This window comes from Stenella coeruleoalba (assembly GCF_951394435.1).
Source record: "Stenella coeruleoalba genome assembly, chromosome: 15".
NCBI classification, from domain to species: Eukaryota; Metazoa; Chordata; class Mammalia; order Artiodactyla; family Delphinidae; genus Stenella; species Stenella coeruleoalba.
This window is the reverse complement of record NC_137161.1, coordinates 78,976,515-79,100,643: the sequence shown is the minus strand read 5'-3', so window position 1 is coordinate 79,100,643 and position 124,129 is coordinate 78,976,515. Positions and strand designations below refer to the sequence as shown.

At 47.9% G+C, this 124,129-nt stretch overlaps 4 protein-coding genes across 11 annotated transcripts in view; 2 read left to right on the top strand and 2 right to left on the bottom strand.

Moving 5' to 3' along the window:
• Positions 1-2,722: 2,722 nt before the first annotated feature.
• On the bottom strand, positions 2,723-62,826 carry TRIM50 (tripartite motif containing 50). 6 transcript variants are annotated; one of them, XM_079946142.1, is made up of 10 exons: positions 62,732-62,824; positions 61,239-61,439; positions 48,548-48,698; positions 42,652-42,753; positions 11,119-11,597; positions 8,049-8,144; positions 6,897-7,127; positions 6,753-6,775; positions 5,555-5,679; positions 2,723-4,627 (listed from the first exon to the last, which is right to left on the bottom strand). In XM_079946142.1, exons 5-10 carry the CDS (start codon positions 11,515-11,517, stop codon positions 4,038-4,040), a joined length of 1,464 nt encoding a protein of 487 aa, XP_079802268.1. In that variant the 5' UTR covers positions 11,518-11,597; positions 42,652-42,753; positions 48,548-48,698; positions 61,239-61,439; positions 62,732-62,824; the 3' UTR covers positions 2,723-4,037. The 6 variants fall into 6 exon arrangements, with proteins under 6 accessions (XP_079802268.1, XP_079802269.1, XP_079802270.1 ...); XM_079946143.1 differs by lacking the exon at positions 62,732-62,824 and adding an exon at positions 62,075-62,195; XM_079946144.1 differs by lacking the exon at positions 61,239-61,439 and having other exon boundaries at positions 62,732-62,826.
• FKBP6 (FKBP prolyl isomerase family member 6 (inactive)) lies at positions 16,595-38,910 on the top strand. Its single transcript, XM_079946148.1, has 9 exons — positions 16,595-16,897; positions 16,992-17,109; positions 17,455-17,544; positions 18,322-18,524; positions 19,768-19,887; positions 22,952-23,146; positions 23,272-23,381; positions 24,560-24,652; positions 38,467-38,910. Exons 1-8 carry the CDS (start codon positions 16,718-16,720, stop codon positions 24,648-24,650), a joined length of 1,107 nt encoding a protein of 368 aa, XP_079802274.1. The 5' UTR covers positions 16,595-16,717; the 3' UTR covers positions 24,651-24,652; positions 38,467-38,910.
• Positions 62,827-77,089: 14,263 nt separating the features above from the next.
• On the top strand, positions 77,090-79,915 carry FZD9 (frizzled class receptor 9). The gene has a single exon (XM_079944442.1). The coding sequence runs from the start codon at positions 77,396-77,398 to the stop codon at positions 79,166-79,168; it is 1,773 nt and encodes a 590-aa protein (XP_079800568.1). The 5' UTR covers positions 77,090-77,395; the 3' UTR covers positions 79,169-79,915.
• Positions 79,916-83,760: 3,845 nt separating this feature from the next.
• BAZ1B (bromodomain adjacent to zinc finger domain 1B) overlaps positions 83,761-124,129 on the bottom strand; it is a 67,727-nt gene continuing 27,358 nt past the window's right edge. For 2 of the 3 annotated variants that reach the window (XM_079944235.1, XM_079944234.1), the window contains 13 exons: positions 113,050-114,751; positions 109,059-109,197; positions 108,427-108,560; positions 106,248-106,353; positions 105,207-105,305; positions 102,688-102,865; positions 100,583-100,765; positions 93,320-93,467; positions 92,092-92,239; positions 90,141-90,253; positions 87,684-87,829; positions 86,193-86,296; positions 83,761-85,937 (listed from right to left, as the gene is read on the bottom strand). In XM_079944235.1, coding sequence (XP_079800361.1) covers positions 85,580-85,937; positions 86,193-86,296; positions 87,684-87,829; positions 90,141-90,253; positions 92,092-92,239; positions 93,320-93,467; positions 100,583-100,765; positions 102,688-102,865; positions 105,207-105,305; positions 106,248-106,353; positions 108,427-108,560; positions 109,059-109,197; positions 113,050-114,751 — 3,558 coding nt within the window. In that variant the 3' untranslated portion in view covers positions 83,761-85,579. Of the gene's footprint in view, positions 85,938-86,192; positions 86,297-87,683; positions 87,830-90,140; positions 90,254-92,091; positions 92,240-93,319; positions 93,468-100,582; positions 100,766-102,687; positions 102,866-105,206; positions 105,306-106,247; positions 106,354-108,426; positions 108,561-109,058; positions 109,198-113,049; positions 114,752-124,129 lie in introns of those variants that run through there. The other variant, XM_079944236.1, reaches the window with a different exon arrangement.

Sequence of the window (124,129 nt, the reverse complement as noted above, 5' to 3'; positions counted from 1 at the left end):
CAGGTAAAGGGACATTTTCATTACCTCAGAGCAAGGGCACATAGTACCAAAGTGACATCACTGTTGATGTTAACCATGACCACCTGGCTGAGGAAGTGTTTGTCCAGTTTCTCCACTGTAAAGCTACTCTGTAACCCTCTGGCCTCTCTGGCAGGACGTCACTATGTGTAGCCCACATTTAAGGAGGCTATTATGCTCCCCCTCCTTGAGGGTGAAGTAGCTATGTAAATTACTGGGAATTCTGCACAGATTTATCTCTTCTCCCCCATTTAATTAAACAGTCATTTATTTGTATCAGTATGGATTAACGGGTATTTATTTTATACTTTGGACTGTAATCCAAAATATTTTGTTGCTTAGATTATTCTTGTTTTGACCACTGGAAGTGCTTTCAGTTGGCTCCTATATCCTTTTCACAGGGCTCTACTACTGTACTTTTTTTTTTTTCACGTTTGTCTGGGTTGGAGCATTTCCTTGCCTTCTGGCACTACAAGATACTGAGGCTCCTTTGGTGTCTTTCCTGTTCTAGTCCCAGAATCAACCAGTTCTCCAAGGAGCCCTCATTCCTTTTATTGTAGAATGGTATTAAGAAATCAAGATCTGAGTGCTAGCTGACCTGGGTCTGTCAATTTTTTTTAATGTTTTACTTATTTTATTTGTTTATTTTTGCCTGTGTTGGGTCTTCATTGCTGTGTGCGGGCTTTCTTCTAGTTGTGGCGAGCAGGGGCTGCTCTTTGTTGCAGTGCGTGGGCTTCTCATTGCAGTGGCTTCTCTTGTTGTAAAGCATGGGCTCTAGGTGCGCAGGCTTCAGTAGTTGTGGCACACAGGCTCAGTAGTTATGGCTCACGGGCTCTAGAGCACAGGCAGTCTCAGTAGTTGTGGCACACGGGCTTAGTTGCTCCGCAACATGTGGAATCTTCCTGGACCAGGGCTCAAACCCACGTCCCCTGCATTGGCAGGCGGATTCTTAACCACTACGCCACCAGGGAAGCCCTGAGTCTTTTAATTTTTAAAATGTGACCATTAGAAAACATAAACCTACATATGTGGCTCATATACTTCTGCGGACAGCACTGCCTCTGTCCTAAAAATGCCTTCTCTTAATCCCACCTTCTCCCAAACCCTTGACCCAGTTTACTTTTTCCCTTCACTATCAAACTTTTTTTTAAAATTTATTTTTGGCTGCGTTGGGTCTTCATTGCTGTGTGCGGGCTTTCTCTAGTTGTGGCGAGCAGAGGCTACTCTTTGTTGCAATGCATGTGCTTCTCATTGTGGTGGCTTCTCTTGTTGCAGAGCACAGGCTCTAGGCACGTGGGCTTCTGTAGTTGTGGCACGTGGGCTCAGCAGTTGTGGCTCGCGGGCTCTAGAGCATAGGCTCAGTAGTTGTGGTGCACGGGTTTAGTTGTTCCACAGCATGTGGGATCTTCCTGGACGAGGGATCGAACCCATGTCCCCTGCAATGGCAGGTGGATTCGTAACCACTGTGCCACCAGGGAAGTCCCACTATCAAACTTTTTAAATGGAGAATCAGCAATCTTTGCCTTTACATCTTCATCGCATGCTATTATCTAACTGCCTGCAGTCCGTTTTCCACCAGCTGCACTGAGATGGGTCCCTCCCAAACTACCAAGAATCTCCAAATATTCCTTAGGCCTTTCCTGCTGAATCTGGGGTTTCATGGCACTGTTGAACACACCTTCTTTGTTGGTAAGCTTTGGTTTCTATGACCTCTCCTGCTAGCATACCCTCCCATCTCTCTGCCCGTTTCTAAGGTTCCTTGGCAACCCCGTCTAAGCTGTTCCCCTAGGTTCTGGTGTTCCATTCTCTGACCTCCTTTCTGTCAGTCGGATATTTTCTCCCTGAGCAGACTCGCCCACTCCCACACTGTCATTATCACAGGACAAAGTTAACATACACTGAAGTAGCACAGATGCCCCCCACCCCGGATCAGCCCCCACCATCATCTCCAGGCCCAGCTCCAGCTGCAGCATCCCTTTTGGACCTAGATCCCTGAAGGCTCTTCTCCTCTGCCTGTCTTCCACTTCTTTCAGCTTAAATGCCAACTCCACACGAAGAATTAACTGCTCTTTCCTCTGCCTTCTGCACATTGGATGTGTATCTGTTAAGATCTTTCGGTTGCAAGCACAAACACTAACTCTGGTTAGCCAAACAACAGAGGGGATTTATTAAATGGGTGCAGAAGTATGCCATTGTGTCTGTCAGGGTCTGGCTGGAGGCAGAAAGGTGCACATAAGTGAGTAGCTGAGTTTAAAGAAGGGACTGTTTCTAAAAGAACAGTGGGAGTTAAGGGGCCCCTACGGAAGACGGCACGGTGCTCACTGTTCAGCGACGGGAACAAGGGAAGAGCAGCAGAGGGAGAGGGCTGCCTGCCAGGAGTCTTCAGTAGAGGGAAGGTGCCAACGCATAGCCCAGCAGGCAGAAAACCAGGAAAAGAAATACCTCCAACTCCCTCTACTGCCCTGGGATCTCCTGCCAGGCCCTCCCCTCAGCTGAACCCAACAGGAAGCCAGAGGGGTTTGCATTCCAGCGGGGCCAGCCTCCCAGGACACAGCATGGTGGAGAAGGGTGGAGAGTGGAGGTAGACTGATGGAATTGAAGGAAAAGCTGCAAAACCAAAAACCAAGTCTGAAAGGTGTCAAGCATACAGCAACCAAGGCCAAGGCCCGACAGATTCAGCTGATCAAGAGACAACAACCAGCTTTTGATTCAGTTTATTACTTACATAGACAGCAGGAGGAAGATTAGCCAAAGGTGGAGGCTGCACGTGGGCCTTGTTGCCCCGCCGAAAAGGATGGTGTGGAAATCAAAGGGCTCGTGGCTGCAACTTGACTTGTGGGATATCCCGTTGCTGAGGAGCCAGTTCTAGATGCGGCTAAGCTCTTTTATAGACTGCAGCCCTACTGGGAGGGAAGGGGGGCAGAAAGCTTCAGAGCTTCTCACAGCCAGGGAGGTGATGTCCTGAGTCTCCCGTGAGGATAAAGGTCGGTAAAGATGGCCTTGAGGTAGCGCCTCACGATCTTCCTCCCTCTTCTGTTCCTGGAGGATCGTTCAGATAGGCTGTGGGTTGAGACTTTGTCTGTGTGGCCGATGTGGATTCATGCCAGGGTGACAGGGCAGGGCTGTGCCCCAAGGAAGGCTCTTGGACGGGTCCACAGACCTCAGGGCACAAGGCTGGGGAGCTTCTCTCTAAAGCACCAGACCTCAGATGACTCAGCCCCAGCCACTCTCTCTCTCTCTTCCAATTTTCATGTTCTTGGGAAGGAATTCAGCTGTCCCAGCCTTGGTCTGGGGTGACCACAGGGCAGGCTCAGCATGCACAGACCTGGGCTCTGGACCCACTCCCACGTGCCCGGCAGCTTTCAGGGATGGGCCACACCCCCATCTGGCCCCTACTTGCTTCTGCTCTGCAGGAGTGTCATTTCCATCTTCTCTAACAGAGAGGGAAGTTGAGAGAAGTCTCTGGGGACAGAGCAATGACGGAGTGTTTGCTGTGACTAACCAGAGACCGATGGGCAGGGGGTGGAAGCAAGATGTGGCCCCACCAGAGGCTGGAGCTGCTTTTAAAGGCCTGAGCATAAAGCAGTGGGTACGTACAGCGGTTGATAACTGCAAATCATTTGAAAAGGAAGAAGTAACGTCAATTTTATGATCCTTAAAGTCATTTAAAGTTCACAGTGATGGGGGAAAGTCACGTGTGGGAGCGTTTCCACCCTCAGGGGGAAGAGTAAGCAGAGATCTCGGTTAGGAGGGCCCAAGGGAAGCCCAGCTTGACCCGCGGGCCCCACGGCCTGGCTCCACTGGTTAATAAGCAGGTTAATAGCCTGGAAAGAGGTTAATAAACACACCCCTGACTGCTGGGGATGGGACCGTGGTCCTTCTCTCCCTATCGTTAAACGTTTCTAGGGACACCCAGGCAGGAAGACCTCCCCGAACGACTGCATAACCTCTGCTCACCAGAGCCGGTAGGACCCCTCGAGCCCCCGTGCCCAGCTGGGAAGGCAGCCCCCCGAGCAGCGCTACAGCTTGGTGGGCTGCGGGCAGGCGAGGTGGCTGGGCCCGCTGGGTGGGGGCAGCACCAGGGGCAGGGAGTTGCTGCCCCTCTCGTGCCAGCACGTGTCCAGGATGGGGTAGAGCTTGCCCTGGAAGTCGGCCTGGAACGTGTAGAGCGGCCGCAGGTCGTCGGGGCGGTCGGCGTCGAAGAAGGTGAGCTCGCCCTGCTCGTAGTGCAGGTAGACGCCGATGCGGTGAGGGTGGCCGGCCACGGGCAGGGGCGCCCGCGGGCAGCCGAAGGCCTCGTACACCCGGCCCTCCTTCAGGCCGATGAGCCACACGCCGTGCCCTGGGGACTTGCTCAGCTTGCCCTTGCGACTGGCTGTGCCCTTGATGACCCCCAGGCGCCAGTCGCTCTTGCTGCCCACCACCACCTCCCAGTAGTGGCGGCCGCAGGAGAAGCCCCTGCTGGCCAAGACGCAAGTGCTGTAGTCGAAGCGCTCGGGCTGGCTGGCGCGCCGCTGGGCCAGGAGCCCACACTGCACCACCGTGTTGCCCTTGGAGAGCTCCAGGAGTGGGTGGGCCGTGGCAGGATCCAGCTTGAGGGACTCCGGAGCTGGGAGAGATCAGAGGAGATGTGTATTCAAGCCTCGCAGAAGGCGGCAGGCCCTGCCCCAAGGGAGGCCGATGGCAGGCCCTGAGCTCCTCAGGAGAACTGAGTCGGCCTCTTCCCTGTATCCGCAGGGCCTAGAAGGGGCTGGGGCCTGGAGCAGGCAACCCTTAGGACATTTGCCGAATGCGTGAATGATGCCTGAAGGGTGGAGAATGGGCTGCTGCAAGCCCAGGCATTCTGGCAAGGGAAACGGTGCAGGCGGCCTGCCTAAGGCGGAGGTGCCCGTGGAAGGATCTGGGAGACGGCCTGTCACGTGGGCGCCTCAGCTTCACTCCCCAGGTTTTCTGGAGCCTCTAACAACGGCAGTGGTTTCTTGGATACCCTAGCAGCCCAGTCAAGGACAAATTATCCCAACTGACCTCTTTGCTCGCTGCCAGCTAAGCAGTTTACACCTAAAACGTGCAAACAGCATTCATGGTTCAGAGATTACCTGCAGGTTTTGTTCCCCCCTTTCCCCCTTTTGTTCTTATATCAACCCTGTTTGTGCCTTTGTTGGATGAAATCAGTCTATTGATCGATCTTACGTGCTAGTAATGAAGGAGTTAAAGGTCCGAGTTATTTTTTGGCAGAGCAGCCGCTGCCATTTATTAAGCACTAAACTACACACACACACAGACACACACACACAGACACACACACACACGTCTACTTAGAAACTACGCAGCCCAGCAAGGTGGGCTCTTTACAGATGAGAAACTGAGGCTCAAAAATTACACCACTCTCCCAGTCACTAGTAAGAGATGGAACGGGGCTTGAGCTCCCCCTGCTGGCGGAAGCCCACCACCGCGCCCTCACCGTTACTGTGCCAGCCCCCACTCCAGTTCTCTGCACCTCATACACTGGAAGGAGGATGGGTGGGTGGGGTCTCACCTGGCAGAACCTTTCGGAAGAGCCTTTTCCATGCAGTCAGCTTGATGTCAGCCTGGTGCAGGCCTGGCCTGAAGGAGATGGGGCTGAACGTGCCTTCCAGGGGCCGGGCCTGCTGGAGCTCTGCACTGGGGGCAAAGGTCCACAGTGATGGTGGAGCTGCTTACCGTGCACCCCAGCCCTTCACCCAGACGCAGGTCCAACCAGCCAAGCCACAGCTCAGAAGACCGTGCACTGAAGATGCCCACCGTGTACCCGCCCCGCTCTGAGGACCTGCCTCCTTCCTGGAAGGGGAAACACTCTACATCAGTAGCTCTCAAAGTGCAGGTCTGGGAGCAGCAGCAGCACCTGGGGGCTTGTTAGAAACGCAAATTGTCTTGGGTCCCACCCCAGGCCTGCTGAATCAGAACTCATCACTGGGGCCCAGTGACCTCTGTTTTAATTGAGCCCTCCAGGTGGTTCTGATGCACTGTTTGAGGACCACTTCTCTGTATCTGGTGACCCCGGCCCCCAGCTCCAGCTGGAGTGGAAACCAAACTCAGTCAATCAGATCCTCTGTCCATTCATTTAAGTCAATGCTCCTAAGCAAATTGTCCTTAAGACGAAGGGAAATTGGAGAAAACAAGGAGACTCTCATAAACGTGGCAGAGGAAGGCTCAGGAACTGCACAGGTGATTCATTTGTTGGGTTTGGAACATGGATCCAACCCCTTCCTACAAGCCATGGTGCATGTTTCCTTACCACCATCACCCACCTCATCTCCTGTTCTGCTCTGCTTCATCCTTTACACCCATGATACTGAAATTCTCACAATACTCCAAACCTGCACACACTTTACCCTTTCACGTGAGTCAGCGTGCCTGGCAAACGCCTGTCCTCTGCCCTTCTCAGCCATCCCACCTGTGCGCTGTCTTTGCCGATCTCCCCCCAGTCACCTCCCCCTCTGTGTTAATTCTTTAGCTTGTGTGAACTTCTACTGTTCTAGGTGCCCATAGTGATGTAACCATACTTCGCCGCCACCTCCCACAAGGCTTGGAGACCCCTAAAGGCAAGGCTGTCACTTTCCCTGGGCTCAGTACTGAACCAGATGTGGGCAGCTGCTCCCGGCACCAGTAAAACTGAAGGGAGGATCTAGTGGAGATGAGACGCCCATGCCCGCAGCCACCAGGCCCTCGCTGAGAGTGCCCTCCGAGGTTATTACCTGGAGGCCATGGCATGGTACTTCTGGAAGACAAGAGGGAGGAGGGTTAGAGCATGGACGAGGATATGCGGAAGCCGACAGGAAGGGGGAGGCGCTTGGAGCCCCAGTGGCCTTGGCACAGGGGACACTCCCTTGTCCACTCACCCGGATGAACTCATGGTGACTCTCGTTGCCGAACTGCTCCAACACACCCACAGCCTGGACTAGCCGCTCCCGAGCGCCCTGGGCCTGCTCCAGCTGCATGTCCAGGGAGGCCACGAGGCCACGGGTGTGACCCTCCACCCCCTCCAGGCAGCGGGCCTTCTCCTCGTCCACCAGACGGTGCAGCTCCTGGAACTCACTACGGATCACCCAGCTGAAGACATCAGACTCATTCTGGGACAGGGAAGGGCGGGTCAAGGCAGGAGCCATGGCTGACCTCGGCGTCCCCAGAGCCTGGCAGCTCGGGCCTTCTGACCGGGCTGGTCCTGGTACCCAAGTCCCTCCTGCCAGGTGTTCACACACTGTGCCTGGGGATCCCGGATGTGGCCCCAGGGGGAGGACGACAGTGGCAGGGCAGAGGCTGGGCCCCCAGCTCCCAGTTCCAACACAGTGGCTCTCCTTTTGCCCGTCTTTGCTAACAAGTGTGAACGTAAGATTTTGCTTTATCACGGGGTTCCACAACTGAAAAAAAGTCTGAAAGGCCCTGGAGAGCAGACTTTGGAGTGAGATAACAAGGGTTCCCCGTGTGACCCTGAGTTCTGCCTCCATCAGACGGGGTAAAGCGGGCTCCCTCTTCAGGATGAGGAAGATTAATTGAGTTGACTTTCAACGGATGCCAGTCTCCTGCTCGTTTCATGACTACCTGTAGGGCCCAGGCTCCACAGACTCCCAGACCCAAGTGCCCCGCATTTAGGAAAAGCAGACAGCCACCAAGGGCTTCAAGCCTTTCCGTGCCTGTGCTCTAAGGTACTAGGAGGGCATTGCCCAGGCCGTCAATGTCAAGCAGCCACAGGTGGCGGAGGGCGGGCAGTCATGCCCACGTGTTAAGCTGTTTACCTCCGGGACTTGGGTTCTAGGTTATCTCAGTCTCAAGGACGTGGAGGACACAAGCCAACTTGGCGACAGTCCTGACAACTGTGCTGAATTCCTCCAAGAGCCTTTGCACTTCCCCCACCCCACCCTGGAATGCTTTGAATTCTGGCTTTATATGGAAGGCATGGCTTCCTGTGAAGGACAGATTAGAGCTGGGCTCTGCAGGAAAGGGAAGGCGGGTGGCCGGCCCCAGGGGAGGGCACGGAGGGGCGGGGCGCTCACGACAATCCGGGTCCTGTTGTTCACCAGTCTGGCGATTTGCTCCTCCACCTTCTTCTGCTCCTGCTTCAGGTCGGAGATGAGGGCTGCTAGCTCCTCCTGGAGGCAACAGGCCCCATAAGCCGCCGACCCCTTCACCCCCATCCCCCACCCCCAGCTCCCGGGGGCAGCCCGACGGCCACAAGCACAGAATAGGAAAGGCTATTCAAGAATATTCCACACTGACAGCACGGACTGCCTGGACGGATCTCCACGTCATCACTCTCTATGCCGTGGACAGAGATGCTACACGTCGTTACAGCCACCAGAAGTCACCACACAACATCCAAGTGGGGCGACTGCCAATCTGAAGTCAGCACTCCCTGCGTGGAGTGCTGCCCGTAGGGAACCCACCTGGGAAACTTGCTGGTCACCAGAAGGTCCAGAATTAGTGGGCATTTCATCAGGAGTCATCACAGAAAGGCTGGCCCCAAGTGAAGCCAATGGTGCATGCAATGGCCCAGGGAGGGGTCACCTGGTGACCCCCCCACTCCCTATGAAGACCTGAATCTATCTCCAGCAGGCTTGGGCCCAGCCTGGATTTAGGGCCTCCCAGGCTGAAGTAAACTTCTCCTAGGTTGCCCTGGCCCCATATCTGACTTAACCTTAGGGATCCAACCAGAACCACCTAGAGCACCAACTGGCCGCACGACCTAATGCAGCCCTGCTGGTTTGTGCCCATGGAGTGCGCAGAATCTTTGGCTTAGACAGTGCCCAAGCAGAAGTCAGCTGCAAGAGCCTTTCCGGAAGGGAGCTGAGAAAAAAATAGAGCCAGCATGGAGATAAATGAACACAGAGTCCTTGCTCTCCATAACAAGGCATCCGATCTCATAGGAGCCTGAGAAGGGCATCCCAGTGGTAACCCTCCCAAGGCAAAGAGAGATGGGACTAGTTCCTTCTCATCAACTGGGCCACAGTGAGTGGAAACAGAATTATGCAAATAAATAAAGTATCTTAAGATCCCAATCAATAGGAGAAAACAGGAATGCATGAAAGAGATCTGATAATGGAACGTAACTTAGTTGCAGCACACGGAGGAGTCTTGAGATCACAAAAACCCACATCCGAAAGCAGGACCCAAGCCCTCCCAGCTCCTAGCCAGAAATGACGGGCTCCCAGGAGTCTCCTCCTCTGCCAGGCAGCCCTCTGCTGATAAAACTCGACTCAGTTTCACTGTACTGCAATTTGGCTTCCTCCTTTCACACTCCCCTAAAACTACTCTTGCCAAGATAACCAATTCTTACTGCTAAACCAGACAGGCTCTTTTCAATCAGCAGACATTTCACACAAGTGATTTCCTTCTTGTCAAAATGCTCTGTTCCTCTGATTTCCTGGAGGCTACATTCAGCCAACGTTCCCGCTCCCTCAGTGAATTCCTTCTGGCTCCTTTTCAGAGTTCTCTCTCTACCCAAATCTTAAGTCCTGATGCTCCTGGGGGCATCATCTTCCCCATCACTCCTGCAGACTCTCCTGGTTGGTCTTCTCCACACCTGTGGCTTCAACGACCGCCTGTATGTAGATTACTCCTAATCTCTTACTCCCAGCCTCACTCTCCAATCTATCCTCTGGCAGAGCGATCGAGCCACATCACGACTCTGCTTAAAACCTTCCAACCCTGGTTCTCTGAATAAACCCCTAATCCCATCTCATGTCACACAGGCCTTTTCATGACCTGACCCCCGCTTACCTCACTTCACTCTCCCTCGTGCTTGTTGGAACAATGTAGAATTCCTCAAATGTGCCACGCTGTTCGCCTCCTGGTCTTTTGCACGCGCTCTTTTTATACTTAGGATGCTTTTCCTCCCTTTCTTTTCCTTTCAAGTCCTCCTTATGGTTCAGGTCTCGGCTTACCAGTCCACTTCCTCCAAGAAGCCTTCCCTGACCACCTGAGACCACGCAGGAGCCATGTTCCAGATGGTCTCACCATTGCCTGCACTTAACCTTGACAGCAGCACCTGACACACGGGACTCTGTCAGACCCCCAGACTGTGAGCTCTGGTGCAGGGTGAACTTCTCGCCCACTGCTGTACCATGGGCGCCAGTGTAGCACCTAGCACATACTAGATGCCCAGGAAATGCCTGTGGGTAGGGGAACTTGGTGGACGACCTGGCTTGGCCCTGTGCACCTTTCCTACTTCTCTCCCAGGGTTGAAGGAGCAAAGAAATGCTGCCCAGAGCACTCAGCCAGGAAAGCCCTGCAACAGCTTCCAGGGGCCCCTCTGTCTACGGATCTCAATGCTTTTCCCTCGTCCTGCCCCCTCCCCTGAATTTCCTCATTCCTCATCCTTACTGCCCAAAGCCGCCCACCCACCCAAACACTGGGCCAGGTACCCTATTACAATTTACTTCCAAAAGCCCTTCCTGTCCTTCCTTGATCTGGTGCCAGGGGAATGAAAACTGGCCTTGGTGAGTCCTAGCTCTGCCACTGACAAACTGTATGAGCTTGACTAAGACCCTTACCTTCTCGGAGCCTGTTTCCTCATTTGCAAGTACGACAATAACCCCACTCTTCATAAACCTTAGATCAATAGACTAACCTAAGATGGTATCATTATTATTATTCTTCATCGTAAACAGTGATCTGCTGGTTCTGAGGGAACAGTCCATGAAGGCAGGAATCCATTGATTCCACAAATACATTTTGGGCATTTACTACCTGGCTGGCACGGTCCTAGGCACGGAAATATCCCAGGGAATGAAACAAAGTCCCTGTCTTCACCTGCCTGAGAGTGCAGTCCCCTGAGCACTCAAGAATCTAATGAGGGCTACAGAGAAGACTAAAGCAGGGGAGGGGGCTGGCACGTGACGCAGGGGGCTCTCCATCCGGTGGGTCACCTAGTCCCCAGCACCTGGAGACTGGAGCCGCTGCTCAACAGGTGATCGGTGGATGAGCAAATGCTCCGCAAGTTCTGCTCCAGAACAAGGCTGACCCTGGACCCCTCTGTGCCGGGCGATGGCCCCAAGGCCTCAGGACCCGGCTCTGTGTCCCCAGGGGCGGCCCGGCTCCCCACCCCCCAGCAGCCTCGCTGCCCACCTTCATGCGGCTGTAGACGGTAGAGACAGGCGTGACCCGGTGGTGCTGGTGGGAGCCCAGCAGGCCGCAGAGGCCGCAGATGAGCTCCTGGTCCTTCTCACAGAAGAGGCTGAGAGGGTTCCGGTGGTGCGCACAGACCTGGGGCTCAGGCTCCCCGGGGAGCTGCAGGGCTTCGATCACCCTCGCCAGGGAGACGTTAGGCGGGGAGCTGCTGCAGTCCACCTCCTGCCGGCACACGGGGCAGCGCAGCTCCGAGTCCGGGTGACGGGACAGGGACAGCAGGCAGCCCTTGCAGTAGGAGTGGCCACACTGCAGCATCAGGGGCTCCTTGAAGACCTCCAGACAGATGGGGCACTGCAGGCGGTCCTCCAGCTCGGGCACGCTCACTTGCCACGCCATCCACGGAGCCTGCTGGAGCCCAGGGTGGCCTCCCTGGAGCCTGCTCTCGCCACTCCTTTGGCCCCCAGTCCCCAAGGGCCCTGAAAGGAGAGGCTGTTAAGGACGCCAGTCTTTGATTCCAGTCCTGACCCGCTATGACTTTGGGCCTGTTTTCCCATCTTTAAAACAAAGGGCTTAAATGAAAAGTGTGGTCAGTTGGAGGTCCCGGAGTCAACACTTTTAACTCGGATTTGGAGGTAAACATGAAAGAGGCCATCTGCAGGGTCATATGGAGTGACACTAATATTGCAAGCTCCAGCCCAGTAGGTGTCCTGACCTAGAACTGGAGAGCAAAAACAAGCCAAGGTCTTTCCCACCTTCTAGATCAGTTCTCAAACTGGCGAGCAGCTGTTGGAAGCAGAGTTACAATAGAATTCCTGAGTCACCCCTTCACACAGCTCAATTGAACCCCAGAAACCTGCACTGACAATTGACACCTCCAGGCCATTCTAAAGCGGAGTTCTGTCTTAGAACAACACTGTTCCAGAGAGTCGGGGACCCTGGAGAGTTGTCTCCTGAGCTCCCACCCTGCTCCTCTGTAAAAACTGACTGGCGTCTCACCAGAAGTCGGCAGTGGCCCAGGGGAACCCCACACTGGACTACCTGGCTTCTCGGGATCCACCGAGCCCCCCACCGGGGCCTCACACCAGCATCATCGACTTGATCTGCTCCGCCTTCTCTTCTCCCCAGGATGGGACAGCAGGTGCAGAGATCTGGGGATTGTAGCTGGACACCAGTTCTACCTATTCTCTGCTCCTTTCCTCCTCCCCTTTCCCAGAAACACCCTGCTGTCCTCAAGGTCACTCAGAATCAGGTGGAACTAGGCCATATCACGGGACCGGGGAGGCAGCCTCTGCTCCGCCGGCTCTGATAGCGGCAATACTCAGGTGCTTGCCTTGGCCAGGCATGGGGGAGGGGCAGAGACAGAGGGACTGGGTACCTATTCATACCTCACAGACCCCAAACGGGAGTGGACTCGTGCTTTGACACAATTCTTTCTGAATCTCAATCTCTCCCTCTCTCTCTCTAGAATAATGAAGGTATTTTTAGTTACCTAGATTTTTAAACTGATGTATAACTTCTATAAAGTGCACAAACCTTAACTACACAGCTGCAGTACAACTTATATGTGTATACTCACTCACAAGGTCAAGATACAGAGGAACGGGACTTCCCTGGTGGCGCAGTGGTTAAGAATCCGCCTGGCAATGCAGGGGACATGGGTTCGAGCCCTGGGCCGGGCAGATTCCACATGCCGCAGAGCAGCTAAGCCCGTGCACCACAACTATTGAATCTCGCGTGCCTAGAGCCCGTGCTCCGCAACAAGAGAAGCCACCGCAATGAGAAGCCCGTGCACTGCAACTAGAGAAAGCCCGCGCTCAGCAACAAAGACCCAGCGCAGCCAAAAATTAAATAAATTTATAAAACAAAGATACAGAGGAGCTTCTGTGTTGGTGAACACATCCATGTGCTGGGAGGGTGGTGCACCCCAGTTCCACGGGGACAGAAGTTCCTACACTTTGGACCCTTCCAGACTTCACCCTATATACCTTTTCATATGGCCGTTCATCTGTATCCTTTACCATAAACTGGTAAACATTTAAAAAAAGATCAACATACAGAACACTTTCAGCACCCAGAGGCTTCCTAATGCATCCCCCATTCAGAACCCTTAACACTATCCTGACTTACATCATCATAGATTAATGTGGCCTGGCTTTGAATTTCAAATAAACAGAATTACATAGCATGTATTCTTTTGTGTCCAACTTCTCTTACTCAATATTGTTGAATTACAAATATTTTTATTAAGGTTATTTCGAAGGTTTAGAAGTTCAATGTCATTTTGTTGTATAGTTAATAAATATTATGGTCATACTCTACTATTCGTATCATGGCCGTGTGGTGGGAACTCACTGAATGGAAAAGACAGGGGTGGGTGAGGGTCTCCAGAAGCGTTAAGAAACAAGGAGCTTTGGATCAGCAGGCCACGACCCCTGCAGGCCTAAGCACCCGTGTCTGTCAGCGGGGTGAGGTCTCTACCCCAGTGACAAGCTAGACCAAGGTCTGGTATAGGCAGGTAGAAAGCCAATTTTATTGAATTGGACAAATATTTATTGAGAACCTGCTATGAGTCAAGCACTAGGCTGGGTATTAGGGATCCATTAGAGAACAAGACAGACAAGGCTTCTGTCCTTTTGGATTTTATAATATATGGGGGTAGGAGTAGGGTGAGGCCATAAATAAACTAGATAATATAATGGCGTTCAATGCTATGCAGGAAGTAAACGGTGTGGTAAGAAAGAGGGAGGTGGAGTGGCAGGATTGTGAGGTGCATTCTAGAAGGGGGCAGGACAATCTTTCAGGAGGGATGGTTGAGCTGAGAACTGAAGGATACCAAGAGGCCAGCCACCTGAAAGGAGGGCAGTCCAGGCAATGGGTAAGCAAGTGCCCAGGCCGAGGCTGGAAAGAGTTCTGTACAATTGACCCTTGAGCAGTGTGGGGTTAATTCTCATACACCTTAGAGTTGGCCCTCTCCACCCATGGATTCCACCAACCACGGACGGTGCAGTACTGTAATATGTACTATTGAAAAATGTCTGCGTATAAGTGGACCCTCGCAATTCAAACCCCTGTTGTTCAAGGGTCAACCATATTTGTGAGATCCACCAGAGAGGGGGCCTGGGTGGCTGGATCACAGTTAAGCCAGAGGGAACATCAGAAGATGAGGTCAGAGGGGTTGGCAGGGAGGGCCCTGTAGACCAGGGCAAAGGTTTGGATTTAATTTCAAGGGCAGTGGGAGCTATTGGCGGGTTTTAAAGCAAGGGGATATGATCTGATTTATATTTTTAAAAGATCCCTCTAGCCGCTGTGTAGATAATAGATCACAGTGGCTAGAGCACCTGGGTGGGTGGCTCGTGATGCCAAGGAGATCAAGGTGAAAAAGGCAGACGGGAGAATCCAGAGTCAAATGCCTGACTGAGGACAACCAGGTGAAGCAGCTGAGTAGCCCAGTGGTCTGCAGACTTCAGCAGACACAAGAATCACATGGGGGCTTGTTAAAAGAGAAACCTGTGGGCCCAGGCCCCAGACTTTCTGATTCAGGAGTACAGGGAGGGGTCCAACAATTTTGTCCCAATTTTTATAAGTTCCCAGGCAACACTGATGCTGCTAGTCTGGGGACTACACTTTGAGAACCACTGAAAAAGTCAATTGGACACAGGCACCTAGAGCTCTGGTTCCCAGGGGAGGCTCTAGGCTGTCCTGGTATATCACATACTTAAACCTGGGAATGGTTGGGCTCTCTCAGGGACTGGGAATAGAGAAGGGCAGGGGTCCACAGACAGGGCCCTGAGGTTGCTAATGTTTAGAGGTCAGGAAGAGAAGGATGACTGAGAAGGGACAGCCAGACAGGTAGGAGGAAAATCAGGAGGATATGGTGACCAGGAAGGTGTGGCAGGCAGAATGGTCCCCCAAAGATACCCATGCCCTAATTCCTGGAATCTGTGAATACGCTACCTTACACGGCAAAAGGGACTTTGAAGATGTAATTACAGTCATGGAGCTGAATTATCTGGGTGGGTCCAATCTAATCACATGACCTTTTAACAGTAGAGAACTTCCCCTGTCTGGACTCAGAGGGAGATGCAGCAGAAGAGGAGGAAAGCCTATAAGAATATTAATCAGATAATATTCCCTCCAAGCCTGAGAAGGAATTGGCATGCTGTTGCTGACTCTGAGATGTAGGGGCCCACGTGCAAGGACCACAGAGTAGCCTCTAAAAGCTAAGGGTCACTGCTGGCTGACAGCAAGGACCTGGGGACCTCAGGCCGAGACCTGCATCTGCCAACAAACTGAATGGGCTTTCAAGTGGATTCTTCCCCAGAGCCTCCAGTGAGGCTGATGCCTTGATCTTAGCCCAGTGAGACTGGTGTCAGACTTCTAACGCACAGAACCGTGAGACAATAAATAGGTGTTGATTTAAACAGCTAGTTTTGTGGTCCTCTATTGCAAGAGGGAAAGAAAACTAAATACAGAAGCCAAGAGAAGAAAAGCATTTAAAGGTCAGTCAGGTCAGCTTCGTCAAATGCTGACAAGAGTCCAGTAACCTGCGGACAAAGAGGCGTCTGACGGATTTGGCAACGACAGAAGAATGGTGGCGTGGAACAGGGGAAAGTGGTATTGAAGTGAGTTGAAAAGAAAATGGAGGGTAAGGAGGTGTTGACAGAATAGCCGAGAAAGCCTTTGCAGCAACCCTTTTGAGAAGTTTTTCCCACAGAGAGTAGGAATGAGACCACCTGTTGCAGCGGGGGACACTTGGGACAAAGGGAGGCGTGTTTGTTTTAAGGCAGGGTATCTGGGGGCACATATAAGCGGAAGGAAATGATCTGTAGTCGAGGCAAGGCAGGTGCAGGAGAAAGAGAATAGCCAAAGGCGTCCAGTCCTCGGTTTGGCAAGAGTGGAAGGACGCAGGGGACAGGCTGGAGGGGATGGAATCCAGGGCTATTCTTCCTTTGCTCCACGAGAGCGCAGGTGCTGCAGATTTTGCAGCGCCGGTGCTGTGAAGGTGAGGGCCATCACCTTGTTTTCTCGGGAACTGGGCAGTTTCACTTTAAAGTCCTGTCTGCGTCTACGTTTCCCCTGAATGCGATGGAGAAGGACGGAGGGTAGAAATAACCCACGGCTGTGAGGCCTGACCCCTCCAGCAGCCCACCGTCTTTGGGGCCTTGTCCCCACCAGCGTGTTCTGCCGGCCACGTGCCCACAGGTTGGCCATCATGTGCCCCACTGCTGCTCCTCACCACCTGCGTGTCCCATTCCTTGTGCCTTCGCCACGTGCCACCACACGCCCCTGCCACGGGCCCCCGTCATGATCTTCGCGTCCTCACCGGATGCCTGATCTTGCTCTGCACACCCCCATAATGTGCCCAGTTACGCTCCACGTGCCCCGTCATGCTCCGTGGGTCCTCACTACGTTTCCCATCATGCCCTGCAAGCCCTCAACTCGCGCGGGATCAAGCTCCTTGCGCCCCCCACCACGTGCCCTGTCACGTGCCCTGCCGGCCATTCCCCTGGCGCGTGGTCCAGCCCCCAGCACCCACTCCCCAGCACCCAGCCCCGGCGTGGGCCCGCAGGCGGTTGGCTGCGGTTGGAGTGGAGCAATGAGCACCTCCTCGCGGTCCCTGAACGGATTGCCGCCGTGGGGTGCGGACGGCAGGGTAAAAAGGGGAGGCCGAGTCTCCGCTGGGAGAAGACCGCGGAATCGAGAGGAAGGCCGCGCGGAGATGGGGGGCAGCACCCGGAGCCCGGGAGTCCTGCAAAGGGACGACGCCTCCAGCCAGGTGAGGGCCCGGGCGCTGGGGAGTCAGGAGCCGGGGCCGCCGGAGTCGGGTGTCAGCTGAGGACTCTGAGATCTTCTGTTTCATTCCCCACAAGTCTCGGTACCAGCGGTTAAGTCAAAGGATGCTGGACCTTTCCGGGGACCGGGGCGTGCTGAAGGATGTCATCCGAGAGGGTTCTGGAGAGCTGGTGACACCAGACGCTTCGGTGCTCGGTATGTCGTGCGGCCCTGGGTGCCGTCTGCCCTTGAGAGGCTGGCGATGCCCTAGTGCTGGCAGTTCCTCGGGTTTTAAGGGATAAGCGAGGGAACTCATTACCCCTTAGTGTGAGACCACTGTGAACAAGGGGCTCTGGGAGGCCCCCCAGCCCAGCTCTTCAACCTCAGGGCCAGAGGGCCGGCATCCAGACGTTGAGCGAAGGTTTCTCCTATGGCTCAGGGTGTGGGGCAGTTTAAGGGCATCTGGTGCTCACATTGCTTTTGTGTGACAAAGAGATGAGATGTGGAGGTGTGAGTGCCTTTGGTCCGTTTTCCTCCCACTGTCTCTTTTTTCTGTCCTAGTGAAATATTCAGGGTATCTGGAGCACATGGACAAGCCTTTTGATTCCAATTGCTTTAGGAAAACCCCTCGGCTCATGAAACTTGGAGAGGGTAAGTTCAGAAAAGGAGCTGGAAAAGACGCCGCAGCCTGGGGAACTGATGCAGGGCAGCGCCCTAGGACTGGAAAGCTGTCCAGAGAACTGAGTCTTCAAGTTGGTTTTTCTGAGGCTGGGTTTTGCTAAACGTTGTCTTCCACATTCCCCCGAGACCGAGGTATTTGGGAGATGGCCTGCCTGGCAAGGAAGGTAACCTTTGCATCCTGACTTAAACATGGGGTGCTGCATTCTTCTTTGTTAGTTTACTAAGTACAAATCTACTGAATGACTCTTTTACAAGGCAGGGTGAACAGAGAGGATGTACTCAGATGATTAGAAAGGCTGGGGCCAGTATGGTGGAGATTGACACACTCCAGACAACTAACCTCATGGAGCTCCTGGGAGGCATAAGCAGTGTTTTATGGGAGTGCTTAGTGAAGGCACAGTTAATTCCAGCTGGGAAGACTTCATGGTAGAGGGGGCATTTGAAATGAGGCCTGAAGTTTGAAGAAGGGTTCACTCAAGGTAGAAGCTGGGCCTTGGGGAGGAGGACAACATTGCAGGAAGAAGGAACTGCGTGAACAGAGACGTAGAGGCCAGAATGCTGCAGAGCCTGGAGGAGTTAGAGTCTGGGGGTGGGGGGGAAACAAGGCTGAGAAGTGAGTTGGGACCACAGTGCAGAAGGCTTGGGATACTTGTGGAGAGATGTGGACGTGAAGGGGGAGGAAATGGATAGCACTGGGACAGGATACTGGGCAAGCTTCCGCCATGTATTTTTCGTCCCTTCTTCCAGATATCACACTTTGGGGCATGGAGCTGGGCCTTCTGAGCATGCGGAGAGGAGAGGTGGCCAGGTTTCTGTTCAAACCGACCTACGCTTACGGAATGCTGGGCTGTCCTCCCCTGATCCCCCCAAACGCTACCGTCTTGTTTGAGATCGAGCTGCTTGACTTCCTGGATTCTGCTGAGTCAGACAAGTTTTGTGTCCTCTCAGCCGTAAGTTCTGGAGCACAGATGTCAGCACTTGACAGAGAGTTGGGATGGGTTTGTGTTTTGGGTAATTATCCTGCCCTGCTGAAGATCCTCAGCCCCAGATTCCGCCCCAGCCTCCCGCGAGGCGGTGGGGAGCGGGGGAGTGTCCCGCCACTTGTTAGTATGCGTCTGTCTTAGTTCTGCTGGCTCTTGTGTGTGGGTACATGTGCTAGGCCAAGGGTTTGTTACAGACCACCAGGCTGAACTGACCTTTCAGTCACTGTTTGCCAATTCTCCCTGAAAGACAAGGAACGTTTGTTTCTCAACACTGTTTGGTTCCCAGCAAGTCGAGCACTGATAGCTCATAACTAAGGTGATCATATAATTTATCGTCCAACCCAGGACCCTTGAGAGTGAGAGGTACTATTAACCAGATGGGATACCAGGACATTGGGTGTAAACCAGGACAATCCCAGGCAAACTGGAACAGATGGCCTCTGTCTTCATAACTTAAAAATTGCCTCTCCTTTGTAGCCTCTCACTTAACTCATCCCGTAGAGACAAGGCTTTTGATGGTCAGCAGCCACATGCACTCCTTGTTACGGTGTCTCACCCTGGCTATACGTGTGGCCTTAGATGTCCACCCCAGGTTCACATCTGTATATGACATCTCCCCAGCTAAACTGTCACCACCTCAAGTGAGAGTTATTACCTTTTTCTCATCTTTCCACAAAGCAGAGGTTCTTGCAGATAACCTGGGTCCCAACTCTCGTGTACTGATTTAGAATCTTTGGGGGTGGGGCTAGGACATCTATTTAAAAAGAGGCTCTACAGGTGATTCTGATGTGTACCAAGGGTAGAGCCTCATGGCCAGAAAGACCAGCAGGGCCCTGGGCGGACCAAGACCTGTTAAATGCTTGCTGGATGAGTGGTTGTCCTGATACGTGACTTCTGTGCTTGACAAATTCCATCAGTTTCTAATTCTATGAGAAACTGCTTCTTTAGGGAGCATCTCTGGGTAGGACTAAACTAGTAGACTTCATTTTGGCTCTAGTCTGTAGAACAGGAGCAGTAATGGCACTGACCTGCCGTGGCTTCTGTTGGGATTCACAGAGGTGACTTCTGCAGAGCCACCTAGCCCCGTGCTCGGCACACAGGTGGCAGTGAACAGAGGTTCCTAACCTAAAGGAGCAGAACTGACAGCTGTAACGACACTGGCATTGTGGCGTTCAGATTCCTTGCTGGTGTCCTTGTCTTTGATCCTCAGGAGCAACAGGATCAGTTTCCACTTCAGAAGGTCCTAAAAGTGGCAGCTACTGAACGGGAGTTTGGCAACTACCTTTTCCGCCAAAATCGTTTCTATGATGCCAAAGTGAGATATAAACGGGTAAGACTGCTTTAAGGTACACGTTTAGACCCTGGAAACTTCCTTCTTTAAAAGGTACAGACTTTTGTCTCTGTCCCTACTCCTCACATACAGCCGTTAAGAAACATCTTGCTTAAAACTCCGCATGGCAGAGGGCTGGAGGCTAGGCGAGGGGACACAGGGTGTGGGGAGCCGGTGACGTCTGGTCATGGGTCTGGATGTGACTGCGTGGGTGTGTTCAGACTGTGAAAATCCACTGAGCTGGATGCTTACTTTTGTACTTAACTGTGTGTGTTTCTCAATAAAAAAGTTTTTAAAATTCTCTTTCTAGTTCAGGGTTCTCTACCTACTGACTTCTCCACCCCATTTGCCATCTTCATTTCACGTCTCTCTGACAGTGGAGATTCATCTAATTGTGACTCCATTCTCACCAAGCTTCTGATTGTGATTTGGCTTCCTGTGGAGGTTTTGCTGACAGGAATGCACTGTTGGCCTTGCGATGCATTCAGCAAATATTATAAACACTTTCTGTGTGCCAAACTTTGCACCCTAAGTGCTAGAGGCAAACAGGATAGAGTTTAGGGGCGTTCTGATTTTTGTCTCACTTGCATAGTGACACTAAACATTCAGGATTTGCATTCAGCTGTAAACCACAGAATCCTGAAAAACAGTTTTTCAAATAAACTAGAGACGTGATATTTCTCACATAAGAAGGGAGGCAGTCAGGGCTTCCCTGGTGGCGCAGTGGTTAAGAATCCGCCTGCCAATGCAGGGGACCCGGGTTCAAGCCCTGGTCTGGGAAGATCCCACATGCTGCGGAGCAACAAAGCCCATGTGCCACAACTACTGAGCCTGAGCTCTAGAGCCCGTGCGCCACAACTACTGAGCCCGTGTGCTGCAACTACTGAATCCCGCACACCATAGAGCCCGTGCTCCACAACCAGAGAAGCCACCACAATGAGAAGCCTGCGCACCGCAACGAAGAGTAGCCCCCGCTCGCCGCAACTAGAGAAAGCCCATGTACAGCAACAAAGACCCAACGCAGCCAAAAATAAATAAATAAATAAAATTTAAAGAAAGAAAGGAGGCAGTCAAAGCCTGGCATAGCAGTTCCACAAAGCCATCAGGGATTCAGGTTCCATAGGTCTCTCTGCTCAGCTGCCCTTAAGCGTGTTTTTGTTGGTTTTTTTCCCCCCAAGATGGTGGTTCAACCTGCAGCATCATGTGCTCATCTGGGCAGGAAGAAGGGAAGGGAGAAGAGTCTGGTGTGTTTATTTATATTAAGAGCTTTCCAGAATTCCTCCTACCCCAGCTTCCCTTTATATCTCATTGGCAGACCCGTGGTAAATGTCCATTTGCCCTTAGCGGTGTATGTATTAGAAGCTGGGAAGTGTGGTTTAATTAGTACATTGCTGCTTTGAATGAAATGGAGGCTCTGTTAGAAGAGGAGGGAAATACCAATAGACGTTGTCTTTCTCTGACTTATTTCACTTAGCATAATACCTTCTAGGTCCATCCGTGTTGTCACAGATGGCAAGATTTCGTTCTATTTTATGGCTGAATAATGTTCCATTGTGTATATATACCACATTTTCTTTATCCATTCATCTATTTTGGGGCACTTAGGTTGCTTCCATATCTTGGCTACTGTAAATAATGCTGCAATGAACGTAAGGTGCATATATCTTTTTTTTATGAATTGGGAGATGGGGATTGACATATATACACTTTTTTAATTTATTTTATTTATTTATTTTTGGCTGCATAGGGTCTGCGTTGCCGCACGCGGGCTTTCTCTAGTTGCAGCGAGTAGGGGCTACTCTTCGATACGGTGCGCAGGCTTCTTATTGCGGTGGCTTCTCGTTGCGGAGCGTGGGTTCTAGGCACAGAGGCTTCAGCAGTTGTGGCTTGTGGGCTCTAGAGCACAGGCTCAGTAGTTGTGGCGCACGGGCTTAGTTGCTCCGTGGCGTGTGGGATCTTCCCAGACCAGGGCTCGAACCAGTGTCCCCTGCATTGGCAGGCACACTCTTAACCACTGCACCACCAGGGAAGTCCCCACAGTAATTTTTCTTAAATGCCAGTCAGCCTTCAGTCATTTTCTTCATTCACTTTCTTGATAGTGGCTTTTGAAGCACAAGAGCTTTTAATTTTGATGAAGTCCAGTTTATTTATTCTTTAGATATTTGTGCTTTCAGTGTCATTATTAATCTAAGACCACAAAGATTTACACCAGTGTTTTCTTCTAAGAGTCTTACAGTTGAGCTCTTAGATTTAAGTCTGTGGTCCATTTTGAGTGAATTGTTGTATGCTGTCTGAGGTAGGAATCCAGCTTCATTCTTTTGCATGTTGACATCCGTTTATCATAGCACCATTTGTTGAAAAGACTGCTCTTTCTCCATTGAATGGTGTGGCACCCTGTTGAAAATCAGTTGACTCTAGATGTATATAGGTTTGTTTCTGGATTCTCAATCTGCATTGTTGGTTCTCTTCCACTGATCTATATGTCTGTCCTTATGGGTATCACACTGGCTTGGTAATTAATAAGTTTTGAAATTAGAGAGTATGAGTCTTACAACTTTGTTCTTTCTTTTTTTTTAATGTTTTTTGGCTATTCAGGATCTCTTGAATTTCCATATGAATTTTCAGATCCGCTTGTCCATTTTTGCAAATTTTGGTAGTGGTTACATTGAAAATGTAGAACAATTTGGGCACTCTTGCCATTTTAACAGTATTAAGTCTTCTGATCTGTGAACATGAGATGTCTTTCCATTTATTTAGATCTTCTTTAATTTCTTTCAACAATGTTTTATAGTTTTCAGTCTACAAGTGTTACACTTTAAATTTATTGCCACTTATTTTATTCTTTTTGATGCTGTTATAAACGAAGCTGTTTTCTTAATTTCGTTTTTGGATTATTTATTGCAAGAGTAAAGAAATACAACTAACTCTCATATATTGATCTTGTGTCCTGCAACTTTGCTGAACTCACTTTTTAGCACTAATTGTGTGTGTGTGTGTGTGTGTTCTTAGGGTTTGCTATATATAAGACCACCTTCTCTTGACCTCCTGTCTTCCTTCTCCACAGGCCTTGTTGCTTCTCCACCGGCGATCAGCACCCGCTGAAGAGCAGCTCCTGGTGGAGACCGCCAAGCTGCTTGTTCTCCTTAACCTGTCCTTTACGTACCTGAAGCTGGAGCGACCCACCATGGCCCTGCGCTATGGAGAGCAGGCTCTAGTCATTGACCAAAAGAACACCAAGGCCCTCTTCCGATGTGGACAGGTGAGTTGGAGGGCAGGGACTTGGGAATGAATGCCCGAAGAAAGGCAGCAGTGGTGTTCAGCTTGGGCACTGCAGAAGTGCTGTCTTTCCTAAAGTGTGCTTTTAAAATTTTGTCCTTTTGACAGGCCTGCCTCCTCATGACTGAGTATCAGAAGGCCCGGGATTTTCTAGTCCGAGCCCAGAAGGAACAGCCCTTCAATCACGACATCAATAACGAGCTGAAGAAGCTGGCCAGGTGAGACCTGTGTTTGCAGGAGTGCAAACAGAGGAAGGAACGTGTGGTGTGGCTACCACTCTGGCCTGCCCGCTCGGGTGTAGGCCTGTTTGATGTTGCCAGGCTTGTGCTGGGAGGCGGCGCCCCCTAGAGCTGGCTTTGTGAAGTGCTCGGCACTCTGACCCACAGCTCCCAGGCCGTGGGGGGGCAGAAGGGAGGGCGGCTGTAGGACAGACCTCCAAACCACACATGCCTGGACCATCGCCTGCCTCCCTGTCCTGCCCCAGAAGTAAGCACCTTAAAGAGGCGGCCAGTGTGACTTGCAGAAAGGGCAGTGTTCTTCAGATATTCTTCCCTACTCGCCACCAGCTGAGGACTGCTGTTCTCAACTGACTGCAGATCCTGATTTGATGTGAAATGGCTCTTTCGGGTCTAGTCATACCCTAGGGTGACGCTCTTTTTACTCAGGTGATGTGGATACCAACCTTGAAGTAATCTAACTTTTTCTGATTGTAGAAGCTACATGTTCATTGTAGAAAACTTTGAAAATTTCAACATAGTTAATCACCGATAATTCCATCACTTCATATTATAACCACTGGGTTTGTTTGTTTGTTTGGTGCTCTTTGGTTCCTCTGTATTGGTGAGATTTTTCTACTCCTGTTAACATTTTTAAATGTTTAATCCAGATTGCTAGTTAAAGCTTTCTTGCCATTAAAAAAGGTCTGAGGTGTGTGTACCTCTTATTTGGATCCGATTGTTTGCATTTCAGGCCTTTAACACTTTCTAGCAATTTCCTTTCTGGTATTTATAAATATCCTGTCAAGTTAGGTGTAGAAATTTTGGAGTCTGACCGTTCTTTAGCAGGAAAATCTCAAGGTAAGTTTGAGGTCTCTGAGTGTGAGGTGTTGCTCGGCAGGACTCTGCTGGGCAGCCTCACTGACAGCGGCTCCCGGCCTTCGAGGCTGCCATCTTTGCAGACGGTGCGCTTTTTGTCCAAGGACTTCCTGAACAGCCCTCGGGAGCCTCCCCTATCCCCCCACCCCCCACTCCCCAGCATTGCTTCCACTCACTCCTGATTCGATTTAAGGCCTGCTGAAGTTTTGGTGTTTCTGGACCTGAGTGGAGAATTCCAGCCACCAGGTGTCACCTCCCACAGAGACAGCCCTTCTCTAACTACTGTGTATTTCTCCCAACAGCTACTACAGCGATTACCTGGGTAAAGAGAAAGAAATGTGTCACCGAATGTTTGCTCCTGGTGCACATGGCTCTACAGTAGGAGAAAACTAAAGGTAAGGAAAGGGCTGATGCATGAAAAGCTTCAGGATTTTGTCTAGTACAGGTCTTCCCTGTAACGGTGGGGTTATGTCCCAATAAACCCATTGTAAGGTGAAAATATCCTAAGTCAACAATGCATTTAATACATCTAACCTCCCAGAACACCCTAACTTAGCCTCACTGGTCTTAACCGTGCTCAGAACGCTGATGTTGGCCTACAGTTGGGCCAAATCAGCCCAAAGAAAGCCTGGTTTTATTATATAATAGAGTGTCGACTGTCTCATGCAGTTTATTGAACACTGTACTGAAAGTTGAACCAGAGTGGTTGTCTGGGTTCAGAACGGCTGTCAGCGTGTCGGTTGTTTACCCTCGTGATTGCGGGGCCGATCAGGAGCTCTGGCTTCCTGCCCGGCATCAAGAGAGCCACTGGGACCGCATGCTGCTAGGCCGGGAAAAGATCAAAATCCAGAATTTCAAGTACCATTTCTGCTGAACGTGTATCGCTTTTGCACCATCATAAGGTGGAGAAGTCGTGAGTCAGATCATCATCTGTGTGAGGAGGTGGGCTCTTCTCCTCGGCCCCCAGTGACTAATGCTGCCTACAGTGAGGAGAGAAACCCTCCTTCCTGGAGCTGATGGGCCGCTGTGGTGCAGGGGGAGGGCACGTGCTGTGGGCCTTCTCAAAGAAGCTCACAGAAGTGAGGGAGGTCCCTCCAGGGCTGGAGGTTAGATTCATAGGTTTGGGAAGCCTTAAGCCTAAAATTGAAAACGGAAATGTTTCATGGTATATGTTCACCTCCCTCACAGTAGCGTGGAACGTGAAGCTGTGAGTATAGTTATTAATGCAATGGTTTATCTGGGTGTTGAAGATAATGCTTTTCTTAATCTGGTTTCTCCCCAAAACCTGAAAGCCTCCAACCTCACCTTCCATCTAACACATTGTTAAACACGATCCACATGTCGAGGGTGGGAATGGTTGGTGACTGCTAAGTTCCAAGTATTCCGAGAGCTAGAGACGGAAGGTTTTCAGAGCAGCAGGGGGTGGGCACGCCCCGTCCTGCTGCACCCAGGGTTTAGCTGCTCGGGGTTGCAGTTTCCCCAGGACTACATGACATAACCCTCTTGTCTGGTTTACTGTTACTTCAGAAAACTAATGGAAACAAAATCACCTGCCTTAAACACCTGCTTAGCTGGGTAGATAGCTCTACTCTCTTGAGAGAAGTTAAACAAGGGACAACAAGAAAACAGCTGCTGGACGGGCTCGTGATGATAAATCTCTCCTTTGTTGCCTCCTCCATCTCCCTACAAAGGAGGCTTGAGAGAAGAAGGCAGTGAAAAGGCCCATTCATCTCAGGGCTTTCGCAAGTGATCTGTACACTCTTGTCTCTGCCCTGTCAGAAACAGCCAGTCGGTATCAGACGTAACGTCGCCGTCACCACTGACCGTGACCCTGTAACCTTGGCCTTCAGGTCTTGCGGGGACATTGGCGTATTAGCAGGTCTCCTGAGCTGAGACGTGAGCCCGAGGACTTTTCTCGTTTGGCGACTGTCAGTGTCCGCCAGAAGTGGGCGCCCAGTGGCTTTCTGCCAGACGTTTTGAGCTGTGAGCTGGCATGTTCTGCCACTTAATGAAGATCTGATTCTTCCCAGGTCTGTCCTAGAAACAGACTTTGGAAAACCCAGCAGGGAAACAAGTGTCCTCTCTGTTGTCCTCACTTCCCAGCTTTCTGCATCTGGCAGACGTTTTGGAGCCGCTGATTCTTAGATGGTTTCGGTGGTATCCCTAAGTCTCGAGTTTGTCTTATCACCAGCAATGGCCACGATCGTCAGACTCCCACCGCCATTGAGGTTGTAACACGTTTTGGCCTTTGCGTCGTTGGTTTTGCTGCTCCCTTTTTTTCTGTTGTACTTGTGCCTAGTTAGTCACTTAAAATGTCTAGGTTTTTAGATTATGTCGCCAACTAGTTTTAACTAACTAGGATCATTTAAAATGTGTACTTGTCTTCCAAGATGTTAGATGCTACTGACTTGTCTCCATCTTGTCTTCAAAGATGTTAGATACTTCTGGTAGAACAAGAGTTCCCTCAATTATATTCTCTAAGCCTCTGGTGATAGACGCAGTTTTCTAAGATCCATAGACCTCTATGTCCTTCTTACCTTTGTATTTTGCAGCATCTGGAACCATGCCTAGCATGTGATTGACACTCAGTAGATGTTAGTTGGATCAAATATGAAGTAGCTGAAATGCTAGCCCAGCCTCTTTGAAACCATACCTTCCAGGCTGACTCTTGTATTGGCTGTCAGGACTCATGTTATTGCCAGTAACAGAAACCCATTTTTAACTAGTGCCCACTAAAAAAGGTTTACTGAGGGGACCCTGGGGTAGCTCGCAGAATCCAAGGAGATGGTGAACAGTCAGTAGTCGGGCAGGTAGAGACTGTGGGCCCCAGGGAATCAGTCTCATCTTTGCTTCATTCTCTCCTGCCCTAAGGAATGCCCAGGCACCCATTTACACAGCATTTCTATTGGAGAGGGGTATTCCTTACCCACACCTCCCTCCTCTTCCTGAACCAACTGTAACTCCAGTTTGAAAAATCTTGAAGCAGGGCTCTGGCCTGGTTTGGAGGGTGTGGAGTCCCAGTTATCATATCATTTCATCCAAAAGGATTTCCCTGTGTATCTCTAAAAGATAAGGACCACTCTTGCACACTTTCTTTTATTCTCTGAACTGCTTATTTTTCTGTTCCTTTGCTTTGACTTTTCTCTTTTCCGTGTTGTAGACTTTCCACAAATGGTTGGTGTTTCTCGGTTGCTTATTCACATACAAGAATGAAACAGTAAGGAAAGTTGACAGGAGCTCTGTCACCTGGGCAGGGCTTTTCGACTCATCCTTCTTAAGGCTGAACAGATGGGAGCTGACTGAAATGCTTTAAGATCCTTAAATACCACAGGGAGGGGCTTTGCATTGGGCACCAACTCCTATACTAGCTTCCCAGATTTTCCTTGGGTGGATTTCCCCCCCTAAAATAGGGGGTACAAGTTCTGTATTATTTTACTTTGTATATTCTCAATTTCTAGTGAAGTATCTTCTTGCATATTTATTGGCCCCGTATATTCTTTATGCAAATTTCCTATTGATATCCTTTGATCACTCTTAGGTCTTTTCTTCATTGTTGTGTAAGAACCCTTTTTCATGCGAAGGATGTTCACTAAATGTCACATATTTTCTTCTAGTTGTTCTGAGTACTTATATATTTACATGTATCGCTGTTTTCTGTGTGGTCTGTGGAATTCACATTATGCTTACACTTGACCTGTGGGAGTAGCGGAGGTCTGTAATGAGTGGGCAGGAGAGCTCAGGGGTAATGGGTTTCCTAACAGTTCTTCCTGGAGTCTGAGCATCATTCCACGTCCACAGTGCTCCGTAACGTCCATAAGCCCATTTAATCTTCCCAACATTTTTTTGAGGGAGAAATTATCTCCGTTTTACAGATTGGGGAAGGAATAAAGCTCGGAGAATTAGACCCTTTCCCTGTTTGCGTGTGTGTAAACGACTGTGACCATTTTCATTTGATTTGAAATGTAAACCCCAGGTGATACCTGAGGCTTTGAATATATTCAGCTTCTTTCTTCAGCTGGAGCATTATCACTGGTTGCTCAGGGATTTTTTATTCCTTTCTTAGGTGTTTAGGAATTTCCTCCCTCTTCTCTGCTTTTCCATACTTAAGAGAAGCTGAAGCCTTTGGGCTATAGAATTAAGCGGACTGAGCCGTGTTGCTTGGCCAGCCTCAGGGAAAGAGTATCCTAACGGACTTCATAAAAAGTGTTTTCTGGGAAGTCAAAGCAGCCCCCAGGAGGCTCAGGTAGAAATAAAGGCCGAGCTGTGGAGAGTCCATTCCTGTAGTTGATGAGATTCTGGGATTCGTTTAGTCCTGGTTCAGAATGTTGGCCGGAGTGAGCCCCGGAGCAGCAAGCCCCACAGAGCTCGGTGCCGAGGCTCGAGGGGTCCTCTGGGGCCAGGGGTTCCCTTGTTCCAAAATAGCCTTCCTGTGTCCGGCCCGCACCAGTCAGTTGCCCGGAAACCCTAGGAGCAGAGCATCATCCCTCACGGTATGTGACCAGATCCAGACGGAGAATCTGTTTGATCCCATTCTTCCCAAAGGGATTAAGGAGAAACTCTCAAACCTGCTGTTGACTCTATAAAGATATTTCATGCCTCCAGTTAGACTCGTCTGAATCCTGAACAAATAATAACTTGCTTAAGTGTATTTTTATGATTTTATATATTAATTCTGACTGACTTGCCCTGCATCTCCACTTTTTTTTCTCCTCCAAATGGAGATGTATTTTCTCAAGAGTAACAGGGCCAGGCAGGCATCCTCTTGTTCTCAGATGAGGGCCGTGCTGTTTTCCAGGCAAACTGTTAGACACAGTCTCTTGATCTTTAGGAAATCTGTGAAATGCCTTTTCTCCCAGCTCAGGGGTGTCATTGAAGTCATCCCTTTGTTGTGTGACTATAAATAACTCCCTTAGGTTGGCACCTCTTCATTTTACCCCTTGCTGGGAATCGTTTCCGCTGGTAGAGCTGCTTTGGCCCGTTCCCCTCTCTCTGCAGCCTCTCCTGGCAGCTGTTAACAGGCCCCAAACCTGCTGCCTACTGAGATTTACTTCTGTGCTCTTAGTAGGTGAGGTATCAATGAGGGCTAATTACATGTCAGGCGATAACTAGGTTCCTTTCTCTAATCTTCAAATCAGTGATTACTGAAGTGCCATTACCTTTCCTTATGGGGCTGAAAAACGGGAACTTTGGATTCTCAGTCTCAGTTTGCTTTCTGTGACATCAGCCAAGTCCTCTAACCCCTCTGGGCTTCAGTCTTGTCACCTGTAGGATGAAGCGATTAGATCTTTAAGGTCACCCTGTACCTCTTTCCCCTGTCAGATGTTGGCTCAGTTGTTTTTAATTTTTTGGACTCATAATTACCTAATTATGAATAAGCCTTGTCTGCAGGCCTATGTAAGCCAGACCCTGATTTAGGTGAATTAAGGGTACAGGCAAATAGTGAAAGAAGTGAGCCTGAGTAATGAGGAATTAACACGTAGTAAGCCTCTTAGTGCCTTGAGACACTTGAGGCAGAGGATGGGGAGTCTTAGTTTGGTTCTCCTGACTGCCCTTTGAGGGCCCGGCCAGAGCATCCCAGACCCAGGGTGAAGCCGAGATGAATGGGGATGAGCCTCAGAGTCTCAAGAACCCAGAGAAGGGTTTTCAGATCTGTTAGACAAAGGGAATGAGCACAGATCATCTGTAGCACAGAGGACAAGGGTGTGTCCACAGGGATGTGGTCTGCATCATCCACACCGTGGTCACTGGCACAGTCTGAACAGAAAAGGCTGAGAGACAGATGCGGGGCTTGGCTCTTTAATTCTTTTTGGCATCCCGACACATCACAGGGCTTGGTGATAATGATGATGATGATGATGATGATGATGATTTTTGGTGAGCTGCATGTGATAGCCATGAGTGTAAGAAAATTCCTCTGCGCTAGTTTCCTACCACGGCTGTAACAAATGGCCTGGAGAGGCTGCTTGCATCCCTTGGCTAGCGGTCCCTTCCTCCATCTTCAGAGCCGGTAGCATAGCACCTGCAAACTACCATACCCTCCTGCCCTGGTCAGCATCTCTCTCTCTCTCAGTCCCTCCCTCCCCTCTGCTTCTGTAGTCATGTTTTCTTCTCTGACTCTGACCTTCCCGTCTCCCTCAGAATCCTTCTGAATGCATCGGGCCCACCCAAATGATCCAGGATACTCTCCCATCTCAAGATCTTTAATTTAATCACAAACTCCCTTTTGCCACATATGGTGACATAGTCACAGGTTCTGTGAATTAAGAGGTAGACACCTTTGGGGGGCGGCCATTATTCTATCATACCCTCTATGTATCACCACATACTGGGAACTACAGATCTCTTTAAAGATAACTCAGAACCATACATCCTAAGTGTTCTCCACTTAGTCCCTTCTGTCCCAAATAAGATAATCATAACAGCCTTCCTTGGAACATTTCCTCTCTTGCGGTCATCCCACTGGTGGCTGGGGGAATAATGGTATAAGGGGAAAGGACCGGAACCAGGAGACAGTCACAGCCAACCTCTCAGCCAGCAGATGATGGCCTGAATGCGGATGTGGGGAGCAGGGTGCAGAGAGAGAGACTCTTTTAGGTGGCAGAATCACATGGTTTGGTGTTGGGATGAGGGAAAGAATCAAGAATGATCTCCAGATTTTCAGCTTTGATAGCTGGGTCCCTGGAGGCATTAGCAACTGAAGGAGGCTTGGGGCAGGTATTTTTTTTGTGGCTTGAGAAACTTGAGGTACCTGTAGGATGTCCAGGTGGAGGTAGCCAGCAGGAAGTTGACTGAGTGTGGGCGTCAGAGAGGAGGTCTGGCTGGAGAGCACGTGGCAGCCACGAGTATATGCAGGGCGCTAAAGTCCAGGAATGTGAGGAAGTCACCCAGGAGGAGGTGTAGAGAGGGGAAGGCTGTGGGACAAGGATGGACCCTGGGAGTACCAACATGGAACTGAGAAGAGAGGCTGGGAGCCAGGAGGACGAGTGGGAGGTTTAGCTGGGTGTCTGAACCAGAGAAGAGAGCAGGTGGATGGGAATTAGAAACATGTTGAATAATGTAAACCTTGTTTTGAAACAAGGGTGGCAGTTGGGTGGCACTTCTGACCCCTCTTTGACCTTGTCTTCTGTTGTCTTCACCATGGCACTGTGGCACCTGATGGCTGTGAACTCTGACAGTTGTCATCAGAGGAAGTGTGCTGTGAGTCCTAGGCCACCCGCAAGTCAGGGCAGAGGCCTGGGGGTGCTCTCTGGTTCAGTTTAAAGCTAAAAAGTGTGGGCTTTGGGGGACCACTCAGAGAGCCTGATGTGTGTTCCCAGCAGGGAGGGGACACACAGTGACTCCGGCCTCACGCCAGTGGTGAGAAGTAGAGAGGCATAGCCGGCTGGGGGTGGGGAGGGCACCAGGGAGGCTGAGGGGACTGCAGCAGGGGGAGTCGGTGTGGAGCAGACCCTAGGCCAGGGCCAAGGCGGGGACAGGCAGAAGAAGGTGGGCGCAGCAGCGAGGGCTGGCTTTGAAAGGCTGCCAGGCACGGTGGCGGGAGGAGGAAGGGCAGGATGGAGAACCAGACAAGCCAGAGGACACAGCCAGCTGGTGAGGTGGCCAGCACATCACATCACAGACTGTGTGAGTGGGCTCGGGCTCCTTGTAAAATTATTTTCCCCCAGTTGGATGTTTGAGATACCCAGACTAGGTTGTTCCGATTAAGTAATGCGTTTTGAGAAAGAGAACTAGTTAAATGGTTTCAGGGAGAGTCTAGGAATCTTCACCTTAATGTGCAGCATTTGTGCATTTTCTGGGATTTGAAGTGGGATCCATAGCTCTCACCAGTTTTTTTGTTTGTTTTGCTTGCTTTTTTTTTGGCTGCGTTGGGTCTTTGTTGCTGTGTGCGGGCTGTCTCTAGTTGCGGCGAGCGGGGGCTACTCTTCGTTGTGGTGCACGGGCTTCTCACTGCAGTGGCTTCTCTTGTTGCAGAGCACGGGCTCTAGAGTGCACGGGCTTCAGTAGTTGTGGCACGTGGGCTCAGTAGTTGTGGCTCGCGGGCTCTAGAGCGCAGGCTCAGTAGTTGCAGCGCACGGGCTTAGTTGCTCTGCGACATGTGGGATCTTCCCTGACCAGGGATTGAACCCGTGTCCCTTGCGTTGGCAGGTGGATTCTTAACCACTGCGCCACCAGGGAAATCCTCTCACCAGTTTTTTCAAAGGGCTGTATGACCCATAAAAGGTGAAGACCGACTATTCTAGAGGTTTCTCACAGATGCTGTTCATGTCTGCTTGCTCACTCTGGTTCACTGTTGCAGGCCTGGAGGGAAGGGCTCTAGGCCAGGGCTGCGGATGGGCAGGGCTGGTGTGGACACCGTGGGAACTCCGCTTACCCTGCCCTGATCCTTGGCTCTTTGTCCTCGGGTTTCAAACATAAACATCCCAGGCTCTGCAGCCTCCGGCTCCTGGTTCCAGGATTACATCACTTCTCCATCTTCTCTGTTACATTTTCACACTCTTCTTTGATTACTGCCCATTATTTTGTGCAACTGTTGTGGACACCTATCATATCATTGCTTGAGTTTCTGTTTCACAGTGACTGTGCCTTTTCCCCAGGCCTGGGCTGCACTCTCTTCAGAAGCGGCTTGTTTAGTATTAATGTATTCAGCTGGAGTCTGCCCTGCTGGACCTTTGTCTGTGTTCTCTGCCTGAGTCTGACTTCCTTTGTTTTGAGGGTCTCCTGGCTGAGCTCTCCTTGAGCCCTGGGCACACGATGGCTTTTCTCTCCGCCTTCTGCACCTCAGTGTGCAATGAGTATTGGATTTTCAAAATGAAATTTGAACTTTTCTGTTTTGATGCATTTTCATTTATGCTAAAGTGTTTCTTTTTATCGGTTTCAATTTGAAAATTCAGCTGACTGAACCTCATAAAATCCCAGTGTCTGATCTTGGAGGCTCTCCCTACCCACCTGCATTCCCGGGCACATGTTTGTGCTGAGTGAATACTGAATACAGGGTTTATTTCTACAGTCATTTCATGGGGCACAGACTAGACTGAGTTTTCTTTTTCATTGATGATTATTAAACTTTTTATTATGGACATTTTCAAACCTATGCAGGTTTAGAAAGAATAGCATGACAGTCTGAGTTATCAGCATTCTGCTGTTCTGTTTCCTCTACCACCCCCACCCCATAACTTTTTGTCATACTTTAATTTAAATTATAAAAATGCTACCTGCTTATAGTTTTAACCCAAAGAGCGGAGAATAAAACCTCCCAGTCCCCAAACCTACTCCCTAGAGGCAACCACTGATGTTTCATATGTGTCCCTCCCTAAAGGTTTTTATGAATATTCAAGATTGTGGGTGTCAGGCTTCCCTGGTGGCACAGTGGTTGAGAGTCCGCCTGCCGATGCAGGGGACACAGGTTCGTGACCCGGTCCGGGAGGATCCCACATGCCGCGGAGCGGCTGGGCCCGTGAGCCATGACTGAGCCTGCGCGTCCGGAGCCTGTGCTCCACAGCAGGAGAGGCCACAACAGTGAGAGGCCCGCGTACCGCAAAAAAAAAAAAAAAAGGGTTGTGGGTGTCAATGTAATCTTCCCCACAAATAGAATTATACATCTTGTACCATAATGCAATTTGGATGTTTTCTAGGTTAGCGCACAAAGAACTACCTCATTAAAAAAAAAAAAAGACCCAGTAGCATTCCATCCTAGGAAGGAATCATCATATTCTTAACAGTGATTGATAGATAGACGGATGGATAGGTAGATAGACAGGAGATGACATAGTTATCCCCACACCTGAGTTTTCTATGGTATTTATTTAAATGTCGTGTCACTGGGTGGTAGCATGTATATCTTCAGCTGAACTAGGAATCACTAAATTGACCTCTCAAGTGTTTATACCACTTTACATGCCCTTTGGTAGTGTCTGAGATTCCATTCCATAGCTTTGCCATCATTTGTATTGTTAGATGTCTTAATCTTTGCCAGTTTGGCGCATCCAAAATGGGATCTTGTTATCAGAATTGGCATGTCCCTGATCAGGCATCTTTTCACATGTTTACAGTCACATGTCCTTTCTATAAATTGCCTGTTTCTCTGTAACCAAACACCTTTCTGAATTTTTCAGTTTTTTGATAGTTATTAAAATGTCAGTTGCTTCCCTGGATACTCTAGGCATATGATCATCATATACAAGTAATGGTAACTTTGTTTTCTCCTTCTCACCTTCTCTTATTTTATTCAGAGCCCATCTCACCATGTGGGCTGAGTGCTTCCAGAACAGTGTTAGATGGTGGTGACGGCTCAGCACCGCATCTTTCGTGACCATAGTGGGTGACCTGTTGCTGCTACACTGCTCAGCATGATGCGGACTTTCAGTTGAGATATATTCTTCTTTTTACCATGTTAAGGAAATGTTTTTATACTAAAGGCTTCTGTCAGGAAAGATTGTTATCAAATGCCTTCCTGTCACAAAGATAAGCTTTTTTACCCTTTGACTTATTATGGTTTATAATATTGAATCTTTGCAGCACGGATAGAAATACTGTGCTTTTTTTTTGGCTGCATCAGGTCTTCGTTGCTGTGCACGGGCTTTCTCTAGTTGCGGCGAGCGGGGGCTACTCTTCATTGTGGTGAGCGGGCTTCTCATTGCGGCGGCTTCTCTTATTGTGAAGCACAGGCTCTTGGCATGTGTACTTCAGTTGTTGCAGCACGCAGGCTCAGTAGTTGCGGCACGCAGACCCTAGAGTGAGTGGGCTTCAGTAGTTGTGGTGCACGGGCTTAGTTGCTCCGCAGCATGTGGGATCTTCCAGGACCAGGGATCGAACCCATGTTCCCTGCATTGGCAGGCGGATTCTTAACCACTGCACCACCAGGGGAGTCCAGAAATATTGTGCAATTTTAATTGGTTGCTTTGGGAGAGCAGCAGAGTTCCTCTAACACAAAAGAGCATGTTCCTTCCCTAAGCAAATGCATTCATAGGACATTCTGTAATGAAAGACTTTTAAACTCAGTAGGAGAATTTGAGGCAAAAGGAAACTAACTTTGTTCTTCACAGGTTAATAGGAGTTCTCTGTTTTCCTCAGGCTGCTTGATGCTCAAGAGGGAGGAGTCTGGGGGGACCGAGGACTTGGAGAAAAAAGCAAAAGTAGAGCCCAAGAGCTCCAGGAGGAGGGGCAGAGGGAACCTGAGCGAGACCATGTTGACAGCCTGGGGCTCCCAGCTGGGCGGGCAGAGGCAATAAGCTCTTCCCAGATTCCAGTGCTTAGGATATTGGTACTTCTGTTTCTGTTGAAAGGATTTCAGGAAGTGAGGATACCTGTGGGAAGGGCTCATTATACCTTTTTGAGGTTTTAATGTGTTTCGTTGATCACTAAAGTTCAGCATCTCATTTATTTGCATTTCCACTACTTAACTTACAAGTAATGTCTTGTTTCCGTCTAATAGTTTTACTTATTATGTTTAAATCTTTATGATATCAGCAGTTTATTTACATCCTTAATTTGAAGTAGGGATCTAACTTTATTTGTTTTTCCATTTTTAAAGCCTTTATTTAATTTGTTACAATATTGCTTCTGTTTTATGTTTTGGCTTTTTGGCCCCGAGGCATGTGGGATCTTAGCTCCCCAACCAGGGATCGAACCCGCACCCCCAGCATTGGAAGGCGAAGTCTTAACCACTGGACTGCTAGGGAAGTCCCTCTAACTTTATTTTTAATCAAATGTCTAAACAGTTGTACCCAAACCTTCTGCTTATTGACTTAAAATACCATTTGTAATACCCTGATCAAAGAGTTTAAACCTATATAGGGTAAATTCATTCTTCACATTAATGCTAGAATGAGTCTGTATGTTTATATAACGAAGTTGGCATATAGTAGTGGAATTAGTCAGTGGTCCCATGGGCCTCCCTCTCTCCTTACTGATTCTGTGGCTGGAGCTCTGTCTTGGTTCATCAGTAGATTCTGGGCCTGAGCACTACAACTACTGTTGGAACTCAAGCTGGACAGCAGTTCCAGGTGATCAGAGGGCATGTCAGGTTGGTTTTGGCCCCAAGGCTGGACATTTCTCAGTGTGATTGCATCACAGATCATCACAAGACCCCATTGTTTCTCCATGACTTTGCGTGGGGTTGGACAGGAAAGTGCGTCTGCTGTGTCTGCTCTCCTGCATCCGGTGTGGCCGGGCCCCATCTAGCTGCTCTGGCTCTGCCCCATCCCCTCCTCTCCTGGATGCTGACAGCACAGCAGATGCCTCCACCTCAGCGGCTGGGGTGGCCCTCCTTCTAGGCGAGCATGTGAGTGGACTGTCAGCTGGAGCCCACAGTGGCCCTCTCCAGTGTGCTGGTCTTACAATAGTTGGACTTGTTGGCAGTGTGGGTTTGCAGAGGAATAAATGGGAAATGAGTGGGGAGTGAGGTGCTGCAAAATGAAGAGTGAAGCTGCCAGCTTTCGAGTGCCTGGACTAGGAAACGGGCACCACGTCACGACCTCACCTTGGCCTGTCGGGCAGGGCAGTGTAAGCACTGGCCCAGGCCAAGGGGCTGCTCTTCCTGCCATGGTTCTTAAGCCCCGCAGTGTCTTCCACGGAGCGGCCAGAATCATCTTTTTTCAAAGTCATTTCTCTGTTCAGAAGCTCCAGTGACTCACCTTTTAATGCCTCTGTGGCCCGTGTGACGGGGCCCCTTCCCATCTTTCTTCCCTGCGTTCACTCCACCCTGGCCACACTGGCTTCCTGGTGCCTCTCACACACTCCAGTCGTGTTCTTGACTCTGGGCCTTTGCATCGACGTTCCTCCAACCTGGAAAGCCCTTCTGACTGTTCAGAGCTCTGTCTACTTAAATGACCCCCGCTCAGAGATCTCTCTGGTTACTTTATGTTAAACAACAACCTGCATCATTCTGCATCCCAATAGCCTGCCGATTTTTCTTCACAGCAGTTATGTGCTTTGGTTTATTCATCTCTTTATCCCACTAAAGAGAGTCCCAGGAGGTGGCGACTTTGAGGTTTGTCCGTTGCATTTCACTGGTGCCATGGTTTTCTGTAATTTGTTATAAAGGCCAGCCAAGAAGGCTTAGGGGCACAGAAAAGCACCCTTCATGGTAGGTTTAAATGAGAAGCAAGATGGCCATCTTGAGGCAGCTCTGGCCCTCCCTCCTGCCTGCACTGAGCCCGACCGCTTCTGCCCAGGGGTTGGGTTGGGAGGAATATCTCAGGGCAGGTCTCTCCCCCGACTCAGAAACTGCTGTTCAGCAAGATGGGAGTGAAGGATGTGTTCTTACTCTGACCCCCACCTCCTGGACACACACAACATGGTCCAGACAGCTGCTCACACCCGGGCACCAGGGCACCAGGCTGGGATGGCGCATCAGCCAGCACCCACCCCTGTGTACCAACCAGCGTTTTTCGTGGCTCTGGGGCCGGCGTTGGGCTCTGGGGGGGGGGGGGCGGGCAGCGCCTGCAGAGCCAGCACCACAGAGCCATCGATGGGCTGTCATACTAGCTTTCACTGTGTTCCTGCCCTCAGACAGTGTCACACTGGTCTTGTGACAGCCCGGTGAAGTACACACTATCTGGCACATTTTATAGGTAAGGAACAGGAGGTATTACTTGTCCAGGATCACAGAGCCGGAAAGAGTCCATTTGTCTCTTGGCTCTGGAAAAAGTATCACACTGTGTCTCTTCCGTCAGCGCCCACGTTACCTGTCTGTGTGGTGAAGCCAGTCGTCCTGTGGAACTGCCTGGCGAGGCCCGTCCAGGCTTCTTGTCTGGTCACATCCCGAGTGCTTCACGCTGTCTGGTGTGTGTCACGGGTTTTGTGTGTCCCATTGAAAGCAGCTGCTGTACTTCTGGCTCTTCGGGGGTGCTTTTCGTGTCTTTGAATGGTGGAGGAAGTGTTAGTCCTTGTGGAACAGTTGAGAAAGGCTGATGAATGAAAAAGCTCTGCCTGCATTCAGGAATTAGGCATCTATTCTGGGGCCTCATCTGAACAATGAACTTGAACTGGATGGTCTCAGGGTCCCTTCTAGTCTGGTTTTCTGAGACTGTGTTCTTGATTTGAAGTTTCAAAGCCACCGTATTAATTGGTCACCATTTCCCCGGACCCACCCCCTAGGGGCCTTGCAGCAATGGCGTCTGTCCCTGACCGCAGACCTGGGACTGGCTTTGGTGCCCCTCTGGGACGTCTGAGTCCCGTCGTGTTTCTAACTGCTGTGTTTGATTTCTAGATTCCTCAGCTAACTACAAGCAAGAGAAGAGAGGCTGCCCAGTTCTCCATCGTTATGGGGGGTGGCGAGGGAGCTTTCTGGAAGGAACTCCTCAGAGCAGACTGTGTGGCAGTGGCCTGCTTGGACGAGGGGCTGGGATTCTGCAGCCCGAGGCCGCTGCCTCATCTCTGACACTGCTGCTGAGGTGTTTTCACAGGTGCTGTTTTCTGTTGCACGTTTTCATACAGAGGAGGGGAAAGGGTAGCTACTGACAAGTAGAAAAATGCTATTTTTTAAAGGCAGTTTCTTGTTTTTTCAAATAGAATAAGTCCTTGGTTTTTCTCCAGTCCCAACCCCCTTCCCGCTGCTCATGTCTCTGGGTAAATACAAATAGAGATGGCTTTGTGTATTTTTGTAGGGCTCTCAGTTTTGAGGAGAGAGAATTATGTTACAGATGTTTTTGTTGTAAGCAAATAAAAGACTTCCTTGTCCTTGCAAAATCCAGTGTAAATTGTGTGAATTCAATTAAACTTATAAAGTCAGTAGGTAGGGTAGAGGGACAGCCATTCGTTGAGACCAGTTGGATCAGTGAGTGGAGCTGGGTTTGTTTTGCTGGAGCCAGAGCAGTTCTTTTTGATTGATCTAAGGGTGAAACGCTTGTGCATTTGGGTTGGGGTTTCCTTGAAATCTGCTCCCTTCTCTGGGAAGCTGTTTCAAGAAACCTGGGAGCCAGCCAGTCCTCCTGCACTTTTGTGCACCTCAGGTCTTGCAAAACATGTGTGTTTGAGGTGTTATAAAGCCAGCCTCCCCGTGGTGTCTTGGACAGTGTGGTGCTGGGTGATGACAGCTGCCACCTGAGGGGCAGCCCGGGGCCCTCACAGCATCGCTGCAGCTCGTTCTTGCCACAATCCTGGGAGGTGAGCAGTGGCCCTGCACTTACCAGGGAAGGAACAAGCTGGCCTAGAGAGAGTAAGACACTGCCCCAGGGCCTCCGGGCTCTCCCCGTTAGAGCCAGGATGTAAATCGCTGCCTCTCCTGCCTCACAGCCGGCAGCGGGCTTGGCTTGGAAAGGCCCCCGGCTCCCAGAGGGCTTGGTCGTCCCCACCCAGCCGCGGTGCTCAACCCTCTGCGAGCCTTGCTGTCCCCTCCTGGACCCTCACCGACAACTTCCCATCTCACTTAAGAGCCGTGGCTGCGGCCTAGGGTGGAAGGTCTCGGCCCGGGTCACCCAGTTAGGGCCAAGCTGGAGCACTTCTAGCGTGGAGGGGGGGCCTTTCTGTGAGGTGCTCAAGGACCTCTCCCCACTCGCCCCCCAGGCCGGTTGCTGTCTTCTAAAGAGGGTTTGGGCTCTTTTCCCTCAAGACAAGGCCTGAAGCCCTGGCTGACTTTTGCTGAGCAAACCGGGCAATAGGTGGCGACAAAACCTGCTCTATGCTTCCAGGCCAGCCCGCCTGGGCGGCAGCAGCAAGTGCCCTGGGCTGGGGGGCTGGAAGGGCCCTGGCTGGGGTGGAGACCTTTTAGGACGGCTCTAGGCCTCTCTCTTGACCCAGCTGCTTCACATGGTCGCTCCATAAGACTGGTCTGGCTGGGCACTGGGGCCCAACTCCTGGGCCCCTGTCCTCCAAGAGGAAAAGGCAGCAAGTGTGGTCAGTCCTCAGCACAGCTGGAGAGGCAGAGAGGCTCTGCAGGCAGGTGACTTGTGACAAAGAAGGAGCCTGAAGGGCCGCTGCAGGCAGGCAGAGGGCATGGCAGGAGCAGAGGCCCAGAGGTGACCCACCTGTGCATCTGCACATTTGCGAAAATAAGTCTTTGCGTGGATGTCACTCGGGCAGACAGACGGGATGGATCACGCAGAGCTGTGTTTGTGTCGGGCTGAGAAATCACACCCTCCTTTGGGCCCTGGGGAGCCCTGCAGACTCCTCCCCAGGTGAACAGCAACCCTGGAGACTTCTGTTCTCTCTCTCTCTCTGGCTCAGGAGCCAGGCTGGCTGCAGGGAAGGGCTGGGCTCTTTACTTGGCTCCTTCTCTCCTGACCTCATTAAGAAGCTTACCTTGACCTCTCTAATCGCTTTGGTCAACCCGGTCATGATAATGACATCATAACAGTGAGGAGTCAGACTTAATCCAAAGCATCAGTTAAGCAAAAAAGCCTGTGTGTTTGCGTTTGCACACAGGGCACTCGTGTTTTTGGCCTAGGAGGCAAACATTCTAGAAAGAGACGGAAATGCCAGAAGATAGATAAGAAGGTGATATGATATAAATATTGTAATAAACCAAAAAATATGTTATCTTTCTTACATATGTGATTTTCTTTTTTTTTTTTTTTGCGGTGCACTGGCCTCTCACTGTTGCGGCCTCTCCTGTTGCGGAGCACAGGCTCCGACGCGCAGGCTCAGCGGCCATGGCTCACGGGCCCAGCCACTCCGCGGCATGTGGGATCTTCCCGGACCGGGGCACGAACCCACATCCCCTGCATCAGCAGGCAGACTCTCAACCACTGCGCCATCAGGGAAGCCCCAAATGTGATTTTCTTAATTCACAGCCCTTCACACTAAAAGCGCAGCTGCAGGTGGGGCAGCACTTGAGTCCGATCTCTGCGTCCCCGTCCTGCCTCCTTTACCAGCTCCCTCCTGCTGAGCTCGTCCTCCCTGACCACTCAGACAGAAGGAGAAACACCCTTCTAGGGAGAAGCAATGTCAGACCCAGAAAATTCACCATCCACGACGGGAATTGACTTGGGGGGGGTGGGGCGGGGGCACTGTGGCTGCTCTTTGAGAAACGTCAGGAAATAAGAACAGCCCCAGGAGACAGACTCCAGACAAACGGCCACTTTGGAAAAGATGGACTCCAGGAAGAGCCCCACACTTTCTCCTGCCTAGTGACGCGGTGTTTGTGCAGCAACTGTGACAGGTGCTCACTGGATGCCAGTGGAACCTGAATCCAAATTCCTGATGCAAAATCTAAGCTGGTTTCTGAGAACCTCGAGGTAAATTGCGAGATGGATAAGTAAGCGGAGATAAGCCAGCGTCATCATCTGTTCACCAGGAACAGGCTGGCCAAACTCATGCTGCTGTGGCTTGTGTTGGAGGGACTCCTGCGTGACTCATGAGACCTCCGCACATACAGAGTATATCTCCACACACTCACACAAGGCAGTGAAAGTCATTTCCCTCACACTGCTGCCCCCCCCCCCCCGCCCCAGCCCTGAGCCAGACCCTCAGGGGCCCTGCTGCCCTCCCTCCTCCCGCTCAGCCTCATCCCAAAGCTGAGGGTTTTGCCTCCGTAGTGTCCCTTGTATCAGCCCCTAACTCTCCATCTCTCTGCCCTTCCTGGCTCAGATGTAACGACCTCTCTCCTTGATCACTGGACACCTTTCCCCCTAGCCTCCCCAGTCCTAGACTCCATCCCTCCTCCACCTGCTAGCCCCATCCTGCTCCGGCTTAAATGCTTCAGTTGCTCCCAGTAGCCTTTGAGATAAAGTTCAAACTCTCTAATTTAGCATAGGAGGCCTGGCCTATCTCCAGCCATTCCCTGCCAGGCTCCCTGCCTTCCAGCCACGCTGAGCCACCTGCGGTTCCTAAATGTTCACACCATTCCACCCCTTGTACCTCCCCATGTGTTGCTCTCAGACCAGACCGCATTTCCATTCCTCTTCCAAAGCTTAACTTAAGACAGGATCCTGAGTGGAAGCCTCCAGGGCTCACAAAGAGGCAGGACACGTGTCCCCAGCAAACTGTCAGTCATCCCAACAATCATGGTAAAGGGGCCATTCAGCACAAGAGCGAACTTCTCTGCCCCCAGTCTGGCAAATAAAATCATAAACCTTCCTCTTTTCTTGGTGTTAAAACATTTCTCATATTTTAAAAAATTATTTTAATTTCTTTATACAAAAATCACACGTATAAGATAGTTATAAATACATGCATAAACCTGGAAAGAAAAAAAAACTTAAACGTCCCCTCCTCCAGGCAGCCTTCCCTCACCACCCTGACATAGCTGCCTCCGAGATGCCCAGGGCCTTGGTTCCCAACACCCCACAGTAACTGGATGGTCTGGCCTGACTTCCCCAAGGCTGTGAGCTCCTCCAGGACAGGGACAGGATGTCACCTGACTGTGGTCCTCCATTCCCCTGCATAGTCAGAGAGACAGGAGCCCCAGTTTGTTGAAGGAATAAATAGAGCTCACTTATAAGCTATGTTCACGTACCTCATGAAATCCTTATGGACAAGTCAAAGACAATGCAGAATAGGTGGCTTGAAATGAGGTCTGCCTTGGCTGGCTGTGTTGAGGAAATCTGGTTCAAGGACCCTTGATGGAAAATAAAGATGAACCCGGGTCAGACAAGAAGACTGTGAACTCAGCATGAGCCATGGGCGGCAGCGACTGCTAAAGAGGGCAGGGCAAGCGCTGGTGGGGCAAGTGGGGGCCATGGGACCCCAGAACCCTGGGCAGGGCTGCAGATCTGGAGACGATCATCGACCCAGAGAAGGGCTGCGGGCACACGGACACCTTAACAACAGGGCTATCTCCCTCCGTGGTGGTGGTGAAAGCCAAACCTGATGGCATCTTCGGTGTCAGGGGAGCCCTAGGAGCCAACAGCAGACAGCAACCAGTTGGCTGGAAATGCGGTGAGGGTTTCCAACTTAATTGTGAACAGTTGTTGGAAAATGTGCAGTTGACTAGGAGGACTGAAGGTCACGACGATGTCAGCCCCTCTGAACTACCCAGTTCAGTCCCCACCCCAGAGATGGCGTGGCTCCCCAGCCCAAGGGTCACTCCCCGGGCACCACCCATGCTGTGCCCCTCTGCTAGGGCTGGCGCCTCCACCCCCGTTTCTCCTAAACCCCCGCAAGGCCCACTTGCCCCACCCTGTGCGGTGGCGTTTGGAGTCTAAAGCAGACGCCTAGGTGGGCTGACCCCTGCTTGGCCACAGCCGATAGCTGCCCGCCATCAATAGCACAGTGTCCCGGCACACAAAGAGCCTTACTCAAGCTCCATGGAATGGATGTGAAAATCACCGAGGTGGATTTCCAACCTCAGAATTACTCAGCAGCCCTCTCCTGCGTCACTGGTTCCTTTCTGGATTCCATGAGGGAGCCCTTCCTAACCTTGCCCTTGATGCTCATGCCCCTTCTTCCCCTCCAGCACCCCCTTCTCCTATCTCCAGGCCCAGTGACCTGGCCTCTTCCTCCACAGAGCCAATAAACGTCATTGGGCATGAAATAAGACCCCCCTTTCCCCTCACCCCTACTTCTGTATCTTTGCCCCCCTCACCTCCTCCCCAGGGTCCTCGGGGCAGGAGTTAGGGGTGGGGGAAATGCCCACCCCTTGCCCCTTTCTGTGCTGTCGATCCGGGCCTCAGCGGTTCATCAGCCTCCTCTGTTTGTGACACACAGGCTTCTTCTCCCCTTCTGCCTCCAAACATGGCCCAGCCTCTCCCTCCTAAAAAAGACTCCTTCAATCCTGCCTCCTTCTTTCACCAACAGCCATTTATTTTGTTCTATTTATTTACTTCTTGAAAAATGTAATCCATTCCCATGACTCAGAATTGATGTACAAGTGCCCTCCCTCCCATCCTCGCCCTCTGCCCCATTCCTGGTCCCTTCACTGTTGGCAATTTCCTCGTTATCCTTCCAGGAGAGTTAACAACTTGTACAAGAGGATGTCTTCACATATTCCTCCTCTTTTAAAAAAATGAGACATAATTCACATACTGTAAATATCACTCTTTAAAGTTACACAATTAAATGGTTTTTTTTTTAAAAAAAAAAAGCATGTTCGCAGGTCGTACAACCATCACCGTATCTAATTCGAGAATATTCTGATACCCCAGAAAGAAAGGCCATACGCATCAGCAGTCACACTCCACTCTCTTCTCTCAGGCCCTGACAGCCACCAATCTCCTTTCCACCTCTATGGATTTATCTGTGCTGGACGTTGCACATAAATGGAATCATACAATATGTGGCCTTTTGTCTCTGGCTTTTTTCACTTTAGCATAATGTTTTCAAGGTTCGTCCATGTTGTACTGTGTATCAATACTTTACTCCTTTTTATGGCTGAATAATATACAATTGGATGTATATACCACCTTTTGTTTATCCATTCATTAGGTGGTAGACATTTGCTTTGTTTCCACTTCTTGGTTATTATGGATAATGCTACTGTGAACATTTGTGTATATTTTTGTTTGAACACCTGTTTTCAGTTCTTTTGGGTATATACCTAGGAATGGAATTGCTGGGTCATGTGGCAATTCCACATGTCATTTCTTAAGGAACAGTCATACTGTTTTCCACAGGAACTGCACCATTTTACATGCCACCAGCCACGTATGCGGGTTCTGATTTCTCCACGTCTTCGCCAACACTTGTTATTTTGGGGTTGTAGCAGTAGTAGTAGTAGTAGTCGTCATACTAGTAGTGGTTTTATAGCTATTATAGTGGGTGTGAACTGGTATCTCATTGTGGTTTTGATTTGTATTTCCCTGAGAACAGCTGAAGTCAAGCATCTTTTCATGTGCTTACTAGCCACTTGTATATCTTCTTTGGAGAAATGTCTATTTAGATCCTTTGACCATTTTTTAATTAGATCATTCGTCCTTTCATTGTTGAATTGAAAGACTTCTTTATATATTCTGGAACTAGTCCCAGAGGGCACCTTCCTTCTGGAAAGAAGTCTTCCCATGGACCTCTGAAATCACTTGCCACTTTGGAGCAGTCCTTTATTAAAGCACCTTCTCATGTAGCTTTCACAAAGCACTCTCCTTGTTCTGTCTTCTTCACTGAACTGCCTCCTCTTCTCTCCCCACTGCGCTCCCCCCACCTAGCCCCCCTCCTCTGCCAGTCCCGCAAATGTTGGGATTCTGTCCTTGATCATCTCCTCTCCCACATGAATGAGTTCCTCTCGGGTGAACGCATCCACTCCCAAGGCGCTCAGCCTCCACCTTTACCTCCGAGCCTCCTGAACCTCTTCCTCCAGCCCTGTCCTCTCTGGACCTTCTGTGCTGTATCCCCTGGGGCCTTGAGACCTCCCCTCCCTGGTCTCTTCTGGGTAACCCGGGCGTCCTCTCACGTTTCTGAGTTTAGTTAATGATCACACCCAAGCCAGAAACAAACCAAAGGGGTCACCGTATTTGACTCTCCTCTCCCGTCCTCACTTCCCAAATCTCATCCATTGTCACATCCTGTGGTTTCTGCCCCCTCAGTATTCAAAAGGCACACCTAGAGCAGCATGGGACAGGCTCCTGCCTTTAGCCCTGACTCTGTGCATTGGGGAGCAAGGTGGGGATACAGCAACCCAGCCCACAGCATCGGAAGCACAAACGCCAAATGACTGGTGCAGACTGCAGGCTCAGAGGAGGGGGAGGGGAGGCGGACACACACTGAGCTGTGAAGGACAGAGGTCAGCAGCGGAGGCGGGGGAGGGGGGGACCACAGCCACTGCACTGTGGAGACACCCGAGTGTGGGGTTTAGGAGCGGGTGGGAGGGAGGGCTTAGGAGGGGAGAGGGAGGCTGGCTGCTGTGGCTGGGAGACTGGCTGTGGTCAGAGACAACTAGGCTGGAATTGGTCCACATCATGCCTCTGTGACTCTGGATACGGCACTTAGCCCTGAGGCTTCAGCTTCCTTATCCAACACCTGCGTTGTGGTCAGGATCGCCTCCAATCACGCTTGTGAAAATCCTTCGTAAGTGGTAAGGTGCTGGACGGGCAAAGGCAGCCCAAGGCCAGAAAGGGAAGCGGGTTGCACATTGTGAAGGTCACAAGTACCAAGTGCAAGGGCTCAGGTTTTACTGTTCAGGTGTGGTGAGGATATTAGGTGGGACTCTCAACTCCAGCTGACAGAAACCCAACTTACTCGGGCCCAAACTGAAAGACAATGGATTGGTCATTGTCATGGGTGGCCCGGGGTGGCTCTGTCTGCAGCACAGCTGGGTCCTGCCGACCCAGGATGACGTCTGTGTCTCCGTTGGTGTCTCTCTGGGTTTTCGTCTTTCTCGCCCCCTCACCCACCGCCTCTCTCACCTCTGCTTTCCTGTAGGCATTGGGGAACCCCTAGCAGCCTCAAGCTCACTCCTCTCAGGCACCAAGACCCAGAGCCTCACTGCCCGCCTTCACAGGGAAGCCTTGATTTCCGTAGGGTGGGTCACTGCTCATCCCAGAACCAATCAGGCAGGTGGGTGGTGTTCTTTGATTGGCCAACAGGACCAGTGCCCTCCTCTGGCATTGGGGTGGGAGCCAAGTGATGAGGTGGGATTGGGAAGGAAGATTCCCAGGGGCCAGGCTGTGGGCTGACATAACCTCTCCCACTACGGGGAGTCCTGGAGCTTCTGAATAGAGTGATTAATCCTCCTGTGAGGGGGTGGGAAGCAGTGCCTTGGCGGAGGCATGAGTAGGGCAGATCTGGGCAGTGGCCAGGAGTGCCTGTCTCATAGAGAAAGGCCCGGGCACCCTGCAGTTCCCAAGCCGTCCTTACCTCTCCTCAGACTTTTTCCTCAGCCTCACACAAGTCCTGAGAAGTAGGGAAGGATGACTTGGCTGTGCCCATTTAACAGGTCAGGTTGAATGGCTTTCACAACCATTAATTAATAACTATTAATGGGAGTAATGGTCCTGGGTTAGCAAACCATTAGGCTGCCCATCCTCCACGGAGAGATTTGTATGGGGAACACTCAGCAGCCACGTCTGGGGCCGGCGTCAGGCATGGACCCTCTCTTCGCCCCACGGACACCTTTGGGGATGGGAGAGGTTCGCACTGGGTGAGGGGCTGCAGGAGGCTTGCAGACTCTGCTTGGGCCTAACAGGGGTCTCGAGGAAGGACCAGGTACGGCCCGTCGGAGTCCAGCGCAGGGATGATCCAGGCGGGCTTCACGGAGGAGGCTGCCTGGAGCCCAGTGTGCACCCACGATGCGCTGGGGGCTGGGCTGAGGACGCGCAGCGGCCCGGGGCAGAGGGGCGGCCCCAGCGAGGGGAGGCAGGCAGTGGTGTTGACCGAAGCGCGCGGATGGGAAACTCCGGGCCCCACCTGGGCGCTCCGGGCGCTCAGGTGAAGCTCGGCCAGGAACCGCGCCCCGCAGCCCGGCCCGGTCCACCCTCCGGCGCTCTCCCCGCGGCCCCGGCGTCCCCGCCGCCCGGCGATTTCGGTGCGTCAGCAGAGCGGAAACGGGGAGCGGCGCCAGCCCGCGAGCGGCGGGGACGCGGCCTGGCAGCGGCCGACGGCTCCGCAGGTTCTGTTCCGCCCGCGTTTGTGTTGGCAGCTGCCCGCGGCGCGCGGCCCGGCCGATGAAAGGGCCCTCTGTCTGCGCCTGAGCGGCCCCGCTCGCCTTTCATTCTTAATATAATCTTCACTTCATTTTTAACCGAGCAGAGGTTCTCTTGGAATTCTTCCCCTTCTTCCAAAAATACATGTGCGTGTGTGTGTTTGCAAAAGTTCCTTCACGGTGAAGGTCGGGATTGTCCCGGGGAAGGGAAGTGCGAAACCCGAGGCGGATTCAGAGCGAGACAGAAATGCCTTTCTTCCTGTGCAGGGGCCTCCCTGGGGGTCGCCGCTTCCGCTGGGGTGTCCCCCATCCCGGCCCCGGGGTCTGGGGCAAGAGGACGGGGATCCTTCACCACCGCCCACAGCCCACCCCCGACCCGTAGGATGAATGGGCTGTTTGGAAGCCGAGGTCAGTGGGGAGGGGGTGGGGTGCCTTCTCAAGGGGTCCCTGCCCAGGGCTGGTTGGAAAGCACTGTGGTCAGGTGTGGCCAGCACGGGCTGTCCTCCCAGAAATGGATGCAAAGGAGAAACAGGACCGCTAGGACCGGGGTTCTGCCTGGGGAGACTTTACTCTGTACTCCTGTCTGTGAGGAAGCTCAGAACAGCCTGCAACAGTGCCTGGAAACCTGCCTCCAGCCAGCCCTCCATTCACCTGGCTGGGCAGAGGGGTGTTACGCCTGAGGCAACGTTCTAGATTATACCAAAGACTGCCATTTGGAGAGACTCCCACCTCAAGCATCGCAGGGCCAGGGCTTTCCATGCATGTTCCCAGGTTCTGGGAGTTAGGTATGGCCATCCATACAGAAGAGAAACAAAAGGCTCAGAGAAGCTAAGTAACTTACCCCAAGTCCCAGAACATGAAGGGTGTGAGGGCCAGAATTGTGGAAGCAGGTGGCAAGAAGCCTGGGTTTGCCCTTCTGTTTCAGTGGTTTTCAAACTGTGTTCTGCAGATCTTCTACCTGCTTTGACAGCCAGGAAATTTTGATTCCAGTTCTTAAAAAAAAAATAATTTGTGTTTGTATTTGGACTTGTGTTTTGAGCAATAGAGTAGATTATATAACCTGAAAACTATCCTGCTGTAAACACCTAGGAAAGTTCAGCTAAAACTAAAACAAAAAACCACCACCAACAGTTTCCTTTCAAATCCAAGAAATTAAGAACCAAAAGGAAATCTCCAAGAGCTAGAAATGAAGAGGGTAACAAAGGTAAACTGACCACAGCTGCCCTACTAGGCAGATGAGGGAACCTTGAGGCACAGGCAGAAATGGGGGCAGGTTGTCATCCAGAGAAAGTGATGCCTTGGATCTATGCAAAGTGGGGTTTGAAACAGAGACTCCAACTAAAGCTGGGACTGTCTGGGGCTAGACCTTCAGTGAAATAATGTGCAAAAATGAAAGGAAAAAAAAAAACACAAGACCTTTAGGCACAAAAGGACAAGAAGGAAATTTGTCTGTCTCAGCGTGGCTGGTAGAATTTTTTAAATGCCTCCTGAGAGTTTGTGAACCAAGAGCCAGTGCTCACACAGGTCTTAGATTCAACGTGACTCCACCTGTTAACCTATAACTGAGCGATTAACATAAATATTGGTCCCAGGCTTAGTAATATCTGTGGGTTACTTAACAGAAACAAATACAAAACTTGCTCTAAAAGAACAGGTCCTCAACTGAGGTCACACAGCACTCCCACAGATAAAGCCCTGATGAAGATGAGTTGATAGTGCGCAGAAGAAAACTCAACCCCAGTCAAAAGTCTGGAGATACAAAAACAGCAAGATTAAGCACCCAAAACCAATCTAGACTAGATAGATAGATAGATAGATAGATAAACCAAGATAGACTATAAATATGTTTTTATTTTTATTTATTTATTTATTTGGCTGTGCCACAGAGCATGCGGGATCTTAGTTCCCCCACCAGGGATCGAACCCGTGCCCCCTGGAGTGGAAGCATGGAATCTTAACCACTGGACCACCAGGGAAGTCCAAAATAAGTATGTTTAAAATGATAAAGAAAGTAGTAAAAAAAAAAACATGAGAGAAAAATGACACAAATACAGAGGTACAGCATCACTTTCTTAATTTTATAAAATTCCACTTTCCTCCATGTGATTTTGCAGCTGCAGCTCCTATCATCAAGAAGCGGAGTCTTTTCCTCCACCCTGTTAATCTAGGCTGCGGTTGCAACTTCATTTGACCAATAAAATGTGGTGGAAGTGATGCTGGTTCTGAGCTTTGGCCTCAAGAGGCCTTGGGCACTTCCGTTCATTCTCTTAAAACCCTTAATGAATAAACCCAGAGTAGCCTGCTGGAAGATGAGGGACAGTGTGGAGCAAAGAAGTGCCATCCCAACTGAGGCCATCCCAGACCAGCCAGTCCTTAACTGACCACATATGCATGAGTGAGCTCAGCCAAGACCATAAGAACCACCCAACTGAGCCTAGCCTAAATTGGTGATACACAGAATCATGAGCTGAATAAATGGTTGTTATTTTAAGCTAGTGCATTTGGGGATGATTTGTTATACAACAAAAACTTACTGATCCAGAGAGTGTAAGAGACATGAATAGAATGAGGAGGTCTGACACACATCTAACAGGAGTTCCATGGGGAAGAGAATAGGCAGATGGTGGAGACAACATATTCGAAGAGATAGTGTCTACAAAATGCCAGTTTTTGTGAAAAATATAAATCCTCAGTTTCAGAAAGCACTGGTTCCAGTAAGACGAATAAATTCAGAACTATATACATCCCTGTGAAACTGCCAAATACCATAAAGAAGATCTTAAAAGCAACCAGAGAGAAAAGACAGATACCTTCAAAGGAATGACAATGACACTGCCAGGAGATTGCTAATGGCAACATTAGAAGCCTGAAGACTGTGTTAAAGAGCATCTTCATGGACTTCCCCGGTGGCGCAGTGGTTAAGAATCCACCTGCTGACGAAGGGGAGACGGGTTTGAGCCCTGGTCCGGGAAGATCCCACATGCCATGGAGCAACTAAGCCGTGTGCCACAACTACTGAGCCTGTGCTCTAGAGCCTGCGTGCCACAACTACTGAAGCCCGCGCTCCTAGAGCCCGTGCTCCACAACAAGAGAAGCCACCACAATGAGAAGCCTGCACACCGCAACGAGGAGTAGCCCCCGCTCACCGCAACTAGAGAAAGCCCACACGCAGCAACGAACACCCAACGCAGCCAAAAATGAATAATTAATTAATTTTAAAAAAGAGTATCTTCAAGTTGCTTCAAGAGAAAATAAGAGTGTATCTAGAAATTCTTTAGCTAAATTATTATTGAAGAGCAAGGATAAAAATAAGATTATTTTTTGTAAAGATTGAGAGATTTTACTACTAACAGACTTTTTATGGACTGACTATATATCTATATAAAAGTATGTGTCCTATATATCCTTTGTATTGTACACATATCTCCTATATATGGTATATATTATAACCCAGGAAGAAGTGGTGTTAAGAAAGCAGCAACGATAAACAAAAATACAAATAAAAGTGAGCGAATGTGAGTAAATCTAATGATAACAACAGTAACCAATTTGGGGGTATAAAAAGATGTAATTAAAGTATTGGGCCCCAATGGTGACTAAGTTCCTGTATTAGTTAAAAGGGTAGACATATGCTGCAGACATTGTTAGTTCAAGTATACAAATTAAAAATTTAAGGGTAACCTACAAAGGGAATGAAATAGGATGTATAACTTCCAAAGTAATATGTGGAGCAGGGAGTGGGAAGAAAAGAATACAGAAAATGTAACCAAGCTAATGGAAAACAATAAAGGAGAAAAGGAAATAAAGGAAAAGGAAGATAAATAACACAGTCCAAAATATATAACTGATCACAAAAAATAATAAATAATAAATGGACAAAATGTATAGATTAAAGGAGCATGTCAAATGAAATAATTAAACCAAAGCAAAAAACATAAATATCAGAATACAGGAATACTGGAAGTAATGGGATAGGAAATATTTATTAGGCAAATTTTAATCCAAAGAGTGGTATATCCATATTAATATTAATAAAACACTTTCTGTTTCCAGATAAGACGGCCTATAATATGGAGCAGCATTCTCCACCCCAGCTCCCCCATAAAATAAAGCAGCAAAATGTGAACAGACCATATTTGAAGAAATACTGGCTGGACACTTTCCAAACTTGGCAAAAGACATAAGCCTACAAATTCAATAAGCTCAGTAAGCTACAAATAGGATAAACCCAAAGAGATTCACAACCAGACACATTCTGATTAAACTGCTGAAAACAAAAGGCAGGGAAGAAATTATGAAAGAAGCCAGAAAAAAACATTCATTTTTAAAGAATAACAATTCAAATGACTGTGGATTTCTCATTAGAAACTATGGGGGCCAGAAGGATGTAGAACGACATTTTTAAAGTGTGGAAAGAAAAGAACTGTCAACCCATATTCTGTATCCAGTGAGAATATCCTTCAGGAATTAGGGTGAAATGAAGACATTTTCAGATGAAGGAAAACTAAAAGAATTCATTCCCAGCATACCTACTCAAAAAGAAATACTAAAGGAAGTTTTTCAGACAGAAGGGAAATAGTGCCAGAAGGAAACTGAAATATCAAGATTGGGAAAAGCGACAGAAATGGTAAACATCTGGGCAAATGCAACAAACTATTCTTAAGTTTTTACAACTATGATGGTTGAAAGCAAAAATTATGACATTATTTGGTGGGATTTCCAATGTATGTCAATGTGATATATGACAACCATTATGTAAATGGGGAGGTTAAAAGGACATATACTGTGGAAAGTTTTCTACATTCCACTTGAAGTGGTAAAATATTGATGCTAAGTAGACTTGAAAAGTTAAGTATGTATATTGTGCTCCCTAGAGCACACTTGAAAACGATACAAAAAGATAATAGTCAAAAACACAATAGATAAATTAAAATGAAATACTAAAAAACATTAAAATAACCTAAAAGAAGGCAGGAAAGGGGAAATAGAGAGACAAGAAAAAAACAAAATTAATAAAATAGTAGATCTAAATCCAAAGAGATCAGTAATGACATTAAAAACAAAACAAGACTGGGACTTCCCTGGTGGTCCAGTAGCTAAGACTCTATGCTCCCAATGCAGGGGACCCGGGTTTGATCCCTGGTCAGGGAACTAGATCCCATGTGCCGCAACTAAGAGTTTGCATGCCACAGCTAAGGATCCCGCATACCGCGACTAAAGACCTTGCATGCCGCAACTAAAAGATCCCACACGTGGCAACGAAGATCCCGCATGCTTCAACTAAGACCCAGCGCAGCCAAATAAGTAAATATTTTTAAAAATAATAATAAAAATATAAAAGAAATAGTTTATAAGTTAAAAAAAAAGACCTAACTATAATGCCGTCTACAAGAATCTTACTTCAAATATAATGATATAAATAGGCAAAAAGTAGAAGAATGGAAAAAGATTTACCATGAAGAAAACATTCAAAAGAAAGCTGGAGTGGCTGTATTAATTATTATTATATAGCCAGACAAAGTATTTAGAGCAAAGGATTACAAGGGTCAATTTACCAAGAAGACATAGCAATCCAAAAAGTGTATGCACCCAAAAATAGAGCTTCAAAATACATGGAGCAAAGGCTGTCAGAAATGAAAGGAGAAATAAACAAATTCACAATTATCGTTAGCAGTTTTCTCTCAGAAAGTAATAGTACTGGTAGACAGAAAATCAGAAAGGCTATTGAAGAAGTGAACAATACCATCAACCAACTGGATCTAATTGACATTTATAAAACACTCTACCCAACAATGGTAGAATACACATTCTTTTCAGGTGCCTGTGGAATATTCACCAGGATAGACTATACCCAGGGTAGTAAAACTAACCTTTACAAATATAAAAGAAATGAAACCATACAAAATATAATCATAGTGCACTTAAACTAGATGTCAATTACAAAACAATAACAGGAAATTATTCAAACACTTGGAAATAAAACAGCATACTTCTGAATAATCCATGGGTTTGAAGTCCCCAATTTCTTCTATTACTCTGATATCAAAGTCAAAGTCATACAAGAAAAGAAAACTGCAAACTAATATCTTTTATGAATACAAATGAAAAAATTCTCAATAAAATACAAGCAAACTGAATCTAGCAGCATATGAAAAAGATTATACACCATGACCAAGTGGGATTTATCCTAGAAATGCAAGAGAGGTTCAGCAAACAAAAATCAGTCAAAATAACTCAAAATGTAAGAACTAAAATGATAAGAAAACATGGATAAGACGTCCCTGGTGGTCCAGTGGTTAAGAATCCACCTTCCAATGCTGGGGATGCAGGTTCGATCCCTGATTAGGGGAGTAAGATCCCACATGCTGCAGGGCAACTAAGCCTGCGCCACAATTAGAGAGACTGCACGCCACAACTACTGAGCTCGTGCACTATGGAATCTGTGTGCCACAACTAGAGAGCCTGCATGCTGCAACTACTGAGCCTGCATGCTTTGGAGCCCGAGCGCCACAACTAGAGAGAAGCCCGTGTGCTGCAATGAAGATCCCGTGTGCCACAACTAAGACCTGACACAGCCAAATAAATAAATATTTAAAAAAAAAACATGGATAAATCTTCACGACCTTGTATTTGGCAATGGTTTCTAAGAATGACACCGAGGGCTTCCCTGGTGGCGCAGTGGTTGAGAGTCCGCCTGCCGATGCAGGGGACACGGGTTCGTGCCCCGGTCCGGGAAGATCCCACATGCCGCGGAGCGGCTGGGCCCGTGAGCCACGGCCGCTGAGCCTGCGCGTCCGGAGCCTGTGCTCCGCAACGGGAGAGGCCACAACAGTGAGAGGCCCACGTACCACAAAAAAAAAAGAATGACACCGAAAGCATGAGCAACAAAAGAAAAAAAAAATAGATAAATTGGACTTTATCAAAATTAAAGACTTTTGTGCTTCAAAGGGTACCATCAAGAAAGTGAAAAGATAACCAACAGAATGGGAGAAAATATTTACAAGTCATATCTCTGATAAAGGACTAGTATCAGGAATATATAAAGGACTCTAGGGAATTCTCTGGCGGTCCAGTGGTTAGGACTTGGCGCTTTCACGGCTGTGGCCCGGGTTCAGTCCCTGGTCAGGGAACTAACATCCTGCAAGCCACACAGCACGGCCAAAAAAAAAAAAAAAACTCTAAAAACTCAGCAATAACTAAACCAACAACCCAATTAAAAATAGGCAAAGGATGGGGACTTCCCTGGTGGTCCAGTAGATAAGACTCCACGCTCCCAATGCAGGGGTACTGGGTTTGATCCCTGGTCAGGGAGCTAGATTCCACATGCTGCAACTAAGAGTTCGCATGCTGCAACTAACAAGCCCACATGCTGCAACTAAGAAGCCCGCATGCTGCAACTAAAAAGATCCTGCATGCCTTGATCCCGCAACTAAAGATCCCGCATGCCGCAACAAAGATCCCATGTGCCGCAACTAAGACCCAGCACAGCCAAAATAAATAAATAAATAAATAAATATTTTTTAAAAATTCAAAAAAAAATAGGCAAAGGATCTAGATGGATATTTCTCCAAGAAGACATACAAATGGCCAATAAGCACATGACAATATGTTCAACATCATTAGTCATAAGGGAAATGCAAACCAAAACCACAAAACTGCTTCATACCAGTTAGGATGGCTATGATTTTTTTTTAAAGAAAGAACGAAAATAATAATAAAAGGCTGTGGAGAAATTGGACCCTCATATATGTCTGTATGGGAATGTAAAATGGGGCAGCTTCTGTGGTAACAGTTAAACATAGAGTTACCCTGTGATCTGGAAATTCCACTCTTAGGTGTATTACCAAGAGAATTGAAAACATGTTCACACAAAAATGTGTACATAAATATTTATAGCAACATTATTCATAATAGCCAAAAATTAGAGACAAAACTGATGCCTGAAGAAACAGAAAGGCTAATAGACCTATAACAATGAAATAAATTGAACTGGTAGTTTCACAGCTTCAAAAATAGAACACTAGGTTTAGGGGACTCTAGGTGCGTTCTTACAGATATTCATGGAACATAAAATACAAATCATGAACAAAATATTCTGGAGGAGAGAAAAAGATGGGATGCTTACTGACTCTTTTTATAAGGCTGTTATATTATTGAACTCAAGTGAAAGCCTTTCTCTGTTCATTTTTCTTCATTCTTTTTTTATCTGTGCTCTTCAGACCGCTTAATCTCTAATCTATCTTCAAGTTCACTAATTCTCCTTACAGAGCAAATCTACTGTTGTGCTTCTCTACTGAACTTTTCGTTTTAGATATGGTACTTTTCAACTTCGGAATTTCCATTTAGTTCTTTTTATAATTTCTATCTCTTTTTTTGTTTTGTTTTTGCGGTACGCAGACCTCTCGTGGCCTCTCCTGCTGCAGAGCACAGGCTCCGGACGCGCAGGCTCAGCGGCCATGGCTCATGGGCCCAGCTGCTCCGCGGCATGTGGGATGTTCCCGGACCGGGGCACGAACCCATGTCCCCTGCATCGGCAGGCGGACTCTCAACCACTGCGCCACCAGGGAAGCCCCTATAATTTCTATCTCTTTATTGATATTCTCTATTTGATGCAGCTTTCCCATCATAGCTTCCTTTACTTCTTTTATCATGGTTTCCTTTAGTTCTTTGAACATATTTATAATGGCTACTTTGAAGTTTTGTCTGTTAAATCCAACATCTGGTCATTCTCATAGGCAGTTTCCATTACTTGCCTTTTTCCTGTGTATGAGTCATACTTTCCCATTTCTTTGTATGTCTCATATTTTTTGTTGGAAACTGGACATTTTAGATAATATACTGTAGCAACTCAGTATGGTGTCCCTCCCCTGGGGCATTGTTGTTATCTGCTTATTTATTGGTTTAGTGACTTGGTGGATTATTGAGTAAAGTCTATTCTACCCTCTCCCCTTAATGTGTAGCCTCTGATGTCGCTCCTCGGAGAGCGCAGGCTTGGTGGTTGTGGCCACAGTCACCCTGGAATGACAGTGGTTTTGGCAGGGCTCTCTTTGAGTCTCTCTTTCCCTGACCAAACACATCTGTTAAGCGCCACTAATTGCTAGTTAGTTGCACCACTGTTTTCATCAGCCCTGTGGCATATATTGTTCCCAGGCTAATCCAATCAAATCTAGACTCCTTTGAAGGGACGGTTCCTGAGGTCAGTGTTTGAGATCTGTTTTGACCTCAGAAGGGCTCCTTACAGCTGTCTCTTTCCCTGGTTCTCTCTGACAAACTAACTAGCCTACATCTCCAATGAATCTACCAGCCTCCTCCCAACTGCCTGCCACCACAGCCTCCAGTGTTTCTGAGGGCACCTCTGGGCTTGAACTTCTCCACACTTTGCTGCAAATGAAGTCGATTCCTTTGAGAAGAGATTGTGAGCTCTCTGTTCTACAGCCTGCCTCTCCCTCTGGGCAAAATCTCTGTGTCATGACTCTGGAGCTGGGACTAGGGACAAGGGTGTGCTTCTCTCTGAATGGTACCCCTCCTTTAGGAGCTGAGTGCTCGGTGGAGGAGAAAGGCTATAGCCTCAGGCCTTCTTGGCTTGCCTCTCGCAGGATGGAACCTCTTCCTAGAAAGCCAGGGCAAGGGGATGGGGGCCCAGTGTTCTGAGTGGTGCCACGCCCCTGGTAGAGTGGGTGCTGGGCAGAATAGGGAGCCCCCATTTCTCGGCAACACTTACAATGCCTCAGCAGCAAGTAGCTGGGGGCAGGCTGACAAATGCTGACTTCCTGCGTGTTCTGGGAAGATGACCCCTGCCTTGGAGCTGAAGGGAAGGGACCTCTGTGTGCTGGGCTGCAGCAGCCTAGAGGGGAATTTCCATCCTGCTGAGCTGGGGGTGGGGATGGGGCAGGATCTTGTTCAAATACCACGGACTCTGTTCTTACCAAGTTTTAGTAGAGTTTCTTGTATGTTTCTTCATTTGTTCTAAGCCTTCAGGACCATTTCCAAAGGGTGCCTGAGTGCTGTGACGAGCAAAGGCCTCCTGCCACCCACAGTGGACAGGTAGCACGAGGGAGACTTATTCCTTTACTGTTTTAAGCCACTGAGCGCAGGGAGTTTTTGTTACCACAGCAGATCTAGCTTAGCGGTTCTCAAGTTTGGGCATGCGTTAGAATCCCCCAGAGGGCTTGCTAAAATACAGAGTGCTGCATCTCACTGCCCTGAGTTTCTGATTCAGCAAATCTGGGTTGGTTCCAGAGAATTCACATGTTTAATGAGTTCCCAGGTAAAGGTGATGCTGCTGATATGGGACCATACTTTGAGAACTACTGCTCCAGCCATCCTTTCTGATATCTGGGGATAAATAATAGTACAGTAGTGTTTACCTTGCTACAGAGTTGGTAAGGATCATTGCATTAACATCTGTAAAGCATTTAGAATAGTGTCTGGCATCCAAACAGCCTTAGCATTATTATTAACATGTCCCAAGGTTTTTTTTTCAATATAAGGATATTCTCAGGTGTTAAAAATTTTAATACTATTTGGCCTTTTACTGGAATAACCCAGATGACTAGACTTTCCAGCATTTTCAGCTGTCTCTTTTTATTACTTCTTGATCCGCTTATAGCCAGACCAATTGCTGAGGAAAGATAGTCATCCAGGCAGGATTGTTAACTAGGCCCCATAATCTCGCCTGCTTTTCTAAATTGGTGTGCTGGCCCCTGCAGACCTAAAGGCAGCTCTGTTCCTCTCCCTGCTGGGCTTTGTGGCTGCTGTTACCCTCTGTTCCCATCAGGGCTAGACTAGGGGTGGGCCAGTAGCACCCACTACAAGACCCCAAACTAAACCAAGTCAGGAAGGAGGGGAGGTCAGTGTTTCTGCTGCTTCTTCCACGCCCTTTTCCAGTTGCGTAAGGAATCAGGAGGTTATCTGTTGTCTAGGAGGCTGTGGCCCAAGAGGAAAAGGCAAGGGCAGGTACCTTTGAACTCATAAGAGGGAAAGAATGCTGGGGCTGCCATAGGACAAATTATGATACTTCATACTTGGATGCATAATGTCCTGTCATAATCCTCCCAACGTTCCCTGTGAGGACCTCGGGTCAGGCACTGATAGTGACAGCAGCCAACAGCCTGTGCCATGTGCCATTAGCTCATTTAATCCTCCCAAGAGCAAAGCAGGCATCATTATTACCCTCACTTTACAGATGGGGAAGCTACAGCACAGAGCAGTTAAGTATTTTGTCCAGGGTCATACAGCTAGTTGAGAGTCAGAGCCAGAATTTGAACCCGGGTGCTTCTAGAGTTTCCACTCTTAACCCTGTTGCTGTGGCACTGGGGTGTAAGTGCCATGTGGACAGGACCTCGGCCTGTCGTGCCCCCTGCTGTACCCCAACCCTGGAAGTGTGCCTTCCCCGTAAGAGGTACTCCATCAACACTGGTAGAGTGGATGAGAGAATTCCCGATTTGGAGCTGGTCAGTGGAGACTGTCTGATGGATATGTGCTCATCAAGCATTTGTTGCACCGTGAGGCTCAGAGAAGAGGAACTCCTCTGAGGTCTCCTAGGGCGCCCTGTGGCCGGAACCACTGCCCTGGTCTAATTAGACGAATTAACGAATTAAGTGCCTGCGGTCTCTGCCAGAGTGAGAGCCTTTCCCCTCAGCCCCCAGGGCATGGCCGGGTCCTGCCGGGCAGAGGCTGCTGCCCAGGAAGAAGGGTGTGGCTCCAGGGGGGCGGGGCGCCAGGGAGGCAGGGCCCAGTGAGGAGAGGGGGAGGGGGAGGGGAGGGTACCCGGCCACCACCCTGGTCTGGTCGAGGCCCGTCGCCCACATCTTGGACATCACAGGAGAGAGACGCTGAAGGTAGCTCTGTGGCAATACTGAGCTTGGACACAGGAAAGAATTTGGGGTTTTCCCCTGTGACCTAGACCATGGGCTGTGGTGAGACAGACCCCAGTTCAAATCTCAGCTTCTGCTTCCTCCTGTGTGAAAACACTGGTAATAACCTGCGGGGAAGGTTCTTTGTGCAAACTGATGAACATGATCACAAACAGCACTCGGCAGGCCCTTCCCCCATTGGCTCCCCCCAGACCTGAGCCCAGGCCTCATCCCTGAGAAGGCAGCCTCTCCCTGCCCCCAGCCCCGCGGGAGGGGGTTTCCCAAAGAGAGGCTGGGAGGCTGGGAGGGTGTGATCATGCCTCAGATAGGTCACTTTGCTGGAAAACTGGCTTGCTGAGCAGGAACGGTAGAGGGGCGGCAGGGGGGAGAGGGCCCCGCCCCGTGTCGTGCCTCCCACCCCCCAGGGCTCCAGTCTAGTGGTGGGGGGCGCATCAGAGCGGGGCGGCCTGGGCTTAAGGCAGGTGCAGTGGGCCCCAGAACTGTGGGGTCTTGTTTAAAAATGCAGTGTCCCCCTCCCCCCCACACACACACAGAGTCCATGCCCGGGAGTCTCCACCAATTGCTCTGATGCAGACCTCAGACTGCCCTTTGCGGTGCACTGGCTGAGGGGTCTCACCCGATATCCAACCCTGCTTCAGGGTTGCCCTGAGTCCCTCCTTCCCCTTGTGCCTGTTTCATCTGGTGTCAGGTAGTGGAAAGCCTCATGGTGATCTCGGATGCTTATTTGGGGTCTCCAGCCTAAGTCCCCCGCCCACTGGCCCCAAGCCTTATTCCTCACCCACTGCTGGGCTATGACCCTTTCCCCACCTTGACCTGGCCGAGGACGTGTGCTGTCCCCTCTGTGGCTAGCCTGAGTCAGCAGTCTTGGCCTGGTGGGCAGAGCTTCGGGGGGCCTACCGAGCAAACCCTCCATCTGGGGCATCCCCTCTGTGGAGGTGAGGGGCCAGCAGCAAGCCTGATGCCCGGCGGGGAGGAGGAGGTGGAAACTTTGTCCCAATGACCAGAGGGCGGAGGGCTTGGCGGGGCCAGCTCTGTTCCATGCACAAGCATGTGCAGGATGCCGTGGGGCTATTTTTACTCCTGTCAAGGAGACAGTGTGATTTATGGGAAGCCTGGTCCCCTTCAGGGCTGTGTTATAAATACACCTGGCCCCATGCTCTTGTTCACTGGGAGGGGAAACTCAGGCCCCGGCCTCTCTCCTGCCTCCCTCCCTGCCTCACTGGGCTGTGTCCATACGTGGCCTTTTTGGGGGCGTCCTTCCCCTATGCAGCTGTCCCCCTGTGGTGGCCCAGCTCTCCTCAGTCACCAGGGCCTCAGTGTGAGTTTTTCAGATGCTTTTAGGAGTGACGGTTATCTGCGAACTGCCTTTGATGAAGGGAAGAGGAGAGAGGCTTCAAATCTGGGGTTCACACTTCCTTCAAGGGCCGGATATAGGTAATAGGAAGGGGAAAGGGGCACAGGTAGGAGGCTTAAGAAAAACTCTGCCTCTCTCCCAAGATGTACCCATCTGCCCAGAGTCCCCGCCTGGAAGGTGGCAGGCCAGCTGGAGAGGGGCCTCTCTGGGCCCAGGACTGGTCCCTGCCCACCCGCTTCCTTCAGCTGCAGAAGGGCAGACAGCCCTGGTGTGGGAAACGGGGGCTGGTCTGGTCTACTCACCGGCTGTGTGTTCTTCCGCAAGTCCTTTAACTTCTCTGACCCTCAAGTGTTTCTTCTGGAAATGGACGCAAAGATGCCTGCCTTCTGGATCGATGTGTGTGACATGCAGGCCAGGCTGGGCTGACAAGGGAGATATGCAGGCAGGCAGCCCAGCCTGTGTCTGACATCATCCCCTTCCTCTGAGGAACCCTGGTCCCTCATCTGCAGGGGCACAAGGGCAACACTGATCAGAGAACCCCCCTCCTCTGTCCTGCCTGGAGGAGGGAGAGGAGGTAGGGCTGCTTCTCCATGAGCCCCTGGGGCTCAGTTCCTTCACTCTTGGGAGGCAGGGATCATTCAATGCAACATCCAGTCCAGACAAGTGGATGTTCAAACCTGGCCAGGACTGGTCCTCTTGTAGAGGCTAAGAGCTATAAGCGGGGGCTTCCCTGGTGGCTCAGTGGTTAAGAACCCCTCTGCCAATACAGGGCACATGGTTCGATCCCTGCTCCGGGAAGATCCCACATGCCACGGAGCAACTAAGCCCGTGCGCCACAGCTACTGAGCCTGCGCTCTAGAGCCTGCGAGCCACAACTACTGAGCCCACCTGCCACAACTACTGAAGTCTGCGCACCTACAGCCCGTGCTCCGCAACGAGAAGCCACCACAATGAGAAGCCTGCGTACCGCACCGCAATGAAGACCCGACACAGCCAAAAATAAATAAATAAAATAAATTTATAAAAAAAAAAAAAGAGCTATAAGGGGCCTCAGAGTTCATCTAACAGTACCAGTCGGATGTCAGATATTGCCCCAATAATGCTGCGGAACAAACCACTCAAGTGTTTACTTGCTTACGCTTCTGCCGGGCAGCTGGGCTTGGCTGTAAGCCCGGTTGGGTCCCGCATTCTCCATGGATCTCTCAACCTCTTAGCTCAGGTGGGCTGGCCAGGGCATGCGCTTCCTATAGGGCTAAGACAGGAAGCCCAGGGGGGCAAGCACTTCTCAAACCTCCTGTTCACCTCGTGTCTGCCTACCTTGCATTGGCCAAATCAAGTCACGTGGCCAAGCCCAACCTAAATGGGGTGGGGACACACTGCTCCCCTGGAAGGGCGTCAGAGGGGAGGGAGTGACTGCTGCTGACTGATAATCTAATGAACTGACTTTCCAGCTCTGCACTGCATGACGGTCGGGGGTTTCTGGACGTACTTTGGGGCAGCGAGAGGGAGAAGGGGCAGCTTGGGTGCAACATCTCCCACCCGGCTCCATCCAGAGCCGTGAAGAGCCTTGCAGGTGGGGAGTCGGGGAGGCGCTTAGTTATTCATGTGCTTCATTCACTCTTGTGCATTTCTGAGTCACGTCCTTTGGTCAGCCTTGGGGAGGCCAGGATTTGTTACTTTGTTACGGAGGCAAAGAGAAAGAGGGAACACAGGGGCCCCTCTGACGCTCAAACATACGATCTCGCCGTCTTGAAAATGAGTGAACTTAACGCCAGTGTCTCCCGCTGTAACTTACCGGGGTCCAGGCTTGGTGAACTATCCGTTTTCTGTAGAGATTATCATGAGGAAAACGGTCCCATCGAGAAGAAGGGGAGGGGTCTTCCACTTCCTGGACCCTGGGAATCATGGGAGAGGAAGTGACGAGTTGGGCTTCCGGGTTTGGGCGTCCCCACCTGGGCTTCTGCCGGGAGGGGCAGTTGCGAGGGATAAACGGAGAGGGGCGCCGCAGGCAGTGTTGTCTTGCGCTGCCACCCGTGGGGACTCAGCCACGTCAAAGCAGACACGGTGGCCGGCGTGGTCGGGCCGGGGAAGCCCGGGACGCAGAGCTCTCCGAGGCCTTCACGTGGGTCCTACAGGAGGAGCCCCTGGGTTAAAAGCCAGCGGGTCAGCCGCGAGGGCAGCCCACAGGCACCAGCAGGCGCCAGCCCAGCTCGTGGGCAAGCAGGAAGCTGGACGCTTCGCCCTTTCCCCATATCCAGGCCACCCTCTTTGTTACCCTCTTTGTTACAGAGAAGAGACGTGTGGAAAGTGTGGCTCTCAGAGAGACAGAGTTTGTTCTAATCTATGAGAGACTAAGAGCCACTTAAACGGGCTTCACAGAGCAGACATACAGGATTCCTGCCCAGCCTCCAGGCCCCTGCCCGTCACCCTAATGCAGCCCCACAGAGTAATCCTGCTGGCATCATCCCCCGACACGAGTCTGAGCAGTCTTCACTCTCTTGCTTAACACGTGTGCCCATCCCCTTGCCCACAGGGCTGAGACCCACTCCGGGCAGCCCTCCAGGCTGGCAGCCCCTCCTCAGCCCTTGCTGCAGCTGGTGGCGTACTTCCTTCCCCAGGTCAGCCCTTCGAGGCGGCACAGCTGGGACGGGAGCCCAGGGAACTGCCGTCCACCCCAGAGCCCTTTCCGCCGTCAGCTGCTGTCTCCCCTGCCCGGGAATCCCTGCCGGGGGTCCCTGGCTCCTGGGCTTCCTCTCTGGGGGCAGCCCCTGGCTGAGGGCGGGGACTGGAGGCACGGAGCGGCCCAAACCCTCCGAGGTCCTGCTCCTCCGGGGGTCAGCAAAGCTCAGCGGGTGGGGCCTCGGCCTCCCCGTCCCAGGCTCGCGGCTCCATGCCACCTGTGGCCATGGGGCTGGGGTGCAGGGAGCAGTACCCCGGTACCCTGCTTTCTGACCCCGGCCCCAGCTTCTCCGTATCTGTTTATTTACCTTGGAAAAGGCCCTGTGGCCCAGGCAGGAAACGGGCCAATTCCAGGAGGCTCGCCGGGCTGGGGAACAAGGAGCCACATTGTGCTCGGTTCCTGGCCACTCCCCACCCTGGGCCTGCGAAGAGCCTGGAGAGGGGGACCAGTTGGGGGCCTGGCAGGAAGGAGGCGTGGGGGCTGAGGGCTGCCAGCGCGCCAAGCCCGCCCGCCGGTGAAAGGGCTTCTGTGCAGGGGTGGGACGGGGGGCTGCCGAGTCCCCACCCCGCCAGTGAGCGGATGAGGCGGGGATGCTGGGCGGCGGCCCCTCGTCACGGCCTAGGGCCCGCCAGGCACCGACCTGCCGGCCACCGACCTGTCGGCCCAGGGCAGAGGGAAGAGACCCGGGGAGCCGGCTGGCCCTGGTGCCCCTGGCTTCTCTTGGGCAGACGCCACCCCTCAGTGGAGGGACATCCTGCCCTCAGCCTCCCCTCCCCTGTCCCAGCTCCTGCCAGGCAGCTGGTCCGACCTCAGGCCTCCCTGCCCGGCAGAAGCTGGAGGCAGGAGAGTCCTGCGGTCAGAGCCTGGCCCTGGCTGATGAGGCCCAGGCTGGCATGCGGCTTGATGTCGTCATGGGGGCACTTGGGAGGGCTGACCCCTCCCCAACCCTGCACTCTTCCTCACTGACCGGCTGGTGTCCGTACGGGCTGACCTTCCATCCATCCATCCATCCGTTCATTCATTCAACACGGGGCTCCCTTCCTCTCTCTTCCTATCGCCCCAACTTGCAGTGACAGCGTCCTCCAAGCCCCCTTCCCCGGTTCCCAGCGTGCTGTTTGAGAAATGTAGATCTGATTACGTCATTCCTGTCTCTCAAGGTCTTCAGAGACTTCCTACTTGTTTCTGGGCAAAGAGGTTCACAGGCCCTTTAAGCTCAGCCCCACCTGCCCCTCAGGCCCATGAACACCAATGACTGGGTTGAGGGCGGGCAGGGGACTTGAGGGGGTCAGAGGTGAGATGGATTTCTCCCACCCAGCACTGGGGGGGACGGGGAGGGGCTCTGGGTGGGCATGTCCTTCCAGTTGGAAGGGAGTCCGAGGGACCTCAGAATGGGGATGAAGACCTGGGACAAGAAATGTGCACGGCTGTCACCTGGCCAATGCCTCCGCGTCCTTCTAGGACAGCCCCTCCCAGCTGAATTGCCACCTCCCACCCCCACTCAAGGCATCACTCTCTGCCCCCAGCCCTGCTGTCCTCGCAGCCAACATCACTCCATGTATGTGTTCATCTCCAGATGGGCAGGCTCGATGTTGTAAAGATGTCAGTTCCCCCCAAGGTAATCTATAAACTTCCATAAATCAATCTCTAAATCCAGTAAGATTATTTCTGGGACTAGATGACAAAGTTCATCTAGAAGAGAAAATGAGGAGAAAGAGGCAAGACAATCATCAAAATAAAGAACAAAGGCAGGGAGCCTGCGCTTCCCAGTAGAAAAGTAAACTGCACGTTTACAATCATGAAAAAGAGTGTTTCCTGCACATTTACTGCTGTTATAGCCAGTGCTGTCGTGCTCTTCTTACCTGTGTCAGGCACTGTCAGGAACAGCTTTCCCTTTATTGACCCCTTTGATCCTCGCATTAATCTCGTGGTACAGCTAAGGAAACTAGCTCTAGGACAGCCTGGTCTGCCCCAGGCCCTGTTCTAAGCACTTCACATCCAGGATGTCAGTTAATTCTCACAGTACCCCCTGAGGTAGGTACTGTTACTAATTCAGTCCAGCTATGATATATTAATGCTATAGAGAAGATGGCCCATTGAGCTTCAAATGGGCCCAAGACCCATCAGGTGAAAAAAAGTTACAGAATGACATATGTCTCATTTAAGGGAAACACAAGAAAACTCCTAACCTGTATACACTTGTGTATAGGGATGTAAGTGCATAGAAAAGTGTCTGGAAGGAAATGAAATGAAACCCACGTCATTACCTCTGCAGAGGGGAGAAGGGTGGGGACTTTCCCTCTTTGCCTCATGTATTTCATGGGCCTTTTCCTTCTTTTTTTTTTTTTTCTTTTCCTTCTTAAATAGTAAAATACAGGGCTTCCCTGGTGGCGCAGTGGTTGAGAGTCCACCTGCCAATGCAGGGGACACGGGTTCAAGCCCTGGTCTGGGAAGATCCCACGTGCCGCGGAGCAACTAGGCCCGCGCGCCACAACTGCTGAGCCTGCGCTCTAGAGCCCGCAAGACACAACTCCTGAAGCCCGCGCGCCTACAGCCCATGCTCCACAGCAAAGAGAAACCACTGAAACGAGAAACCCGTGCACCGCAACGAAGAATAGCCCCCTCCCACTGCAATTGGAGAAAGCCTGCGTGCAGCAACGAAGACCCAACGCAGCCAAAAATTAATTTAAAAAAAATTTTATAATAAAACAAGAACAGGATGACGTAAAAAAGGAAAAAATAGAGAACAAGAAAGGGCTCTTGCAAATTAAAAACATGATGGTTAAAAGTAAAAAGGAGAAGGAAAAGGAGAAATAATAATACAAGGTTGGAAGATAAAAATGAGGAAATTTCCCAGGAAGCCACTGAAAAGATAAAGCGGTAGACAGACAGAAAAGAGTATCAGAGATCAATCCAGGAGGTCCAACATCCGCCTAATAGGCCTTATGCATCAGGCTCAGAGGGCACCACGCCAGGCCCACAGCACTTCTAGGGGCCCACTGAAAGGCTTTCTCTTAAAAGCAGGAAAAAACAAATCAATTTTAGGTCAAAAAGTGTTTTCGTAGATAATATATTCATCTTTATACTAGTGTAGCCATAAAATACAGTTTTTAAAATTGTATTTTAATGGTGGAAGGGACCCAGGAAAGCAAAAGTGCCTAAAGACCATGAAAATCAAAATGTGGCCCCAGGCTTCAAGCAACAGCTTGAGACAACAGTTCACCCCAGAGTCCCCGAGAGTTGAGTGGAGGATGTGTGTCTGAGGGAGGGAGTGAGAGCAGACCAGGGTGTGGACCGGCAGTGACTGTGACACTCGTTTGAGTGCAGAGCCCCAGCCCACGCTGTGCAGATTACCCAACCCTCCCAGCAGCCCTGGGATGCGGGCACCGCTGGAGTGTTCCCTTAACTGCTGGGAAAAGCGCAGCCCACAGAGGTTGGGCAGATTAGCTAAGATGACAGCTGCGGGGTATGATTTGAATCCAGGCCGCTGGATCCAGAAACCACGTCATGGCCTCCCACGGCCTGAATACCCCAAAAATATACTTGAGATGTTCCCTGTGTGGGCGCCTGCAGAAATCTTAACACAAGCAGCAGAAAAAGACCTGTGGGCATGGGGATGGTGTGGGGGGCGCTTCTGTCCTTCACGTGGAATAACTCCCCCTGGCCTCTCCCCACCGCACACCTAGGAAAAGCCAGGACCGGGGCAAGGACCAGGAGAAGCCAAGATGGATAGGGACATGCTCCCTGCCCATGGGAGTTTCTGGAGCAGCCCCCTGCAGGTAGACCAGCAGGTCTCTCAGACCCACTGACCAGGCCAGGGGAGCAAGTGGACCCATCCTGTGGGATGACCTCAGAGAGAAGTGAGGCAGGCTGCAGGTCTAGTGTCCGGAGGTCTGGGATCCAGCTCTACCTTGCAGCCTCCCAAGGTTCAGTTTCTTCATCTGTATAATGGTGGCAAGCAAGATCATGGGTGTGAAAGGGCCTCACCAGGCACAGGGACGGTTGGACGAAAGGAAGGGGAGGCAGGCTGTGCGGTGGAGAGCTGGAAGGCCCTCCCTGGGCTGGGGGCAACGTCCACACCTTTTCCTCCACACCTCCACCCCTGCCTGAGGGACCACAGGGTAGGGAGTGGTTAAAGGTCACGGCCTCGCTGAGCTCCGCCCTCACACCTTGAGAGGCAGTGTGGTCTGAAGCCAGGGCCTGCGATGGCTTCGGAGAGGGTTTGTGGGGGCAGAAGAAGGGTTCCAGAACACACTAGGGATGGCCTCCCCGGAGCCTCCCCCGGCAGAGGCAGGGCACCGTGATGAACTGAGGCCCGCATGTCCTGGAAAAAGGTGACTTTCCTTGGGAGGAGCCACAGGGGGACCCCCAGCCAGCCAGCAGCCTCAGACAGGGTGGGGGCCCCAGACCTACCAGGCCCCCCTCTCCAGGGGCAGAATGAGGCCCACAGCTGCTGGGAGAGCCTGGGCTCCATCCGAGGCCCCTGGCTGGGCCAGGCTGGGTGGTGAGGGCCAGGCTAGGGCCTCTTTCCTCCTAGCTCGGCCGCTGAGGTTATTTTTTTCCCCTCGTTTGCTGCTGAATTTCCCTTCGAGTTGGATAAATAAGCAGCAGGTTCCAACGTCAACGAAACAAGAGCCCAAGCGGCCGCACAAAAGCAGCTTTCAGCAGCGTCAGGCACCTCTGGCCCATCCTGGCCGCAGGGTGGCCACAGTGCCCCGGCAGGGCTGGGGAGGGGTAGGTGGGCACGCAGACGCCACACCCCTTCCCAGCAGCTCCCCCACCCCCCACCCCCGAGCCTCCGCCTCAAATGCCCGCCCTCCCTCTCTGGGACTCACACGCTGGTCACCTCTTCCGGTCCCCGCCCACCCCCAGCAGAGCCCACGCTTGTCCTACGACCCTGACAGCACTCCGCGCAGACCGTGTAAAGCCTTCCCTCCCTTAAAACCTTCCGAAGCACGGCTCCCCATGGCCGGAGGGTCCAGCCCGGCTTTCCAGCGTCCGCTGTGGGCTCCAGGAGGCTGCTTCTGTTTTCTCTCCAAAGCTTCTGCGAAGGCTGTTCCCTCTGTCTAGAACATCCCCTGTCTCTTGCCTGGCTCCCACTGGGCTAAGCGACCCTGTTCAAGTATCACCCCCTCTGATGCCCGCCCCAGCTTCTCTCTCATGTCACAGACATCAGCTGCCCCCAGAGTGGTCCCGATTCATCACCTGACCATGAGCAAACAGAGGGCAGGTTCATCTCGTGTGCTCAGCGCCTTGCTCGGCCGTGCTGTGTGCTATGGGGACACAGAGGAGGCGCCCAGTTAGAGTTTGCCGCTCCACATCCCTGTAACATCACACTCACCTTGCACGTACCTGAACTAGATGCACACTAACCCGTAGCGACAGCAGTTCAGGGGCTGCCTGGGGAAGGGACGGAGGGAACAAAAAAGCTTCGGGTGGTGAAGAATATGATTTTTTAAAATTATATTTTAATTTAATTTTTTTATCGAAGTAGAGTTGATTTATACAGCGTTTTGCCAATCTCTGCTGTACAGCAAAGTGACTCAGTTACACCCATAAAGACATTCTTGTTTATAATATTCTTTTCCATTATGGTTTATCACAGGATACTGAATACAGTTCCCTGTGCTATAGAGTGGGGCCTTGTTTATCCATCCTACGTATAATAGTTTAGATCTGCTAATCCCCCCTCTGCCCCGCCCGCACTCCCAGTCCTTCCCTCCCCCACCCCCCTCCCCCTTGGCAACCACAAGTCTGTTCTCTATGTCTGTGAGTCTGTTTCTGTTTCGTAGATAGGTTCATTTGTGCCATATTTTAGATTCCACATACAAGTGATAAAGAATATGATGGGTTTTTAAAGTCTCGATGCTATCACTTGCCTGAAGCGAGTTTCTTCCATTCTTTCTAAGCCTGTTTCCTCATCTAGCATTTAGGGTAATAACCACCTCATTAGGGTGTTTGAGGATTAAATGAGATGTGAATTAATACTTAATAAATGGTAGTTTTATTAAGCTCATTTCACACTGTATTGACCATATATTAATACATATACCATTTATTAACATTTTAATGTACTACTTCTCAGTAAGAGAGTTGCATTTTAACTAGAGGATATTCATTATCTGGATCAATTATGGTGATGATTTCCCAAGTATATCCTTATGTCAAAATGCATCGAATTGTACATTTTAAATATGTGCAAGCTGATTGCACATCAATAGTGTACCTCAATAATGCTGTAAAAAAATTCAAAGACCAATTGACCCAGCAAGTTCTCAGATTCTGTGCTATGGAAATAAAAGCACAGGTACACTCAGGGGTCAGCAAACGTTTCCTACAAAGGGCCGGATAGTAAATGTTTTCAGCTTTGCGGGCCATTTGGTCTCTATCATAACTACTCAATTCTGCCAAAGTGTTATAGTTGGAAAGCAGCCATAGATTCTACATAAACCAACGAGCATAGCTGTGTTCCAGTAAAACTTTATTTATAAGAACAGGCAGAGGGCCAGATTTGGACTACGGGCCACAGTTTGCAGATCCTGAATCTAGGTACATCTACCTATGTCAGGACCATAACAGAAACAACCTAAATGTCTATCCATAGGGGACTGGTTGAATCGTTTATAATAAACCCACACTGTGGAAATTAGAATGACTATTAAAAAGGATGGGTTGGATCCTGTGTGTTGACCTGTAAAGACCATTCATGGTAGATTATTTTTCAAATATTTTATTGCAAAAATGTAAAAATACACAGACTATTTAAAGTCTATAGCGAACACCTGAATGCCCACCATGAGATTCTACCATTAATATTTTACTACACTTTTTTTTTTTTTTTTGCGGTACGCAGGCCTCTCACTGTTGTGGTCTCTCCCGTTGCGGAGCACAGGCTCTGGATGCGCAGGCTCAGCGTCCATGGCTCACGGGCCCAGCCGCTCCGCGGCATGTGGGATCTTCCCAGACCGGGGCACGAACCCGCGTCCCCTGCATCGGCAGGCGGACTCTCAACCACTGCGCCACCAGGGAAGCCCTACACTTATTTTTTATCATATGTCCATCCATCTGTCCATGATAGATTCTTAGGTGAGAAAATGAGGTGTAAAATGTACAATATGACTTCCATTTTAGTAAAAGAAAGAAAAGATCAGAAAAGACTGCACTACGTATATTTGTGTTTGTAAAGTCTAGAAAAAGGTATCAGAAGAGATGCCTGAACTCTTTTTTTTTAAATTGAAGTATAGTTGATTTACAACGTAGTGTTAGTTTCAGGTGTACAACATAGTGATTTAGTTATATAGATAGATGTTCTTTTTCAGATTCTTTTCTACAATATCATAGGTTTTTACAAGATTTTGAATATAGTTCCCTGCGCTATACAGTAGGCCTTTATTGTTTAACTGTTTCATACATAGTAGTATGTATATGTTAATTCCAAACTCCTAATTTATCCCACCCACCCCACCCCCACTCCCCACCCCCCTTTCCCCTTGGGTAACCATAAATTTGTTTTCTCTGTCTGTGAGTCTGTTTCTGTTTTGTAAATAAGTTTATTTGTATCATTTTTTTAGATTCCACATGTAAGTGATATCATATATTTGTCACTCTCTGACTTACTTCACTTAGCATGATTATCTCTAGGTCCATCCATGTTGCTGCAAATGGCATTATTTCATTCTTTTTTTTTTAATTTTATTTTTGATGTGGACAATTTTTTTTTAAAGTCTTTATTGAATTTGTTACAATATTGCTTCTGTTTTTTTTTTTTATGTTTTGGTTTTTTGGCTTCAAGGCATGTGGGATCTTAGCTCCCCAGCCAGGGATCGAACCCACACTCCCTGCACTGGAAGGCGAAGTCTCAACCACTGGACCACCAGGGAAGTCCTATTTCATTCTTTTTAATGGCTGAGTAGTATTCCATTGTGTATACATCTTTTTTATCCATTCCTCTGTGGGTGGACGCTTAGGTTGCCTCTATGTCTTGGCTGTTGTAAATAGTGCCACTGTGAACAACTGGGGTGCATGTGTCTTTTCAACTCATGTGTCTTTTCATCTTTTCCAGATATATGCCCAGAAGTGGGATTGCTGGATCATATGGTAATTCTATTTTTCAGTTTTTTTAAGGAACCTCCATACTGTTTCCCATAGTGGCTGCACAAGTTTACATTCCCACCAACAAGAATAGTAGGGTTTTCTTTTCTCCACACCCTCTCCAGCATTTACTATTTGTAGACTTTTTGATGATGGCCATTCTGACCAGTGTGAGGCAATACCTCATTGTAGTTTTGATTTGCGTTCCTCTAATAATTCAGGATGTTGAGCGTCTTTTCACGTGACTGTTAGCCATCTGTATGTCTTCTTTGGAGAAATGTCTGTTTAGGTCCTCCACCCATTTTTTGGTTGGGTCGTTTAGGTTTTTTTTTGATATCGAACTGTATGAGCTGTTTGTTTATTTTGGAAATTAAGCCCTTGTTGGTTGCAGGAGATGCCTGAACTCCTGATGCTGATTATCTGAGGGCAAGGGTTGCAAGGGAATTAGTTATGAAAATTTGAAAGCCCTAATAAGAAATTTTAAAAACGCTTCTTTAGTAAGAATGAACAGTCTAGTCCAGCTCCTGACATCCCAATAAAGAGACCCTGAGGGCTTCCCTGGGGGCGCCAGGTGGTAAGAATCCGCCTGCCAATGCAGAGGACATGGGTTGGAGCCCTGGGCTGGGAAGATCCCACATGCTGCAGAGCACCTAAGCCCGTGTGCCACAACTACTGAGCCTGCGCTCTAGAGCCCACGAGCCACAACTACTGAGCCCGTGAGCCACAACTACTGAAGCCCGTGTGCCACAACCACCGAGGTCCGTGCTCCTAGAGCCCGTGCTCTGCAACAAGAGAAGCCACTGCAATGAGAAGCCCATGCACTGCAATGAAGAGTAGCCCCCGCTCGCCACAACCAGAGAAAGCCCGCGCACAGCAACGAAGACCCGACGCAGCCAAAAATAAATGAATAAATTTATTAAAAAAAAAAAAAAAAGAGAGACCCTGAGTCAGAACCAGGGCTCAAGCTGCGGGGAGGTGGGCCCATTCCCTGAGCTTGCCTGGGGCGTGGCCAAGTATGTGCACACTCGGGAATAACTAGGCCCCTGCGTGTCCTTGTGTGTGTATACACACTTAACTCGCCCCAGACCCACATACACAGCATGCATATGTGCTGGCGCCCACTGCTGTCTGCCCAGGCTGCTGTGTCACTCCACAGCCGCACCCGCCCAGGAGCAGGCATGACAGTGTGATACCCCTTGAGTCCTTCATCACCCCCGCAGGCAGCCCCTCCTGAGGGCTGTCCCAGGCGCCTGGAGGAGGTGCAGCACGGCCCTCCTCCTGGTTCCTGCTTACTCACGCGGACACCTCTGTCCCCCAGGGTCTAATCAGTACCCCTCCCCCAACCTCAGGCCCCACTTGCATGCAACCACTCCTCATTATGACGTTCTTTTATTCAACAAACATTTATGGGAGCCTACTCCAGGCTAGGCACCAAGACACCCAGGAGCACAGCCCAGCCCCTGACCTCCGGAAACTGCCAGGTTTATGGGGAGACAGGTGCAGTCGTGGTGACTGCAGGGCACAGAGGCAGGCACCAGGGCCATCGGGCAGAGGGTCATCCTGGAGGAGGCAATTCCAGGGTCAAGCTGCAGAAAGGTCAGCATGTGTCCTGTGGGGTGAGTGGTGGCTTCGGTCAGGGAGGACGTGGTAAGAAGGGAAGACCGGAGCGCTGGGGTTGGGGCACATGGGTCAGGAGGGTGTCCCTTCCCACTTGTGCAGGGCAGTTCATTGGCCCACAGCCAAGGGCCCCCTGGAAGGGAGTCTTCTCCCACCCCACCCCCCGCCCCGGGAGGAGGAGTTGGGAGGGGTTCCATTCCCACCTCGCCCAACTCTGGCCCTTCTGCCCAGTGAGCAGGAGTGGGGGTGGGCATTGATGGTAATCTCCCTCCTCCCAGTCCCCCGGGTCCTCCTCCTAGTCTCCCTTTCAGTGAGTGCCTGGCGTATTGTTCCGCCTTTGTAAAGAGGCAGATCGAGTGACAAAGCAGGGTGGGTGGGCAGGCAGCCCAAGAGGCCTCTTCTCTCCCAGGCAGCATCTGCATGGGGGAGGGGCTGTTCTACACCCCCCCACCTCTGGCTTCCAGCAGCAGCTGTTGTCATGGTGACAAGCCTGGCATCCCATGGCTCCTGGGGCATCCTCCCCACTGTGGCTGCCGGAGGAAGGGCCCCTGGACTCCTCTCCACCCTGGTTGCGGGGCGGGGGCACAAAAAAACCTGGCTCCCTGGACAGTCCTAGCAGGGGGGAAGCCTCCAGCCTTCTGTGCCTCCCAATGCAGCTGCCTGCACAGGGGCAGCTCCAGAGCCCCCGCCTCCTACAGACACTATGATGTGGTGGGCTCAGGCCATGCACCTCTGTCATCCATGCGTCTCCGCCTCCTTGGGGCAAGATACAGAGAGAAATAAAATGTCCCCAGGGTCCTTGAGCAGCTGCTGGCATTGGGGTAGAGGGAGCAGATGGATGGAAGGCTAACAGTACATGAGTGTACAAGTGGGGGAGAGTGTGTGGGCAAGGACTCTGGGCCCACAGAGCAGAGCCTCCAGCCCCGTCCAGAAGAGCTGGGGGGCTACCCCTAGGAGGCTGGTGTGCCCAACACAGCAGAAGAGAAGGGCCTTCTGGGCTGGGGAGATTTGAGGCATGACACGGCATGGGTTTCCAAGGAGTTGGTCGTGGCAGGAAAGGAAGAGGAGGATGGGGGCTATGCCTGGAAGGGCTTCTGCTGCCATCCCCAGGAGCATGACCTTCATCCTGGGCAATGGGAAGCTGCCACTGGCATTTCGGGAACCTCCTTGACCAGGTGGTCGAAGCCAGGTCCTTTTTTCAAAGTTACCCTATTTCTGTGCTGCCTCTTTGGGAAGTTCAGGAGCTTGCCGCTGCACCTCTCACGGCTCAGGTGGGCCGAGTTTGTATTTCTTGCAGGGCACAGGGCTGGCTGCATCTCCATGGAGTCCCAATCTCTCGGGTCCTCTTGGAGAGCCAGAGGCTGGGTCCTTCTCCCTTCCCTGCTCCAGCACAGCTCTAAGAGGAGGTGAGCACTAATTACAGCTGCTGCCCCGACTCCTTGCTGTGCCTCCACCACATGCCAGGCTCTATAGCAGGGCAGTGTTGGCCGAGCAGGGCCAGCTGGGCAGGTGCCCTTGCTCTGGTGGTGACAGGCAGTCTCATGCAGTAGAAGAGCCTGAATGCCATCCCTGACCCTTGTGAGCTGTGTAATCCCAGGCAAATATCTTGAATTTTCTTTTTTTTTAAATTTTATTTATTTATTTTTGGCTGCACTGGATCTTTGTTGCTGTGTGCGGGCTTTCTCTACTTGCGGCGAGCGGGGGCTACTCTTCGTTGTGGTGCGCGGGCTTCTCATTGTGGTGGCTTCTCTTATTGCGGAGCACAGGCTTAGTTGCTCCACAGCATGTGGGATCTTCCCGGACCAGGGCTCGAACCCGTGTCCCCTGCCTTGGCAGGCAGATTCTTAACCACTGTGCCACCAAGGAAGCCCCTCTTGAGTTTTCTGAGCCTCAATTTCTCATCTGTAAAATGGGCACAGAATTCCTTGCAGGGCTGTTATGAGAGTTTAAAAAGTCACTGTGTAGGGCTTCTCTGGTGGCGCCGTGGTTTAGAATTCGCCTGCCATTGCAGGGGACAAGGGTTCGAGCCCTGGTCCAGGAAGATCCCACGTGCCGCAGAGCAACTAAGTCCGTGCGCCACAACTACTGAGCCTGCGCTCCAGAGCCCGCGAGCCACAATGCCTGAAACCCATGTGCCTAGAGCCCGTGCTCTGCAACAAGAGAAGTCACCGCAATGAGAAGCCTGTGCACCACAACAAAGAGTAGCCCCTGCTCACCGCAACTAGAGAAAGCCCGGCGCAGTAACAAAGACCCAACTCAGCCAAAAATAAATAAATTAAAAAAAAAAGTCACTGTGTAAAATGCCTGGCCCAGGGCCCACTTGGCTCACTGTGGGTCCTTGACCAGTTTCCTAGGTCCCCTGCAGTGCAGGTCACTCCCTCAGCCCTTCATCTGCTTGGCATCCCTGAGCAGCTGCTAGGGCTGGACCTATGCCGAGCGCTCACGCGGAAGCTGAGTCTGAGTCTTCCAGGTACCTCTAGGCCAAGGGGGTGAGGACAGACGGGGGTGGGCCATGGAGGAGGGAGGCAGTGTCTCAGGGAGCTTCAGACCAGAGCAGGGCCCTTTGGGTGGCCTGCTGGATGGCACTCGGGTTTCACCCACAAATCTACCCGGGAACCATGGTGGGAACCTGGCTGGGCAGAGGCGGGAGGGCTGAGGGGCTTTGGGACTCCAGGTGGCCCTGGGCAACCCCAGCCTCTCAGAAACACCTTCCCAACCTGAGGATGGAGGAGTTGGGTGGTGTCGGCAGCTCAGGGGTCGCAGTCTCAGACCTCACTCACTTATTGTCACTGGTCACCACGAGGCCGAGTCATATCCCTAGGACTGCCTTGATTCGTTCCATCTGTACAAAGGGAAGGACAGTCCTCCCCACTCCCCACGGTTTCGGTGCTGCCCGTGGAAGCAGAGTGAGTAAGCTGGTTATCTTCCTGACAGCTGTCTGCCTTAGGTGAGGAGGGTGTGAGGTGTACTAAAATATTCCACGGGTGTCACTGTACGCGGTCCCCTGCTCTGCTGTCTGGGGGGCCTGGCGGGGGCGGGAAGGGGGAGGTGGACGTGGTTCAGGCAGAGAGCGGCAGGATCTCTGGGCCGAGAGGAATTCCCAGGGGAAAACCTATACGAAGGGAGCGCAGAGGACAGGAGGGGAGGGGGCAGAGGGAGACGGGGTCCTCCAGCTCTGTGCGAAGCAGTTTTCAAGCGGTCCTGAGGCGTCAAGGGGCACCCTAGACAGTAGAACCTCCCGCGGATAGGGTGACACCTCCCCCGAGGCCCACCTGGGAAGGGGAGAATGTACCATTCCTGGACTGCGGAAAGAGACAATGAGGTCAAGTGCGCAGTGTGACGGGTAAGTAGCACGTGAGCAACAAATGAATTGTTCACTTCTACAGGATTATCTGCCGGTTTTACAGAAAAGGAAACAGAGCGAAGAGCCCAAAGCCACATACAACTAGTGAAGAGGCAGAGGCTGCACTTGAACTGTCCCAGAGTACACGGTCGAGGCGTCCCACGCGTAAAAGCCTTAGAAATCGTCCCTCCTGGGGTAAAAAGAGGTGACGCGGTACGGTGGCAGGGAAATCCTCCGGCTGACCGTCTTGTCGCGGGGAGAGGTTGGGCAGCAACCCACCCAGAAGGGGAAAAACCGAGTGTGAGCGGGCAGACGAGGTCTCTTGTACACCCCGCCCCGCCAGACCGCGCCCGGGTTGGTGCCTCCCCGCGCAGCTGCGAGACGCGGCGCCTTTAAAGCCCGGCTGGGGGCGTGCCCGGCGCGCTGAGGGCACGCCTCTGGGCGCGTCCGCCCGGCGCCCCGCCCCGAGGCTTGTAGCCGCGGCCCCGGGAGGCGGGGCACGCTTTGGCTCGGCGGCCGTTCGAGTGGCGGCGGTTCGGCGGCTCGGCGCCTCCTTTCCCTCCGGCGGCTTCCCCGCGCGCTGCCCAGGGCGCCCGGCCGCGCCCTGACACACTCGGCCAGCTCGGCTATGGCCCGCGCCCCGCGACGTGGCGGGCGGGCACGGGGGCGCCGGACGGCGCGGCCAGAGTGAGGCGAGGCCGCCCTCCCGCCCTCGGCCGGGGCCGCCCGGGATGGCCGTGCCGCCGCTCCGCCGGGCGCTGCTGCTGTGGCAGCTGCTGGCGGCGGGCGGCGCGGCGCTGGAGATCGGCCGCTTCGACCCGGAGCGCGGGCGCGGGCCGGCGCCGTGCCAGGCGGTGGAGATCCCCATGTGCCGCGGCATCGGCTACAACCTGACCCGCATGCCCAACCTGCTGGGCCACACGTCGCAGGGCGAGGCGGCCGCCGAGCTGGCCGAGTTCGCGCCTCTCGTGCAGTACGGCTGCCACAGCCACCTGCGCTTCTTCCTGTGCTCGCTCTACGCGCCCATGTGCACCGACCAGGTCTCGACGCCCATCCCCGCTTGCCGGCCCATGTGCGAGCAGGCGCGCCTGCGCTGCGCGCCCATCATGGAGCAGTTCAACTTCGGCTGGCCGGACTCGCTGGACTGCGCCCGGCTGCCCACGCGCAACGACCCGCACGCGCTCTGCATGGAGGCGCCCGAGAACGCCACGGCCGGCCCCGCCGAGCCCCACAAGGGCCTAGGCATGCTGCCCGTGGCGCCGCGGCCCGCGCGGCCCCCCGGCGACGCCATCCTAGGCGCCGCCGGCGGCACCTGTGAGAACCCCGAGAAGTTCCAGTACGTGGAGAAGAGCCGCTCGTGCGCGCCGCGCTGCGGGCCGGGCGTCGAGGTGTTCTGGTCGCGGCGCGACAAGGACTTCGCGCTCGTCTGGATGGCCGTGTGGTCGGCACTGTGCTTCTTCTCCACTGCCTTCACCGTGCTCACCTTCTTGCTGGAACCTCACCGCTTCCAGTACCCGGAGCGCCCCATCATTTTCCTTTCCATGTGCTACAACGTCTACTCGCTAGCCTTCCTCATCCGGGCTGTGGCTGGGGCCCAGAGCGTGGCTTGTGACCAGGAGGCGGGTGCGCTCTACGTGATCCAGGAGGGCCTGGAGAACACGGGCTGCACCCTCGTCTTCCTGCTGCTCTACTACTTCGGCATGGCCAGCTCGCTGTGGTGGGTGGTGCTGACCCTCACCTGGTTCCTGGCGGCCGGCAAGAAGTGGGGCCACGAGGCCATTGAGGCCCACGGCAGCTACTTCCACATGGCAGCCTGGGGGCTGCCGGCTCTCAAGACCATCGTTATCCTGACTCTGCGCAAGGTGGCAGGGGATGAGCTGACCGGGCTCTGTTACGTGGCCAGCATGGATGCGGGGGCACTCACGGGCTTCGTGCTGGTACCCCTCTCCTGCTACCTGGTGCTGGGCACGAGCTTCCTCCTGACCGGCTTTGTGGCCCTCTTCCACATCCGCAAGATCATGAAGACAGGGGGCACCAATACGGAGAAGCTGGAGAAGCTCATGGTCAAGATTGGGGTCTTCTCCATCCTCTACACTGTGCCTGCCACCTGCGTCATTGTGTGCTACGTCTATGAACGCCTCAACATGGACTTCTGGCGCTTGCGGGCCACAGAGCAGCCCTGCTCGGCAGCCACCACGCCCGGAGGCTGGAGGGACTGCTCGCTGCAAGGGGGCTCAGTGCCCACCGTGGCTGTCTTTATGCTCAAAATCTTCATGTCGCTGGTGGTGGGCATCACCAGCGGCGTCTGGGTATGGAGCTCCAAGACTTTCCAGACCTGGCAGAGCCTGTGCCACCGCAAGATGGCAGCTGGCCGGGCACGGGCAAAGACCTGCCGGGCCCCCGGGGGCTATGGCCGTGGCACCCACTGCCACTATAAGGCCCCCACCGTGGTCTTGCACATGACTAAGACGGATCCTTCTCTGGAGAACCCCACACACCTCTAGGGACACAGGCCTGCGTGGGGAGGCTGTTGCCCCCTCCTAGCCCCCCTCCGGAGGAGACAGCTGACTAGCAGCTGCCCAGCTGTCAAGGTCAGGCAAGTGAGTGCGAGGGGCCGAGGACCAGGGCGGGGAGACTCTCGTTCAACCCTCACTTGTCAGGACCCAGTGAGGCTCACTCCCCTGTCGCCTAGTGCAAGGGGGTGGGCCTGGCTGAGTCCCCCACAGGGCCCTGGGGGTGGGGGCATGTGGAGAGGAGGAGGGGTAGAAGGGGGTGTGGTCCAGCAGAGTTTATTTAATGATGTAATTTATTGTTGGAGTTTCTCTGGAAGCTGTGACTAGAATAAACCCCCGTGTGGCACCGCTGAGTCTTCTCTGGACTGGAAAGGGAGAAGGTAGGAGGGTGAGGGCCCTGCAGGAGTCTCCCATGTGAGCAGAGCTGGGGGTGGGTTCTGGGCTCATCCCCTGACCCCGTTTTCTGACTCTCCATCAATGGGGAGGACATCGTGCTGTGAAACAGCTGTGTTTTGCAGGAGTCCCAGATTCTTCTCCTCTTTGCTCCTTTTGGCAACCTGCTTGCCTCTCTGAGCCCTGGGTCCCTGCTTCCCAAAGTGAGACTGGGATGCCTGCTGGGATACTCAGGGAATCCCCTGGGATGACACTGTCCCCCTCTGGCCCGGGGGAGTCTAGCCTGTTTGGGTCCTGGGGGTAAGACTCTGCTTTCCTCATTTTGTATAAAAAATGAGGGCATCAGCCTACCTCAGAGTTTTCCTCAGAGGCTCAGGATCTGTTCCCACTGTCCTTATGGCCCATCCTGCTGTCCCCTCCCTGGGGCCTGAGGGCCAGGGCCCAGCTGACTGTCCTCGTTGCCTTTGAAGATTGCTGATGTGATGTGGCCACTTCACTCCTTGCGGCCCTAGTCAGGGCACCCCACCCTCTCGTCCCTCTGGGTGGAGATGGGGCTGGACTGTTATATGGGCATCTTGGTGGCAGACACAGGCATAGAGACAGCCCTTGAAGATAGTGGGGATTGGGTCCCTAGCTCCTAAAGGGCTGCGGAAAGGTTTGAGTTGTGAGCACAGCAGTGAGAAACGGGGCAGGTGCTGGGGCGTGCACATGGCAGCTGTGCTGTCCCTGAGGCAGCTCCCACATTCGTGTGCCGGGATAGGGAAAGGTACTTGCGCCTATCTGTGTGCCGGGGAGGCCCTGGAGCTGCCAGGACCTGCGCCACCTCCGTGTGTGGCCGTCCCGGAGACCCTGTCAGCGTGGAGTCAGACCTCAGCGTCCTATCTTAGCCTCTGCTTTGGCCACTGTGACTCCAGCCAGGGGAGGGTCTTGGTTCCTGTCTCTGGGTGCATGACATGTTCAGTGTCACTGTCAGGAGGCCCCAGGGTCCAGCCCCACTGCCAGCCAAGGGGAGGCCCAAGGTCAACTGCTTCATATCACAGTAGGGCTGAGCCCCCAAACCCAGCACCTCTCCAGCCAGAGCCCTTTACCCTGCACCAACCACCAATCTCACAGGAACAAGAAAGAAACCAAATGGAGATCAAACAGGTGGCATCAGCTCCCTCAGGAGGTGAGTGGGGAGAGGGCTGTCCCTCACAAGGAACAGTACTGACCCCTAAGGGAATTTCGCAGCCCTCACCCCTGCAGCTGGCAGGTGGAATGCCCCCCCATCCCCCCAATCTAAATCCTCCCCTTCTCATAGACACAGGATAAGTCCTCATGCCTTCTCTGACCAGTGAAACCAAGTGACCCTAACATGTGGCAACTCACCCGGGGAGGGTCCCTGACTGAGAAACAGAATGAGCTTAATGAAGGTGACAGGGGCCCAAGTTGGGAGTGGGAGGGGGAGTGGCTGCACAGAGCTGAGCTTAACAGGCCAGGTTTGTGGGCAGCCGACCTGAAACTACTGAGGGCCTGCACTAGGGCAGGGGCAGCCAGAGGCAAAGGAGAGGATTCTGGAAACGGGGGAGGAGAAAGGCAAGTGATGTGCAGGGGCCAAGGGTGGCGGGGAGGGTAAGCATCAGGGGCAGCACCAGTTCACCCAGGTCCTGCCAGTCATTGGGCACCTGGCTGTGTCCCTCAGCGGAAACAAGACTGGCTTCCAGGACAACTGGGATGGCGGGGGTGGTGGGGGGTGGTGGGTGTGCAATCAGGACAGGCCCCAAGGGGGCTCTGCTTTGAGGCTGAGATGGTTCACATAGGCCAGGACCTGGGAGGGAGGGAGGGCGGGCGGGCCTTGCCAGCTAAGGCTTCTCAGCGCTGGACAACATTATGGAAGAGTCCCAGACCCTAGAGGAAAAGGAAGAAGGAAACATGATTAAAGACCTTTTACAGAAGTCCTCCATCTGATCCTCCTCTCCCCGTTGTGCAGACAAGGGAAGTGCTTGAAGGGATCGATTGGCTCAAGTTCACACAACCAGGGAGACTGTGGCCTCCAGAGCTTGTGATTTCACACCATGGAGTCCATTGGGGCATGGGGTGAGATGGACAGGGTGGGTGTTATAAAACCTAGGGCAGGGCTTCCCTGGCAGCGCAGTGGTTGAGAGTCCACCTGCTGATGCAGGGGACACGGGTTTGTGCCCCAGTCTGGGAGGATCCCACATGCCGCAGAGCGGCTGGGCCTGTGAGCCATGGCCGCTGAGCCTGCACTCCGCCATCGGGAGAGGCCACAACAGCGAGAGGCCCACGTACTGCAGAAAAAAAAAAAAAAACAAAAACCTAGGGCGGTTTTGTCCAGAGAAACCGGTCCCACAGTGGGACCTCCCCCCACCCCCAAAAAGGAGATTCCAGAACCCAATGGAAACACCTCAGAAGCCAACACCTGCTGGCCTGTGCGCCCCCGGCCCCCGCCCCTTCCCTCAGGGGCCTAGTAGCCCAGCACAGGGCCCCTTAGAGCAGCACGTCTGTGCATGTGTCCACGCCAGCTGAGCCTGTCTGAGGGCCGAGCCTGTGCTTGTTCTTAAAGGAACTTCTGAGCCCTGACCTCAGTCACTATCAGTTCCAGGGAAACAATTCAAAGTTCATTGGAGTCAGCAGGGGTGATCTTGACTGAGGTCAGATTGAGGAGAGGCTGCCCCCCCTTCGGGGGGGGGTCAGTAGCTGCCCTCACTCTCTGCTCAGTCCCACCCTGAAGGAGGAAGCTCCAGGACAGCCCGTGTGAAAAGGCCTGGGGGTCCTGGGCGGGGGGTAACAGAACAGCAGCCTTCTCCCCTTACCTGGTCTAAGTGTCTCGCTCAGTACCCTCCGGAGGGGACCCTGGCTCTCGGGCAAGTGGGAGACCTGGTTCCCTAGTGGAAGCGGCACCGCCCCTGAGTAGCTGCTTTGGAATCAGTCACCAGCTGACTGCCACCCTTGACTGTGCTCCCTCCCCAGAGACAGGGTTTGAGGAGAAACAAGAGTAGGCAGGAAGAGGGGTTGGTCTCTGTTGATTGCCAGCATTAGTATTCCAGACCCCTCCTCAGGAAAAAAGTTTTCTCGTCTCCATTTGCAGTAGTCAGCCCAAGTTAGGTTTCTCGTGATAGGGAGGAATGGGCTGGGATGGCTGAATAGGACCAGGATACAGAGCCTAGATGAGGTGACAAGGCCCCACAGGCGCTGGCCTGGTGTAGCCTAAGAAACCCACCCCAGGAATAGGACTTCACAGGTGTGGGTGGGCTGGGAGTCCCAAGTCCAACCGTGCCTGTGTGGAAAATGTCTGGAGGTTACACAGCTCCCTCCTCCAGAGCTTGAGGGCTGGTCAAATTCAATCCGACCCTGGGGCAAACCACTTCCTCCCCTGCGGGACTGAAAATCCCCGAGTGCTTGGCGCGGGCCTGGCTCAAAGCCCACGCTCACCAAGGCCACAAAGGGAGTCAATGGCAGAACCCGCACCCAGGACTTAGGCTTCTCCTCAGATTTCTTCCTATTTTACCTTATGCCATCCCTGGCGCAGCTGGCCAGGAACTGGCAGTTTCGCTTCTCAGTGAATGGGATCATGCAGTGGCCCTGTAAAATCCTGGAACTCCACAGGCAGGTCGCCAGCCAGCAGTGATCTACTCAAATTAGCCACTCTGACTTTATAAAAACTCCCAGCATAAAATATAAATGAAGGCACGAATAAAACAAGATTGGCTATGTAGCAGAACTGTTGAAGCTCAGTAGGTGGGAGTTTGTTCTATTTCCACACTTTTTGTGTATGTTTTATATTTTCCTTGAAAAGTGTTTTAAAATGTCGAGTTTCCCCCAAAATTAAGTCCTGAAGGACTACACAAGTTCCCATAGCGAAGCCTTAAAAAATACTTTCTCCTAGTTCTTAGAAGTTTCAAATGGAATGGGGGGGAGGGGGGTGGGTGTTGAGACAAAGACAAGGCCAGGAGAGGCTTGAAGGTCACAGCTTCGATTACCCAGGGCACCAGAACTCTCTCCTGGAAGCAAAGAAATGCAGTAGATGGATCTGACCTGTGGTTAAAAAGACTAAGTCAGAGGAGGTCCTCTCCAGAAGAACAGGCTCCAAGAGTCCATGGGAAGACAGCGCTCGCTCGGGACTGCACCACCCTCCAAGAGCACAAAGAAAAATTCACCAGAATTGTTTCTTCTTTATAAACACAAGTACATAATGTTTATTTGAAATTCCAATTTATTACAAGTTTACCCTTTAATGGGGCCCTTCCTCCTTAAGGACAACTTGAAAAACAACAAAACTCAGGTGTCACTGAAGTGGGAACACGGAATTCTCACTGTTAACAAGAACAGACTGGCTCTAGGGTAAGAGGCAGGGCAGGTGTCCACGGCTGGGATTGTGAAATTGTAACGTCAGTGCTAACTCCAAGCCTGGGGGAGCCAGGATGGTAAACCTATCCAGCAGCCCCTGGAGCAAACCCCAAGGAGGCAAGGAGGCCAGGGGACAAGATCACACCTTGAAGTTTCACTTTAAGAGGTTTTAATTCTCAGGTTCTGTGAGCTTCAATCCCCTTGGTGGACTTCTTTTCCCTTACTTTAAATAGGTACAGAAGAGCTTAGGTGCTCCCATTTTTCCAAATTCAAAGCTGACAGAAAAGGAAATTAAACCCTGTTTTGTGTTTTTATCAAAATCTGCCATAAAAGGGAAAGAAGACTACAAAGTTCTGCCTAAACATAACTACTAGTGCTAGACTCACTGTGGGAAGGGGCCGTGGAGCCCCTCCTCCTGCCCTCCGCCCCCCACCCCGGCACTGAGCACTGAGAGATTCAGGTTCCCGGGGAGCCTGAGTCTGAGGCCAGAACAGCACAGCAGGGGCACTGCACACAGAGGCGGCGGAAACAGCCACCAGGGCAGGCAGAGGGATCGTCCATGACCAGGTCCCCACTGCTGGCCCTGATGAACCCCAACCCAACTTCTCTAAAGGAGAGACGATGGGCCAAGGGAGGAGACCGGGCAAAGTAAAGCAAACACGTTATCATATAAACTGTACTGTACATGTGCCAAAGCAAGATGACAGAAATATTTTTACAAGATGTTCTTTATACAATATCACTGCTGAAACAAGCAACTTTTAATAACTAGAAAAGTCAATTTAAAAAAAATTAAACATTTAAATTCTTCCTGCTTTTCTTCTGCTCCCCTAAGAGCTTGTCTGGTATGTGGGTGGGCTGGGCTCCAACACCCCTCTGGCCAGACCCATCAAAGTAAAGGTTATATGCATGGTTACAAGCAGGGCTCCAGTCTCTGAGTGAAGTGCCTTAGGGTTTTTTTTCCAGGGGGCAAGGTGGGGCGGGAGTGGGGAGAGAGCTGTCACAAGGAAGGGGAGGGGTACTCAGGAATGGCTACAGGACATATCCCTTTACTCTGCCAAGATCAACTCAACAGACCACAACTGTTTCATGATGCTGGTGAACACAGAATTCTGTATGGCACTCACTGATACCATCACCTGAGAGGGAGGGAGGGAGAGACAGAGCACAGGCTTAAAGAAACAAGACTGTGTATAAATATAGATTAAAAAACCCAGTTGGCCTGATTACCCTTCATCCTTCTACGTAATACAGTAATCCCTCCCCTGGAGACCAGAGGGCTTGGCACTGTTGTGGTGGCCAAAGTGGGAGGGACCTTAGGAAAGAAGAAAGAAAAGGAATTGGGTTCACAAGAAAAGCCATACCCTGGGACTCTTCCTGGAAACTCTCGGAAAGGGGGGTTAAGGCCATCTATCCCCCACAGTATTTCTGGGCAAAGACCACCAACCCAGTATTAGGCTCTCCAAAGTGCTCTGCTTGATTAAGGCCCATGGAGAGTTTTGGAGACACGGCACAAGCTCGGATGACAGGCATTCCTGGGCTCCCCGTGACCTCCTCCCTTCCACGTTCTTCTCCAGCGTCCTCTTTCGCCTCCCTCCCCCCTCCCTCGCTCTCCCCCTCGATTCCCCCAACCTCAGCTCCCTTACCAGGGCCCCTGCCTCTCTACTTCTTCTGTCTTCGTCCCCTGGACTGTCCAACGGGCTCTGGCTCACTGTCCCCTTCATCTTCAGCAAGCCGGTCGGGAAACTTCTTACGTTTCCTACGGACATATGGGTGGCCAGGAAGATGTTTATGCAACAGAGCCATCAGACACTGTTCTGTCTTCACCATGCAGTTTAGGACATGGCTGCCTCGGCAGTTGTAAAGCTCAGCGTTGGTAAACACTTGCTTCATGTCAGTAAGAAACTCCTGCACAGAGCGGTAGCTCCCACAGGAACATTTGTTCTGCATTGTCTGGAAGTCCATAGGGTGGGTGATCACGTCATAGTAGTCCTCAGCCTCATCTCTGGTCACGGGCTCTCTGTGGAGAAGAACCAAATGGTGAGATAAGCGCAGCCCTGAATCCAATGGACAGAAACCTTGTTATCAAACCACCAGCCCCAGAATGCCCACCCTGCTGAGACCAGCCCACTGGCAGACAGAGCAACTGTGTTCGCTTGCACTCAGAGCGGGCTCTGCTAGTCTGGAAGCTCATTTCCCTGCCACTGAGATGTGTCCTCGGGGTTCAGCTGCAAGGTTGGCCCTACTCCCCTGCGCCTGAGGCCACGGAGCTCACCTGAAGGGCCAACTGAAGCGGTACTTCACGATCTTGTGGAGGATCTCTTCACACTTCTGCAATTCCAGGCTTTGCCTCCGGGAGCTCCGCTTGGTCTGAAGTACCTGGCGCCAAAGAAAGACGACATGTTATTACAGGTCTGAGAAAAGAAGAGTGGACAGGGCAGGAAACGCATATATCTGCTTAACACAGAAAAGAAAAAGGTCAATCATCTTCTCGGAGCAGAGACGGCCAAAATCATCTGAATTGGGCTTCCCTGGTGGCACAGTGGTTGAGAGTCCACCTGCCGATGCAGGGGACGCGGGTCCGTGCCCTGGTCCGGGAAGATCCCACATTCCACGGAGCGGCTAGGCCCGTGAGCCATGGCCGCTGAGCCTGCGCGTCCAGAGCCTGTGCTCTGCAACGGGAGAGGCCACAACAGTGAGAGGCCCGCGTACCGCAAAGAAGGAAAAAAAAAAAAATCATCTGACTTGCACGCAGGGAGCGCTCTCAGCAGGGGGCACTAGCCCACCTGCCTCCTCCCTGGTGGACGGTGAGCAAAGCAGTGGAGGACATGCAGCAGTTGCTGTATTACAGCAGTCCTGCCAGGGGCCAGCTAGAGAGGGCCACTGTCACCAGGACGCTAGCCCTCTGAGAGCAGATGGACCTGGGATTACGGTCACACTGCGGATGAGTTTAAACAAGCAACTGCAGAAAGCCAGGTGGGTTATGGGGACCACCCGCAGCCAATTTTGTGGGGGTGGGGTGTCAGAGGGAGGAAAAGCAAAAGGTACAATTCCTTTCCTGGGCTCTCCCCTGCAGGCCTGCAGCAGCTAAGTGGCTAAAGAGAAAGGGGCGTGCCTCCCTTCCAGGTGGCAGGAACAGGCCGTGACTCACAGAAGTAGAGGCACAGAGTTGAAGGGGTTAGGGCCAGGCACACAGGAGGTGCCTGCAATGCCCTTTGAGCACCCTAACGGCTTGCTTTATGCCTCCAGCCCACCTCCAACTCCAATTTAATCTGTCAAAAGAAGCAAATTTTCAAGAGCCTCTTTCTGTCCTTTAAGCTTCAAGTGAAACCTAAAGTAAAACCACTAAAATTACATTGGTTGAGGAGCAGAGGGGAGGGTAATGTCCCTCCCATGACAATTGTCGGCAAAAGACCCAAGAGTAAGTGAGGCTCCAACATTGCTGACATTCCCACAACGGAGACCCAGCCCCTCTGAGCCATGGGAGACACATGGATACTATTTTAAAATCCTTAACAAGTCGCAGGCTGCCTGTTAACTAGAGGAGATGTTTGCAGGCTGCAGCAGGGGAATGCCGGACATAGCTGTTCCCGGAGGGCCTGCTGCCTCGTTTGCCTACAGGCCCATCCATCTGCCTCATCAGTCTCCAAAGTTAGGGAGGAGGGAGCAGAGGGGAGGCTCCCACCTGTTGCCTGCTGAATTCCTAATGCTGGAGTGGGGGATACGAAACAGAAATGCTGGAGGGCAGATGATAAATAATTCTTACCAGCTCATCAACCTCAGCCTCGTCTACAGGTGGCGCCTTCGGCCGAGACCTCCTGGTAGGATGCGGCTTCTTACCTGGTCGTCGGCCTGGCCTTGCTGCAGGGGCGATGACACCCTGCTTGCCCCGGACAGTCTTTCGAGGTCTCACTGAAATAAAAAATATGCATAAAAAATATGCAGACCTGAGGATGAAGGGAGCATGCCCATGGAAGGGGTGATACTCTGGACAAGCAAAGCAATGGCTTCCTTTGGTTAGGAGGTGCTCTTGCTATCCGTCTCCTGCCGACCTCACAGGACACTATAAGGGCAGCAGTAGCAGATGGAAGAATGGGTACTTTTCAGCAACTGCCAAAGACCTTTTAAGAGTCTCTTCAGAAGGCCAGTTCCTTTAGTACGTCCACTCTCTGTCCCCACCCTGTTCAGTTACTCTCAGGAATGAGGGCCTGGAAGGAATCAATTGTAAACTGACTCACTTAGGAGAAAAAGCCACTTGCTGATGGGTCTGCCTGGGAATTCCTTCAGCCCAAGCTCAGCCTGAGAACGCATGTATTTACATGTAAGATGGAATCTGAGTGTGGAACAGATCCTGTTTCATAATTCCCAGAGTTATCCTATACTCACCACCACAATCTTTTCAGAGAAAAGCTGATACTTATGTGAAGTACTTATGTGAAGTCTGCCTCATTGAATCCAGTTTAAGCCTAGCCCAGTCCTGCTTTCTGCGATTTCTAAAAACCATAGACAGTAGGCCCGGCCACTTCCACAAGAGCCCTGCTCGGGATCCCACAAGAGAGAATAAAAACTACAAACGCACCCGAGGCTGCCTGTTTCTCAGGTTTACAACAGGCGCTCAATGTCAGACAAACCAACATTTCTCAATACATCTTCAGGAAACAACGCTCCATCAGGATTAGCTCAAGGCTGCTCCACTAAGCAAATTTTCCCCTGGAAAATGGGGAGGGGCAATTTGGAGAGAGATAGGGGTATACGGAGGCAATGATATAGAGAATCAATAAACAATGTTTTATATTCTACTTCCAGACCATGATGACCCCTCACTGACTATTTTAGGTTCTCTAAGTTGTAACACTAGGCGAGGAAGAGAGGGTAAGGAGCTGATGCCAAGGATGAAATGATGGATGCAGGGAACAGCCACCGGCCCAGGGCCTCGAGTTGCACTAGGGAACCACATCGTTGGTGGCCTACAAGGCAGAGTAGACAAGAAGCTCTGAAGTTCCAAACACTTCCTGGATCCTTTTGGTAGACAAGGCCCTAGAAACCTGCAGAGGGAACAATTCCCTGGAAAGACGAATAACTTGAAAGTGGAAAGCAACCATTACTTGGAAAATAAACAAAATCAGTCCATTGCTATATTTAGAATCTGTTCCTAGACAACCATGCATCCAAATCACGACTCTGGCAGTACTCCGTGGTCTCTCTGTAATGCAGGGTTAATGAACTACTTGTCTCCTTACTCAGATACCTGAAAAATCATGCCTTGGGAACAAACAAAAGGAGCCCTAGAGGAATAAGAGAAGTGTAGGTGTCCCAAATGAAAACCCTGCAGGATCGGGGAAGACGGTAGCAGGGGTGCAAGCCCAAAGTCCTCAGGTTTTGACAGCACCAGTACAGTAAGGACCAGGAGTGCCAAACGTCCTCTCTCTCCTTTTACAGCAAGTACGACTGTCCAGGGAGTTATGATCTTGGGAACTGTACCTCTCTTGAAAAGCTCATCAAAATCTTCTGTCTGTATTAACCTACAAAGAAGGGTATATTTTGCAAAAAGGGAGGCTGTTAAAAGGCTCAACTACAGGACTTAAGGTTTAACAAAAATGACACGACTCTCAAAGCCTCAAAAAAAACGAACATGAGAGACTGAGTCAACAAGGTGAGTTTATGTGATGAGGCCTTTTCCCCCTACTGACATCTAGAGAGAAACAGATCTGAACCTTCCTAACAACTACGCCTAAACCATGGAAAAAAGTCTTCCCTTTCCAACTAGCAAATCTACAGCCCTGCACACTACAGGGAAGAGAAGAACCACTGCAACCACAGAAAAACAACTTCTTTAAAAGCAACACTGCACCAGAGGCCAAAAGAACTGCAAGAGACAGCAATGGGTCTAGACCCTTGTTACCCCATCCTCACACTGAGGGGCTCAGAACCAGCAGACCTGTCATAAACAAGACCTGGGGCCTTGAATTCCATGAAATCTTGGACCAAGTGGATCTGCCAGTTTGATGTTCTGAGACCAAGCCACCCAACCTCCTTATAGGAAGGTAGTTAATTGGCATCTTGAAAACTCATTTAAAACGTGGCAGCAGTCGCCCCTCCACCACAACTTGTGAAAAAAAGAAGACGGCACGATGGCCTTGTTGGGTTATCTACCGCCAACCCAGTCTTTCCAAGTCAGCTTAGAAGACTGTGAGGTTAACTATGAAAGAAACTGAATACTTACGTCGCAAACCAGCCACCTCATAATCTTCCTCCCCCTCCTCCTCCTCCTCTTCTTCCTCTTCGTTGCTCTCATCATCTTCGCTGTCCTCAGAGGCAGACTCTTCCGTATAATTCCTGTGGGGGGGAAAGACACTTGTAGAGAACACGGATCTAGGCCGAAGGGGTCCTAAGAAAGGTAAAGTCCCACATAAATTGTGGCAACTTTTCCCTCTTCACAGACTAGACAGATTTCAGGCTAAGGGGAGGGAACCTGAATCTAGGCCAGGACACAGGAAGCAGAATGAAAACCTAAGCTTTAACAGAGTGTCTCCTCTATCAGGCCCCAAACCCTCTGGCTACGATATTAATGGCAGCAAAAACCAAGACCAAAATGCAACCCCCACCCCTCAACATACAAAACAAAACTCTGTTCCTTCTGTCTCACAAAAACAGCCAGCTAATGTAACATTTCAGGTATTAAAAGTTGTCCCCAGTGCTGGGGTGGACTGAAAGGATAAACAGCCCAGACAGGTGTTACTCCACCTTGATGGCCCCCTTCCAGGAGCTGAAACAGCTTGCAGATGACCATAACATCAAAGCACTGGTAATCCCAGCTCAGAACAGCTGGTCCAAAGCCTCACCATTTCAGAGCGGCAGCCTCATCTCTCTAAGTGTAGCTGGAATGGAGTGAGAAATAACCGAGTAATGCTGTTAGGCAGGGTCAGGATCAAACAGCTCTGACCTTTCAAAGAGACACCAAGCCAGACTGCTACAAGCTGCTCTTCTACAACCTCAAATTTCAACGTGGAAAACAACGTTATTAACTTTAGCAAACATTAGGCGTCTCCTCTTTACAAGGCCCTATGTTTGGCCTTACTGGGATGAGGATGAAGAACAAAGCACCACCTCTACTCTCAGGGCAGAAACAATCTCATAGGAAGACAGCCGTGGATAAAACTGACCAAAAAGGCAAGATGCATCGAAAAACAACTTTGGACATGGAAAGCTGAACTGGAACACAGAGGAGGAACAAGTAATCCTAAGGATGTAAGGATGTTTCCAAAAAGCAGTGAAATTTTAGGTAGGCCATGGTCAGTTTAGCCAGGTGGGAGTTCTGGGGACAGGGAATATTCCCAGCTGGGAGGAAAGCACAAGAGGCAAGGATGCACAATGAACAGCCTGTAACAAGCACACAAACATGGGAACAAGGGCTTAGAAAAACATCAGCTAGTATTACATAATGAGAGTCTCAAAAGCTAGGCTAGGGAGTTTGGACTTTACTCTAGAGGCAGGGGGAAGATCGAAGTTTTTGAACACGACAGTGACATAAGCAAATCTTTGTCTTATGTAAACCATTCTGGTATCACCATAAGAGCTGGATGGATAAGAGGGAGGAAGATATGAGGTAGAGTTGAGAAGCCACTGAAGGAGCCCAGATGAGAGATGGAGAGGGCCAAATGACAGCAGGGACCATGGGGAATGGACATCAGGATTCTGACTCATTAAGACATCTAGACACTGAATTGATAACACCTGGCAAGTTGAATGAATACGGAGACGGGGGAGAGGAAGACACCAAGTTGACACCAAAATTCTAATCATGCTAAGGAAGGAAGAGCAGGTACAGGTAAGGAAGGTAGTGAGTTTCAGGATTTTTAGCAGTGACTGGCTGCAGAAGTCATCACAAATTAAGAAGTGGGCGAAGTGGAAGCAAACAAAGGATATGTTATTTGAGAAGAATGTATGACCAAGAAGACATAAAACACAGCTGGTAATGAAAACAAGAAATGTCGACAATTAAGCTAAAATTAAATCAGAGCCCTTTGAGCCCCCACTGTAATACCTTAAATGATGGGGCTCTGCACACAAAAGATGAACTTAAAGCTCCTCAGCATCATTCAGTTTGAATAACCCAAGCTCAAGTATAACAGCTATTTATTAATTTATTTGTTTTTAAAAGAAGAAATTCTCACCTGCCACGGGAGTTGCGCCTGGCAGTGGCAGGCTGGCAGGCTGGGCACTGCCATTCACCATCTGGTACTTCATAGAGGGCCGGCCTCAGACAAAACAGGTGGAAGGCTTTATTACACTCGTCACACAAGATCAGCTTGTCATCCTCACCTGCAAGGAGATAAACTTGTACAGCACTGTAGGGAGTGGGGCAGTAGTCAGTGAGCTGTAAGGAAGAGCTGCTCAGCCTCAATTAACCCAATGGAAGAACAAACATTCTAGTACACTGCTACCCCATTTTAAAAAAACGCAGTCATCTTCTGAAAAAAAATGTAGCATTAACTAGACTATAGGTAATTTAGGGTTCAGGTCTTCTAACTTATATCCCCAAACACTCCGGGCTGGAAGACGACAGTTAACATTTACTAGGAGATAGCAAAAAATCAAGCAGTAGCAGGAGATTTTTGCTGCCCCTGTCCCACTAAGAAACGAATCTCCCATGAAGTATTACATTTTTTGCCCTTCCTCCTCCTCCCCGACGACACAAATGCTTCCCAACTCATATCTGATATGGTTCTCCTAAATCATTCGGTTTCCCTACATTTGAAAATACACCAAACCAATTTAAATGATAACTTCTCCTCTCCAACCTTCATTCTACATCAGTTTTTAGAGCAACTGAATGATTTTACATAGGTCTTTTCATCCTTGTAAAGTAAATCACAAAACAGCTTTAGCCACTGAGAAGTCAACCACTGGGGGGCTTTTAGCCATCTAGTTCCTTTTACACATAATGGGGCTCTAAAAGTTCTCAGCATTAAACAGTCCAAATGCTTCGCTCTGTAGGATTCCATGCCAGAAGGTCCAAACCCAACTATTCTTCACAACGTTCAAATACTGCCCTCTACTGGTAGCACCCACCTTACTTCATGGATGACTAAAATTAAGAGATAATGAGAGATTTAAAATTTTAGTTAAAACTAATTTGTTCCCTATAGAAAATCTAAGAATTGGCGAGATCAACTGCTCTTATTTTATACTCAAAACTGAGGCACAAAGGGCCTGCTGTGATTTGCGAGCGTGTGACTTTAACGACTAGCATTTTATGGACTTTCAGGAGAAGGTAAAATCTGGCCCACCACCACCACATTTAAAAGTTGTGCACACAGAATTCTTGAGGGATAAAAGATCTTGCAAATGGAAGTCCTAGTGCCTAATACACTCAGATAAGCAACTCTGATTTAAATATACCTTTCTTTCGACAAACTTTGCATCTAGCATTTTCTGCTGACATATCCCATTTGATACAGGCATCAAGCATCCCAAGTAGAACATGCATTCTGGAAAAAGTCTGAGCTTCACGGATTGCTGTCTTCCATTTTTCCAGAGCAGATGCGACCTAAACAGAGACCAAACCAGGCCAGCATTACTACAATGACTTCAAAGACATGAAATGTGGATTTTTCACATAATACTGACAGTATACACAGAGAGAGGACTACAACTAGGTAAAGATACGAGAGCATCCTGATACATTCACCTCCTAGAGCTCCTCTGGTCTAACCCATTTATCTTACAGAAGAAACCAAGGCTCGGAAGGGTGGAAAAAAGTTGCCAGAGGTCACACAAAGAATTCAAGGAGGGGGAAATGACTAGAAACATGTCACTTCTAGTGAAATCAACTTAAAGATTCAGTATCATTTAAAAGCAGGAACATTTGTACTGTGTAAATAATGCTAGTATGCAACAATGTCATGTAGCTTGGTCAGTAAGATTATCAGTTTCTGCACTAATATGTACCATAATCCCAGATTATAGGGCCAAGAAATAGTAAATAGTATCTATAAAGCATTCTATAATTCTTAAAAGTATTAAGTACTGATATGAAATATTCTCTTGACTTTATCACCAACTTCTAACTTAAGTGAAATCTGTAAAGGCCCAGGGGTTGGCCTGATTTCATTCTGGGCAGTTACTCTCAGCATAATCCACACTGTCTCCACTCATCATCAGAAAATGCAAATTAATTTAGAATTAGCAAAGTAAAAGAGGATGGAGAAAAAAGTAATTAGGAATTTTCAACCCTCCCTCTATAAAATATACATTCTGAGGAGGAACAAAAATGCCATTTTAGGATAATTCATTTATTTGTATTGCTGTTTTATCAATTAAAAGGTGACTTTTGGGGATGTTTTCAAAGCACTAAAAAAGCCTAAACAATTAGGGTGAGCATCCATGTAAACAAATGCCATTATAAGGGACATCATTCTCAGACAGTCAGAAAATACAACAGAGCTGGACAAGGTAAAGCTTCGGCAGTATACCAGAAGCTGAGAGACTAGGTTATCTCACTCTCATCTACCTTGTGGAGGTCATACTGCTTAACTCAGTCATGACTGAACTAAAGTTAGCCATGCTGGCTACTTTTATTATACAACCTGGCTAGCTCTAGCTAACTGACAACAGCACTGCTTGGTTTCACTGCCCTGTCCTAGGCAAAAAGCCTATTTTAAGTAATAGTCTTCCTCCTTTAAGAAAGGCCTGTTATCCCTGAAAGGCCACAGCTCAATTTGAAATAGAGCTGCCAAGGGACAAAGACAGTTGAGCTACTTCTGAACCTGTAGTGTGAGAGTTCAGGGAGGGGACCAAAGGCTGTCTATTCTCTTTCCTATAGAAACAGAGAACCACTGAGAGCCTTGTGTGTATAAATTTATGAATAATGAGGATAAGTAACAAACACATCGAAAAAATCTATTTAAGAGGCTGCTAAAGTTCTAATGGAAACTGACTCATTCCTTACTCCAACCTGCAGTGAAGATATTTCAACATCTGCCTTTGAAATACAATTTCCTTCCTTCCCTTTTCAGAGCTCCTCAGTAGGATGTAAGATCTACAATCACAGGTGCCTTGCAGGTCTTCTCCCCTAATGTAATGGAGAGCTGACATACGGTACCACAGATTCTCTTACTGTAATAATTAATGCAAATCTCTTCATTCAGTGGAACATATATTTAAGAATTTCAGGTTTGGTTCCTAAAAGAGTGTTATTGAGAACACTCAATTAGCCAAGGAATGGTTAAAATGGGCTTTGCTGTCCTCTAGTGGACAGTCAGATGCACAAAAGCATTAAAAAAATCATCAGTTGGGCTTCCCTGGTGGTGCAGTGGTTGAGAGTCCGCCTGCCGATGCACAGGACACGGGTTCGTGCCCCGGTCTGGGAAGATCCCACATGCCGCGGAGCAGCTAGGCCCGTGAGCCATGGCCGCTGAGCCTGCATGTCCGGCGCCTGTGCTCCACAACGGGAGAGGCCACAACAGTGAGAGGCCCGCGTACCGCAAAAAAAAAAAAAAACAAAACATCAGTATACAGTACTGCTTTTTACTTATTTCCTATAAATTATAAAATCTGAACACCCAGCACATGTGCCCTCATTAAAAGAAACAAACAAAAATCTGAAAGAGGGGCTTCCCTGGTGACGTAGGGGTTAAGAATCCGCCTGCCAATGCAGGGGACATGGGTTCAAGCCCTGGTCCGGAAAGATCCCACACGCCTCAGAGCAACTAAGCCCGTGTGCCACAACTACTAAGCCTGCGCTCTAGAGCCCATGAGCCACAACTACTGAAGCCCGTGTGCCCAGAGCCCGTGCTCCGCAACAAGAGAAGCCACTGCAGTGAGAAGCCCGCGCACCACAATGAAGAGTAGGTCCCGCTCGCCGCAACTAGAGAAAGTCCGCGCTCAGCAACAAAGACCCAACACAGACAAAAATAAATTTTTATATATATATATATATATATATATATATAAGAAAACTGGAAGAGATCTTGAGAATAAGCTTATTTAGCCTCATTTTAAAAACAGATTTACTAAGATATAATTTATATACTATCGATAACAAGTTCCCCCTGTAAAGTGTACAGTCAATGCCTTTTCATATATTTGCAGAGTTGTACAACTATCAACATAATCTTAATTTTAGAACACTTTCATCACCCAAAAAAGAAACCTTGTCATTCCCCATTCCCTACCCTAACCCACCACTTCCCCAGCCCTAGGCAACCACAATCTTCTTTTGCTTTATAGATTTACCTATTCTGACATTTCATATAACATGTGGCCTTTTGTGACTCGCTTCTTTTACTGAGCATAATGTTTTCTAGCTTAATCCACATCCCAGCATGTAACAGCACTTCACTCCATTTTAACTGCTGAGTAATACATCCATTTTGTTTATCCATTCATTAGTTGGCAGACATTTGGATTGTTTCTGCTTTTTGACTATGCTGAATAACAAACACTGCTATGAATGTCTGTGCACATGTGTGTAATGTTCATTTATTATTTTTTGTGAAAAGAAAGTTTGCCCAAGGTCTCAGCAATTTAGGGCCAGGTCTCCCAATCCCCAATCCAACGCTCCTGGCATTATACATTAGATCCTGTTTCATCCACTGAGTTATCCATCTAGACCAGCCTCGTCTCCAGCTAGCCTCTAATTTCGAGGGCGAAAACAATAGGCACTCAGATTTTAAAGAACATCTTAAGTATCCTCCCACTGCACAAAATTCCAGTCCAGAACATTAAAAACAAAACAAAAAAACCCCACCATATCGAAGACTTTTTAAAAACACAGGAACAGCAGCAAGATAAAGTTTTGACATACAACACGGTAGCATCAAGTAAATATTCTGTTTTGCAGTACTGCTGGGAAGCTGGACACACAACACTGATGAAAAAGTCAAATTCTTTAGCATATTTAAATGAAGTTGGGACCTAGTTAGAAGTGGTAGAAGTGCGTATAACAAAATCAAGGGGAAGCCACCTTATGTGCCAGTCACCATTAATCCCTTTACCTAACTGTAAAAAGGCAATATATCTTGGCAAGAATATAATGAGGCTTCAGACCATATTCTTCCATAAAAGAACATTTAAAATGGAAAAACAGATAATCAGGGACAAATGCATCCAAAGCAAAAAGAGTCTAACAGAACCCAGGATTTGGCCAAATTATACGTCTTTCCCATTTAATGCAAGAAAATGAAATAAACATTAAATATTTGAAATAATTGACTATTACAAAAAGGGATTTGAGAGATAATCTACTTTTTCAAATAAGGAAACTGAAGCACAGATTAGGGACTGATATTAGCTCATGCAACAACCTAGTGCCAATTGAAAAAACCCTGGCCCATGCTAAGTGGAAACCTTCAAAGCAAAGGACAGTGGAAAATTTCAGAGCTGTGGCAAGGCTGACCTTCGGTGGGGAACTGCAGGGCATAATGCCATTTTAATGGAGAACATTGCTGAACTACTTAGTAGGCAGCCTAATTGATTTTCCAAGAAACTCTTCCATGTTTTCCATTTGTGTACTATGTGTCTGGGCCTCAAGGTTAAATCTGCAAAGTGCTCATATTTTCCTCCCCAATCAATCTAAGAATCGTCTCATATGACAAGCTAAAAAGAGGTTACTTCGCTATGGGGTTAAATACTAAAAAAGAACTTAAATGAGAACTCTACAGCTACTAGTTCCCAATGAGAAGAAAAATTTTATTGAGTCAAGAAATGGCAAGGAAAGATCACATCAAGAAAAATACTAGGACTTCCCTCGCGATTCAGTGGTTAAGACTTCGCCTTCCAATGCAGGGGGCCTGGGTTCCATCCCTGGTTGGGGAGCTAAGATCCCACATATCTCCCTGGCCAAAAATCCAAATCATAAAACAGTAGCAATATTGTAACAAATTCAATAAAGACTTTACCTGTGTGAAATCTCTGAGTCTATGCCATGAATTAATAGTTAAATGTTTATCTAACTGAATCTTAGTTCTCTACTCACCTCTGACCCAACATGTTCTTTCCTGTATCACATATCACTCTTGGCCTCAGGAAGAAACCCAGGGGGAACATGACAACTGTGTACAGCTACCAGAGGAGCTTTAGAGAGTAAACTCATTCTGTGTAAACTCAGGGCAAAACAAGGACCAGCTGTCAATGATGAGAAGGCAATTTCAGCTCAACCTAACATTATGTCCACCCCGCTTCCACAACCTAATTAATTTCTACCTGTTCTTCAAAAATCCAGCTGATAGATTCTCTTCTCTGGGAAGTTCTAAGCTGCCCTGGTATCCCTCACAGGAGAGCCAAGCACTGCTCTTTCTCAACATACTTGTCACTCTACTCCAACCATCTCTCACATTCAGAGTTCCTTGAGAGCAAGGACTTCCAGCTTCTACTTATGACCAAAACCCCCAGACTTTTGCACAATGACTGGCCCAGGCAAGCCTTTACCAGATGTTTGTGAAAGAAAGGAAAGGAGGGAGGGAGGGAGGGAAGTCAAAAACAAGGGAAAGTATTCCACTGGATAATGGCTGGGACAGCTCCCTTAATGTAGTATTTTCAAATTCTTTTCTTCACAAGTAATCTTAAGCAGAAATCTAGTACACAAAACAGAAAAAAATGGAGCTGCTAATTATCCTAAAAAAGAAAAACCAGAGACAGCATAATGTTCATCAATAAGGAATTAGGATGTTAAAAAAACAAAACAAAACAACAACAACCAAAAAAACCCAAATACCAGGATGATCTATACGGACTGACAGAGCGAGAGGACAGATGCCTAAGATATGTTGATGAGTGAAAAACTGCAGAATATTATGCAGAGGGTTCCATTCTGTAAAAATCCAACAAAACTATCTTTGTATGTACACAGAAACACGTCAAACTATTAAAGAGTGATGTCCTTGGGTGGTGTGTGTGTGTGGCAAAACTAAAATGGGAATTGTCTCATATCGTATCTACCTCTCACATTTGATTTACTTACAATGAGCTACTTTTAAAATTAAAAAACCCAGAAAACTGGATTATACGCATTCAAGAAAATGAAGTTGGACCCTTACCTTATACTATATACAAAAATTAACTCAAAATGGATCAAAGATCTAAATGTAAAAGCTCAGACTATAAAACCTGTAGAATAAAATACAGGAGGAAAGCTTCATGACATTGGATTTGACACCAACAGCAGAGGCAAAAAAAGAAAAAACAGGTAAGTTGAACTTCATCGAAGTTTAAAACTTTTTGCGTCAAAAGACACCATCAACAGAATGAAAAAGCAGGTAATTCCCCGGCAGTCCAGTTGTTAGGACTCTGCGTTTCCACTGCAGTGGGCACAGGTTCAATCCCTGGTCAGGGTACTAAAATCCCACGTGCTGCTCGGCACGGCTAAAAAAAAAAAAACTGAACAAGCAGCTCACGAAATGGGAGATTATATTTGCAAATCATGTATCTGATAAAGGATTAATATTCAGAACATATAAGGAACCCACACATCTCCCCACCCCACCCCCACAAAAAAATTTAAAAATAGCCAAATGACTCAGGAAGACATTTCCCCCAAAAGATAAGCAGCCAATAAGCACATGAAAAGATGCTCAACATCACCAATTACTAGGGAAATGTAAATCAAAACCACAAGGTAGGGCTTCCCTAGTGGCACAGTGGTTGAGAGTCCGCCTGCCAATGCAGGGGACAAGGGTTCAATCCCTGGTCCAGGAAGATCCCATGTGCCACGGAGCAACTAAGGCTGTGAGCCACAACTACTGAGCCTGTGCTCTAGAGCCCAAGAGCCACAACTACTGAGCCTGCACGCCATAACTACTGAAGCCTGCGTGCCTAGAGCCCGTGCTCTGCAACAAGAGAAGCCACCATAAGAAGCCTGCGCACCGCAACAAAGAGTAGCCCCCGCTCGCTGCAACTAGAGAAAACCCACGCGCAGCAACGAAGACCCAACGCAGCCAAAAATAAATAAATAAAAAAAATAAAAATTAAAAAAAAAGGTGGAAGTGACCCAAGTGTCCACCGATGGACCGATAAACAAAATATGGCCTATACACACAATGGAATATTATTCAGTCTTAAAAAGGAAGGAAATTCTGGCAAATGCTACAATGTAGATAACTCTGAAGAAGTTAAATAAACCAGTCACAAAAGGACAAATACAGTATGATCCCACTTTATATGAGGTACCTAGAGTAGTCAAATTCATAGACAAAGAAAGAAAATGATGGTTGCCAGGGATTGGGCGGGTGAGATGGGTAGTTTAGTGTTTAAAGGGCATAGTTTTGCTTTGGGAAGATAAAAAAATTCTGGAGATGGATGGTAGTAATAGTTACAGAACAACGTGAATGTACTTAATGACATAGAACCATACATGTAAAAGTGGCTAAGTTGTTCATTATGTATATTTTACAATTCTTAAAAGTTTAAAAACCACCACCTTTTAAAAAAAAGGAATTAGATCTGGTAAAGTGGAAGGGGGGACTCTGACACACTATCCAGCTCTACAGGCAGGGCTGTGCTCCACAGACCAGTTTGAAAACTACAACATTTGGAGAAAGCGATAAAGATGAAACACTGGCTAGGGAACAGTGCTTATGTAACTAAAAAGCATAGGGTTAGATAATTTTAAAACCAGATCACATACTTCTACGCAGTCATAAAACTACATCTTCATTAGCTAAATACCTTTGCTTCCTCTGCCATTTTTTTCTCTTCATCCACCTCTTCAGTCTTTGCTGAATCTTCGCTTTGGAGTTTTCTTCTCTTTTGCTTGGGAGCCATGAAGCCTTGGAGAAATTTCTTTATGACACTGGCTTGAAGGGCAATCACACACTCGCCAAAATCCTTCAGTTTCTCTAGTGAGATCACCTACAGAAAAAGATTTAAAAACCAGACTGAGTAAAAGGCCAAGAGAAAGATGAAATAGACAATCCTCGATTAAATTCAAATCAACCTAGACCCAAATTGGTCACATAACATTAATTTAACTGGGTTCCTCAGTTCAATGGATGGCTTATGCATTTGAAAGTAGCCAACTACTTGGATTTCCCTGATGAAGGGATCCATGGGAGGCTGAAACTTGCTCTACTTAAAGGAAGTTACTGAACTCATTCATACACTCAGTGACTGAGTGCCTACTACGTGCAAATGACAGTCTCAAGGCAAAGAAAAACTGAGAAGGAAAGTAAAAATTTACCAACCTAACAGCTTACAACCTATAAGCCAGATAATACATTTTACATACTTGATCTCATCTAAGCCTCACATTTATTTTATGGATGAGGAAGCATAAACTAAATCACTTTGATCCAAATCATGCTCTTAAGGACTGAAACTACCTTCTCAGCCACACAACACATGCCAATTAAAAAAATACCATTTTAGGGGCTTCCCTGGCGGTGCAGTGGTTGAGAGTCCGCCTGCCGATGAAGGGGACGCGGGTTTGTGCCCCGGTCTGGGAGGATCCCACATATTGTGGAGCAGCTGGGCCCGTGAGCCATGGCCGCTGAGCCTGCACGTCCGGAGCCTGTGCTCCGCAACGGGAGAGGCCGCAACAGTGAGAGGCCCGCGTACCGCAAACAAAAACAAAAACAAAAAACCCCCCCACCATTTTATAACTACAAAGAGAAACAAAGAATGATGATAATCCAACGTTAGCAAGGTGTGGGCCCGGGTTTGGCACAAAGTAGGTTATTGATAGATATTTGCTAAATAAACAAAAAAGTAACTGTAATATTTGAAACAGGTGAAATTCTTTTGGTTGAGTAATTCCTAAAAAAAAATCTTTAAGAACAATAAAGATGTTTAAACCTTTTTCCCAGGTAATGTACCAAGAATTCATAACCAGACTAATGAAAAAAAGTTACATATGTAAGATGCATATATAATTTGTTAATTCTAATAGCAAAGAAATAGAAATACAAAAGTCTGGCAGTAAAAGATTTACGATATCAACTCCATGTGTTATTATGTACCCCAAAGTGACATTAAAGATTAAAAGAAATGGAAAGTATTTATAAAATGAGGGAAAATTGGAGGGCAGTGGGAGGTTCAACTGCTCATAAAAATCACACAACTATTAACACATTGTTATAATGCAAATGAACAATTTGAAAAGACTCACAAATATTAATGTTTCGAGTTACGTGGACTTTATTATTTAAAATTAACAAAAAAATTTTTACAGTGATAACTCATCGACAGTGTTCTCCAATCTTTTCTCCAGCTTTGTTACCTAAAATCTAATGTGGAACACAGGGTCTCTTGAACTGTTTCACCTATAACACTTAAGGGTCCTTCTGAACAGTAAGCGATAAGACTACTAAAGTGCCTTCACTGAAATGTACCTGTTTAACAGCATGAGTGCTGCCGAACCCAAGTATAACTAAGCTGATCAAGTATAGAGAATGAACAAAAGCAAGATACACAAATGTTTCATACCTTACAGCACAGGCATCACATGGGAATGGATAGGTACATGGGAATGGATAGGTTAAATAATGTTATATGAGTAAGACTCCAGGACTAGTTTTCATTCAACTTAATAGAAAAGCTCTTTTTGAACAAAGGTTCTGAGCCAAATACTAGATTTTCCTGGATACCAGCAGAATATAACAAAGGAAAAGTATCATATGTACATAGAGAATTTAGGGTTCCACATGTGTCTTTCAAGACAAATGCAAATATGATTCCCAGGGTCATCTAGGAAAGTCAAGAACAGTATCAGGGAACAATTCCAAATTGAGTTTCCATGAGTAACATTTCAAAGGGTGTTTTCCTTATATTCTTACCCGAGCTTCAAATTCTGATGTTTCTTCCACATAACCAAGTCCTCCCTTTTGTAACCTTGTTGCAACTTCTATGAGATCACTACGAAGGAAGTTTAAAAGCTCCTGGTTGCCATCACAGGATTTTAGACCCAAATTTGGCTTCCGGGCCAGATGAATAGAATGAATAATGTCCTGGTACCTAGAAAAGTTGAGGCAAAGGGGAGGAGGAATAAAGGAACTTTAAAAAATGGTCTATTAATTTCAATTACTTGAATGACATGTTTTATTTCTAGATGACTTATTTAGATCCTTTTCATCTCTCGTTTAATAGTCTCATGTTTCTCACACAAAATTTCAAATTTCTCTTATTCTTGATTCATTTAAAAAACACACATTTTGTTCTGTATATGGTAATTCCAGTATCTGAAGTATGTCTCTTTACCTAGCTCTCATTCATGGTAACTGGTTTGTGTGGGTTTTTTGGGGTGTTTATTGTTTTTTTTTACCAAGAGTTTCTTGATATTTTATCTGTGGAAATTCTTTGAGGCCTGGTTTGAAGTTATGCTCCTCCAAGGAGAGTGTGCATCTGCTTATGTTAGTTGCCAGAAATTGCTACCAACCGGAGACAAACTTTAAATCGTCTGCCTGGATTCTTCACAACACAGAAGAAACATGAATTTGAGCTGAAAACCTACACAAGGACCTTCAGAGTTCACTTTCACACTGAAGATTAACCTTCTGAGGTCACAGTAATAAAGACTCTAATAAGACTCTCTACCCTGGATTCGCCATAAGCTTCACTGTTGGCTTCTTACACCAAAAACTAATGTTCAAGGTCATCGAAGTCGAGTACTAAGTTCCCTTTTCATGCTTAATAATAAGGAGTTTTAATATTATTTTCCTCTGACTATACATTGTGTCTCACTGGTGTTCTTATAAAGGATTCTGCTTTCACTGCCTTCTACCACATAATTTTCCCTTTATTTTCTTCTTTGATCTAAGTGTTATCAAGACAGGACGATTCTGAATACAATTTTAATTCATTTATACATTAAGCAGTGGACCAAAACCAATGATGTACCCATTATCACTCTCAAAAGTGTCTCAAAATTGCAGAGTATGTACTGAACAGTATTTTCCTTCTCTCCTCAATTAAACCTAAATTCCAGCATGAAAGCATGCAGATATTAAAGGTGGCCTTAAGGCAAAACCTATCCCAGTTTTGATAGAAACAACTGCTAGAACAGGAGGGACACTAGCAAATCTAGACGGCACTGATATTGATGCTAATTTTGTAGGCAGGTTTTTTTGTGTATGGTTTCTCTTGGAGATGTAATTCACATAACATTAAACTCACCATTTTAAAGCCTATACTTTCAGTGGTTTTCACATTTTAGAAGCATCAAAACTACCTAATTCCAAAACATTTTCATCACTCCATAAAGAAATCCCATAAGGGTTAGCAGTCACTCTCAATTCTCCCCGTCCCTCATCCCCTGGCAACCACTAATCTATTTTCTGACTATAAATTTGCCTATTGTGGGGCTTCCCTGGTGGCACAGTGGTTGAGGGTCTGCCTGCCAATGCGGGAGACGCGGGTTCGTGCCCCGGTCCGGGAAGATCCCACATGCCGCGGAGCGGCTGGGCCCGTGGGCCATGGCCGCTGGGCCTGCGCGTCCGGAGCCTGTGCTCCGCAACGGGAGACGCCACAACAGTGAGAGGCCTGCGTACGGCCAAAAAAAAAAAAAAAAAATTTGCCTATTGTGGATGTCTCATATAAATGAAATCACACAATATGTGGCCTTTCTATGTCTGGCTTCTTTGACTCAGCAAAATGTCTGCCCACTTTCTAGGATATTTCATTACTTTGTTCCTTTTTATGGCTGAATTTATGGATATACCACATTTTGTTTATCCATTCATCAGTTGATGAATATTTAGGTTGTTTTCATTTTTGGTGCTACTCTGAATACCGACAGAATACTTCTGAATACCAACCAATGTGGAACTGCACTTACAAGGCTGCCTAACTACAATCAGGCTCTCAGTCTGGTGTACGGCGTGTTAGTCAATGAATAGTCCTGCTATCTTGTATATACATCGTTTAAAAGCATACTTTTCCAAACAAGCATGAGGTGTCCAGAAAATATCAAACAACGGGACTTCCCTGGTGGTCCAGCGGGTAAGACTCCATGCTCCCAATGCAGGGGGTCCAGGTTCGATCCCTGGTCGGGGAACTAGATCCTACACGCATGCCACTTAGTTCTAAGAAGCCTGCATGACACAACTAAAGATCCTGCATACCACAACTAAACAAGCCACAGCGAAGATCCCACGTGCAGCAACTAAGACCCCGCGCAGCCAAAATAAATAAATATTTTAAAAGAAAATACCGAACAACAAGAACATAAAAGAGTTACAGACTTTTAAAATTTTTACTTAAGCTTTTATGGATAAACAACAACAACAAAAAACCCCTAAGGTATGTATAATATCTAATGCTGAAGAGGAGATATGAGGAGCGAGATGAAAACCCTTACCTCTTCTCTAGTCTCTCTTTAAGCTGACTTTCTCTTATTCCCTGAGGGTGAAGGCAGTTTAGCAACTCATCCAGTTCCTTTTGACTATCACATAAAAACCTGTAGGGGCAAAAAAACAAAAACAAAAAACCAAAAAAACCCCCTGTTAACTCTGAAAAAAAAGGGAAGAATCAAACATTAAGAAAGGGACCTAGGATTGGTGGTGGGAGTTGGGAAAGCAGAATTCCAACCTTGCTCAGAAGTAGAACAATTTATTGTTTCCATGAGACCTAATGTTAACTTTATCTTAGGACACTGGAGCCAATGTTTCCTACTAAAACTTAATATGAGGGGACTTCCCTGGCGGTCCAGTGGTTAAGGCTCCGGGCTTCCACTTCAGGGGGCATGGGTTCGATCCCTGGTCGGGGAACTAAGATAAGATCCCACATACCGCTCAGAGCAGGCCCAAATAAATAAATAAGCAAACAAACAAACATATAAATAAATAAAAAGTAATATGAGACAAATTTTATAAATAGGCACACTTGTCCATATCCCTTTCACAGAGTAAAGTTATATCAAAAAATAAAAGACAAAAGGTCATTAAACTAAAGGTGATCACAGCTAAAGCAGTTAATGCGATCACAAAAGTAGAAGGGACCCTCTCAAAACCTAGCTCCCTGCCTAAAAGCAGGATAGATACAAAGGAAGATTAATGGCTATATTTACAATTCCTTTTCTTTAATAAAGATGAAAATTCTAAATACTTCTATTGCCAAGCAGACTGAAAGGCATTTCCAATACTATGTAAGATCTATCATATAACATACAAAGTTACATTACAAGGAAAAAATAAAATTCTAAACCTTAAAGCAAACAGATATATTCTTATAAAAAAATCAAGTCTGCTTTTAAAGCAACGAGCTTACAGATCCAAGAAATCAAAATCACACAAAATGCTCTTAATAGATAATCACTAACTCACTGGGTTTCACTATATAAATTATTTTCTTAACATTGAAAAAGAAAAAGAAAGAGCAACCAGATGAATGCTCACATTACCATAGATTCTGTCCCTGTTTGGGTATAGTGGTCTCTACAGCAATTTCTGTAGCTGGTCCATGTTGTGTGTTCATGCTTACATTTTTGCCTAGGTTTGCTTTCTTACCTAAGAAAAATTTATACATTAGGCTGAATATAGTACATACTCAATTCCTAGTTTCAAACCTAAGCAGTACACAGTGCAAATTCAACAACCAATAACACATATGCTGCCTATTAAATATATCCACAGGCACAATAGATGCTAATTTCTCTTAAACATCTTACATACAGCACATCATCTGAGACAATTGCTCTCTATACAGCTGAACAGGCAAAGTTTAAGACTGTTACAAGTTATTGCAATAGAATGGAGAGAGATGACTAAATGTCTCAGAGCAAATAAATAATCTGTTCCTTGTACGTGATGCTTAGCACAAAGGCATCTGTGGTGAAGCAGACACAACTGAAATATATAAACTACTACAAACTTACCCCTGGAGGCTTCAAATGTCAAATATGATTAGCTTTTTTGTAAACCATCTCCTGTATACTAATATATGACATTACTATAGATAGATCTTAAGCCTGTATTTGAGGCCTTACCTAATTCTACAATTGGTTCTCTCCCCTACTCCCCTTCTCTCCCCTTTAACCTGCAGCACCTTCCCTGCAATACTAACACATAACCTTGTTTAGTCTTTTCAGGCAGGTAATTCTGAAGAAACTCTGCCATGCTGGAACTAGAAAACATGAAGGAACAACATCCACCAGGATGCTCTAGAAGTGAAGGGATGTAGATGCCAGTCTTCTCCTGAGAGCTGTAACTGTGTGGACCTGATTTCTGAAAATAGCCATTAAGCTTTTGAGACACATAAAATCACAGTCCTTCATCCCACTGGAATCTCTCTCAAGTCTGAAGATCCTAACTTCGTATTTACTGCCCTCACCTGGTTATTTACAAAGTCTACCAAAACTAGACTTTTCTACTAAGTACTACAATCTAACAAATAACATAATTCAACAAGAAAATGCCTTAAATTTGAAGTTTTGGGCTATATACTAATTTCCTTATTTAATGATTCTGTGAGTTTAAAAGTTTGGGTTATGAGTTTCTCTAAAATGAAAGAAAACTACTTTTTGAGAAGCAATTTTCATTAGGTTATATAAAGTACAGCTGGAAGGAAGCTTATGTATCATCTAACGCAATGGTTCACAACAGAAAGCCATGCTGCCTCCTAGGGAACATTTGGCAATATCTGGTGACATCTGGTTATCACTAATGGCATCCAGTGGGTAGAGGCCAGGGATGCTAAATAACTTACAACATGTAGGACAACCCCCCACTACAAAGACTTATCTGGCCCAAAATGTCAACAACAGTGAGGCTGAGAAAACTTGATCTAACCTAACCATCTGGTATTTTTAAATGAAAATTTTTTCTTTTAATTTTTTCTTGGGGGGGAAAAAAGAAATATATACACACACACACACTCACACACACTCACATACACACACGCACATCTATGTATAGGTCAAGAAAGACTATATACACACAAATATCTATATTTAGAAAAGTACACTTTTCTATTTTACAAACTGAACATACTCATGTAACCAGAACCCAAGTCAAGAAGAAGAACATTATCAGTGCCCCTTATGACCCTTCTCAGTCACTTATTTCTAGTTATGTATTTGCTGTGTTTCTCCTCACTAGAATTTTAGTTAATTGACATTCAGGACCTTTTATGTCTTGTTTGCCATCTTGTATCACAGCACATGAAAAACTGGTTGGCAAATAAGAGATGCTCCATAAATATTAAATAAATGAATTTTTAAAGTGGAGGAAAAAGACACATAACCACCTTCTTGGCCCCTTACCTCAATTCCAGCCCTTGAAGTACCTACAAAGAGACTTCAAAGGAACAAAGTTTGAAAACTACTTGTATAAATCTAATACCCAAATATCCTAATATTCAAGTTCTTTATCTTTTCATGCTATGCCTGGAACAAAGTCGATAATCAAATGTTAAGTTTCCTTCCTTCTGCTATGCATTTCACATCTTCCCACTTCACTCAAATAAATCTACCTAAGAAGGCAATAAAGAAATTTAGAAAGTAAAAAAAAAGTGACAGAGGAAAGACAGTCTTAATATTGACCCTACTTGAGCAGGGTAAACTAACTAATAGATATACATACTACGGGGACAGTAATCCTCATCAGGAGAGTCTGCATGGTCTTTTCGGTGATGGCTGAATCGGTAGTCAATGCTGTCATGTACCCAGCCTTTCTCAATGAACAAACCTGGAACTTCATCTGAGAAGAGCCAGTATCTACAAATCACAACCACATATTAATGTGTTAGTGAAAGATCATGAGCACAGGATGACTTCATTGTTGAGGAAGATGATTACAGAATATCACTGAACGTTCAGCAGATACAAATCCTAAAGTAAAGCACAGAATACTAAAATTTTGGGAATTTGAGATTCATTTATTATCTGTAATTTTTATAACTTCTAATATTTCACTACTTTAGGTTCCACACAATGTATACATTTAAAATATCTTACCATTTTTAAAGACTTCTATTAGGATTACATTTCTCCTATCACCATAATTTAAGCTTCATATCTGTGGTATCTTTGAGGACAGGGTCATGTCTTTAACTTCATAACCCTAGCATTTGGCACAGTAAATATTCAAATAAATGTGTGATGAGCAATTCTGTTTCCAATATCCACGAACAGGGAAGCTTGTCTAGTCTTAGTACAAACTAGCAACAATATAGCAGCCCTAAAAGATGATAAAAATTAAGTTTAATAACTCACCTATTATGGTTTCGATCTGTACCAATTGGAGTCCTACGCATGACTAGTTTTGCTTTGGCAATTCCTTCCTGGAAAGCCTTCTCAGCAGCTGCTTTGTGCTTTCGTATTCGTTCTTCTTCAGCTTCACGTTCTAGTTTCACTGTTAAAGATAAAATGAATCAATTAAGTTTTTTCCTAGTAAATTTTACTCTTACAAATTTAAATAAGATATGGAGTGAAATGTGCCTGGTATTAAGTAGAAATCTTAGTTTCCTTCTCCTAATTCTAAACTGTTATAAGAAATAATGTGTAAGGCAGCAATTTCTATCTGATCCTTCTATGTTCTTTGAATTTTGGTGATGTCTCAGCCATCAACTCAGTGCAAAATCTTTTCTCTCCAAAATTTAACTTATTAGTTTTATAATAAATTAATTTTATTTTATTGATAATTAATTTTAAATGTAAAGTTAAAATAGTCCTTAAACGGAATTAACTGAAACATTTTCTGACAGGACCAGCCACAGGATCCTCAAAATGATCAGGATGACTAAAACCAAAATAGCTATTTCAAAATAAGACATATTTCAGTCCTGAGGAATTTAGAAAAAGGAGTGAGAAAGCAAGGGCACAGAAGCATCAGCAGATAATAGTAATTATTGCTTCTTTAATACTATTCTTTGAGTTATTCAGCAAGTTGCTACTGTTAATGATGAAAAAAAAGTTTTAGTCAATTTATTTCTGATCATTCATTTAATAAGTTTATTCTACCCAGATAGAAATTTCCCTCAATGAAAGACACCCAGGAATCTTTCCTTTTAAGTTTTTCCACAACTGTCACAAATTTTGATACTGTAAGTAAAGGGCACTGCTATTTACAATGCCAGCAATTTTACTGCTGGTACTCTATTGATGACAACATCCACAATGTAGCGAGAATCTGGAAAATGCATCAGTCTACAGATGTTACTTAAAAATTTAAGTCAAATTTCATCTATTTAAAACCAATATGGGGGAATTCCCTGACAGTTCAGTGGTTAGGACTCAGTGCTTTCACTGCTCTGGGCCCAGGTTCAATCCCTGGTCAAGTAACTACGATCTCGCAAGCTGCACAGTGCGGACAAAAACCAAAACAGAACGGTATGGTATTTGTTACTTTTAATAAATGGTTTTCTAGCCTGAATAGAGTTGTACGTTTGAAACAATGATTACAGTAGAAATCAGTACAAAGGTCAATGACAAAAAGAGTAATGGCCAAATCACAATAAAGGAAAAGCTCCTTCTCTTGCAGGTACAAACAAACAAAAAACAATCTAGGGAAAGTCATCAAAAAAAAAAGACCAAATTTAGTTCCAGAGGTTACAGCACTGAGCTAGACATCAAAAGACCTGAACTCTAATTCAAATACTATCCTTGGCAAAGTACTGATATTTATTACATATTTTATAATTACATTACAGGGACTTCCCTGGTGGTCCAGTGGTTAAGAATTCACCTTCCAATGCAGGAGACGCAGGTTCAATCCCTGGTTGGGGAACTAAGATCCCACATGCCACAGGGCGACTAGGCCGGCGTGCCGCAACTACTGAGCCCTTGCGCTCTAGAGCCCATGTGCCACAATTAGAGAGAAGCCCGAGTGCCACTACTAGAGAAGCCAGAGCGACACAATGAAGATCCCACGTACCACAACTAAGACCAGACGCAGCCAAATAAATAAATAAAATTTAAATATATGTATAATTATATTATATATTTATAATATTCTGTTTCTTGTTTCTCTGTATCAATAATCAACTTATTTCTGGCTTCTCAATTCTATTCAAGACACTGTGGTATTGGTGTAAAGACACACATAGCCAGAAATAAGTTGATGTGTCTATAGTCAAATTAACTCAAAATGAATCAAAGACCTAAATGTAAGAGCTAAAACTCTTAAGACTTTTAGAAGAATACACAGGAGTAAATCTTCATGACCTTGGATTTGGCAGCAGATTCTTGGATTTGACACCAAAACCACAACCAACCAAAGAAAAAAATAATAATAAATTGGATGTCATCAAAATTTTAAAAATTTGTGCTTCAATGGACACCATCAAGAAAGTAAAAAGGGGCTTCCCTGGTGGCACAGTGGTTGAGAGTCCGCCTGCCAATGCAGGGGACACGGGTTTGTGCCCCGGTCTAGGAAGATCCCACATGCCGCAGAGCGGCTAGACCCATGAGCCATGGCCGCTGAGCCTGCGCATCCGTAGCCTGTGCTTCACAACGGGAGAGGCCACAACAGTGAGAGGCCCGCGTACCGCAAAAAAAAAGAAAAAGTAAAAAGACAACAAACACACAAAATGGGCGAAAATGTTTTTGGATCATGTATCTTAAGGGATTTGTATCTAGAATATATAAAGACCCCTTGTAATTCAATAATAAAAAGAAAGGGGCTTCCCTGGTGGCGCAGTGGTTAAGAATCTGCCTGCCAATGCAGGGGACGTGGGCTCGTGCCCCAGTCCGGGAAGATCCCACATGCCGCGGAGCGGCTGGGCCCGTGAGCCATGGCCGCTGGGCCTGCGCGTCTGGAGCCTGTGCTCCGCAACGGGAGAGGCCACAACAGTGAGAGGCCCGTGTACCACAAAAAAAAAAAAAAAAAAAAAAAAAGACAAATAACCCAATTTGAAAATGGGCAAAAGATCTGAATTAATATCCTCCGAAGAAGATATACAAAAGACAAATAGGCACAAGAGAAGATGACATCATTAGTCATCAAGGAAATGCATATCAAAACCACAATGAGATACCAATTCACAATCACTAGAATGGCTACAATCAGAATCATAGAATAACAAGCTTTGGCAAAGATGCAGACAAGTGGAGAAATTACAACCCTCATTTACTACTGGTAGGAATGTAAAATTGTGCAGCCACTTTGAAAAACAGTCTAGGACTTCCTCAGTTAAACATAGTTACCATATGATCCAGCAGATCCATCCCTAGGTATATATACCCATGAGAAATGAAAACATACGTCCACACAAAAACTTGTACACCAATGCTTGTAGCAGCATTATTCATAATAGCCAAAAATGATTAAACCAAACCAAACGTTCATCAACTGATAAATGGATAAAAACAAAATGTGACATATCCAAACAATGGAATAATATTCAGTCATAAAAAGGAATTAAGTACTGAGACATGCTACAGCCTGAACCTTGAAAACATGGTAAGTGAAAGAAGCCAGTCACAAGAGACTACATACTTATTATACAGCTCCACTGATATGATGTATCAGAATAGGCAAATACAGAGATACAGCAGTGGACGGTGATTGCTTAGGGCTGGGGAGGATGGGTATAGCTAAAGAGCATGGGGTTTCTTTTTGAGGTGATGAAAATGTTCTAAAATTGACCATGATAAAGGCTGCACATATCTGTGAATATATTAAAAAACAATGAACTGTACAATAAACGTGGATGAATAATATAGTATGTGAATTATTTCTTAATAAAGCTGTTTTTTAAAAAGTTCAGACTTAATGGTGCTATGAAAGCCCCAAATTTTTACTTCCTTACATCTTAATAAAGGAAAGATTAATATCTGAGTTGGCAACTGTGCTGAGGGCTTCAAATACCTTGTCATTCATTTGTTATGACAATCTTAAGCATATGAGGAAACTGCGGCGTGGATAAGCAACTTGCTCAAAGAACTATAGCTAAGTCGCAGGTACCCAAGTCAGTCCATTCCCAGGTCATATGTTATTTCCACTATGTCTGTTTGTGGATTTGGTCCTTTACTAAGCCAGAAAAGATGCCAACATCACACTAATCCAAGTCAAACTATCATTAACTGCAGAATGCCACGCTGAACACTCCTGCTAGAATCTAACATACCTAGAAGGGTCGGGTTATTACACACAGAAATAACTAAATAGTTGTGACAAACGAAGATGCTACCATTACCTCAGTAATTTCCTTTCTTCTACTATCTCCTAAAGGGCTTCCCCTTTTCTCTCAACACAAGATTTTACCTTTCATTTCTCTCTCCTGAATTTCCCGCTCCTTCTTAGCCTGAATGGCAAGCAGCCGTCTGCTCTTCACGGCACTGATCATGTCTTCAGCTTCCATATCTACCTGGGGCTCAAACTTCACGACTTCTTTTTTCCTATCAGCTTTGCCTAACCCATTCTCCTCTTTTCCATTTTCTTTATTTCTGGCTTCCATTTCTTTCCGTTTCTGTTTCTCTGCTCTCTTCTTATCATTTTCTTCCTTCAATACAGCAAGCCGTTCCTTCCATAACTCTGCAGACATCTGCTGCCTGGTTTCCATGTGGTCCTGCACTGAGTATGTCATGAGAATCCGGTGGCAGAGTGCTGTCAAGATCTGCAGTTTCTCCTCTGATGTTAGCTCAAAAAATTCAGAGGTCTCCAGCTTTTCTAGGAACTCATCTTGTACCTCATTGTCTTCAAATGGTGCTGAATCTTTGTTGTCATCTGTGTCTGAGCCCTCACTTTCTTCCTGAATGTCAGATTTGCGCAAGCAGAGCCGAACCAGCTCTGAAACAGAATGCAGAGTCAGAGGGATTTCTGACAGCTTCATTCCCAATTCACCATAGTCTTCTGCTATTTCATCTTGTAACAAGGTCTGTAAGAGGATGACCAACACTCTATTCAGGTATAAAAAGCCACCCTTTTCTGCACTCAAGGCTTCCATAAGGGACACAGCAGTAATAGGATACTGAGCATCTGGTAAGAGTAACCCAGAATAACAGCTCAAGAACTCCACCACCATGGCCACATCCCCAAAGAGTGTATTGGGCAGCCCTTCAGGGGTATCCACCAATTTAAATGTTGGAAGGTTTTTGCCAGTTAACTCTTGGTCCTCGTACCGCTTCTGTTTCTCTAGTTTCTCGAGCATTTCTTTCTCTCTCCGTTCCTTGGCTTTCTCCTTCAACTTTTCTTTCAGCTCCTCTCGTTTCTTTTTCAAATATTCTTTGCGCTGCTCTTCAGACATAGAAGCCCATCTCTTTTTGTGCTCTAGAAGCTCAAAGCGTTTTTGAACAATACTTCGCAATTCTTCTGGGAGACGAGCTCTATCTTCACTAGAGAGGAGACGAGCTGTTTTGGAGATAACACAGGACAGGGCACTCTTCTTGTCCTCCCTGTCTTTGTTTTCTTTGTAGTAGGCGATAAGGTGGAGGGCAGCAGGAGGCAGATGTTTATGAGGTTTACTAGAGGACCTAGGTGTGCCCCCAGAATTCCTCGGGGCTCGTGTCACCTTCTGAGTGCCTTTGGCCATGTCCAACAAAGTCATCTGCTTCATTTTGGTTTTAGGAGTCTTCAAGCCCTTTTTTGGAGATTTGGAATTCCCTGTGGATTTCTGTCCATTCAGAATGCCTTTGCTTCTGCCCTTTGCTTTCAAAGGTTTGTCACTATGCTTCCCTGATTTCTTGCCAGGTGGGCCTTTCTTAGGAATGTGAAAGTTAGCATGTAGCTTGTTGGGCGACATCATCTTCATCACTTCCTCCAGATGCTCTTCTGGAGATTTGGAATTCTTTGAGTTCTTCACTTTGAGTGGTGAGCCATTCAAGGATTTCTTCAAGTGTACATGACACCATAACTTAGGATTTAGTGGTGAACTGAGAGAAGAGTTGTCTGTCTTGGATTTCTTTGAGGGCTTCCTGTCTGGAGATCCAGTATTCTTCCTCTTAGTAGAGGGGTTGAGAGTCATGTACTAGAATTTAAGAACAGGAGCAAAAATAGTTTTAAAAACTAATTTAAAGAAGCAATATTTAAGCATCCTAAAGGCCCTCTTCCCCATCTATTCAGGTAAAGCTACATATTCATTTCTCTTCATAGACACTCCGTCCCTGAAAAAAACAAAGCCATGAATGTTAGCTAATGTTTTAGCCATATCAACACAAAATTCTCTTGATACTCAGACTTAAAAATCTATACTCCGGGACTTCCCTGGCGGTCCAGTGGTTACAACTCCATGCTTCTACTGCAGGGGGCATGGGTTCAATCCCTGGTCGGGGAACTAAGATCCAGCATGTCGTGCGATGTGGCCAAAAAAAACATCTATACTCCAATATTAGGCATTTTTTGCTATATAACTAGTTTTCTTCTTATATATAGATTAGCAGTTCTTAAATACCTTAATGAAATCTATGAACTCTTTCCCCAGAAACATATAAAAATCATGCATACAATTTCAGAGTCCATGGGTCCCAGACTAAGGATACTTGATCTAGATAATGTCAACATCTGAGGAATTTTAAAATTATTGCTCTTGAGACAGGATTGTATTTTTGTCCTTTAAACCTTTAGTACAACTAGGGGTATTCTATGTTTAGAACGGTAGAAAGTACACCATTTAAGTATTTTTGTTTAAATTCAGAAACATATTTTCTTATTAAGAGTATCAGTAAGTATACTAACGACAACAAAACACTGCTCACAAATAAGGAGCCCTCCTGATCCTGGCTCCTTAACCTCCTCTCTGTCTTCGCCCCACACCTCAAGAACTCTTTCCCACGAATACATTATTAACTACAAGCCCCATAGGACTTCCCTGGAGGCGCAGTGGTTAAGAATCCGCCTGCCAATGCAGGGGACATGGGTGCGAACCCTGGTCCGGGAAGATCCCACATGCCGCAAAGCAACTAAGCCTGTGCGTCACAACTAGTGAGCCTGGGCTCTAGAGCCTGCGAGCCACAACTACTGAGCCCATGCGCCACAATTATTGAAACCCGCACACCTAGAGCCCGCGTTCCACAACAAGAGAAGCCACTGCAATAAGAAGCCTGCACACTGCAATGAAGAGTAGCCCCCGTTCGGCGCAACTAGAGAAAGCCTGTGAGCAGCAATGAAGACCCAACACAGCCAAAAATAAACAAACAAATAATAAATAAATTTATTTTAAAAAAACCTACAAGCCCCATAAGTTCTCAAACACACAATTCTCTCTTGATCATCCCCTCACATCTTTCAAATCCACTCCCTTTAGTACCCCAACTCTGCAATCCTTCAATCCCAGCAGGACCCTTAAATCAGTTAATTCTATCACGTTTTCACCAATCTCACTTCTTTGTCCTTCTTAACTCAGGTTAAGTTCCACAGACAGTCATTCCAATCAATCTTGCATAAACCTACAGTTCCCTTGTCTCTCTTGCTCTATTATATCAAGTTACTCCTAGCCTGCACTTGTTAAGCTTGAACATGACTAGAATAAAAGACACAATGACAGTGTGTGGACTTATTTTAAATTCATGATCAGGTACCTCAGATGGATCCTGAATGCCACTCAGTAATCACAATATATTCCCTTAGTCCATTTACCTTCTCACTCTCCTGGATATACATCTTTTCCTATCTCCTAAAATCTCCACCTTATCCCCATTATACAGAATTAGTTAATAGGTTAGAACCCAGTCAACCTGCCATTGTTTCTGTTTAAATGTGCATTGAAACAAAACCAAAAACACTGTTGATTTTGATGTTTTAAAATATAATTACAAAGAAAAAAAGCCTGGCAGTTAAAACACATACTACATGAAATAATAGCCAAGCAATGAAAAAGTATAGCCAATTCAAAAAAAGTTTTTTTTGTTTCAAGTGATTAGGAGAAAGACTAGATAACCCCTAGAATACTTGACTTCTATTACCAAAAGCAGCTAAGCACATAAAAGGCACTCAGAGACTGCTGAGTTTAAGTTTCTGAGTGGAAAGGACTAACTTGCTAAGAAGCAGTCTGGAGGCAGTGGATAAGACAGGCTAGTGTGAGATGAGACTACAGGCCAGGAAACAGCTGAAGACTATCGAATATGAAATTAGGACCCCTTTAAAAAGGCAACAGAGAAACAGCTATGGTGAAATAAATCTCAAAGATGCTACACAACAACACCTATGCTCCTGTTGAAGTAAACAAAACAGGTACAATAAAATTTAATAAGTTGTACTACAATGCCAAATAAGCTTTAAACATTAAGGATATAATCATCAGAGAAACAAACTCATAGAACCTAAGCAGCACAAGAGGTAGAAATATGGTCTGCAATGAATGAGTGGCTATACTTAACAAATCCTTCTTCTGGCTAAGTTCTCTAACTTTAAAGGTCAATTTGCCTTTTAAGAACTACAGGCAATTGCAGGTTACTGTTCCTCCAGCTGGCTGTTTTTGTTCCCTGACCAAAACGGGATGTTTTGTTCCTCAATTATCATCCTCAGTATGGGCTGACAAAGAGGTTTCATAGTTTATAGAACATAAACATTATCTGTGACTCAGGGGACACTTTCCCCAGAGGCAAGAATTTCTCCGTTCTAGTTCCCCAGAACTATATTTTAAAATGTTAAAAAGAATAAGCAAAGATAACTTATGTATGATTCCATTCTTCTTGCTGGCAGTAATATTACCAAAACTCCAGAGAGGACAATATTTCAGAGACCACCCTACAAATCACGAATAAGACCCAAAACTACCCTGGCAGGAATTAAGGACAAATATGTGCCTTCCAAAAGTTAATCATCCACTTCAGCTAGCCTTGGAAAATCTTCAGAGTACAAACATAATGGATTGATACTTTTTCTAGTGAGCAGGATAAGAGATTATCTCTAAAGTCATTCTAAAATAAAATTTATCACTAAAAAGGAGTTTAGTGTGAGACTATGTTTCATTTTTACCATTTTAAATAAATATCTAATAGGGTCTATTATAATTGGGCCACTTCTTAATTTACTGATTACATTTCTTTCTATTTAAAAAGTCACTCAAATTTAGCATAAATTTCTTCTACTTAGAAGCACTCTATTATGCAGAAATAATGCAAGAAAGAGCTGGGATGGCTTAGCCATGAGATGGTCCAGCAGCCCATTTTTATCTATAAGGTGTGTTTTTTTGCCAAGCCACACCACATTAATTTTTTTTCTTAAAAATGAAAGAAATTAACTCACCCAACCCCCTCCCAAAAGGCCGGCTCCCCGCGTGAGCAGTCCTTCAGTAACTGGATCATCTCAGCATAGGGCATGCTGGGCAGTCACAGCCAATGGGAGCCGGCATGGCTGGACTCAGGGGGAATCTGAAAAAGTATAAAACCACTTATGTGCTAAGGGTCTCCCCTGTCCCCCATTCAGCATAAGTAATCTACCAGAGTAGTGCATAGAGAAGGAGAAAAGAATGGGCATCTGGATTAGCAGTATTATAGTTTTCTGGAAAAGGCCCTTCTTAACTGCTAAACAGGGAAAAATATTTATGTATGTATTAGCAACACGAGAGGCTATAAGAAAAATAGTGTAAAAAAAAAAAAAAAGGAAAATAGTGTATACAGTTCCATACTTGTTCCCTGTCACCTGGAACGAACCACCACCACAAATAAGGAAATCTAATAAGATAAAAATGAAGAAACTTAATATTTATAGCAGCTCATTCAGATGCTAAACTTAACTTACTAGTAAGCAGTCAGAACCCTAAACTAGAAAACTTTGGCAATCTGCATTCTGATTCTATTCCACTCTTCTCATTCACCCCAGGAACGATGTTAGGAGTTTTAAGGCAACATTCATATAGTGTGCTTGTCTCAATCTCTAGATGCCTTTATCAGCAAATCTGTGAAATGTGTTACTATACAATATTTTTAAGTGCTTTGAAATTAATGTAATTTATTTTTAAAAGTACTACTGCTCTATGGCACTTCCCTGGTGGTCCAGTGGTAAAGAATCCACCTTACAGTGCAGGAAATGCGAGTTCGATCCCTGATCAGGGAACTAAGATCCCACATGCCATGGGGCAACTAAGCTCGTGTGCCTCAACTACTGAGCTTGCGTGCCTCAAATAGAGCCCACGCACTCTGGAACCCATGCACCACAACTAGAGAAGAGAAAAAACCTGCACGCCACGACTAGAGAGAAGCCCACACACAACGAAGAGCCCGTGCCGCAACAGAAGATCCCGTATGCCTCAACAAAGATGCTGCAACTAAGACCCGACACAGCCAAAATAAATAAATAAATAAATAAATAAATAAATAAATTTTTGGGAAAAAGTACTGTTGCTCTAGTGTCTAATTCATAAACAAACTTCAAGCACCAAAATTTAATCAAAGAAAAATCTTAAGACCATAAACACTTACTTGAAACATCAGTTATTAGGAGAGATAAGAAACATCTTTTAAAATGTATAATAATTAGTATCACTAATAATGAGACAAAATTACACCATGTGCCTTCTGAAATGATTCACTGAGAAGAATACAACATCAGTTCTGTGGTATTACTAAGCATGAGGAAATAAACTTAAATTGAGGAACATTATACTAAATAATTGGTTTGTATTCTTAAAATTATCAAGGTTTTTAAAAGACAAAGGAAAACTGAGGGACTAATCCAGATTAGAGAAGACTACAGAGACATAACAAGTAAATGTAATACATGATACTACCCTGGATCCTATTAGGGCCAAAACAAAATATGTTTGGCTAAAAGGATGTTAATGGGACAATTGGCAAAATTTGACTAAAAACTGTAAATCACTTCTTTCCACACCGACAGTGCTCTCGCATACATGGTAACCATTCCTAAAACCTGCTGGATTTTCTGTAATTAGTGTTGCAAACCTGCCCACAAAGTGATACAGTACAAGAAGCGCAAGGATTCTCTGTATTCTCCAAGGAAAGGAATGTTATGACAGGAAGGAGAGTGGCTATGGTGGACAGACTAAGCTGGTTTTCCAGAAAAAGGCTAAATAAAACCACAAAGAAGATTTTGCTGAGGCTTGAATGCATTGAGCCCAACTGCAGATCTAAGAGAATGCTGGCTATTAAGAGAAGCAAGCATTTTGAGCCGGGAGGACGTAAAAAGAGAAAGAGCCAAGTGATCCAGTTCTAAGCTTCATATTTTGTTTTATTATGAAGATAATAAAATCTTGAGATTACGTTTACTTTAAAAAAACTACAGATCAGATAACAGTATCGTTTTCATGTTAATTTCTTGATTTTGATCACTGTACTATAGTTATTATAGAAAATATCCTTGTCTTTTAGGAAACACATATTCAAGTATTTTGTAAAAGGGTATCCTGTCTTATAACCTACTACCATCAGCTCAGAAAAAAATAATGTGTATAAAGAGAAAAAAATAATAGGGACTCCCCTGGTGGTCCAGTGGTTAAGAATCCGCCTTCCAATGCAGGTGACGTGGGATCGATCCCTGGTCGGGGAACTAAGATCCCACATGCCGTGGGGCAACTAAGCCTGCGCCACAATTAGAGAGCCTGTGTGCCACAACTACTGAGCCCACACACCGCAACTAGAGAAACCTGTGCACTGCAACTACTGAGCCCATGCTCTGGAGCTCACACACCACAACTAGAGAGAAGCCCGCACACCACAACAAAGAGCCCACACACCTCAACGAAAGATCCTGCATGCCGCAACAAAGATCCCCCAACTAAGACCCAATGCAGCCAAATAAATAAATTAATTAATTTAAAAAAAAATCATCTGCTCAACTCCTAATCCAGAACTTGGAGGGCAGTAAATAATAAATTGAAATGACCAAAAAGTCAAATCAAAACAAATTTTAAAAAAAACAGAAAAAATAATAAAACAAATGTGGTAAATGTTAAAATTTGAGGAATCTACTTGAAGAGTACAGAGAAATTCTTTATAGTATTTGTCACCTTTTCTATATGAAATTATTTCAAAATAAAACGTTTTAAAATGTATTCAGAATATTAAATCAATCCAAATTATTTTAGGACTCCAAATGTCTTAAAAAGTGTTATTTTTCTTGTTACGTCTCTAACCAAATGCTTCCTTACTAGGATATACCACTCCAAAATAAGACTTCAAAACATGGACAGGGAATTCCCTAGTGGTCCAGTGGTTAGGACTCCAAAGCTTCCACTGCTGGTGGCACAGGTTCGATCCCTGATTCGGGAACTAAGATCCTGCATGTCACGTGACACAGCTATTAAAAAAAAAAGGCAAAACATTATAGACAGACTAACAAAACACTAGAGCTGCCATGTATTAGAATACGGAAATGAGCTAAGATAGCTGATTTCGTGTTAGATGACAGTTATTTTATCATCCAAATGCCTTGTAAATCATTCCTCCAAGTCATTAGGCCTACAAAATATTCACCCCTAAACTCAACGGTCAGTTGCATTTTTCTCCTCAATGAACAGAATGGAACTTCTTAAAGAAATGAATTCACTAGCCATGTACATATTATACCTATGCTAAACATCACAGGATATAAAATGAGTAAGATAGCTTTTAATCTCAAGTAATTTATATTCTAAGGTTCTACAAGACCACAAGCACACCCCCATCATCACACTAGGCCCTACTCAGGTAACACTCCAAAATTCTACATTTCTAAATAATTTTCCTCTTTCCCACCTAAGCTCTCCTAGTTGGTCCTTTCCTAAAACTATTACTCACAACTTGCTTCCTCTCTCCAGACCTCATCTCTCTCTATAGTAGTTGTATTCAGCAGCCTAGCATAACATTAAATTCTACAAAAACCAAAGAAAAAAATTTTAACCTATTGCTTTTGGTTCCCATTTCAATGTACTTGCTGCCAAAGTAAGCTCAAACCCACTGCCTCTGGGACAGGCAGATCACATGTGATCAACTCTGATGTTCGATGCATTATTTTATTTATCTTTTTTAAGATTTTTTTTTTGATGTGGACCAGTTTTAGAGTCTTCATTGAATTTGTCACAATATTGCTTCTGCTATATGTTTTGGTTTTTGGCTCTGAGGCATGTGGGATCTTAGCTCCCTGACTAGGGATTGAACTTGCACCCCCTGCACTGGAAAGCAAAGTCTTAACCAGTGGACCGCCAGGGAAGTCCCCACTGCATTATTTTAAATTTCCTTTAGATCAGGAAAGAATCCAAAGCACTCTTTTATGGTCTACTTATCCATACCTTTACTATATTCTGTCCTGGCTGAGATGCCAAAAGTTCTTTGAGAAAACCAATTTTATAAAAAGGAAAAATAAACATACATAAACTCAAAAGATAAAATCAGTGAAATGTCAAATAGTATTGGGGAATAAGAAATTATTGTTTAAGGTATGCAAAATACATTAAAAGACAAGTGTATGCTCTGAATTTATAGACTGGTATCTTACATGACTCAATTTCTCTAAGTAGAATCACTGCCTTCTTACAGCAGTTTAGTGTAAACAAGCTTGCACTTCTAGTCTCTATCAGAATTACAGCCAAAATTCATTAAGTTAATATTTTAAGTCCTCATTAGAAAATTTCAGAGTAGCCAATTTCTTCAGAAATTGCTTTTCAAGATATAATAAATTCTTAAAACAAAACAAACAAAAAAAGATATAAATTCCTGGAATTCTAAGTCTCTGGCTCCTACAGAAAGTGTGGATCAGCTTTTTTGTTCTAATAAAACCCAAAGACCTTTTAATCCATAAATTATACTCAGTCTTTCTTTCATGTTACTCACATATTTGAATCACTGAACTAAAATACATAAAAGACAACTGTAAAATTTAAAAAGAAGAAAATATTTAGGACTCAAATGATCCAAGAGTCTAAAACCTATTTAGAGATGATCTTATATACAATTTTCATACAGTAAAGACAGTAAGTTCCTGTTATAACCACCGAAAGCTGTATCACAGTTCCAAAACTCTACAGCAATAAAACGAAAACAAATTAAAATTTCCCCTCAGTAAATAAAAAAATTTAAGAAAAAGTTTAGGTTTACTAAATAGTTCTATGGAAATTTTAGTCCTGATCTAGAAAAAGTCAACTAATCCCTAAATTTGTCTTTTTACACAAATGATAAAAATTTAAAGAGCCTAATGGAAGATAATGCTGTGACATAAATCACAACAAGATCTTTTTTGACCCACCTCCTAGAGTAATGAAAATAAAAACAAAAATAAACAAATGGGACCTAATTAAACTTAAAAGCTTTTGCACAGCAAAAGGAAACCATAAACAAGACGAAAAGACAGCCCTCAGAATGGGAGAAAATATTTGCAAACGCAGCAACAGACAAAGGACTAATCTCCAAAATATACAAACAGCTCATGGAGCTCAATATCCAAAAAACAAACAACCCAATTAAACAATGGGTGGAAGACCTAAATAGACATTTCACCAAAGAAGACATACAGATTGCAAAGAGGCACATGAAAAGATGCTCAACATCACTGACTGTTAGAGAAATGCGAATCAAAACTACAATGAGGTATCACCTCACACCAGTCACAATGGCCATCACCAAAAAATCTATAAACAATAAACGCTGGAGAGGGTGTGGAGAAAACGGAACACTTTTTTTTTTTGTGGTACGCGGGCCTCTTACTGTTGTGGCCTCTCCCGTTGCGGAGCACAGGCTCCGGACGCGCAGGCTCAGCAGCCATGGCTCACGGCCCTAGCCGCTCCATGGCATGTGGGATCTTCCCAGACCGGGGCACGAACCCGTGTCCCCTGCATCGGCAGGCGGACTCTCAACCACTGCGCCACCAGGGAAGCCCAAACGGAACACTTTTGCACTGTTGGTGGGAATGTAAATTGATACAGACACTGTGGAAAACAGTATGGAGGTTCCTTAAAAAAACTAAGAACAGAACTACCAAAATGACCCAGCAATCCCACTACTGGGCATATACCCTGAGAAAACCATAATTCAAAAGGACACATGTACCCCAATGTTCATTACAGTACTATTTACGATAGCCAGGACATGGAAACAACCTAAATGTCCAACAACAGATGAATGGATAAAGAAGACGTGAGTACACATATACAATGGAATATTACTCAGCCATAAAAAGGAACGAAATTGGGTCATTTGCAGAGATGTGGATGGACCTAGAGTCTGTCATACAGAGTGAAGTAAGCCAGAAAGAGAAAAACAAATATTGTATATTAATGCATATATGTGGAATCTAGAAAAATTCTAGGTACAGATGAACCTATTTGCAGGGCAGGAAAAGAGATGTGGACGTAGAGAATGGACATGTGGACACGGGGGGAAGGGGAGGGTGGGATGAACTGGGAGATTAGGTTTGACATAAATACACTACCATGTGTAAAACAGCTAGTGGGAACCTGCTGTATAGCACAGGG

Excerpts from the sequence above, each read along its gene's own strand:
- TRIM50 (XM_079946144.1), bottom strand. The coding sequence starts at position 11,517 with ATGGCGTGGCAAGTGAGCGTGCCCGAGCTGGAGGACCGCCTGCAGTGC. Across the intron at positions 8,145-11,118 it reads CCGTCTACAGCCGCATGAAG|GAGGAGCTAGCAGCCCTCAT; the intron begins GTGGGCAGCGAG and ends TGTTGCCTCCAG. Across the intron at positions 4,628-5,554 it reads CTTCCGAAAGGTTCTGCCAG|CTCCGGAGTCCCTCAAGCTG; the intron begins GTGAGACCCCAC and ends GATCTCTCCCAG.
- FKBP6 (XM_079946148.1), top strand. The coding sequence starts at position 16,718 with ATGAGCACCTCCTCGCGGTCCCTGAACGGATTGCCGCCGTGGGGTGCG. Across the intron at positions 18,525-19,767 it reads AGTTTTGTGTCCTCTCAGCC|GAGCAACAGGATCAGTTTCC; the intron begins GTAAGTTCTGGA and ends TTTGATCCTCAG. Across the intron at positions 23,147-23,271 it reads CCCTCTTCCGATGTGGACAG|GCCTGCCTCCTCATGACTGA; the intron begins GTGAGTTGGAGG and ends TCCTTTTGACAG.
- FZD9 (XM_079944442.1), top strand. The coding sequence starts at position 77,396 with ATGGCCGTGCCGCCGCTCCGCCGGGCGCTGCTGCTGTGGCAGCTGCTG.